This window comes from Oncorhynchus nerka, linkage group LG11 (assembly GCF_034236695.1).
Source record: "Oncorhynchus nerka isolate Pitt River linkage group LG11, Oner_Uvic_2.0, whole genome shotgun sequence".
In the NCBI taxonomy this organism is placed as follows: domain Eukaryota; kingdom Metazoa; phylum Chordata; class Actinopteri; order Salmoniformes; family Salmonidae; genus Oncorhynchus; species Oncorhynchus nerka.
In genome coordinates, this window is record NC_088406.1 from 69,452,075 (window position 1) to 69,596,253 (window position 144,179).

The 144,179-nt window shown below is 44.4% G+C and overlaps 4 protein-coding genes and 1 long non-coding RNA gene across 8 annotated transcripts; 3 read left to right on the plus strand and 2 right to left on the minus strand.

Moving 5' to 3' along the window:
• The first annotated feature begins 9,950 nt into the window (after window positions 1-9,950).
• Window positions 9,951-63,447, plus strand: LOC115137481 (vascular endothelial growth factor C-like). The gene is made up of 7 exons (XM_029673796.2): window positions 9,951-10,524; window positions 34,738-34,957; window positions 35,257-35,447; window positions 43,061-43,200; window positions 52,406-52,518; window positions 58,469-58,859; window positions 62,152-63,447. The coding sequence occupies exons 1-7, from the start codon at window positions 10,396-10,398 to the stop codon at window positions 62,261-62,263; spliced, it is 1,296 nt and encodes a 431-aa protein (XP_029529656.1). The 5' UTR covers window positions 9,951-10,395; the 3' UTR covers window positions 62,264-63,447.
• On the plus strand, window positions 52,525-57,468 carry LOC135574063 (uncharacterized). Its single transcript, XR_010465169.1, has 2 exons — window positions 52,525-55,650; window positions 55,815-57,468. It is a non-coding gene; the product is annotated as an uncharacterized LOC135574063 (long non-coding RNA).
• A 36,899-nt stretch (window positions 63,448-100,346) lies between the features above and the next one.
• On the minus strand, window positions 100,347-104,093 carry LOC115137482 (signal peptidase complex subunit 3). The gene is made up of 4 exons (XM_029673797.2): window positions 103,872-104,093; window positions 102,941-103,091; window positions 101,372-101,487; window positions 100,347-100,936 (listed from the first exon to the last, which is right to left on the minus strand). The coding sequence occupies exons 1-4, from the start codon at window positions 104,012-104,014 to the stop codon at window positions 100,804-100,806; spliced, it is 543 nt and encodes a 180-aa protein (XP_029529657.1). The 5' UTR covers window positions 104,015-104,093; the 3' UTR covers window positions 100,347-100,803.
• A 665-nt stretch (window positions 104,094-104,758) lies between these two features.
• On the plus strand, window positions 104,759-117,250 carry LOC115137483 (ankyrin repeat and SOCS box protein 5-like). 2 transcript variants are annotated; one of them, XM_029673799.2, is made up of 7 exons: window positions 104,759-105,059; window positions 113,636-113,715; window positions 114,204-114,311; window positions 114,481-114,631; window positions 114,808-114,942; window positions 115,230-115,421; window positions 115,741-117,250. In XM_029673799.2, exons 1-7 carry the CDS (start codon window positions 104,861-104,863, stop codon window positions 115,866-115,868), a joined length of 993 nt encoding a protein of 330 aa, XP_029529659.1. In that variant the 5' UTR covers window positions 104,759-104,860; the 3' UTR covers window positions 115,869-117,250. The 2 variants fall into 2 exon arrangements, with proteins under 2 accessions (XP_029529659.1, XP_029529660.1); XM_029673800.2 differs by lacking the exon at window positions 104,759-105,059 and adding an exon at window positions 105,918-106,727.
• Window positions 117,221-139,537, minus strand: LOC115137484 (WD repeat-containing protein 17). 3 transcript variants are annotated; one of them, XM_029673803.2, is made up of 28 exons: window positions 137,939-139,537; window positions 134,976-135,104; window positions 134,572-134,755; window positions 133,745-133,975; window positions 129,832-130,083; window positions 129,434-129,556; window positions 128,788-128,975; window positions 128,425-128,593; window positions 127,493-127,581; window positions 127,075-127,244; window positions 126,719-126,883; window positions 126,257-126,459; window positions 125,762-125,911; window positions 125,133-125,263; window positions 124,693-124,818; window positions 124,313-124,468; window positions 123,842-123,906; window positions 123,557-123,689; window positions 123,257-123,348; window positions 122,990-123,089; window positions 122,502-122,641; window positions 122,354-122,374; window positions 122,029-122,140; window positions 121,602-121,846; window positions 121,240-121,341; window positions 121,017-121,115; window positions 120,649-120,838; window positions 117,221-120,172 (listed from the first exon to the last, which is right to left on the minus strand). In XM_029673803.2, exons 1-28 carry the CDS (start codon window positions 137,987-137,989, stop codon window positions 120,053-120,055), a joined length of 3,936 nt encoding a protein of 1,311 aa, XP_029529663.1. In that variant the 5' UTR covers window positions 137,990-139,537; the 3' UTR covers window positions 117,221-120,052. The 3 variants fall into 3 exon arrangements, with proteins under 3 accessions (XP_029529663.1, XP_029529662.1, XP_029529664.1); XM_029673802.2 differs by having other exon boundaries at window positions 127,493-127,584; XM_029673804.2 differs by lacking the exon at window positions 122,354-122,374 and having other exon boundaries at window positions 127,493-127,584.
• Between the last annotated feature and the right edge of the window lie 4,642 nt (window positions 139,538-144,179).

A 144,179-nucleotide genomic window follows, 5' to 3' on the forward strand; every position in this document is an offset into this window, starting at 1 on the left:
ACCTCTCTCCAAATCAGTTTACGAGCCTGCATCCCACTAGGTTGATTTACGTAGTTTTCTAGACTATAAAATGCTTTTTCTTCTACCCATAAAAGCTTAATGGGATGTTGTAGTATGTCGCCAGGTTTCAGTCAGTCATGGGAATATTCAGAAAGCGTCACTCTGTCTGTCTTCCAACTGAAAAATTCCCCAAATTCACATTCCAAGTGACTGTTCCGGAGGGAACCTCTCATGAGGGAAGCCAGTGACACTGCAAGATTGGTCGTGTGCGAGAGGCTATCAGCTAAGTCAACTAAGTTATCGCTACAACGCTAAGTCTTTCGTAATCGGCATCTACCCTTCACATATGAACTGTGTCCCAAACACCACCCTATTCCCTATAGGGCCCTGGTCAAAAGTAGTGCATTAAATAAGGAATAGGGTGCCATTTGGGAAGAAGCCAAGGCCTTGTGCTGCTTGATTTCCTGTGTTATGGAGACACATACTTTCAACAGCTTTTGACCGAAAGAGCCATAAATTCCAGGTCCTGCCGGGCCGGTTTGTGCCTAATGAAAGGAATGCGTCACGGTTTAATTTGTTTTTCCACAACCTTGAGTGCTTCGTCCTCCATTGCGAGGTTACGATAGGACGTTTGGGGAGCCACACACAACTACATACTGTAGGTCAAAGGTCGGGAAATGCCAAAGAGCGATAGATTGAGCTTCATTTGAAGAGTGGAACAGGGCTAATAGCATTAATTAAGCTGTGTCACACTGACAGATCAAAATGACACGCGCGGTTGTACACTGTCACGCTATTACAGAGACAGAGCAAAATGGAGAACTGAGAGTGAATACGTCGGTGTCCCAATGGCATCCTATTCCTTATGTAGTGCCCATGTGTAAGCCCATAGGACTCAAAAGTAGTGCACTTCATAGGAAATAGGGCTCTCTTTGGGAAACATATCTAATTGTACTTTAGGTAATTTGCTCCTTCAATCAAATAGTCTGACAGTCATCTAATGAGTGGACAGTCTGCGCCCCAAATGGCTCTCTGTTCCCTATAGACTGCACTGCTTTTGACCTAGGTCCATAGTGCTCTAGTAGTCACAATATAGGGAATAGTGCATCATTTGGGATGCCCTGTTGAACTTTTCACCCACAGCTCATTGCAGAAAGCAGTACTCAACACAGCCAGGGAGGGAACTGCTACATGAGCAATAAGCCATTAGATCTGCCAAACCAGACTCGTTCCAGGACTTTGTAGTCTTTTTTGCACTATTTCAGAATCCATTGAAAAATTACCTTTTGTACACACCTTTATTATTTAGAGGAAAAATCACATGAATCACATCCAAATAGCTGAGTCACACATTACGGTTATTATCATCACAGTTAACGTTTGTAAGAGGGGGGTCAAGCGAGAGAGAGGGGGAGTGTTAGTGTATCCTGGTCAGTGTGTGCGTGCACGTCTCTCTCTCTAAGCCTGCCTGATCATGATGGGGTGACCCAAGCTACATAAACAACAGTAACAAATCCTCTGGCCTGTTCTACTGGGTAATGGCCTCTTTAAGGTCTGGTAATTACCCACAACCCTCTGGGGGAAGCAGGCTGCCTGGTCAAGGTCCTTAAGCCTGAGACATTCAGACGTTTTCAAGACTGACCTGAAAATCCTAAGACTTTAGTGCATAAACTCCCAGACAGGCTGTTTAATGGAATACTTGAATCGTTCTATGTATGGAGAGCTGTGCTATTTGTGGCATCTGTATGAGGGGATAATATCAACTATTCTGCCTTTACTTGGTCATTGAATGTTTCCCTCAGCATTTGGACATCAAACTCGTCGCTATAACAACCACTTGCGGAAAGCAGAACCCCACACGTGTTTAGACTTTCTCATAGGAGGAAACGGCTACATGTAATAATAACACACGGAATAATCCTACAAATCTGTGTGAAGTAAATGTATATTTGGAGCGTGGGGGTTTTATCGCTAACACACGCGCGGGCCATATTTAATCAGGGCCAGTCGGCCGGCGTGAGGGAGAAGTATGCTCATTAAATGCCGTGTTTAGTGAACTGGGAGCCAGGCTAATCCCCATTCAGAGGTCTTAAACATAAACTTCCCAGGATGACTGATTTCCATACGAATGCCAGCAGGGCCAGAGGTTGGGATAGAAGGGGATCTGTAGGGGCCTTGTGTTGTGGTGTTGCAGCCAGGCCCTCCGTGGGTCACGTCAAAGTTTCCCAGTCTGCCTTTGGAGGTGGGTTGCTCACTGGCCTGGGAGGAATTTGCTGGGCAAATATGTCAATGGCCGTGCAAGGTCAAATGGTGACCTGGTAAATTACTGTTTTGACGCTTTTGTTGTGGGGCACTAGAACGTCAAATGATAAAAGGCCTCCTCACAGATGCATGTATGCTTCCCAAAGTCCTTCAGGAAAGGGGGTAGGAGGGCAGGGGAAAGAGGAAGGGGAGAGGAGGGGAAAGAGAAAAGGGGAGAGGAGAGAAGGGAGAGGGGGGTAGGGGAAAGAAGAAGGGAAGAGGAGGGTAGGGAGAAGAGGAAGGGGAAAGGAGGGTAGGGGAGAGGAGAGGACGGGAGGGAAAGAGGAAGGGGAGAGGAAGGTAGGGGAGAGGAGGGTAGGGGGAAGAGGAAGGGGAGGGGAGAGGAAGGGGAGGGTAGGGGGAAGAGGAAGGGAGAGTAAGGTAGGTGGAAGAGGAAGGGGAGAGGAGGGTAGAGGAAAGGGGAGGGTAGGGGGAAGGGGAGAGGAGGGTTGGGGAAGAGGAAGGGGAGAGGAGGGCAGGGGGAAGAGGAAAGGGAGAGGAGAGCAGGGAGAAGAAGAAGGGAATAGGAGGGTAGGGAGAATAGGAAGGGGAGAGGAGGGTATGGGGAAGGGGAAGGGGGAAAGGAAGGTTAGGGGAGAGGAGGGGAAAGAGGAAGGAAGGGAGAAGAGGAAGAGGAGAAGAGGGCAGAGGAAGAGGAAGGAGAAGAGGGCAGGGGAAGAGGAAGGGAGAGGAAGATATGGGGAAGAGGAAGGGAGAGGAGGGTAGGGGGAAGAGAAAGGGGAGAGGAGGGTTGGGGGAAGAGAAAGGGGAGAGGAGGGTTGGGGGAAGAGAAAGGGGAGAGGAGGGTTGGGGGAAGAGAAAAGGAGCGAGGAGGGTTGGGGAAAGAGGAAGGTGAGAGGGACGGTAGGGGAAGAGGAAGGGGAGGAGGGTAGGGGAAGAGGAGGTTAGGGCAGAGGAGGGGAGGGGAAGGTAGGGGGAATTGGAAGGGGAGAGTGAGGGTAGGGGGGAGAGGAGGGTAGGGTAGGGGGAAGAGGAAGAGGAAGGGGAGAGGAGGGTAGGGGGAAGAGGAAGGGGGAGAGGAGGGTAGGGTAGGGGGAAGAGGAAGAGGAAGGGGAGAGGAGGGTAGGGGGAAGAGGAAGGGGAGAGGAAGGGTTGGGGGAAGAGGAAGGGGAGAGAAGGGTAGGGGAGAGGAAGGTTGGGTTGGGGGAAGAGGAAGGGGGGAGGAGGGGAGAGGAGGGGGGGAAAGAGGAATGGGAGCGGGAGCCCTGACTGTTAATGGATGGTGCTGAACTGTGAGATTTGGAGTATATCATCCCAAATGGCAGCCTATTCTCTATATAGTGTACTATGAGCCCAGGTCAAAAGTAGTGCACTATGTAAGGAATTCGGTGCTATTTGGGATGAACTTTGGGAGAGCAATGAGGATGTTTTTCTTGTTATTCAATCATTGCCTTGGTCGATACACACTACCGTTAAAAAGTATGGGGTCACTTAGAAAAGTTATTTGTTTCTGGCCATTTTGAGCCTGTAATTGTAACGGTTTTCCTCCTCTTCTGATGAGGAGTAGGAAGGATCGGACCAATATGCAGCGTGGTAAGTGTTCGTCATTTTATTAAACTGAACACTACAATACAAAGTAAACAAAAAGAACAACCGAAACAGTTCTGTCTGGTAACTAATACAAAGATAGAAAACAACTACCCACAAATCATTGTGGGAAAACAGGCTGCCTAAGTATGGTTCTCAATCACAGACAACGATTGACAGCTGCCTCTGATTGGGAACCATACCAGGCCAAAACCAGAAATACAAAACATAGAACAAAAACATAGAATGCCCACCCCAACTCACGCCCTGACCAAACTAAAATAGAGACATAAAAAGGAACTAAGGTCAGGACGGGACAGTACCCCCCCCCCACACAAAGGTGCGGACTCCGGCAGCTCCGGAGTGAAGGGCGTCTCCAGCAGGTCCTGACTGACGGGAGACTCCGGCAGCTCTGGACAGGAGGGTGGCTCTGTCAGCTCCGGACAGGAGGGTGGCTCTGGCAGCTCCGGACAGGAGGCCGGCTCTGGCAGCTCCGGACAGGAGGGCGGCTCTGTCAGCTCCGGACAGGAGGGTGGCTCTGGCAGCTCCGGACAGGAGGGCGGCTCTGGCAGCTCCGGACAGGAGGGAGACTCTGGAAGCGCCGGACAGGCGGGAGAACCTGGAGGGCGGAGATGGAGAGACAGCCAAAACATAGATCAAAAACATAGAATGCCCACCCCAACTCACGCCCTGACCAAACTAAAATAAAGACATAAAAAAGGAACTAAGGTCAGGACGTGACAGTAATCAAACCCACAAATGCTGATGCTCCAGATACTCAACTAGTCTAAAGAAGGCCAGTTTTATTGCTTCTTTAATCAGCATAACAATTTTCAGCTGTGCTAACATAATTGTAAAGGGGTTTTCTAGTGATCAATTAGCCTTCTAAAATGATAAACTTGGATTAGCTAACACAACGTGCTATTGGAACACAGGAGTGATGGTTGCTGATAATGGGCCTGTACGCCTATGTAGATACAGTGGAAATGCAAATGAATTACTTAAAAATCATACAATGTGATTTTCTGGATTTTTGTTTTAGATTCCATCTCTCACAGTTGAAGTGTACCTATGATAAAAATGACAGACCTCTACATGCTTTGTAAGTAGGAAAACCTGCAAAATCGACAGTGTATCAAATACTTGTTCTCCCCACTGTATTCCATAAAAAATCTGCCATTTCCAGCTACAATTGTCATTTACAACATTAACATTTTTCTACTTTTCTTTTGTGTTAGTGACTGTACGTTTGTTTATGTGTAACTCTGTGTTGTATGTGTCGAACTGCTAGGCTTTATCTTGGCCAGGTCACAGCTGTAAATGTGAACTTGTTCTCAAATGGCCTACCTTGTTAAATAAAGGTGAAATAAAAAATAAAATGAACAATGTCTACACTGCATTTCTGATCTATTTGATGTAATTTTAATGGACAAGAAATGTGCTTTTCTATCAAAAACAAGGACATTTTTAAGTGACCCCAAACTACTGAACGGTAGTGTATATTTTGACTTGGCTGAAATTCCATTGACAGAATGTTGTTTAACGTTGGATTCAGGGGAGAATTTAGGGGGATTTGCTCCATTATCTGTGTGTGTACATCACCAAGTCATGGAGATAGAGTGAGGTTACGTTCCAAATGGCACCATATTCCCTACATAGTGCACTGTTTTTGACCAAAGTCCTATGGGCACTGGTCAAAAGTAGTGCACTATTTAGGGAATACGGTGCCATTTGGGACAGATCATTGGAAGCACCAGAGACACCAGAGCTCTTTAACAAGTGTAATAGCTGAGTCTCACACAAGGCATGTTTATGAGATCATAACACAATCAGTCAGAGCTCTAGGTAGATTAAGCTGAAACCCCAAGATTACACAATTTAAACCCTGAATATTTTGCAAGGTTTCAGTCTAAAATGGATTAGGCACTGAAAGAAACTTGCTGTAATGAGTTAAAAAGTAGAGAAGAATCGCTCAACACATATCCAACTTCTTCTCATGAAATATTAACCACGTTCCTTGCAAAGGGAGGTCATTTCAGTCTTAGAAACTCATTGGAAAGAACATGAAACATTTCCCTCCAACACAGAAACCCAGCCAGCCCGAACACACCGGGTATTTCCACGTTTCCCTTCTTCTTTCAGGGTAATTAATTGTGTTCGGCGTCAACATTCCCAACAAAGAACTCTTATCTTGCTCCCTACATGTTTTCCCTCCATAGATTACCATGTGCTGTGGCCCCTACTGGCCCCTAGTAGTCTCAAGCTGATTAAGCTGGTAGTTCTGAGCTAGGCAACGAAGGCTAAAAGACAATGTAATCATTTGTAATCCCGGCTCAATTTCCTCCCTCAGATAGAGCATGCTGCCTTACCCACATGTATGGGGTAAGTCTTGAAACTTGAAACTGAATATGATTACTTCTAGAGAGTTTTAAACTCTCTTCGAGCATTTCATTTCTCCTTATTGAAATAATTAAGTCACAGATTTAAGAGGACGGAGAGAAAGCAGAGGATTGTGGGACTGAACAAGATTAGCTGTATTTTCTACCACCCCACCACCCCTCTTCTCCCATCCCGTCATCCAAACTGATCGCCGCCCAGACACGGCTGAACCTGGGGAGGTTTTCTTAGCCAAAGAGGGAGCGGATGGCAGGGCCGTGTGGACACACACACGCACACAGACACACACACACGCTGCAAATTCCACTTTTTAGGGCCACCAGTTCCCAAAGCAGAGGCTACAGTCATATGGTCCCCTTCCATTGTTCCCCAGTTCCGCCCAGCAGTCATTCCCACTGTGGGAACTAGCTGTACACACATGAGCAGACCAGCGGGCTGAACAGACGGGTGGTCAGGCTTCACTCAGCCATGGGATGCTGCTAGTAGAGAAGTAGCTTCCTCATATAAATTCCTACGTGGCCGCCATCCTATATGGGGGGGAGGTCTTATGGAGTGCTTATGTTTAACGACACGTGAAAGGTCAAAGTGCCATCCCTCACGGTGGTTTCGTGTGGCAAAAGGTGCGACTACGACGCTCCCTGTCAGTATAGACCAATCAGAGGAGAGGGCGAAGAAAAGGAAGACAAGTCTTCATGGATGAGAGATGTGTCCATTGTAATGTTTAGCTAAGAGGGGAACTTTTACCACGTGTGAGAAAATCAAGATGGACAATTAACAATGTCAACAAAGGGTTTTAAATGGGTAATGGCGGACAAATCTACACACTGAGAGTTCCACATCTACATGCATTGACTTGTCGAAGTGGTAAATATGACGCTCAACCAACACACACTAAAAGAGTGGTTCAGAGCAGGTTGTCTAAGTAACAAGTGGAAAGAGTAGCAGCCTACATTGTCAGAAGCAGGCAATTATTGTCAAACTAGACGACAAAGCCAGACGGAGCGAGAACATTGTTGGAGAGGACGGATTTGACTTCAAATCATTTAAACCCCTTTCAGATTTAAATTGAGTTTGCTGCTCAGTTTAATCCATGTTGACATCTTTTTGTGTTGCTGTTCAGATATTCTGACAGGAAGTTGATCCGGTGCCACCTCTTTAAATGACACTGAGCTTAGAGGTCCGCCGTTATAGGTCAGTGAGAATTTCCCAGCTCTCCGTTCCTTCAAGCCTTCGAGACATTTAACCTCTGAACTCTGCGACAGCGATGGGCGCTACGATGGCCACTGCCATGGTTGACGTGGTGGATGTGATTGGCTATTTCAAAGAAAATAAACACACAGGCCCAAAACAGAAAGGAGATGCCAAAACAATGTAATAAAGAGGCCTCCAGTTTATCAAAGTACGTCAAACAATAAGGAAATCACAAAAACACGATAAGTGCTAATGACTTCCTTTAGGTGACAGCTTAAAACAGACTTCTGGCACCTTTAGTATGCAGGAAGGTTACAGAGGGACAAATACTTTGACTTTGTGAGTCCTACAGACAACCGTGAATCGGTAGGAACATACGCATGTATCTGACACCAACGTCTTCTACCCGAGGCTGTCCTAATATGGACACCGTATTTATGGCCTTTACTGATCAGGTATAAGAACAGTAGAGCTGCATGGTTGCCTGGTAACGTGTATTAACGTACACAGCAACAGTGCTACCATTCAACCAAACAGTGATTGTGAAATAGTCTGGCATTGGATATGTCTGCGAATAGACTCCATATTGACAGCTATCCCAAAGGGGAAATCAACACGTGAAACACTATTTGCAAATACATGCGGGTTGACTTTACATTACGTCCTACCAATTCTTGGTACACATGAAAACCAAAGCAAGATCCTATATCAGATTAACAATTAGTGGCTGAGTCTTTTATCTACAATCTTTCAGCTTGTGGTAGTAACACAATTGATGTTACCCGTGACCTGAGTCACTCCCAGCAATACCAGCAACCTCTGTAGTCATGGGCCATTCATAACAGGACTTAGGGTTTAGGACTCAAGGCGCAATGGTTCAGCCTACAGGGTTTGGGGAGAAAATCTGTTTATCCACCTCAGCATGGTTCAGCTGTTGGTGGATATGGCACATAGATATACTCCTCATCCTAGTGTGGGGAATGTGGCATATCTACCATCATCCTGAGGTGTCAGTTGGCCATTGGCAACTGATTCAATGTCTGATGTCTATTATACAATAATGACTCAATTTCTACTTTAGATGAAACTTCACCCAACTCACCCAACGTCTAGCAACCCAAAGGTTGCGTGTTCGAATATCATCACAAACAACTTTAGCATTTTAGCTCATGTTTAATAATGAAATTACCTACCAAAAGGAAAGAAAAACAAACTGCAAATATTTAATAATTTGTAGCTACTTTGCAACTACTTAGCATGTTAGGTAACCCTTCCCTCGGCACTAACCTTAACCTTTTAACTTAACCCTAAACTTAAGCATTTTAGCAACTTTGCAAATACTTACAACTTTTTAGCTACTTTGCAACAACTTAACATGTTAGCTAGCTCTTCCCCTAACCCCAACTTTAATCCCTAACCCTAACCCCTAGCATAGCTAACGTTAGCGTTAGCCACCTAGCTAACATCAGCCACAACAAATCAAACGTTTAGCAAATCCTTATCCTTGGTGATCACACACCAAAACAGCAACATAAAACACAGCGAACATGAAAACACAGCAGCACCTAAAAAGACGCCACCATGTGATTAACTTATATTATTATGGTTGACATCCCATAAACCTTATAATGAATATATCATCCTCAATTGATGTAGATGGAACAAACTTTAACTAAGCGGGAAGCATAATACAATACAGTTTAACAGTGTGTGTTTAACGAATCCATGAAAACTATTTGAGATTCTCTAGCGAAGTGAAGAGGGGCCACTTACAAGACTGTAAAGGAGGTTGGAAATCCTTCAGTGTGGCTTGCATCTCAAAGTATTAGAAGAGCCCTCAATGAATTTGAGTAGAGAGACCCTGCAGAGCAGAGCACTCCAAACTGCGCTGATCTCTCTCTCTCTCTTTCTGTCTATTCAATTGCAATTCAAGTGGCTTTATTGGCATGGTAAACATATGTTTACATTGCCAAAGCAAGTGAAATTTCTAAACAAAAGTGGAGAAAAAAAAACAATAAAAAGTGAACAGTAAATATTACACACACACACAAGTTCTCTCTCTCACGCTGATGACGCTATACTCATGTTGGGCAACGTTTCTGTAAATGATTTCGTTCTAAATTCCCACACCGAACCCACACAAATCTGGTTAAATGAAGTATAAAGCTTCAGTGCCCCGTGGCGTGGATTACATAAATAACTCGTAAATATATTATATACTTAATATGTCAGGCTTGAGATGATAAAACCCCACTTGCATTATGAAATTGATTGTTATGGGTTAAATAAAATCTGTAAATCATTAGTAGCGGCCACAGAATGCACCTTGCACAAAAGTTTGTAATGATGGCAATACAGGGAAATGAATCGTATCCTTGGGGTTTGATAATTGGTAAAAGTGTTGACTCATGGCGATTTTTAGCATCGTTCTGCTATATAAATATGCAGTACAGTCAGTGTACAACCATTGAAATACAGAAAGGACATTTCACTCTGCATGTTGAGTCCACAAGGGATTCGTCTCCAAGAGAAGGTGCGCGTGTCCCAACTCATGTTTCTAGTAGTAAATTGCAGCTATTCGTTGGAGAAACAGACTGAGCTGCTGGAAAGAAAAAACGCATGCAGGGGGAGGAGGAAAATCTAGTGACACCGTGAAATTGCATTAAACATGCCATTCTCTGCTCCGAGGACGTTCATGCTCTCCAAACTCTCATCTGCTCGCTGGATGGATGCCGCCGCCGACACAGAAGTTTGACGCAGAAAGCTCACCAGCAGCTTTCGTTTCACGGAGAAAATAACGGCCTTATTTACCTGTCTCCATCATTTCTATGACAGTGGTCTCACGAACATTCGGATATCTGATGCGCTATTAATTTTCTTTTGAGGAAAAAGAACTCGAGAAAGAGCGCTTGACCAAAAGAGGTCAATAAATAAGGAGTACGTTTTTTTGCTTCTAAAATGCACTTATTTGGAATAGCTGTTCTCCTTGCCAATTCAGCGATTCTCTACGCAAATCTAGCCAGTGAATCGAGTCATGAATTCAGTCATGACTATTATGATTATGATCAGGATCAAGGGGATGCGCCGGTACGTATTTGGATACAAGTGTTCTATTTAACGCATGCTATTTACATTACTTTATGCATTACTATTATGCATTACTATTATGCATTGTAAATTATTCAATTGATATTCAAACACACTTTAACATTATATTGGGGAATGTGGGAAGGAGTGGAGGGTATGCAAGTCATAATATTTGACATAATAAGTCAAGCCATAATGCAAGTCATAATATTTGACATAATAAGTCAAGCCATAATGCAAGTCATAATATTTGACATAATAAGTCAAGCCATAATGCAAGTCATAATATTTGACATAATAAATCAAGCCATAATGCAAGTCATAATATTTGACATAATAAGTCAAGCCATAATGCAAGTCATAATATTTGACATAATAAGTCAAGCCATAATGCAAGTCATAATAAGTTGGTGATGATGTAAGTTACTGAACATTCACTACCGTACAGCATGAAGTGAACATAGACATCACTGAAACAAGGGGGCACATCAACAGGAGGTCTGAACTTTTAATGGGGAAATGGAGAAAAGGCTCGAAATACATGGCATTTGATTTACTAAGCATATACATTTTAAATTAATGAAATCATAGACAGGATAATATTTATCTCCAGTATGTTCCCTCTCACAGCTGGGGGGGGGGGGGGGGGGTCGGCTATCATGGATGAGAGGGAGCGAGAGAGCAGTGAGAATTCCTCACAGTGAAAGGATGAAAAGGAGATTAAAGAAAAGCACTTTCAAATTAGCAGAAGAAAGGGGGGTGGAGGCAGGTGTCACTGTGTGTGTGTGTGCCTCAGTGTTTATGTGTGTGTGTGTGTGTGTGCCTCAGTGTTTGTGTGTGTGTGCCTCAGTGTGTGTGTGTGTGTGCCTCAGTAAGTGTGTGTGTTCCTCAGTGTGTGCCTCAGTGTGTGTCTGTGACTCAGTGTGTGTGTGTGTGTGTGTGCCTTGGCGTGTGTTCCTCAGTGTGTGTGTGTGTATGTGTGTGCCTTGGTGTGTGTCCCTCAGTGTGTGTATGTGTGTGTGTTCCTCAGTGTGTGTATGTGTGTGTTCCTCAGTGTGTGTGTATGTGTGTGCCTTGGTGTGTGTCCCTCAGTGTGTGTATGTGTGTGTGTTCCTCAGTGTGTGTGTGTATGTGTGTCCCTTGGTGTGTGTGTGTGTGTTCCTCAGTAGCAGTAGGAGATAAGGAGACAGGGATAATCTTAAACACGTGGCTATTTGATCGTATAATATGACACTTAATTGGAGGGATTAACACTGCTACTAGTTGACTTTTAGTGTCTCAAATTAGCCTGTAGCTGTAGATGATGCACTGAAAACACAGGTTCTCATTCTTAAACTCTCTTCTCCTTTCTCTCTCTCTCTCTGTGTGTGTGTGTGCATCCCTCAGTGTGTGTATGTGTGTGTGTTCCTCAGTGTGTGTGTGTGTCTGGGACTCAGTGTGTGTGTGTATGTGTGTGTTCCTCAGTAGTAGTTCCTCAGTAGCAGTAGGAGATAAGGAGACAGGGATAATCTTTTTTTTAAATTATTATTATTATAATTTTTTTTTTTACCTTTATTTAACTAGGCAAGTCAGTTAAGAACTAATTCTTATTTTCAATGACGGCCTAGGAACAGTGGGTTAACTGCCTGTTCAGGGGCAGAACGACAGATTTGTACCTTGTCAGCTCAGGGGTTTGAACTTGCAACCTTCCGGTTACTAGTCCAATGCTCTAACCACTAGGCTACCCTGCCACTCTCTCTGTGTGTGTGTGTATTCAGTAATGATCTTGTTATGTACTCCCATTGGCTCATGAAGGTTATTTACAGTATGACCTGAAAAAACAAGATTTCCTGTCTGGATAGTTTCACTTCCAGTACCTACCTCTGATAAGAAGTAGTATCATAATGGCTTATGAAATTCACTGTGTAAATAAATGACCTCATATGCCATACATTTAGAAAATCTAATGAAAACATTAAACACCTCCCATAGGGACTGGTGTGATTGGTCTGAGTGTGTGTGTGTGTGTGTGTGTGTGTGTGTGTGTGTGTGTGTGTGTGTGTGTGTGTGTGTGTGTGTGTGTGTGTGTGTGTGTGTGTGTGTGTGTGTGTGTTTGGGTGTATGTAATCACAGTTATGTTAACCCCCTGGAGTCGTTATTAAATTAAAAGTAATTAAGATAAATTTGATCGGAATTCAAGGACAACATGTTCAACCTTACTTTTTTTTAAATGCAAGTGGGAGGTATTTATCCTGTGAGGACTATGGTTAGGATACAGCGGTGAATATTTGTCCAATAACTACACTGGAACCCAGACCATGTGTGATTTTATAGTAAGAAACACATCCTGTGCAGTTTCAGTGTGTCTACCTCTTCAGTACTGTAACTACACTTTAACTCACCTACAACTAGAGGTCATTTGGATGCATCAATCAGTGTTGGGTTCACACACACACACACACACACACACACACACACACACACACACACACACACACACACACACACGTCGAAGTGAGACATCCACTTCGAAAGAGTACTGAGGATGAATGGCTGTTCTAATGGGGCTGGAGAGTAGAACAGGGCTGGGTTGAGAGGGTTGAGAAGGGGTACGCCCATGGGGGGTGAATAGGAGTAGAGTAGGTGCTGTTAGGGATAAGAGGGGCGGCTGTAATTTGTGGTCACCTTGAGGTTTGGATCAGACCTCAACCCAACCGTAGCGTAGACCTTTGTGCATGCCGGTGGGTCTGTCTCAATAGTCTGGTCTGGATAATTGGTCTGGAGCTATTTCATGTTGAAACGTTGATTGCTTTGTGACTGTTTGCTTTATCACACATCACACACACACACACACACACACACACACACACACACACACACACACACACACACACACACACACACACACACACCTCTGTAAGGGGGGCTCTTGGTAGTGTAAGTACAGGAGGCCTGGGTGTTTGTGTTACAGTTGGTGAAGAATGCAGGGTGAAAACTTCCTGAGGCGATGAAGCGTACGGACCTGGAGTGTCAGAGAGTGGCTGTGGGATAGGGTCCATTACCTACTGCTCCCTAAGACAATGGACCCGACCTGGACTTAGCACTTAGCCTAGCTTCCCACTGTGTTGTTAAGGGGAATCCCTCTGGGCATTGTAAGATAGGGCCCCTGTATAGAGACATCCCCTAGCTCCTAGCCCAACATTTACCCCCTAGGCCAGTACCCCCTGTATAGAGACATCCCCTAGCTCCTAGCCCAACATTTACCCCCTAGGCCAATACCCCCTGTATAGAGACATCCCCTAGCTCCTAGCCCAACATTTACCCCCTAGGCCAGTACCCCCTGTATAGAGACATCCCCTAGCTCCTAGCCCAACATTTACCCCCTAGGCCAGTACCCCCTGTAGAGACAACCCCTAACCCAACCTTTACCCCATAGGCCAATACCCCTGTGTAGAGACAACCCCTAACCCAACCTTTACCCCCTAGGCCAGTACCCCTGTATAGAGACAACCCCTAACCCAACCTTTACCCCCTAGGCCAGTACCCCTGTATAGAGACAACCCTAACCCAACCTTTACCCCTAGGCCAGTACCCCCTGTATAGAGACAACCCCTAACCCAACCTTTACCCCTAGGCCAGTACCCCTGTATAGAGACAACCCCTAACCCAACCTTTACCCCTAGGCCAGTACCCCCTGTATAGAGACAACCCCTAACCCAACCTTTACCCCCTAGAGCACTTCATGTAGATGTGGCAGAAGGGGCTATACGTGCAATCAATATGGTTGTAGCTCCACCTCATCTTCTAGTAGGGTAGATGTGATTTTCACCATATTTCTTACACCTATAATATGGCATGTAGCAGACAATTTTATCCGAAGCAACTTGTTTGCATACATTTCATGTTTGGGTGGTCCGGGGTGTCGAACCCACTACCCTGGCGTTACAAACACCATGCTCTACCAACTGAACTACAAAAGACCACTAGCCAGTCCTCCCAGATACACTCAAGAGACTAGGTAGGGAGTGGGAGTTAAGGAGCGTTTCCTGTCTTCTCCATGACAGTCAGTGTAGTATGTGAAGAGACTAGGTAGGGAGTAGGGGTTAAAGGCTGTTTCCTGTCTTCTCCATGACAGTCAGTGTAGTATGTGAAGAGACTAGGTAGGGAGTAGGGGTTAAAGACTGTTTCCTGTCTTCTCCATGACAGTCAGTGTAGTATGTGAAGAGACTAGGTAGGGAGTAGGGGTTAAAGGCTGTTTCCTGTCTTCTCCATGACAGTCAGTATACTATGTGAAGAGACTAGGTAGGGAGTATGGGTTAAAGGCTGTTTCCTGTCTTCTCCATGACAGTCAGTGTACTATGTGAAGAGGCTAGGTAGGGAGTAGGGGTTAAAGGCTGTTTCCTGATTTCTCAATGACAGTCAGTGTAGTATGTGAAGAGACTAGGTAGGGAGTAGGGGTTAAAGGCTGTTTCCTGTTTTCTCCATGACAGTCAGTGTACTATGTGAAGAGACTAGGTAGGGAGTAGGGGTTAAAGGCTGTTTCCTGTCTTCTCCATGACAGTCAGTGTAGTATGTGAAGAGACTAGGTAGGGAGTAGGGGTTAAAGGCTGTTTCCTGTCTTCTCCATGACAGTCAGTGTAGTATGTGAAGAGACTAGGTAGGGAGTAGGGGTTAAAGGCTGTTTCCTGTCTTCTCCATGACAGTCAGTATACTATGTGAAGAGACTAGGTAGGGAGTAGGGGTTAAAGGCTGTTTCCTGTTTTCTCCATGACAGTCAGTGTAGTATGTGAAGAGACTAGGTAGGGAGTAGGGGTTAAAGGCTGTTTCCTGTCTTCTCCATGACAGTCAGTGTACTATGTGAAGAGACTAGGTAGGGAGTAGGGGTTAAAGGCTGTTTCCTGTTTTCTCCATGACAGTCAGTGTAGTATGTGAAGAGACTAGGTAGGGAGTAGGGGTTAAAGGCTGTTTCCTGTCTTCTCCATGACAGTCAGTGTAGTATGTGAAGAGACTAGGTAGGGAGTAGGGGTTAAAGGATGTTTCCTGTCTTCTCCATGACAGTCAGTGTAGTATGTGAAGAGACTAGGTAGGGAGTAGGGGTTAAAGGCTGTTTCCTGTTTTCTCCATGACAGTCAGTATACTATGTGAAGAGACTAGGTAGGGAGTAGGGGTTAAAGGCTGTTTCCTGTTTTCTCCATGACAGTCAGTGTAGTATGTGAAGAGACTAGGTAGGGAGTAGGGGTTAAAGGCTGTTTCCTGTCTTCTCCATGACAGTCAGTGTAGTATGTGAGGAGACTAGGTAGGGAGTAGGGGTTAAAGGCTGTTTCCTGTCTTCTCCATGACAGTCAGTGTAGTATGTGAAGAGACTAGGTAGGGAGTAGGGGTTAAAGGCTGTTTCCTGTCTTCTCCATGACAGTCAGTGTAGTATGTGAAGAGACTAGGTAGGGAGTAGGGGTTAAAGGCTGTTTCCTGTCTTCTCCATGACAGTCAGTATACTATGTGAAGAGACTAGGTAGGGAGTAGGGGTTAAAGGCTGTTTCCTGTTTTCTCCATGACAGTCAGTGTAGTATGTGAAGAGACTAGGTAGGGAGTAGGGGTTAAAGGCTGTTTCCTGTCTTCTCCATGACAGTCAGTGTACTATGTGAAGAGACTAGGTAGGGAGTAGGGGTTAAAGGCTGTTTCCTGTTTTCTCCATGACAGTCAGTGTAGTATGTGAAGAGACTAGGTAGGGAGTAGGGGTTAAAGGCTGTTTCCTGTTTTCTCCATGACAGTCAGTATACTATGTGAAGAGACTAGGTAGGGAGTAGGGGTTAAAGGCTGTTTCCTGTCTTCTCCATTACAGTCGGTGTAGTGTGTGAAGTAATCCGTTGTTCTCGTAAGCCCAACAGTTAGAACCCAGGTGGAAGAGATTACCTCACAGCTGCTTTCCTCAGCTCAACGTTATCTCTAGGTTATCTCTGTTATACAACCCACCTGTCCCAACTCCTGTTCTTACGACTGGATATCACTTTCAGCACTTTATCCGTTTTCACCAAGAAAGAACACCGGGTCAGAGTATCAAATAGGAGCTAGATGAATCGGTGACATACGGTTGTAGGGTTTGTATGTGGCTTAGGCAAAGGGAGAGAGGGTCAAAGTTCAGCCGTCCTTTGAGTTAGGACACTGTTGCAATTGAAGTCAGTATTACAAGAGAGCTGTCACTTTTATGGACAAACTAGCCATTTCAATGTGGTTATGAATTGTCTACAATGGCAAGTATTTGAGTGCCTGCCAAAATGAAGAGGGAAAAACCATGTCAAAGGTTCAGTGGAGTATATAGGAGTCCCAAGCACTGGAATACAATAGGAGGACAAACATATAAACACATACAGTATATACAAGGCATTTTCTTTAGAGGATGTTGATGTTGCTTTAACAATTGAGTTAATGCTTAGACGCCTTAATGTATACATGCCTGTACCCACCCAGGAGTACAATGCTCTCACTCTCTCCATGTCTCTCCCACACAAACACGTTATTCTCTATCTCTCTCTCTCTCTCTCTCTCTCTCTCTCTCTCTCTCTCTCTCTCTCTCTCTCTCTCTCTCTCAGTTGCTTCTCATGCCATCTTTCCGCCTCTCTCTTCTCTCTCTCTTTCTGCCTCATTCAGTCTGTGCTACTAAAGCGCCACTAACGACCCCCTCGTAAACCCAGGCCGTATGGTGAACCTTATGAACAACAAGCAGTCAATGATCCTCAGTTGAATCCTCAGTGTGTCCATATGTCTGTGACAGTAGCACAGTGGGAAGCCTTTGACTACCAGTACTGTATGCATGTCTGCTACTGAACCCTCCAGCTCCCTCACACAGCAGCCAGCAGGTGGTAGCTCATAACAAAACTAGAGCTGACATACCGTAAGCTAGGATCAACATCACTGTCAGATGTATAGCTGTGTGCTAACTCTGTCTGGTTAATGTAAAGCTGAGAACAGAGAGAAGAATGTATTCCCATGGTCCTTCAGGACAACTAATGGTGCCTCTCTGACACTCTCTTGCCCTCGCCTCACCAACTTCCTGGAAACAGTGCAGTCAAGAAGAGGTCAAATGAGTTCACGGTCCTCAGAAGAAGTTCTGGACGTTTTCAAAACACATTTATCTGCAGTGGAGACCCTTTAGTTCAGCTCACGTGAGCTGGAAATGAACGGTAGCCGCAGTGCCAGGTGCTTAGGGTGTAATGTGACCAAACAATGCTTAATTCATATTGTTAAGATGATGCAACAAGTGTTTCATGATTTAATGAAGGCTGAACGCCTTTTCTCTTGAAGTGCCCCCTACAAATATGGTGCCTAATTGGTGCAACAACAAAAAAACAGCAAATTGCTTTGTGTTTGCTGTTTGATGTTAGCACCAGCTAGCAGTGATGTTATGCAAGTCTCACTTCTTCCTAACATTGAACATCTGCCTTCGTGGGGTTACTGACAGGGGCTGTCACTGCGTACAGGTGTAATCCTATCAGGGCAAACAGTGATTAACTAATCTGCCTCTTCCCCCACGTTTCCTGTATCATGTTTGACAAAGACCAGAACATCCCATAATAATGGAGGTACTGAACCGCCAAGGAGCGTTCCATTCTTTTCACAACCTATTTGGATGAACGCTTTAACTAATAAACGCAAAATCTCTCACAACACAAAAACAACAAACCGGGGCTAGAGAGAGTCAGTATAAATATGGACATTTTAGCACGGTATCACCTACCACAATACTACACCGCCTGTCACTACAACAAACCGGGGCTAGAGAGAGTCAGTATAAATATGGACATTTTAGCACGGTATCACCTACCACAATACTACACCGCCTGTCACTACAACAAAGCTTCAGCGTTTATTTGTCACGTGCAAAACAGACAGCAGGTGGGAAACGGTACACTGAAATGGTTACTTGCGAGCTACTTCACAGCAAATCAATATCAAGGTGAGGGGAAATAATGTTAAGGAAATAATACAAGTCAGAATGAAACAGTAAGAAAACACACGAGAAATACAGAGAAAGTAACACAGCAATAGAAGCTATACTTGCCCAGTTAAATAAAGGTCAAATAAATATTACATATATACATACTGAATGTACAAAACATTAAGAACACCTTCCTAATATTGAGTTGCATGGACTCTACAAGGTGTCTAAAGCGTTCTGTAGGGATGCTGGCCCATGTTGACTCAAATGCTTCCCACAGTTGTGTCAAGTTGGCTGGATGTCCTTTGGGTGGTGGACCATTCTTGATACACAAGGGAAACAGTTGAGAGGGAAAAAAAACAGCAGCGTTGCAGTTCTTAACACAAACCGGTACGCCTGGCACCTACTACCATACCCTTTTCAAAGGCACTTCAATCTTTTGTCTCGCCCATTCACCCTCTGAATGGCACACATACACAATCCATGTCTCATTTAGAGATAATTAAAAAAATGTTCCTTAGCACAATTGAACCAGGCGCTGTAGACTGGAGCGTCCGTAGAGTCAGTGCAGCAGGCTGAACGCTTGACGTTCCTAGTATACCTAACATCTTCAGACTGAAGAGTAAAGAGTTGGATTAGACTCACAAAGGACATACAAAACTCCCAACTCCCATTTGGTGCAGTGGGGAGATTGAATGGGGTCAGTGAGGTTAGAATGCATCGTGAACAGGCTCAGTTCAGGCTACTTGTTGGTAGCAGACATTGTATAAAGCGGTGCTCCTGAGCTCTTCAGGGGTTAACATTTAACCTGTTTCTCATTGTTATACTGACCCTGGCTCTCTACAACAGGTCTTTTCTGACTAGGAAAATGAAAGCAGATTAAAGAGAACGTGAAAGGTGCCCAGTTTGTTTTTCTGTGGTGATTAGATAATCAGATCCAACTCTCTGTAGTCAGAAATGTGTGCTAGACATGGTCATGGTCCTTGATTTCAAGCAATTTTGCTATGATAACATCTTAGTGCTTGAGAATATCTTCTGGAATGAGATATTACATATTATGCAGCATTTCAAAGCTGGACAAATGGGACCAATTTCATATGGGAGACGAATTCTAACAGAATCACAACAGCTAAGATGAGAGACAACGCTAGTGTACAGAGACCATGCTAGTCTACAGAGACCACGCTAGTCTACAGAGACCGCGATAGTCTACAGAGACCGCGATAGTCTACAGAGACCGCGATAATCTACAGAGACCACGCTAGTCTACAGAGACCACAATAGTCTACAGAGACCCGGCTAGTCTACAGAGACTGCAGAAGTCTACAGAGACCGCGATAGTCTACAGAGACCGCGATAGTCTACAGAGACCGCGCTAGTCTACAGAGACTGCACTAGTCTACAGAGACCGCGATAGTCTACAGAGACAACGCTAGTCCACAGAGACTGCGCAACTCTACAGAGACCACACTAGTCCACAGAGACTGCGTAACTCTACAGAGACCATGCTAGTCCACAGAGACTGCGCAACTCTACAGAGACCACGTAGTCCACAGAGACTGCGCAACTCTACAGAGACCACGCTAGTCTACAGAGACCGCGATAGTAAGATGTAGCCGGAGCAGAAGGCAAACGTTTTACGTGCCCCCAACCGATTGTGTTTTTTGTTCATTTATCTGCGTTGTTTGTAACTTATTTTTGTACTATTTTTTGTACATAATGTACATAATGCTGCCGCTACCGTCTCTTATGACCGAAAATAGCTTCTAGACATAAGGACTGCGATTACTCACCACGGACTAGCAGAATCCTTTTTCTCTTTCACTACTCTGACGGAGGATATACGGCTCCCTCGGGAACAGGCCCCGACCCCAGTGATCTGCGTGAAGAAGAGGCGGAGAAAGAGAGGCCGGAGGTCGAGCTTGCCTTCTGATGAGTCGGAGGCAATCAAATAAACCCCCACTCCCGTCAGTTCTGCTTGCAAACATGCAATCTTTGGACAATAAAACGGATGAGTTATTGGGAAGATTAAACTACCAACGGGACATTACAAACTGTAACATTTTGTGCTTCACGGAGTCATGGCTGAACGACGACATATCAACATATATTTGGCTGGTTATATATGATGCACCAGCAAGATAGAACAGCGGCGTCTGGTAAGACAAGGGGTGGCGGGCTATGTATTTTTGTAAACAACAGCTGGTGCACAATATCTAAGGAAGTCTTGAGCTATTGCTAGCCTGAGGTAGAGTATTACCACATTACCTACCGAGGGAGTTTTCATCTATATTCCTTGTAGCTGTTTACTTAACACCACAGTCTTAGGCGGGCACTAAGATAGCATTGAATGAGTTGTATTTTGCCATATGCAAACAAGAAAACGCTCACCCAGAGGCGGCGCTCCTAGTAGCCGGGCACTTTAATGCAGGGAAACTTAAATCAGTTTTACCAAATTTCTATCAGCATGTTAAATGTGCAACCAGAGGGAAAAGAACTCTGGACCACCTATACTCCACACACAGAGACACATACAATGCTCTCCCTCGCCCTCCATTCAGAAATCTGACCATAATTCCATACTCCTGATTCCTGCTTACAAGCAAAAATGAAAGCAGGAAGCACCAGTGACTAGATCAATAAAAATGTGGTCAGATGAAGCAGTTGATAAGCTGCAGGACTGTTTTGTTAGCACAGACTGGAATATTTTCCGGGATTCCTCCAATGGCATTGAGGAGTACACCACATCTGTCATTGGCTTCATCAATAAGTGCATCAATGATGTAGTCCCCACAGTGACCGTACATACATACCCCAACCAGAAGCCATGGATTACAGGCAACACCCGCACTGAGCTAAAGGCTAAAGCTGCTGCTTTCTAGGAGCAGGACTCTAAGCCGGAAGCTAATAATAAATACCTCTATGCCCTCTGATGAACCATCAAACAGGCAAAGCGTCAATACAGGACTAAGATCGAGTCGTACTGCACCGGCTCTGACGCTCGTCGGATGTGGCAGGGCCTGCAAACCATTACAGACTACAAAGGGAAGCACAGCCGAGAGCTGCCCAGTGACACGAGCCTACTGGACGAGCTAAACTACTTTTATGCTCGCTTCAAGGCAAATAACACTGGAACATGCATGAGAGCACCAGCTGTTCTGGAAGACCGTGTGATCACGCTCTCTGCAGCCGATGTGAGTAAGACCTTTAGACAGGTCAACATTCACAAGGCCACAGTGCCAGATGGATTACCAGGATGTGTACTGCGAGCTTGCGCTGACCAACTAGCAAGTGTCTTCACTGACATTTTCAACTTCTCCCTGTCTGAGTCTGTAATACAAACATGTTGCAAGCAGACCACCATAGTGCCTGTGCCCAAGAACACTAAGGTAACCTGCCTAAATGAATACCGACCCGTAGCACTCACATCTGTAGCCATGAAGTGCTTTGAAAGGCTGGTCATGGCTCACATCAACACCATCATCCTAGAAACAATAGACCCACTCTAATGTGCATACCGACCCAACAGATCCACAGATGATGCAGTCTCTATTAAACTCCACACTGCCCTTTCCCACCTAGACAAAAGGAACACATATGTGAGAATGCTATTCATTGACTACAGCTCAGCGTTCAACACCATAGTCCCCTCAAAGCTCATCAATAAGCTAAGGACCCTGGGACTAAACACCTCCCTCTGGAACTGGATCCTGGACTTCCTGACGGGCCGCCCCCAGGTGGTAAGGGTAGGTAACAACACATCCGCCACACTGATCCTCAACACAGGGGCCCCTCAGGGGTGCGTGCTCAGCCTCCTCCTGTATTCCCTGTTCACTCATAACTACATGGTTTGGCACTTCTCCAACACCATCATTACATTTGCCGATGACACAGCAGTGGTAGGCCTGATCACCGACAACAACGAGACAGCCTATAGGGAGGAGTTCAGAGACCTGGCCGTGTGGTGCCAGGACAACAACCTCTCCCTCAACGTGATCAAGACAAAGATGATTGTGGACTCCAGGAAAAAGAGGACCGAGCCCGTCAACCATTCTAATCGACGGGGCTGCAGTGGAGCAGGTTGAGAGCTTCAAGTTCCTTGGTGTCCACATCACCAACAAACTAACATGGTCCAAGCACACCAAGACAGTGATGAAGCGGGCACAACAAAACCTATTCCCCCTCAAGAGACTAAAATGATTTGGCATGGGTCCTCAGATCCTCAAAAGGTTCTACAGCTGCACCATCGAAAACATCCTGAGTGGTTGCATTACTGCCTGGAATGGCAACTGCTCAGCCTCCGACCGCAAGGCACTACAGAGGGTAGTGCAAACGGCCCAGTACATCATTGGGGCCAAGCTTCCTGCCATCCAGGACCTCTATACCAGGCGGTGTCAGAGGAAAGCCCTAAATATTGTCAAAGACTCCAGCAACCCTAGTCATAGACTGTTCTCCCTGCTACCACATGGCAAGTGGTACCGGAGCGCCAAGTCTAGATCCAAGAGGCTTCGAAACAGCTTCTACCCCCAAGCCATAAGACTGCTGAACATCTAGTCAAATGGCAACCCAGACTATTCCCATTGCCAACCCCCCCCCGTCCCCGTCCCCCACAACACTGCCACTCTCTGTTGTCATCTATGTATTGTCATTTAATTAATTCTACCTACATGTACATACTACCTCAACTATCCGGTGCCCCCACACATTGACTCTGTATATATTGTTCTTTTTTACTGCGGCTCTTAAATTACTTGTTACTTTTATCTCTTATTCTTATCTGTATGTTTTGAAACTGCACTGTTGGTTAAGGGATCGTAAGTAAGCATTTCACTGTAAGGTCTTCACATGTATTCTGCGCATGTGAATAATACAAATTTGATTTGATTAGTCGACGGAGACCACAATAGTCTACAGAGACCACACTAGACTACAGAGACCACAATGGTCCCGGAAAACATCAATAGCAGGTGACGAGATCTGCCTTTCATAACTGCACCAGTTTTCAGCCCGTCTCGTTTTCTTCTCTTCCCTGTTCAGCCTGTTCTGTTCACATATGGAAGTACATCTAATCCCCTACATGTGTTTTACCACTTCTCAAACAGTAGCTGAAGTTTGATTAGAAAAGAGAGGGAAGGAGAATGAGATGTGGAGGAGATGTGGACTTTAACCTCCCAGCCTCTCCTCCTAAACTCTTGGCCTCTCTACGTTGACTTTGTGCACGCGCCTTTAAATGCAGCCCTACAGAACCGAGGTGATTGGCGGTTTTATTCATACCGCCAACATAAGGACTTGCCATTTGGAAGTGCACAAAGGTGGTAGAGGTGCAGAGAAAGGAGAAATCAACCCATTCATTCTTAGCCTGGTTTCCTTTAAGCTCTGCCGGCTTAAAGAAAGGGTTCATTTCAAATGTCCTGGACCTCAAACAGAGGAATGGCGCAGTCAGAGGGAAAAGATTTACTGGTCGACTGGAGAAGACCCAGGGTCATATTAGATAGTATCTCTTGATTGTGGCCGTATTACTTTCGAAATGGAATTCAACCAATAATTTCTCTGTCTACTGCCTTATAACCTAAGCCTGTCACGGTACATGTGACATACGAAGTCCTCCATAGTGATAAATTCAGTGGGTACACCAATTTGATTGACTTTCGTTACAAGTTTCACAATCAACTGTTCTGTTTGACTAATCTCTATTGTTCTGTTTGTCATACCCCTCAGAAAGCAAAGGGTCCTCACAAGCTTCCCTGTTTGTCATGGGTACATGTTTAGGGTCCCCAGTAACTCCGAATGCACTGACACCGTGACTAAACAAGAGGGCTAGATAGGTGGTCTCCTCATCAGGAGTAGCAGAGTGTGCATATAGACTATCTGTAAACTGGTTTGGAGACAACAGGTTAGCTTAGAAGTCTTTGATTAATTGAGAACTCACTGAGGCAAGACGTTTGTTAAGAAGAGGAGTGTGAGCTGCACGCCTGGTCTGAAGTTACGACAGTGACACACCCGTACTCACAAATGAGCGCACACACATAAACGCAAGCACACACACACACACACACACACACACATACACGGCTCTGCGCTCCTAAATCAGCTTACACCACGACTGCCAGCGTGCAACCGCAGCACTCCAAGCGCTAAAACAACAAGTCGTGACGTAATGCCCTCGCGGCCAATACCGCTAAAAGCGATGAGCTCTGGGGAGCGGGCTCCCTCTGTACTGTGTCAGCTTAGCGATTCCAACTGCTCTGTGGAAACAATTACAATTAGACATCTGTGAGTGTAGTTCAAATTTTCACACAATTCTCTCTTGACAATACACAAAATTCAAGTTATTCAAGTGTATCTCAAGGATTTGCACATACAGGACCTGCCCTTTCAAGAGAAACCAACAGGTTAACTCTCAGACTCCAACGAGGACAATTAGCATAGAACAGCATGTAAGATACACGTTTTCTCCTGTCCTATACTTTGAGGTTTTCCCTCGCCCTTCAACCTGCTGCAGTATTTGAAAGTTGAGATTAAGTTGGAAAGACTCAGCATGCATTGGTAGACCAGTGTTGGGATCATGGCTTGAATGGATCTAGCTTTTGTCAAATGTACATCAAAAGTAGTTTTTTGTGCATTTCAGCTAACCCAGTGCAGGCTAGCTAACCCAGTGGAGGCTAGCTAACCCAGTGCAGGCTAGCTAACCTGCAGTGCAGGCTAGCTAACCCAGTGCAGGCTAGCTAACCCAGTGGAGGCTGGAGGCTGATGTGTGGGGATTTAAAGTCGGCCAGGCAGAACACCCTGGAAGGGGAGCTCAGAAGGTGGGCTATGCTACATCAGGCTCTAGTTCCCGGTGGTCCTATAGAGCCAGATAAATAGGCTGAGCTGATTGCTTTATTGCTCCGCAGAAACCCTAAAGCAAGCAGCCATCCACAGATAAACATGTCTAATCCCACTAAAAACACATCCCTCATGTCTGTCAGATATCTGCGAAACGAATCTGCAAATCTGTCAAAGAGGAAGGGTGACAAAATGGAAGCCAGTTGAGGATTACACGATCAGTGTTCAAAATCCCTTTTCCTCCAAGTTCTTCTGCAAAGCTGATTGTATCTGGGCAACTACTCAATAATAGTTTATTGGGGTTTTCGAGGCTAATCCTATACTATGTACATTAACACTGACTATGATATTTGATTTGCTCAGACTTTGCACAGTGCCAGTTTTACATCTAATGCCTATAGCAGCTCTAGCGCTAGGAATGGCAAAGCCATTCCCCCAAGGAAGAAGGCAAGTGGGTGAGAGAGTGTGGAAGAAGGAGGGTGGAATGATGTTGGCATTGGGATGAGCTGTAGCGTGATGTACATGAGGAATTGTTGGAGTCTTCCTACCTACCGGGAGACATTTCAATCACGCCAGGTCTGCATCCCGAATGGCACCCTATCACCCAGTGATGACAGGGTTCCCATAAGGCTCTGGTCAAAAGTAGTGCACTAAAAAGGGAGTAGGTGCCGTTTGAGATGCAGCCCAGGAAATGATTAGTGATGAATAGCATTATTCAAATGAAACCTGCAGTCTGTCTGGGTTCAGGTCTGCTGAGCGGTCCCTACATGATGATTTGTATCTCAGTTCATTTCGGGTCCATATCAGTAGAATAGGACAGATATCCCTGATATTGGCTAACCCTGCACACCAGATGGATGGAGGCATGGCGGTGCATGGGGCCCTCTCTTCCCCTTCCAACTCCTTCCATCTATATTGTGGTGGGAGTCTGCTCAGCCATCCAGAGCTGGTGTTTGTGCTGTGTAGCTAGGTCAGTGGAGTCTGGTGTTTGTCCTGTCTTACTATAGCTAGGTCAGTGGAGTCTGGTGTGTGTCCTGTCTTACTGTAGCTAGGTCAGTGGAGTCTGGTGTTTGTCCAGACTTACTGTAGCTAGGTCAGTGTAGTCTGGTGTTTGTCCTGTCTTACTATAGCTAGGTCAGTGGAGTCTGGTGTTTGTCCTGTCTTACTGTAGCTAGGTCAGTGTAGTCTGGTGTTTGTCCTGTCTTACTATAGCTAGGTCAGTGGAGTCTGGTGTTTGTCCTGTCTTACTGTAGCTAGGTCAGTGGAGTCTGGTGTTTGTCCTGTCTTACTGTAGCTAGGTCAGTGGAGTCTGGTGTTTGTCCTGTCTTACTATAGCTAGGTCAGTGGAGTCTGGTGTTTGTCCTGTCTTACTGTAGCAAGGTCAGTGGAGTCTGGTGTTTGTCCTGTCTTACTGTAGCTAGGTCAGTGGAGTCTGGTGTTTGTCCTGTCTTACTGTAGCTAGGTCAGTGGAGTCTGGTGTTTGTCCTGTCTTACTATAGCACGGTCAGTGGAGTCTGGTGTTTGTCCTGTCTTACTATAGCTAGGTCAGTGGAGTCTGGTGTTTGTCCTGTCTTACTGTAGCAAGGTCAGTGGAGTCTGGTGTTTGTCCTGTCTTACTATAGCTAGGTCAGTGGAGTCTGGTGTTTGTTCTCTCTAAACCTGTCCTGTCTTACTGTAGCTAGGTCAGCTCCCCCAGTGCAGTGCTCTCTAAACCTGTCCTGTCTTACTGTAGGTTGGTCAGCTTCCCCAGTGCAGTGCTCTCTAATCCTGTCCTGTCTTACTGTAGCTACATCCGGAGTGATATACAGTTGAAGTCGGAAGTTTACATACACCTTAGCCAAATACATTTAAACTCCCGTTTTTTTCACAATTCCTGACATTTAATCCAAGTAAAAATTCCCTGTCTTAGGTCAGTTAGGATCACTACTTTATTTTAAGAATGTGAAATGTCAGAATAATAGTAGAAATAATTATTTATTTCAGCTTTTATTTCTTTCATCACATTCCCAGTGGGTTAGAAGTTTACGAACACTCAATTAGTATTTGGTAGCATTGCCTTTACATTTTTTAACTTGGATCAAACGTTTTGGGTAGCTTCTCACAATAAGTTGGGTGAATTTTGGCCCTTTCCTCCTGACAGAGCTGGTGTAACTGACTCAGGTTTGTAGGCCTCCTTGATCGCACACGCTTTTTTTCAGTTCTGCCCAGACATTTTCTATAGGATTGAGGTCAGGGCTTTGGGATGACCATTCCAATACCTTGACTTTGTTGTCCTTAAGCCATTTTGCCACAACTTTGGAAGTATGCTTGGGGCCATTGTCCATTTGGAAGACCCATTTGCGACCAAGCATTAACTTCCTGACTCTTGAGATGTTTCTTCAATATATCCACATAATTTTTCCCCCTCATGATGCCATCTATTTTGTGAAGTGCACGAGTCCATCCTGCAGCAAAGCACCCCCACAAAATGATGCTGCCACCCCCGTGCTTCATGGTTGGAATGGCGTTCTTCGACCTGCAAGCCTCCCCCTTTTTCCACCAAACACAACGATGGTCATTATGGCCAGTTCTATTTTTGTTTCATCAGACCAGAGGACATTTCTCCAAAAAGTATGATCTTTGTCCCCATGTGCAGTTGCAAACCGTAGTACGGCTTCTTCTATGGTGGTTTTGGTGCAGTGGCTTCTTCCTTGCTGAGCGGCCTTTCAATTTATGTCAATAAGGGACTCGTTTTACTGCAAATACAGATACTTTTGTGCCTGTTTCCTCCAGCATCTTCACAAGGTCCTTTGCTGTTGTTCTGGGATTGATTTGCACTTTTCACACCAAAGTACGTTCATCTCTAGGAGAAAAGTAAGACTTCTTCCTGAGTGGTATGATGGCTGCTTGGTCCCATGGTGTTTATACTTGCATACTATTGTTTGTACAGATGAACGTGGTACCTTCAGGCGTTTGGAAACTGCTCCCGAGGATGAACCAGACTTGTGGAGGTCTACAATTGTTTTTCTGAGGTTGATTTATTTTCATTTCCCCATGATGTCAAGCAATGAGGCACTGAGTTTGAAGGTAGGCCTTGAAATACATCCACAGGTACAACTCCAGTGGACTCAAATGATGTCAATTAGCCTATCAGAAGCTTCTCACGCCATGACATATTTTTTCTGGAATTTTCCAAGCTGTCTAAAGGCACAGTCAACTTAGTGTATGTAAACTTCTGACCCACTGGAATTGTGATACAGTTAATTATAAATGAAATAATCTGTCTGTAAACAATTGTTGGAAAAATTACTTGTGTTATGCACAAAGTAGATGTCCTAACCGACTTGCCAAGACTATAGTTTGTTAACAAGAAATTTGTGGAGTTGTTGAAAAACAAGTTTTAATGACTCCAACCTAAGTGTATGTAAACTTCCAACTTCAACTGTATATGTAGATATATGAATATGGTTCTGGCTAGGTCCGTTTCCTCAGTATAGTGTTCTCTAAGCCTGTCCTGTCCTACACTAGCTAGGCCTGTTCTAAGTCCATTACAACCTGTTCTTTGTCTCTAAGCCTGTCCTGTCCTACTGTAGCTAGGCCTGTTCTAGGTCCATTACAACCTGTTCTTGGTCTCTAAGCCTGTCCTGTCCTACACTAGCTAGGCCTGTTCTAGGTCCATTACAACCTGTTCTTGGTCTCTAAGCCTGTCCTGTCCTACTGTAGCTAGGCCTGTTCTAGGTCCATTACAACCTGTTCTTGGTCTCTAAGCCTGTCCTGTCCTACACTAGCTAGGCCTGTTCTAGGTCCATTACAACCTGTTCTTGGTCTCTAAGCCTGTCCTGTCCTACACTAGCTAGGCCTGTTCTAGGTCCATTACAACCTGTTCTTGGTCTCTAAGCCTGTCTTGTCCTACACTAGCTAGGCCTGTTCTAGGTCCATTACAACCTGTTCTTTGTCTCTATGCCTGGTCCTGAGGGTCTAATAAATATGGATCAAAGTAATGGCTGTAACAGATGCTACAAGTGTAATTCCTGTGTTTGTGCAGGTAGCTAGTAGTGGGATCAGGCTATGGAGAAAAAGACCATATCCTGCTTTAGCAGCCTGCTGTTCCACCTTGCCTTTGGCTACATGCCATTCCATAATCTCTTATCCCCATTTAGCAGTAATGGTTCCTCCTCATGTACAGACCGTGGATGATATGCAGACATCAGAGATATTATGGTTCGTCATGGATCTGTTTTGGTTTGAATATTTAGTGGTTTCACATCTGGGGCTATAACATAATGTCGTCAGATCAAACTACAGATGACTGAATGTTGGATCTGACTTGACCCAAAGAGGATATGCCTTGGTTTTAAAGGATCTGTTTCGTGAGTTTTGTCCTGATGTACAACAGCGAATACAATTCTTTGTTTGGTTTCAAATGAAAATACTTTTATTTGGGAAGTCGAAGACTATTCAGTTTTAAATTGTTGGATGGAGTTAACGGAGTAAGTTACTATCACAAGTTAAGGACAGGAATAGTTTGAGGTTTTCCTGTCACTCCGTTGACATCAAATACATCATTGTAAATAATAATTTGTTCTTAACTGACTTGCCTAGCTAAATTTAGGTTAAATTTAAAAAATTACAGAATAATTTGTTGAGTAACTATCAGACGATTACTTATTGGCCACTGCTATAGCATTTTTTCCAAACCAGGATGCTTGTTTGTTCTTAAGGGAACCATTTTCAATCGGTTATTTTACTTTCAATATGACTCAATATCATTAGATTATGCGGTTTGGACATATTAGGAAATCTTTAATTCACTATTTTTGCAATATCGATGAGTCACTGTCTGACTTTGGCAGTATTTTGACTGTGTTTTTATTGATTATGACATCACTTTTGGGAATGGAAAAATCTTGTCAGGCGGTTTGCTCACTAAATGTCACTCTAATGCAGAACATGACATCAGGCTCCGTCTTTAGGCAGTGTAAAACAGATACAAACGGACGATACAGTATCATATACTCCCCATGGCAATACATTCATGGTAATATATTTGAAGAGGTAGATTCTAGTTGATACCTGGCAACACGGATTAAATCCCTGGCCCTGCAGGTGAAGGGAAGAGAGGAATTCCAGGCTCAGATTCAGATGATCGTTTTGGGTTGCTGGATACTGGATCTTAGAGGGGAGGGGGGAAGGGGGCTTGCCTGGTACCCATAAACCTGCTCTGCTTAGTCAGAGGAAGCACACACACTGCTCCTTCACCGTCCAGCCCAGGCTCAGGCTGTGGTTTATACCTGTCATCATAGGAAATACCTAGAGCCGTACTGTACAGGATAGGATGTAGCAGCCTTCCAGTAACTCAGTACTGAGGCCATCACTTCGGCCACAGGTTTCTCCTGTTCGTTACAGAAAGTAACTCCCATATGATTCCATCTTGACATTGTTTAATTGTCCATTTTCCCTGACTAGGGGAATCTCACAGCCCTGGTTGTAATCTATGCAACCAGGGACTGGAGTTTTTCCTGGTCAGATCACATGGTCAGGGAAAACTCCTGGCCCTAGCCACTCCCTCCTAATGGTGTCAATTGAACAATTGAAAGTCAGTTAAATCTGCAATGCTGTTAAGAGGTCATTCAAGTGCAAAGACAACAGCTTTTATGTTTGCTTGGTAATTGGAACCACACATGCTGATGATTAAACCACACTGGCATGTTATTACTGTCATAGTGGTCAGGAGGATTTCCTGTGCCTGCTTGTAGTGTGGCAATACTGTTCCATGACCATCCCTCAGTCATACATTCACCTTCCTGTGCCCGTGGCAGTGCATTCCACTAACAGCAGAGATTCGTCCAAAATGGCACCCTATTCCCTATGTAGTGCACTACTTTACTGCACTATGAAAGGTATACTGTGCCATTTTGGATGAAGACCAGGACTGACAAAAAATGAACTTTGGCTGAGGTTTTATGTGTTACATTTTGAACATTCTTTTATCCGGACTGTATGTCTGTCCGCGCGGTCATTCATATCCTGTGACTTCCAACTTTCACCGCATGAACCCTAGTCAAAAGTAGTTAATGTAAGTGTCATCAGTGGGATTGCTTGGCAGAGTTCTAAACTGCATGGAACAAATCAGCTTTTTACTGCAGTGGGCTAAATCAAGGTCACACAGTGTTTCTTTGTAGTCTTAAACAAATCTACTTTGAAACAAAGTATACACCTCACACACATTGGTTATGGGCTTAAAAAAAGAAGACACCTGTACCATGTCAGATATAGAGTTGAAACGTATTACATTTTGAGTTTGCATCCCAATAATATACTTTATATACATCAAAATAGACTGAAATATAACACAACTGTTTGACATAGAAACAACGGAATTATTGGCGTGATTTAAAAACAAAAGTGTATTAATTATGAAAAATAATAATAACAGTCCACCCATGAGGCCACTAGGTCATTTGACTGCAGGAAAGGGTGACCTAACGAATGTTCTGCCTTTCTACTGTACTGTCAAGTGTCTACTGCCAGGTGGATGCATTCCACTGTGGATCCTTATTGTGTGTTTCCATATTGGTCTTCTGTACTCTGTGCTCCCAAGTCAGAAGTAAAACAACAATAGGTTATATTTCTAGTTAAGCGGAATGTTTAGTTGGAGATAGGTTTGTTCATTGTTTGCCTTTGTCTTACTTAAAATTGATTTAAGACGTCAGATGCCTCTTTCCCTTGTGAAAGAACGTGAGGGTGGACCAAAGTGTGAATAAGCTTACACACACACACGCACACACACACACACACACACACACACACACACACACACACACACACACACACACACACACACACACACACACACACACACACACACACACACACACACACACACACACACATACACATACACACACACAGTGTCTATTGTTTCTGGTAGGAAACAGACCATTGCGTGTTATCTCTAGAACCATTGACAACTAACACATGAAAGGAGTCTAATACAATAGTCTTGTTCAGGCTATCTCTGGTGTTTCCTGAATAAATCAAGGGGAAAATGGCCACTTCCTACAAGGAATTGAATTCTACCTCTTCAACTGATACTTTGATAAGGAAGCAGTGCTCGGGAGAGAGATGTTGCATGTCTAGAGGACCAGAGTTGAGCACCACCCGCTGTACAGGTGGTACACTATAGATTCCAATATATGAACGACTCTAAGGTTCCACTTTAACCTGATAGAAAGGTCAAGCTCTTTCTCTCTTTGTTTCTGGATAATGTCAATTACAGAGGAGCTGAGGTCGTATTGTCAGTTAACTGTTGGCGATACAGGAGTAAAAGATGGAACTGCTGTTCCATCCCGTTATCTGCTCTGCCTTGTTTATTAAGTGATGACATCTGATATCAAATCCAAGGCTTGAACCGGTGTCCTTGGAGGGTATCACAAGTCCAACAAGCATTCCCTGGACTGAATAATACAACCAGTATGTTTACAATCTGTCAATTGTCTGCGAACTGCAAAGCACGTCCCCTTTCAGTTCCTCTTCCTTATCGTTTGGGTGAAATGTTTGCAAACAGCGCATGGCTCATCTTCGAAGACAAGATGAATTAGACAATTCAACATATTATTAAGTAACCTTCTCTGGAAACAACTCAACTAGGGAAAACATAATGGTTCATGTCTTTGTTGAATTTGCCTATCCTGTCGACGTGTTTTAAAACACTCAACATCCCACAAGCTTTAAGGCAAACATATGTCATGTGTATTTATAATTTATCATGTTCCCCAAGCCAAGCATTTAAGAGACGTGTTCTCTGTAAATTAGAGTCAAGAACCTTACATATCCATGGTTGTCAGCACAGAATAAAATGTCATGTCTATTTAATAATCCCAGCTCGGTCTTGGATAATAAACTATGATGAATTACCCAGATAGAGTCTGTCCGAAATTTAAAAAAACATTTATCCTCCCCTTTTTTTCTTACTTTCGCTTTTTGACACCTTGAAGGGAGACGAATGTGAGGGAGGGAGGTTTTCTCTTTCTTTCTCTCTCTTTTTCGGTTATCATCGGGGGTGATCAGTCATGACTCATGAGGGTCACTGGGCATGTTTCCTGGAATGTTCCAGGCAGCAGTATCACTTTTCATCGGCGACTCCTGTACACTCTGTTAGACAGTGCTCATGTTTTCACACTTTGCAAACTCGTATCCCCCAAGGAGTGGTGGGGTGGAGGGAGGGTTACGTGAGAGGGGGAGGCACGGCTCCACGATGAAACATTCTCGCTGCGGACGCTGCTTCAGCTCAAGATCTCAACTCCCGGGCCGCGTTTAACACCCTGCTCGGCTTACTGAGTAAGCAGCCTGTCAATTGTTTGGCCGGTGAGAGACGGCCGGGTGCTGAAGGTGTCCTAGACGATTCGGATACAGATGTCTAACAGGGGTTGGTTGTACTGTTGAAGGAGAACAGGTCATTAACTATAGTAGCGCCTCCCTACTCGTTCAGACAGTATTGGTCTGCCTCTCCACTGTGTAGACACCCTGAAGGCGTAACCGATACGTGTTGGTGTATTTTAATCATGTCTTAGCCCGTACGTTAAAGGATTTTTTCATCGTTCACTCTGCACCTATTTGCGGATATCATTTTTATTTATTTTTCATTTCAATACTGGTCTGTGGTTTGATACAACTGATAAAGGCGGCGCAATACAAAGGGATTTTCAGCATTGAATGAGAATTATGTTTTGGAATGAATAGTAAAACTAACACAGTTAGTCGATTGAACTGATTCATGGCAGGTCATGGCAGATCAACAAGTACAGGAGCCTACTAAGGCCTGGTTTGCAGTCCGTGAATGAATGAGTGGCTAATTGTTCAAAGAGCAATTAGCCTAGCGGTTAAGAGCATTGGGCCAGTAACTGAAACGTTGCTGGTTCGAATCCCCGAGCCAATTGGGTGAAACATCTGTCGATGTGCCCTTGAGCAAGGTACTTAACCCTAGCTGCTCCAGTAAGTAACTCTGGATAAGACTGTATGTAAAATGCATATCACCTGATTCCACTGCATCTTTGTTGGCCGACAGGAAATGCTTTACCAATGCAATTGAAAAGGTTTAATCCAAAAGACCAGCACACAGCAGAACCCAAACTATATCAACCAATGAAAAGGCTCAATATGGATAAACAAGCATTTATTGCACTTTCTAGGGGGTTAGTGACATGTCTATGTCCGTGAGCCAAAACCATCACCATGAGATTCCTTTCTAAACACTCTTCCTCCTCCTAACAAATAACAATAAGATCTAAGTCAATTCATCAGATCATAATATTGTCTCCGTCTGAGTTGACTCTGGTAACACAGTTCATCGTGAACCCTGTCTGTATCATTCACCACACTATTGTGGGAGGTCTCCTCAAACCAAACAACCTTCATGTCTTCTCCCCAGTCCTTAATGTGTGATAACGGTACCAGTACATCAGTCCTTATAGGGTCTCTCTGTTCTTTCCATCCAGGAGCCGTCGGAGCCAGACCTTGAGCAGCAGCTGCGCTCCGTGGCCAGTGTTGAGGAACTGATGAGGATAGTGTACCCTAACTACTACAGAGTGCTCAGTTGCCGGTCGAAGCGGGGCGCACGCTTCCCCCTGAGAGGGGAACACACAGCCACGGAAACGCGGTCGCGCGGCGAACTGCCGGCGTACGCTGGTGCTCCCTTCAACCCTGACACACTGAAAAGTAAGTGTCTGTTTTCAGGAGATGCTTTTTTCTGTCACTGTTTGGCCTGTCTAGATTTGTTGGGTGTTGACCAACTGACCTTGTAGGATGGTAGCACTTGACTATAACAAACAATTAGATCAGTGCTTAGTTTTAGCAAACAAATGTATATCACCTAAAAAAGAAAAGACATTTGATTGGCCACTTGCCTTGACTGACGTCAATACAGGAAGTGCAATACAATACATGGTTTGTCGAATGATGATGTCATTTTAATGCTCTGGTCTTCCTGTCTGATTCTCTCAACGTGCATCCAACAGGTATTGAGTCAGAGTGGAAAAAGACCCAGTGCATGCCACGAGAAGTTTGTTTAGATGTGGGGAAAGAGTTTGGGGCGGCTACAAACACCTTCTATAAACCACCCTGCGTGTCTGTCTACAGATGTGGGGGCTGCTGCAACAGCGAGGCGCATCAGTGTTTGAACATCAGCACCTCCTACATCAGCAAGACGGTGAGTTACACACAGCCTGGGGGACCGCAAGAGGGAGGGGTGGACTGTGGTGTGTGTGTGGGTGTGTGTGTGTGGGTGTGTGTGTTGGCTAGTATGTTGGAGTGGGGTTCTTAAACAGCGGCGGTACTCAACTTCAGTCCTCACAGGCCACAGTATCGTCAGGTTTGCTTTGTCCCCAGGGGCTTAATCAATCAATCAAAGTCATTGATTGACCACAGATCATCATTTTACTAGTTGAACGGCAAGACCTGAAAACCATTAGACACACAGGCCCCTGAGGACTGGAGTTGGGTTAAAGCCTTGCTTCATATGATTTAGAAATGGTTTAGTTGATTTGCATGAAAATGCCAAAACAACGCATTGTTTTTACCGAGTGTGATCTGTGGAAATTCCGATGACGTATTGGATGTACTCTGATGTGCTTATAGCTTGCGCTTAGTTTTTCTCTACTAGACTGAGGGCAGTAAGGGGTTCATTCTCAGTGTCCCACCTTGATTCAGGGGGTAAACGGCAGGCAGGGGGTCTTCCGCGAGGTTGTGTGTGTGTTGGAGTTATTAGCGTCTAGGCCTCTTTTAATTGTCCACTTATTTTGGGTGGGCTGACCCCAGCCTGGCTGTTCTGAGTCTGTGTGATTTAAAGCATGACACGCTCACAGTCAGGGGTTTGAGTCCTCCTGGTCAAGGCCATAACATTTCAACTGTTGTTAGACTGCTAATGTTGCTATGGAGACTTACCACAGCCTCTGTAAGTGTAGCTCAATGACCTACGTGACTTAATCCTGGTCACCCCTGGAAAGGGCTTTTCCTATAATATTTTCTGCCCTAACACATTTTTTTTGTATAGTATTAACATGGACCATCAATATATTTGAATATTTGAATCTCTATTTTAGGGGATCAGAAAAAAAATACCGTAATAGTTGAGCAATTGTTTTCGTGAAAAAAAACAGTGTAGTGATTTTTATGGCCAGTGAACTAGACTCATAAGGCCCTGAGATGTGATCTGCTGTAGGGGGGGGGGGGTTCTGCTCTGTGTGGTACAGTAACTGATGTCTCTGTTTATGCTGTGTTTGCGTCAGAGAATAAGTATGTGTCAACATTCAAGGAGACACTGGGGGAGCATAGATGTTAGATTAGCACTCGTCTGTACAATTCAGTTGAGTGCTGGTGTGCCCTGATCTATGCAGATAAAACACATGTTCTCCATCCAAAGGGTTCTATATTTCTACATAGCTCTCATTAGCAAGACGCAGGGCACCAAGAATGAAATTGAAACCTGCAGTTCAATAACACAGCTAAGTAATGTAGCCGACATGTGTTTGGTAACGTAACTACTTGTTCAACATTGGCGGTTGGATACAAACTAAGTTTGATTGGATTCAGATTGAAAATTGAAGCATGTATTTTCCATGCTATTCTGTCCATACAGATTTGATTGATAACAAGCCCAACTACAGCTCCAATGACTCTTTGATAGGCTTACTTGGAGACTCATAGCTAAACCACTGACTCATGTTACTACTGGGTATCCTCAGAGAAAGGCTAGCTTGTTGTGTCTACTCCCCCTGACATCACCCACAACCTTTGGATTATCTGTCGGTCTGTAGCCAGGCAGGCTGGTCTGTAGCCAGGCAGGCTGGTCTGTAGCCAGGCAGGCTGGTCTGTAGCCAGGCGGGTTAGTCTGTAGCCAGACGGGTTAGTCTGTAGCCAGACGGGTTAGTCTGTAGCCAGACGGATTTGTCTGTGGACAGGTGGGTTGGTCTGTAGCCAGGCGGGTTTGTCTGTAGCCAGACGGATTTGTCTGTGGACAGGTGGGTTGGTCTGTAGCCAGGCGGGTTTGTCTGTAGCCAGACGGATTTGTCTGTGGACAGGTGGGTTGGTCTGTAGCCAGGCGGGTTTGTCTGTGGACAGGTGGGTTGGTCTGTAGGCCTACTGTTTCCACTACCAGAACTAATGGCCAATCAAAAGTCTCTCTAGATACCTCAAATTTTATGCCCACTTTATTTTATGCCCACCAACTCATGTGTTTGACAGGTCTGGCAGTCAGACAGATTAACTCGCTGAATAGTTAAGATGAACTTAATTAAATAACAGTTTACCTGACTTTTACTTTACGTGACCTGCAGTATCATGGCGCCGACAGAGATGGTCTCCTCGCTTCAGGTCCTTGGTTTTTAATGTATTATTTCTTACATTGTTAGCCCAGAAAATCTCAAGAGTGATGTTGTACCCACTGTGACTATTAAAAGCTTCTCTAACCAGAAACCGTGGATTGATGGCAGCATTCGCACAAAACTGAAAGCGCGAACCACCGCATTAAATCATGGCAAGGCGACTGGAAACGTGACCGAATACAAACAGTGTAGCTATTCCCTCTGCAAGGCAATCAAACAAGCAGAGCGTCAGTATAGAAACAAAGTAGAGTCGCAATTCAACGGCTCAGACACGAGACGTATGTGGCAGGTCTACAGTCAATCACGGATTACAAAAAGAGAATCAGCCTCGTCGCGGACATTGGCGTCTTGCTCTCAGACAAATTAAACAACTTCTTTGCTCGCTTTGAGGACAATACAGTGCCACTGACATGGCCCACTACCAAAGCCTGTGGGCTCTCCTTCACCGTGGCCAACGTGAGTAAAACATTTAAACGTGTTAACCCTCGCAAGGCTGCAAGCCCAGACGGCATCCCTAGCTGCGTCCTCAGACCAGCTAGCTGGTGTGTTTAAGGACATATACAATCAATCCCTATCCCAGTCTGCTGTGCCCACATGCTCCAAGATGGCCACCATTGTTCCTGTTCCCAAGAAAGCTAAGGTAACTGAATTAAATGACTATCGCCCTGAAGCACTCACTTCTGTCATCATGAAGTGCTTTGAGAGACTAGTCAAGGATCATATCACCTCCACCATACCTGATACCCTCGATCCACTCCAATTTACTTACCGCCCCAATAGTTCCACAGACGACGCAATCGCCATCAGACTGCACACTGCCTTATCCCATCTGGACATGAGAGGCATACCTATGTAAGAATGCTGTTCATTGACTACAGCTCAGCATTTAACACCATAGTGCCCTCCAAACTCATCATTAAGCTCGAGACCCTGGGTCTCGACCTCGCCATGTGCAACTGGCTCCTGGACTTTCTGACGGGCCACCCCCAGATGGTGAGGGTAGGAAACAACATCTCCAAACTGCTAATCCTCAACACTGGGGCCCCACTACAGTGCATGCTCAGCCCTCTCCTGTACTCCCTGTTCACCCATGACTGCGTAGCCATGCACGCTTCCAACTCAATCATCAGACGACCCTACAGTGGTAGGCTTGATTACCAACAACGACGAGACGGCCTACAGGAAGAAGTGAGGGCCCTTGTAGTGTGATGTCAGGAAAATAACCTCTCACTCAACGTTAACAAAACAAAGGAGATGATTGTGGACTTCAGGAAACAGCAGAGGGAGCACCCCCCCATCCACATTGACAGGACAGTAGTAGAGAAGGTGGAATGTTTCAAGTTCCTCAGTGTACACATCACAGACAAACTGAAATGGTCCACCCATACAGACAGTGTGGTGAAGAAGGTGCAACAGCACCCTTCAACCTCAGGAGGCTGAAGAAATTTGGCTTGTCACCGAAAACACTTTTACAGATGTACAATCGATAGCTTCCTGTCCTGTCGGGCTGTATCACCTCCTGTTATGGCAACTGCTCCGCCCACAACCGCAAGGCTCTCGAGAGGGTAGTGCGGTCTGCACAACGCATCACCGAGGGCCAACTACCTGCCCTCCAGGACACCTACAGCACCCTATGTCACAGGCAGGCCAAAAAGATCATCAAGGACAACAACCACCCGAGCAATTGCCTGTTCACCCCGCTGTCATCTATAAGGCGAGGTCAGTACAGGTGCGTCAAAGCTGGGACAGAGAGACTGAAAAACAGCTTTGATCCCAAGGCCATCAGACTGTTAAACAGCCATAGAGTGGCTGCTGCCAACATACAGACTCAAATCTCTTGCCACTTTTATAAATGTAATTAATTGATTTAATAAATGTATCACTAGTCACTTTAAACAACGGCACTTTAATAATGTCTACATATCCTTCATTATCCATCTAATATGTATATACTGCATTCTATAACATCTACCGTATCTTGCCTATGCCGCACGGTCATCGCTCCTACATATATTTATATGTACAGTTGGAAGTTTACAGAAGTTTACATACACTTATGTTGCAGTCATTAAAACTTGTTTTTCAACCACTCCACAAATTTCTATAGTTTTGGCAAGTCGGTGTAAGGGTTTTCCTGTGGTGAAGGAGAAGCGGACCGTGGTGGTTATTCATGTTCTTTAATAAAGGAACTAGACATGAAATAACTAACAAAACAATAAATGTGGAAAACCAAAAACAGTCCTATCTGGTGCAAACACAGAGACAGGAACAATCACCCACAAACACACAGTGAAACCCAAGCTACCTAAGTATGATTCTCAATCAGAGACAACTAATGACACCTGCCTCTGATTGAGAACCATACTAGGCCGAAACATAGAAATACCCAAATCATAGAAAAACAAACAGACTGCCCACCCAACTCACGCCCTGACCATACTAAATAATGACAAAACAAAGGAAATAAAGGTCAGAACGTGACAGTCGGTTAGGAAATCTACTTTGTGCATGACACAAGTACTTTTTCCAACAATTGATTACAGACAGATTATTTCACTTATAATTCACTGCATCACAATTCCAGTGTGTCAGAAGTTTACATTCACTAAGCTGACTGTGCCTTTAAACAGCTTGGGAAATTCCCGAAAATGATGTCATGGCTTTAGAAGCTTCTGATAGGCTAATTGACATTATATGAGTCAATTGGAGGTGCACCTGTGGATGTATTTCAAGGCCTAGCTTCAAACTCAGTGCCTCTTTGCTTGACATCATGGGAAAATCAAAAGAAATCATTCAAGACCTCAGAAAATAAATTGTAGACGTCCACAAGTCTGGTTCATCCTTGGGAGCAATTTCCAAACGCCTGAAGGTACCATGTTCACCTGTACAAACAATAGTATGCAAGTATAAACACCATGGGACCACGCAGCCATCATACCGCTCAGGAAGGAGACGCGTTCTGTCTCCTAGAGATTAATGTACTTTGGTGTGAAAAGTGCAAATCAATCCCAGAACAACAGCAAAGGACCTTGTGAAGATGCTGGAGGAAACAGGTACAAAAGTATCTACATCCACATTGAAAAAACAAATCCTATATCGACATAACCTGAAAGGCAACTCAGCAAGGAAGAAGCCACTGCTCCAGTGGAGGAAAAAGGGGGAGGCTTGCCAGCTGAAGAACACCATCCCAACTGTGAAGCACGGGGGTGGCAGCATCATGTTGTGGGGGTGCTTTGCTGCAGGAGGGACTGGTGCACTTCACAAATAGATAGCATCATGAGGGAAAAAAATTATGTGGATATATTGAAGCAACATCTCAAGCTTGGTCACAAATGGGTCTTCCAAATGGACAATGACCCGAAGCATACTTCCAAAGTTGTGACAAAATGGCTTAAGGACAACAAAGTCAAAGTATTGGAGTGGCCATCACAAAGCCCTGACACCCTTCCTATAGAAAATTTGTGGGCAAAACTTTAAAAGCGTGTGCGAGCAAGGAGGCCTACAAACCTGAGTCAGTTACACCAGCTCTGTCAGGAGGATTGGGCCAAAATTCACCCAATTTATTGTGGGAAGCTTGTGGAAGGCTACCCGAAACGCTTGACCCAAGTTTAACAATTTAAAGGCAATGCTACCAAATACTAATTGAGTGTATGTAACTTTCTGACAAATTGGGAATGTGATGAAAGAAATTAAACCTGAAATAAATAATTCTCTCTACTCTTATTCTGACATTTCACACTCTTAAAATAAAGTGGTGATCCTAACTGACCTAAGACAGGGACATTTTTACTAGGATTAAATGTCAGGAATTGTGAAAAACTGAGTTTAAATGTATTTGGCTAAGGTGTATGTAAACTTCCGACTTCAAGTGTACATATTCTCATTCATCCCTTTACATTTGTGTGTATAAGGTAGTCTTTGTGAAATGTGTTAGATTACTTGTTAGATATTACTGCACGGTCGGTACTGGAAGCACAAGCATTTCGCTACACTCGCATTAACATCCATGTGTATGTGACCAATAACATTTAATTTTATTTCATTTGAGCATCGCTAGTTGATTTTACGGATAGTTGATTTTAAGCATTTCTTTCCTCTGCCCTCAATGAACTATTCTGTGGGTACAGTGGGAGTGTTCTTTAAGACAGCTCTTTGGTAGTGCTCACTTTCTTTCCCCAGATGTGAGTAGAGTCCATTGTTAGGTACAGTACATCAAGACGCCTTAAGGAATTTCTGTCATGTACGTTGCCAGCCTAACGAGGGGTTATTGTGTTGTCTTTAGAGCGGTAGGGGGATGTGTGATGCAGTGTAAGTGCGTAAGCACGGCTGTAAGGAGCCGGATGTGGATGGGAAGGAGGGGCGGGTAGGGGAAGGTAGGGAAGCACCCCTCCCTGTCACCAGGGAGGACTTTCTGGGGTGACGTTAGGTCATGGGGGTCAGATCATCCCGTTATTACAGTATTTTTGGTATTCCCGGGTATTCCCCTCACGTATAAACCATTCCCAATCTCATCAATGTATTGGGATAAGGGTTGCAGTATTTATTGCGGGGGCATTTGTCAGGTTTTACCGCTTTCTTAAAAGGAAGCTGGAATGGCCTCCGCCAAAGCCCATGCCAAGGTGCTGAGACTAATCAGACTGGGCTGCCTTGGTAACATGTCTGCCAGGTGGTGGATCGGGGCGATTGCTTAGGTCAGTTTTAATAATCCAAAAGGACTATAGCCCTCATTGAGTGGCCTGTTATTTTTTTTTTGTGAATGTGGACTGACTTGAAACGTTGAAGGGAAGAAAAGTCTGTATTCAAGTCACAGAGACGTTTGCTATTCATGCTTTGGGGGCCAATGGCCATTCAGAGACTCACTCTCAATCACTGATTGAGTCTACTCTATTCCTCCCTATGCGGCCCTAGGACTGAGTAACCTCATTGAATAGTGTTTAATTGATCAAGGCGTGATACAGAAAGCTCCTGCCGACACTCATAAAAACAAGCTCTCTTACCTCATTCCCTCTTTCATGGCTGCTATCCCATGCACTTCAATGTTGTCTGTAGTTGTGGTTAGACAGTTTATACACAGTGTGGTTGTGTGTCAGGGGTCTGCGGATTTAGAGTTGCACAACATGCCCCATTCTTAGCCCCACTCATCTGGTTGTTTTTAGATTTCATCTTCAACCCTCAAATGGTTCTGACTAGAATGTTGCAAAGAAACTGTGGCAAAAGGTTGATCATCAAGTTTGGTTGCGCCGTGGCATCAACTAGACAAATACAGGTCCTACAAAGTACTATTATCTCTGTCAGTTGCTTGATAATGTTATTTTTTTCTCTCATAAATGTCTGAAAACCACTATTCATTGTAGGTTTCACCATTATGTTGACTAAAGAAAACTGTCTAAAAGTCCTACTATCTGTTACTTGACTCATTTTCTCTCTCTGTTTCTCCTAGCTGTTTGAAATCACAGTTTCCAGCAGTACAAATAACAACCTAGTGACGATCAGCTTTGCCAACCACACCGTGTGCAATTGTCTGTCCAAACTGGACGCCTACAGACAAGTGCACTCCATCATACGACGATCTCTACCAGAGTAAGTGTTCCTTTTCTTAATCCAGTCCTCTAATTTAGCTATGTTGATCTGCTCCTACCCCTGTAGGAGTTAGGGGTAATAGTGATAGTTAAGTTAGCTATGTTGATCTGCTCCTACCCCTGTAGGAGTTAGGGGTAATAGTGATAGTTAAGTTAGCTATGTTGATCTGCTCCTACCCCTGTAGGAGTTAGGGGTAATAGTGATAGTTAAGTTAGCTATGTTGATCTGCTCCTAGCCCTGTAGGAGTTAGGGGTAGTAGTAATAGTTAAGTTAGCTATGTTGATCTGCTCCTACCCCTGTAGGAGTTAGGGGTAATAGTAATAGTTAAGTTAGCTATGTTGATCTGCTCCTACCCCTGTAGGAGTTAGGGGTAGTAGTGATAGTTAAGTTAGCTATGTTGATCTGCTCCTACCCCTGTAGGAGTTAGGGGTAGTAGTAATAGTTAAGTTAGCTATGTTGATCTGCTCCTACCCCTGTAGGAGTTAGGGGTAATAGTGATAGTTAAGTTAGCTATGTTGATCTGCTCCTACCCCTGTAGGAATTAGGGGTAATAGTGATAGTAGGAGAGGTTCTGTAAAGTATCTTCTTATATAGGCCTCTTCTAGTGCCTTTTTCTGGATTCCTAATCCAGTCTATGCCTTGTGTTTTCACATTCAGTACATTGGGTGTGTTGAATTAACTGCTAAAAGCATTCTAGCAGATAAGTGTCACAGGGACTTTTCCAAATTCCCAGAAAGTGAGAAGGAGGCATTGTCCACCACAGGACAGGAAATACACTTCAAGAACAGTTTGCAAGATGTTGCGGATGTATTTAAGCCTGCAAAGAGCTCGTTCCCGCACCAAGAAACTTAGGATAGCGTCTCCGCTGTCAGCATGCTAACCAAAAGTCCCCAGTTCCAACAAACTCGCTCAGTTTTTCCAGTCAGTTCCTGGATTCTGGTTCTCTTTATTGGGAGTATATGTGGTGAAAGGGTTGTGTGTGTTTTGGACACAGTGGGAGGTTGCCTTATGTTGTACAGCATCAGTGTTTTCCCTTGAATGGATATAGAGGTTCATATTGGCCAATTTAGTGTGGACACCTATTGTTCCTGTGCTGTGAAGGCTTCCTGTCAGTGTGTTGATATAAGAGGTGCTACTACAGGAAATCCCAGCAGTGAACCGTGATGAACTTTCCATTTAGGCAGGGCAGTGCACTGTGGAGCATTATGGACTGAGTCCATAGTCACTACGTGGAATGCAGTGGCAGTAGCAGTAGTAGTAGCTGTAGTACTAGTAGTAGCTGTAGTACTAGTAGTAGCAGTAGCACTAACAGTAGCGGTAGCACTAACAGTAGCACTAACAGTAGCGGTTGCACTTACAGTAGCACTAACAGTAGCGGTAGCACTAACAGTAGCAGTAACAGTGGTGATATGAGGAGCAGCAGGGTGGGGACGGCCTGTCAACACCCCAGGGTGAGGAGAGCAAGACCAGGGCTGCACAAGGCAAGCAAACAGGCTTAAGAGCAACACTCCATAAACACTTAGAATATACCATAGACAATGAGCTCATAGCTAAAAACTCAGGCCCAATGTATAACTCTGGAGCCTAGGTATACTCAACAAGGGCCCAGAGTTTGACCTGTTTCAGTTTACGTGTTCAGGAAAAACTCCTCGCCCCAAAATTGAATGGCTCATTTCAAACCGAAATAAGAAACTCAACACCAACCGACGTGTTCACTGGCCTTGTCATGTCATGTACTGTCAATTCATAGTCTCTGATGTGACACAATGTTTAGATCAATTGTAAATCTCTGTAAGTCTCATACGTGCGCTTTGTATACTAACAAGGGATCTTGCTCTCTATTTCTGCTCGGCATTGCGCTGTTACAGTGCGAATAGTGTAAATGTTTATTGCCCTTGTGTCAACCCCACAGACTGAAGGATTAGCCTTTCGTCCATTCTTGACATGCGCCGGCATGCCGAGAAATGACTCATTCCCCAAGGTGAAAAACTCTCTTCTAAGCAATGCAATGGCAATTGGAACACCATTGATCTGTAAGCCCTAATATTCTCCATGTCCTAAAGCTGTGGTGTTGTTGTGACCGACCAGGGAGGACAGTATTGCCAAGAGAGAGCTGCAGATCGATCCCAGATGAGAGACCTGCTACAGCCAGATCCAGGGCTGCTTTACAAATGGTACCCTATTCCTTTTATAGTGCTCTACTTTTGACCAGGGCCCATAGGGAATAGGGTGCAATTTGGGTTGGAGACAAGAGGTCCAGGTGACTACCTGGCTGAAAGATCTATGGCAGGATATGAGCCATGCTACAAGGCTGTTTTGCACGAGCCGTGTCATAGGGGCCAATCAATAGGATAGGTTGAAGCACAATGAATTACAATGTAGGTGTTTTTGGTATGGAAATGTTTATTCGTGTGTGATTAATGGATAGCATTACCTGACGTAGCAGGATAGCATTACCTGACGTAGCAGGATAGCATTACCTGACGTAGCAGGATAGCATTACCTGACTTGCAGGATAGCATTACCTGACGTAGCAGGATAGCATTACCTGACGTAGCAGGATAGCATTACCTGACGTAGCAGGATAGAATTACCTGACGTAGCAGGATAGAATTACCTGACGTAGCAGGATAGCATTACCTGACGTAGCAGGATAGCATTACCTGACGTAGCAGGATAGCATTACCTGACGTAGCAGGATAGAATTACCTGACGTAGCAGGATAGCATTACCTGACGTAGCAGGATAGCATTACCTGACGTAGCAGGATAGCATTACCTGACGTAGCAGGATAGCATTACCTGACGTAGCAGGATAGAATTACCTGACGTAGCAGGATAGAATTACCTGACGTAGCAGGATAGCATTACCTGACGTAGCAGGATAGCATTACCTGACGTAGCAGGATAGCATTACCTGACGTAGCAGGATAGAATTACCTGATGTAGCAGGATAGCATTACCTGACGTAGCAGGATAGCATTACCTGACGTAGCAGGATAGCATTACCTGACGTAGCAGGATAGCATTACCTGACGTAGCAGGATAGAATTACCTGACGAATCTTACCTGACGTGACTAATTGAAATGCCTGGTCCTCTTTATGCCATTGCTGTAAATAAGAATGTGTTCTCAGTCAATTTACCTGGTAAAATAAGGATTAAGTCAAATAAGGCTGAGAGTCCATATTCAGGATGCCTATGATGTTATGACTTATCTGGCTCTGACATCACCACATATCAAATGATGGAATAAAGGTCTTATTTCAGAGGGAATGAAGTTGACAAATGATCAGTGTTCGTCCCCTAAGACCCTGAGTTGGTCCTGGAGTTGGTCCTGGAGTCAGAACTATCCTTCCAGAGAGAGTCAGCAGACCAGTTTATTATTATGTGATATTTTACAGCAGGGGAAGGGGAAAATGCATCATCCCTCGGCGAGTAAGCTGCTCTCTCTCTCTCTCATACATAGCCAGGCTTCGCTCAGCGCTTCGCGTAAGAAAAAGCAGATATGTTCCTAAGGCGAGCAGAACTTTCTTCTGCTAGAATGCATCCTAAATTGCACCCTTTTTCCTTTATAGTGCACTACTTTTGACCAGGGCCCATTTGGCTCTAATCAAAAGTAGTGCCCTATATAGGGAATAGGGTGCCATTTGGGACACATCCCTTGTGTTTTTCTTCTTTGCCTTGACACTAAGGGGTGTCTCTTTCCACCATTCCTTTCTGCATGTAGCTCTAGTGGGGGTATGGTTACATAGCAGCAACAGTTTATGTTATGATTGCGGATATAGAGACATTAAAGCTGTATACAACATCTAAAAGTGACCTAATGGAGTCTAGTCTAGACCAATCCATCCCCAGAATTATTCTGGATCACAGAAATAGGACCAAATTAAGCTGTGAGGGCATATAATAATTGATTAGTTTGGTCTACGGATTCAGCTAGCTGCTAAAGACTGATACAGACACGTGGGTCCAGTAGTAGAGCTCTGATCTTTCTCTGGTCTGTTTCTCTGCGGTTCTTTTCCATGGACCTTTACTCTTAACTGTTGTGAATGCTCAGGACACACAGACCATTACAAGCACAGGTCTCTCAACATGTGTAAGGATCTCACCTATTGATATCAGTAGAAAAATCACAAGGAGATGCTACGGAATGGTAATACATGTTGGCCAGTTCTGGCGTCATATAAATATACATGTATCAAAACCTACGGAGAATGCTGTTGTCTGAATGGCAACATCTCGTGATCATATAGTAGTCTGTAGGCTGCCAGCGTTAACACAATGTGGTCTAATGTTACTTATCAAGACCCAGGGCTAAGTGCCAAAGAAGGAGCTCTCTGCCCTCACACATACTGGACATAATAAACCATTAGAGAGATGAGCTACTCTTCAGAATGAAGAGAAATGCTTTCAACTTGAGAGTGTAAGGTCCTCCCAATTCCTCACATGTCAAATAATAGAGTGTGTGTGAGGTGAAAAGACTGGTAATAATTACGAAAAGTTGGCTAAGAGTTTCACGCTCACTTGCTTGTTCTTTGGGATGGAGAATTTGGGAGTTACTCACAGGCGTAATGAAAATAAAATCTCTCTCTGGGATACCGCAGGATAAACAGTTAGCCGTTACCCGAGCGAGAGGAGCTCAAAGGGCATCCCATCCGTTATCTAAGATGACGTTGATCCTGGCGTGCGGCTGTCCGTCAGTCGGTGGGGGAAGAAACTCAGTGCCAATAAAACGCTTGATGTCAAGAGACGTAACACAGATGTGCTGCTGAAGCTTTGTTCCTCCCATTTGAAAAGATAAATATCTTTGCTTGAGCTTGTACAGTATGTGTGGGTAAAATGTTGAGTGAAGCTAGTCTTTCTACTCTGAAAGATTAAGGCTTTTTGCAACAGATGCGTAGCTAGTTCTACAGATGGACATTTAATGGGGGACCTATTCAAGAAGAGGACGTTTGGCATATGGAATGCTGACGTGCGTACTCTGTAGACCTGTGCCATAAATTGGAGCAGGAAAGGACAATGCAGCAGGTACCGCCAAGACTGCAGAGCTATAAAATGTCACATTATGTACAGTGATGCTCTATATCACCAGATCAATTTAACATAAGAAAAGCTAGTAAATCAGGTTGATAGCCCGCTAACACGTAGTCTACCTTCTATTGTATGCACACAGTTATTATTCATTTCAAATTCATCACATTCCAGAGGAGGCCCTGAACATACCAATCCATTTCTCATAGGAAATATAGACAGTACCAGAGGTCTCCACATACAAGTCCCATCTTGATATGAATTATAGACAGTAGTTGTACTATATTAATCAAATCACATGCAGTAGTTCTTCTTTCTGGCTGAAGAAGAACTAACATGTTCCTGGGATTACCCCAGCCTATGTATTATCAAGGGGGGTGACACCTTGGCTGTCTAAACGGACACGTCTGTTGTGTGTTACGAAAGGTGCACAGTGCACGTGTTGTTAATCGGATTACGTGTCTTCCTACGAAGCCACAAACATGTCAGGAGGGTGATTTTCGTTCTTTTTTCAGCCCTTTGGAATGTGGTGTCTGCTTAAGCCACTGCGTGTATGGTAATCGAAAGCACATTGACAGTCCCTCAAACGTGTAGAGCTGCCACTGAGCCGTTTCATGGCAGCTTTTATTTCAAATAAATAGTCAAAAGGATATGTTGTTGTTTTCCGTAGATAATCAACACAAAACTTGAATTTAGCCAACATCTGTTTCCATTGTTGCATTTGAAACGAATGCTTTTGTGAATTCAAAACAGTTTATTTTTTCTGAAGTGCTCTAACCACTAACTGTAATTTGTTATCAGGTCGACTAAGCTCACTCTTCACTTTCAAGCAGGGGCACAACTTTCACTGGGGACGGGGGGGGGGGACATGTTCTGAAATTGCATTTTTGTCCCCCACAGTTTTATCATTGGAATGTGATACAAAACAAGGCAACTGTGTGCTTTAGGGCCATGCGGATGCCGCCGAACGGTCGGGTAACCTGTTTGGAGTGTTTGTCGGACTGGATAAAAAAATGTAATGAATTATGTCCCCCCCACTTCTAAAACGAAAGTAGCGCCCCTGCTTTCAAGCATATGGATGCTTACTGTGATTAGCACACCAATTGTGGATGTCTCAGATATGTTTTTGGAGTTTCAGAGGTTCTGACCTCAAAGAGGCCTGACAAATGTTGTTATTGCGGGGATTTCCATAATAAAAGTGCCTGCCCATCCCCCTTACTCACTCCAACGCCCTCCGTTGACAGAATGTTGTACCAGGGTCATATATCAGACAGGACCTCCATTTAAAGACAGGATGATCTTAGACCTGGGGAGATGAAGGCAGAGAGAAGGAAAGAGGTGAGAGGGTGAAGGAGGCTTCATGCCTCCCAACCTGACTCCCAGGCCTACCTGAACGTTTGTGTATGATAAACCCCTGACCGTGCCACTTGTCTCACTCCCTCACCCCTCTCACCCCATCACCCCCCGACAAAGGGGGCTCAATCAATCGCAGAGAGGGGGTAACCTTAGCTGTTACACCTGTCCACTTTCTCAGTGGGGCTCGGTGCAAAGGTGAGGGGGTGCTTCTCGGGGCAGGGATTGGCGGCTTGGAGCGGGGCATGGGTCTGGATCCTCCTGTCCCTTATAGTGGACTCAGTCAGCTTGAGGCTGAACCCCTGCAACCCTGCCTGCTGGGGCTGATATTGGGGTGATATATTAGAGATCAGGTCTGATATTGGGGTGTAACAGTATATTTGAGATCAGATCTGATATTGGGGTGATATATTAGAGATCAGGTTTGATTTTGGGGTGATATTTTACAGATCAGGTCTGATATTTGGGTGATATTGGGGTGATGCTGGTCGTTCGTTGAGCTGCCATGACTGGACCATTTAAATCAAACTGCCAGAGCAGAGGGGGAGACGGAGGGGGAAACGGATGTAGAGACTGAGGGGGAGACGGAGGTTGAGATGGAGGGGGAGAGTCATAAATCACTACCAGAGAAGGGTAAGACCTGCTTTTTCACTTCCATGAGGAAACAAATGGTCTACATTTTCATGGAAAAAAAGTTGAAGTTCCACTGTCAAGCCATTAGTTTGCCTCTCGCACAGCTTGTGTATGGTTGGCATTTCCTCAGGACAGAGTTATAGAAAAAGGATATTTTACTGAACCAGAGGCCCATTTTTTAACAGTGGGTTTGCCCTTTTCAATTGCACTGACCAGCTGAATGCACTGTGACACTTTACACAGTTGTACTGCATGTCAAATGAAGCCTTAGACCTGCATGCACTCACAGCACGGTGGCTAGTTACACAAGTGTGCGTCGAACACAGCCTTATCAAACTGTTTAGGAATGTTCCGTGCTGAGGGTAGTAGAGTTTGTTAGCATTTTTGCACCTAAACACATGAAGCTTCAAGTGTGAGTTCCAGGAGCTACAGAGGAAACCTCAGCTCTAGCACAGCACCTACCCTTGTGTGTAGCACACCGGAAAGTCAACGCAATCATTCATTTCATACACTTGTTTTCTTTACCGTTCCCACCTGCTCCATTCATATTCTCCACCCTCTTGAAAGGATGACAACAACGATCCCCCATAGAGGCGCTAAGTGCTATTTGTTGGCTCTCTCTTCAGAGGCTGAATGGAGCTAATGTGGTTCTCTTTTCAGTGCAGTTCCTATAAGTAAATTAATCAATTGAAATAGTCCGTAATCTATGGATTTCACATGACGGGGCAGGGGCGCAGCCATGGGTGCAGCCAATCAGTGCAGCCATGGGTGCAGCCAATCAGAATTCGTTTTTCCCCACAAAAGGGCTGTAAAACAGACAGAAATACTCCTCAGTATGTTCAGTGTAAATACCAATTCACTTCAATACATTTTAACTGGATATACTGCCATTTTATTTTTGTGTCCAAGCTCTTGCAATTCTACTGCTGTTGCATTCATGTGGGTTAGATGTCGCATAACAACAGTCCTTCTCCATATGAAGCTTGTATAGAGTTGACGTGTTTTAAATGCATCTTCAATAGTGCAAACATTTCACTCCACAACTCCACCCTGCTGAGAGCTATCCCTTTTCTTTCACAGCAGTTGAAGCAGCCAGAATCAAGTTCAGCTCGGAATGCGGCTGTGCTTCCACTGGCCAGCGGTTGCACTGTAGCGCGAGCCGCGCGTTTGTCTCAGAGCAACAAGGCAGATGGATGCAGCATGACACTGGCTCTGATAAAGTCCGTGTGGGTCGGTTGCCAGTATGTGATTTCAACTGGATTCTCATCAGTGGTCTAGCCTCATGTGTAACGGCTCCGAAGTGGATGATATCAGAAATGTCAAAAACTAAATAGACCCATATTGGTCTGGCAAGTGTCAGATGTGCGTGTGAAACACGCTGGCCACGATGGTCAGTCATTTGTCTTGTCAATGGAGAGTGTGTGAGTAGGGAGGGAGAGAGAGAGAGAGAGAGAGAGAGAGAGAGAGAGGAGAGTCAGAATCATGTGGCGTGTGTGCCAGCCTCACCGTGTGCTTCGAGTTAGAGCGACAGACAGTGTCTCCGGTTTTGATCCTTTTCACTTTCCTCCCCCTAAATGATCATCCTCGTTGACAGATCCAAGGGCGATTGAAGTGCTACGTTCTAAAGTATTACTATGTGGAGTGGAAGGAAGCTCAAGAAGAGATGAATACAGCTCTAATCTAAAGTGAAGGGTCTTACCAATGCTAACCAATGTTTACTAGGCTACCAAATATATTCTTCTGACTTTTTTTCCATTGCTGTCCATTGATGTCTTCCCGAGAGTCCTCTCTCTTTGATGGTTGTTTGTCTAAACTCAGCCAATCAGCATCCCTCTTATCTTTAAGGGGGCAGAAACGTTTCATGTCATCAGACCCAATTGGCTTATTCACTCTCACTCTAAGATAGATGTGCTGAAAACCCTTAAAATTGCCCTATCAGTCCAGCCCTGTCACATTTCATCCAACAACCAAAACAACATCAAATGCTACATAGCTTAGTGTCGTTTGGGCCAGGTTAATGAATGTCGATGAAGTGAGGAATTCCCTCTCCAGCTACTGGCACCCAAATGGCACCCTATTCCCTATATAGTGCACTACTTTTGACCAGGGCCCATATGGCTCTGGTCAACAGCCTCTGTCTGTCGGTTTCCTCCTCTTCTAATGCTAATAACTGTTTTCCCCTTACAGATGTCTGGTAGCCAATAAAACCTGCCCAAAGTACCACAGCTGGAGCAACCGCTTGTGCAGATGTATGGCGGTGCAACGTGACACCCCTCCCCCGCCCCAGATACAACACTCGGGTGAGTAGGCCCTCGTACTGATGCTGATACTGCACTTGTTGCACAACTGAATTACCGCTTATTAGACTGAAATACCACTTATTAGACTGAATTACAGCTAATTAGAGTGAATTACCACTTATTAGACTGAATTACCGCTTATTAGACTGAATTATCGCTTTTTCGACTGAATTAGCTACCGCTTATTAGGCTGAATTACCATTTATTAGATTAAATTAACACATATTAGACTGAATTAGCTACCGTTTATTAGACTGAATTGCTGTTTATTAGATTGAATTAGCTACTGCTTATTAGACTGAATTACCTGTTATTAGACTGAATTACAGTTTATTAGTCTGAAATACAGCTTATTAGACTGAATGAGCTACCGCTTATTAGACTGAATTAGCCACTGCTTATTAGACTGAAATACCGCTTATCAGACTGAATTAGCCACTGCTTATTAGACTGAAATACCGCTTATCAGACTGAATTAGCTACTGCGTAGTAGACTGAAATATCGCATATCAGACTGAATTAGCTACTGCGTAGTAGACTGAAATATCGCTTATCAGACTAAATTAGCTACTGCTTATTAGACTGAATTACCGTTTATCAGACTGAATTAGCTACTGCGTATTAGACTGAATGACCTCTTATTAGACTGAATTAGCTACTGCTTATTAGGCTGAATTACCGTTTATCAGACTGAATTAGCTACTGCGTATTAGACTGAATTACCGCTTATTAGACTGAATTAGCTACTGCTTATTAGACTGAATTACCGTTTATCAGACTGAATTAGCTACTGCGTATTAGACTGAATTACCTCTTATTAGACTGAATTAGCTACTGCTTATTAGGCTGGATTACCGTTTATCAGACTGAATTAGCTACTGCTTATGAGACTGAATTACCATTTATCAGAATGAATTAGCTATTGCGTATTAGACTGAATTACCTCTTATTAGACTGAATTAGCTACTGCTTATTAGACTGAAATACCGCTTATTAGACTGAATTAGCTACTGCTTATTAGACTTAAATACCGCTTATCAGACTGAATTAGCTACTGCGTATAAGACTGAATTACCGCTTATCAGACTGAATTAGCTACTGCTTATTAGACTGAAATACCGCTTATTAGACTGAATTAGCTACTGCTTATTAGACTGAAATACCGCTTATCAGACTGAATTAGCTACTGCGTATAAGACTGAATTACCGCTTATTAGACTGAATTAGCTACTGCTTATTAGACTGAAATACCGCTTATCAGACTGAATTAGCTACTGCGTATAAGACTGAATTACCGCTTATCCGACTGAATTTGCTACTGCTTATTAGACTGAATTACTGCTTATCAGACTGAATTAGCTACTGCGTATAAGACTGAATTACTGCTTATTAGACTGAATTACCTCTTAATGTGGTGAATTATGTTTCTCATTGAGTTCAATATTACTAAGATAGGCTTATGCTGTTCTGAGGGTGTCCTAGTTGTGGTGTGGATTGAAATGTGGAGTCAAGAGAATGTGTTGTGCACGATTTAATTGTCTTTTAATGGCCTCTTACAAGACTGTGACAGAGTGAAGCGACATGCTAGAGTATCATAAAGAAACAGAAACGGACAAAGAGAAGGACAATGTGCTCTTGGTTTTCTACAACAGCCCTCAAAATCCTCACAGAGACACAGACCAGCACTTGAGTCTCTTCAACAACTCACCAACAAGAGAACAACTCATTCCACTCCACTCAATGTGACGCGAGAACGTACCCGTGATCCCCATACACTATTTACAACCCGAGTCCACTTTTTCTCTAAGGCAGATGTTGAAAGCACCCAGTGAGCTGTCACTATGAAAACACAACATGGCAGTTGTTTTTCAGTAGACGTGGCTACGCAGTAGAGAGAACAAATGAGAGACAGAAGAATTCAAAAAGAATCCCAGAGCTCTGGATTCCATGGCTTCGTCCCAAATGCAACCCTATTCCCTTTATAGTGCACTACTTTTGACCAGGACCCATAGTGGACTATGTAGGGAATAGGGTGCCCTTTGGGACGAAACCCATGGCTCGCGCCACTCTACCCCAGCCACAAAATGTTTATGAAGCACTGAAAGCAGGAAGCCAATCAAACAACTCTGTTTTTGCATGAAAGTTAATCTCTCTTAACAGACCTTGGCTTCAAAGTTTACTTACTCATATTAAAAAGTGTCTGGGTAAATTGGGAACATCGAGCCATCAACATTTGGTTTAATGGGGATCACCCCTTTTCATCAGCTGATATTGACTTCATGATCGAAGCATAGCTTTCTCATGCAGTTACCAGATTGAAGAAGATGTTGGTCATCTGTAGGTTTATTGTCCAGTCATACGATGACATTTACTGGCTGACAGTTCATTGAATTTCTCATTGATTATCATTCAACCCCATTGCCATGTTCTACAATTTGATGGAACCCAAAGAAACATTTAGCTAGGCCTATATCTTCCACATTACAGACGAATAATTCAACGGGAGGACTTGATAGCAATAGTCATATTTGTGTTTCCTCTTCACACTAACCAACTTCGACAGGCCCAATCAGAGGTAGATCTAGAAGCTTAGAGGTGCGTGCTCTGCTCTACTCCGCTCACAGGGACAGTTTATCCCAAATGGCCACATTTGAGACGCAACCATGGAATAGAATGCCTCCGCTATGCAATCAGAGGCTCCCCAGGTCAGTATGAAACACCAACTGAAGTCTTCAGAGGAACAGACACCAAAACCCTAGAGCTGGACAGTTATAGTGCCTGTTTAATATACAGTTGGGGTCATTACTTCTATAGGGGATTTTTTGATTTAAGGGAGACAGATACGTCATTGTGCCGTGGTTAATGTCCGTCCGGATTTAACCATCATCTAGAGTGCGGTATCATTCACAGAGGGAGGTGAGGTAGCTAGAACTGGGTTTTGTTTTTCATTGGTTCGACTGCATCAGGGTTGTCACTAATGACTAATAGAGGGCTCTCTCTCCTATTTCTCTGCGGTCACATCCTCTTGCATGAAGAGAGTGAGTGATTGAGTGAGAGTGAGAGAAAATGAGAGTGAGAGTAAGGTAGAGCGAGAGAAAGAAAGAGAAGAGAAGAGAGAGCGTGTGCGAAGAGGTAATGAACGTCTTATTTTTTTTCTACCACGTCTCAAGGTTTGTGGTGATCTCATAAGTCACATAAGTAATGGTAGTTATGGGTGACTCCCTCTGCAAATCAACCAGAGTTTGGATGTCAGCTAGATCCTTACTCCCGCCTGTCTCTCTGTCTTATCTCTTCAGATAAGCAGAACATTGGCTTATAATGATCTCTACCCAAGACAGAGGAGCTGGAGATCCGTGAGAGACCTTTCTAGCTCCATTAACCACAGTACACTACCTCCCTGACGATCACAGAGACACCGTCAACACATCGTTAATTGCGGTCGACGTCAGCGGGCACAGTGTCAATCTTCTGTGAAAAACTGTTTCAAGAAAAAAGTTGACTTGGATGCCACTGAAAATGTGGTGATTATTTTCAGATTGCGAAGTTGTGTGACCGTTTCAAATCAAGCCAAACTTGATGAATGATTTACTCTAAATGCAACTCAATAATTGAGAACTGACATTGATGCATGATTCATGATAAACCACAGTGCAACATTATGCATATTCAAGCATACCCCATAAGGGATACTTGACCAATTATCGGATGTGTTATTGAATAGCATCAATCACTAAAGGCTCATGAATTATGAATTGATAGTTTGTTCAAAGTGGAAATGTATTTTTCTCTTTGTCTGAAGCACCACAACAGCCCCATATGCAAGTAAACAGTCCATTAATGTGTTGGGGTTAGAAAACCTCGCTGTGGTAAACATCTCCACGCGTTGCCATCGCAATCTGGGTCTGTTCATCAGCAAACACATAAACACAGAAACGACAGGAATTTAGTTCCTGACTGCAGCCAAATCTCTCTCTCTCTCTCTCTCTGGACGATATCCCATTCGTTTATTCGCCCGTGTTGTAAAGAAAACATCTGTTTGCTCCACTGGGGGGAAAATATATTGTGAGGAATTTAGGGCAGGAATGCTCATTCTATTCAATCTATCTCCAATAGTTTGCTGCTGTGATGTCAAACAACATCTCTAGCTTTCAAATCTGCAGAATACTGGTATGTTCTTCTTATGTACAGATACAGGATCTAAATTTGACCAGTTTCTCACAGCAGGAAAATAATCCTGCAGCAACAGCAAATATAGAGGTTGATACATTTTTAGTTAGGGCAAATCAAGTCGGACATTTTTAAGTGGGAATTACAAACTTTAGAAGCTTTTAAAACCTTGAATACATTACGAGTTTGCATTTCCTGCTGTACAGGAAATTTCCTGCAACAAGAGGGTGATCAAATTAAGATCCTACATCTGTAAGCTCTTGAGAAAAGTGTTCCATACCATCCGATCCAGGGGGTTACAACATCAACGTCTCCACACAGACGACTAGCCGAAAATAGTAACATTTCACAATCTGTTAACAAGTGCTGACAACTCACAAATGATAGCAACCAGGGATATAAAACACATCTGTCTTTAGAACACCTACATGTGTTCAGATCAGATCACATCATGCCTCTTCCTGGGTTGGGGTCAATTCCATTCCGATTCAGGAAGCGCCTCCTGAATTGACTGAATGGAAATATAACTGACCTCAATCCTGGTCTCTCAATAAGAATATGGTGAACTGACATGGAAATGCTAAATGTGTGTAATGTGTATGTTTTTATGCTTTTAATGTATGTTTTTATGTCTGTTTTTATCCTTTCAATGCCAAGAGTGCCAAAGCCAATGTTCAATTTTGTGCAATAAAGTTTTGTAATGTACACTGAACAAAAATATAAGTGCAACATGTCCCATGTTTCATGAGCTGAAATAAAAGATCCCAAAAAGGTTCCATAATATTATGCATAAAAAGCTTATTTCTCTCACATTTCTTTGCACAAATTTGTTTATTTCCATGTTAGTGAGTATTTCTCATTGCCAAGATAATCCATCCACTTGACAGGTGTGGCATGTCAACAAGCTGTAGAAGGTCACTCTAAAATGTGCAGTTTTGTCACACAACACAATGCCACAGATGTCTCAGGTTCTGACTGCAGGAATGTAAACTAGAGCTGTTGCCAGATAATTGAATGTTCATTTCTCTACAATAAGCCACCTCCAATGTCGTTTTAGAGAATTTGGCAGTCCATCCATCCGACCTCACAACCGCAGACCACGTGTATGATGTCGTTGCTCATGTCAACGTTGTGAACAGAGTGCCCTATGGCATTGGGGCACTCTGTTGGGTTATGGTATGGGCAGGCATAAGCTACGGACAACGAACGCAATTACATTTTATCAATGGCAATTTGAATGCACAGAGATACCGCGATGATATCCTGAGGCCCATTGTCATTCCATTCATCCACCACCATCACCTCATGTTTCAGCCTGATCTGTACACAATTCCTGGAAGCTGAAAATGTGTCTACTCACCGGACATGTCACCCATTGAGCATGTTTGAGATGCTGTGGATCGACGTGTACGACAGCGTGTTCCAGTTCCCGCCAAATTACCAGCAACTTCTCACAGCCATTGGAGAGGAATGGGACAACATTCCACAGGCCACAATCAACAGCCTGATCAACTCTATGCGAAGGAGATGGTTTGCGCTGCATGAGGCAAACGGTGGTCACACCAGATACTGACTGGTTTTCTGATCCACACCCCTACCTTTTTTTAAAGGTCTGTGACCAACAGTCACGTGAAATCCATAGATTAGGGCCTAATGAATTTATTTCAGTTGACTAATTTCCTATGAACTGTAACTCAGTAAAATCTTTGAAATGATTGCATGTTGCGTTTATATTTTTGTTCAGTATAATTCCAATCTAATCTCCTCCTCTGTATCTCTCTAGACTCGTTTGAAGCGGATGTCTGCGGGTCAGATAAGGAGTTGGACGAGGAGACGTGCCAGTGTGTTTGCAGGCGACAGCTTCGGGCCTCGGGCGCATGCGGACTCCACCGCTACCTGGATAAGAACACGTGCCAGTGTGTGTGTAAGACGCTCCCATCGTCCTGTGGGCCACACCAGCTTTTCAATAAAGACACGTGCCAGTGTGTGTGTAAGAAGCTCCCATCGTCCTGTAGGCCGCACCAGCTTTTCAATAAAGACACGTGCCAGTGCTCCTGCGCCAGGACATGCCCCAAGCACCAGCCACTCAACCGCACCAAATGTGCCTGCGAGTGCAACGAGTCACCCAACAGGTGCTTCCTGAAAGGCAAAAGGTTCCACCAGGCCACCTGCAGGTAAATACAGCTTGATGATGATGATGATGATGATGATGGTGATGATGGATGAAGGATTGTTGAAAAGGAGGAGGAGGACGACATGGGGAAAGGTAAAGAATGGAGGATAGGGATGATGATGACATTCCAAATTGCTACCGGGACAGCCTTTTCTGGTCTTTTCAGAGCATATTTCCATAGCAGACCATATACATTAGCATAGTCATTGGTAATTCAGGTAGCCAGTCAAGACAAAGGACTGAAGGGGGGACACCTGAAACCCCACCTCTTTAAGGAATACCTAGGATAGGATAAAGTAATCCTTCTCACCCCCCCCCCCCTTAAAAGACCTAGATGCACTATTGTAAAGTGGCTGTTCCACTGGATGTCATAAGGTGAAAGCACCAATTTGTAAGTCGCTCTGGATAAGAGCGTCTGCTAAATGACTTAAATGTAAATGTAATGTAAATGAAAGAAGAGACTAAGTGACTTAGAGTCGAGTGTGGTTTGGAGCGTTCCTGACTTATTAATGGTATTCCAGTTCCAGTTGAACCCAGTACTTTGCTGGAGACGAGACTAGGGCATAGGGCTCTTGGCCAAAAGTAGTGCACTAAATAGGGAACAGGGTGCCATTTGGGACGCAGCCTAGGTAGAAGTCCTGTTAGATCCATGCCGCGAAGCCACAAGGCTGTACCACAGCTGTGTTTGCCAAACCCTAAAATGACATGGCCTGTGTAAGACTAACCCTCTCCAGCTGGTGTGTAGCAGAGCCATGCTTCCAGACTCTGGGTAACGGAGAGAATGTATGCGGCCGCACATCCAGAGCTGTGGCGTGTTCTATCACTGACGCCAACAAAACTAGAATGACGGGCTCAAATAGAACGTGAAGAGTTATTATGTCAGCAAACCACTGGAATATATGAATTATGTTAACTGATGACTACAATTGAGGACTCAAAAACATGTCTATTTGCACACAGGGAAACTCATATGAACTGCTATACTATATAGACTAAAAGTATGGCCAAAAGTATGTGGATGCCCCTTCAAATTTGTGGATTCAGCTATTTCCACACTCGTTGCTAGCATGTGTATAAAATTGAACACACAGCCATGTAATCTCCATAGACAAACATTGTCAGTAGAATGGCCCGTACTTAAGAGCTCAGTGACTTTCAACGTGGCACCGTCATAGGATGCCACCTTTCCAACAAGTCAGTTCGTCAAATTTCTGCCCCGGTCAACTGTAACTGCTGTTATTGTGCAATGGAAACATCTAGAAGCAAAGTGGTAGGCCACATAAGCTCACAGAACAGGACCGCCAAGTGGTGAAGCGCGTACCGAGTAAAAATCGTCTGTCCCTGGTTGCAACCCTCACTACTGAGTTCAAAACTGCCTCTGGAAGCAATGTCAGCACAAGAACTGTTCGTCGGGAGCTTCATGAAATGTGTTTCAATGGCCGAGCAGCCGCACACAAGCCTAAGATCACCATGCACAATGCCAGGCGTCGGATGGAGTGGTGTAAGACTCGCCGCCTATGGAGGAGTGGAAACGTGTTCTCTGGCGTGATGAATCACACTTTACCATCTGACAGTCCTACGGATGAATCTGGGTTTGGTGGATTCCAGGAAAATGCTACCTGTCCGAATGGATAGTGCCAACTGTAAAGTTTGGTGGAGGAGGAATAATGGTCTGGGGCTGTTTTTCATGGTTTGGGCTAGGCATACAATGACTTTCTTGACAATTCTGTGCCTCCAACTTTGTGGTTTTGGGAAGGCCCTTTCCTGTTTCAGCATGACAATGCCCCAGTGCGGCCCAGAGCCATGACCTCAACCCCATCGAAGACCTTTTGGATGCATTGGAACGACGACTGCGAATCAGGCTTAACCAGGCCCAACATCAGTGCCCGACCTCACTAATGCTCTTGTGGCTGAATGGAAGCAAGTCCACGCAATGTTCCAACATCTAGTGGAAAGCCTTCCCAGAAGAGTGGAGGCTGTTATAGCAGCAAAGGGGGGGGACCAACTCCATATTAATGCCCATGACTTTGGAATGAGATGTTTGACGAGCAAGTGTCCACATACCTTTGGCCATTTAGTGTATATATGTTGGTGACATGACATCGCATGACTGGTAGTCATACATGTTCATTTTCCAGATGCCCTCATACACAAATTGGACATAAATCATTTTCATTTCAAAGCTGACAACAGCTTTATTTTTAGAAGTCTGCAAGGAGAGAAGTCCTGTGAATACAAATCCACCCAGAGTTGTAAATGAACTTGCAGTCCTGCACATTACACTGCGATAAAAACACTGGAATAAGGGCAGCCCATTTACCAGTGATCTCACTCAGGTTACGCTGCCAGTTCTGCTCCTGTGGTCTTAAACCAGTGCCAGGGTGATAAACTATACCCAGTTAGTCAATATGAGCCCTCGTTAAGGGCTTATTGTTCATTGGTTACAGTACAACATATTTCACTGGCAAATAAAAGGTTTCACTGCCTCACTGCTGTAAGTTAACTGCTAGTTCCCTCTGCCTGAAGGAACAACCCACAACCCACTACGGTGACCCCTTGTAAAACCACGTTAATATGATCTATGACTACCCATCTGCAGTAGGGATCCAATGTCGGGAACACGGCCGATAGAAGAGAATCCGTTTTCGTTTATTCCTGTTTTCATTTGATACCAAACTTACCAGAAAAGGTGAATTTCCCGAAGAAAATTCCGACCCCAACTGAGGGTGTTTTTGTCAGACACCTGAGGGACTTCCTTATATCGATACCATACCATTGACATATACTGAGTCAGAGGTTATACCTAATAGGACAAATATTAAAAAGACAGAGTATGCCAGAATTGAGTAATAAAAATGTGTCTTTATACATATTGTTAAAACTCCTGCATATTACACGATTTAAAGGGAAATTGACAAAAAAATGCAAATTCATATTCATCCTCTCCAGCACCACCCCAACATTATGTCTGAAAATGGCGCATTTCTGTGTTTTGTAGTAAAAAATATAGAGGGACATAAGTGTTTTCAATGACATCTTCGGTGTGCATCATGTGATTTTAACCAACTATGAGCATTGCCTACTATTTGCCTACTAATTGTCCACTAATAGTCATCTAATTGGACGATGATGTCATTGGAAACACATCTTCCTTTTTTTACTACAAAACATAGAAACAGGACATTTTCCCATAGGTTGGGGAATTGATGTTGATGTTGGGGTGGTGCTGGAGATGATGAATTGTTTTATAATGTCCCTTTAACATGAATGGTCTTTGTCTTCCCCGACTGTAGTTGCTACGGACCACCTTGTGACGTGCGGAGGAATCGGCGCTGTGCATCAGGTTTTTACTTCAGTGAGGAGGTCTGCCGGTGCGTACCGACATACTGGAGAAGACAGGATTAACTTTGAGTTCACATTATGCAGCTGACCTGCTAACCGATTATAACGATTAGAATCTATTATGCTAGCCGCAATCCTGTGGAGAAGTGCCTAGCCTGGATCTAGGTCGCGAAATGGTTGAAAGGACACCGAGTTTGTGGGCTACTTTGGAATTATAAAGTGGCACTTGGGACATATTATGGACATATTGATGTGAACCCCAAATATCATGAGAGGATCTAATGAAAAGACTGAAGGATGGGGAGCAATTTTGTATTTGTTTGTTATTCGTATGTCAGATATTGATGATATAATTTATTGCCACTAAATGTTTGCCACCTCTTTGTTTATTGCCATTTCAATCTTTCCAAGAAAATACACTGTGATCAATATGTGTGTATCATGCGATGCCTCTTTAAAATTAAAGTTGTATATTGTTAACTTATTTCTAATCTAGTTTACCATATTGAATTGGAGTTACTGATTGTAAATAACTAATGTACACACTTATCTTACAATTATGATCTTATGGCAGGTTATATTTACACAACAGAAAACGTCATTTAAATTTCCATTATGAATTAACGCAAAATAGCATGTCATTTCTGGACTGCCATCCACAGCATACACATTTATGTTACATACTTGAAAATATACTATATATCACTTTTATCTTTGGTCAAACCACCTCACCAGCAGTACTAACTAGGATCATGATGATGGGGCCACAAGTTTTCCCAGGGTTGGCCCATTTTATGACATGATGAGGATATCCTATGAATGTAAGTCACCAGTAGGAGACCTCCAAGGAAGGGATACCGTGAACTAATACATGTATCCTGCCTTGTCAATGAATGAATACTACTACTATAGAAAACCCTAATCAGCCAAATGGACAAGGATATCCAATCTACAGTACAGCAGTATGAAGACCAGTATGAGAATGCTCCTAATCGTCTGACCAAAACTCATTGGACAAGTGAATGAATGTTTCAAAGTCTACCATGAAAGAGACAACGGTCTAAGGACAATTGGTTACTAAGATGTTTCTAAGGTGCTCACTCCGTATGGGTTTAAACAAGAGCAGGTCGAGTTCTTGTTATAGTGTTGAAGTATGTCATGGTCATTTTCTACGTCAACTGTGTTTGTATTGTTCCTATGTTTTTCTACTGGAAAATAAATCACCAATTTCGCAAGACGCACAGCTATTCTGAGTTCAGTGTTTGGACTGATGTAACTGACTGTTGAAAGATTATGTGGAAGCAAATAGTTCCTTTTTACTTGTCCTGTCTTTTGTCTTGTGTGCAGAGAAACTAGAATTGGACGCAGAAAAGCGTTTGGGCGGAAGGGCAATGAAAGAAGGCAAGATAGATGGACTGTGGGTTTTGGCTTATTTCAACTGGAGAGTTGGAACGCTTTAATCTTGACATGGATATGCAAGCTAGCCACCGGGTTGGTACGTGAAAGACCACAGATGGCACTTAATAAATGTGTATTTATGAGCTTTGGAACTGGCCTGGGTCCACCTGATATTCACGCACACTTTTCGTCTGAGCACTGTAAATATAGTAAATCATTTGCTGCTCTTGTCCCACGCCAATGTCTCAGTGTTAGTGTGACGTGTATGTTTTTTTGTTGCTGTGTGTGTGTGTGTGTGTGTGTGTGTGTGCGTGTGCGTGTGCATGCCATATTCCTGGACATTCCCATTTTGGGCCTGCCTCAACTACTAGAGGTACCGCTAATTACGTTATAAAGTATTTCAAAGTACATAGCCCCCCAATAATGCCATACATTCATAGTTCCATTGGGAGGGGAGGGGGGAGAGGTAGAAAGGGGCTTACTGCTGGTCTCCCCAGTTAAACAGAGCTCCACCTCTTTCTTATTTACACACCAGGTGTGCCCTTGTCCTCTTGAACCCCCAACCCTCACCCCTTAATCATTGTTCACTTCACCAGTGTAAAACATCTGGAGCACTTTACCTCCATTACCTCCAACTATTCACTCCCTGTTACACTTTATCCAGACTCTTTATCTTCCATCCAGACTCTTTATGTTCCATCCAGACTCTTTATCTTCCACCGAGACTCTTTATCTTCCATCCATACTCTCTACTTTCCACCCAGACTCTTTATCTTCCAGCCAGACTCTATGTTCCATCCAGACTCTTTATCTTCCACCGAGACTCTTTATCTTCCATCCATACTCTCTACTTTCCACCCAGACTCTTTATGTTCCAGCCAGACTCTATGTTCCAGCCAGACTCTTTATGTTCCATCCAGACTCTTTATCTTCCACCGAGACTCTTTATCTTCCATCCATACTCTCTACTTTCCACCCAGACTTTATCTTTATCCAGACTCTTTATCTTCCACCCAGACTTTATCTTCCAGCCAGACTCTTTATCTTCCACCCAGACTCTTTATCTTCCATCCAGAATCTTTATCTTCCATCCAGACTTTATCTTTATCCAGACTCTTTATTTTCCACCCAGACTCTTTATTTTCCAGCCAGACATTATCTTTATCCAGACTCTTTATCTTCCACCCAGACTCTTTGTCTTCCAACCAGACTCTTTATCTTCCAGCCAGACTCTTTATCTTCCAACCAGACTCTTTGTCTTCCACCCAGACTCTTTATCTTCCACCCAGACTTTATCTTCCAACCAGACTCTTTATCTTCCAGCCAGACTCTTTGTCTTCCACCCAGACTCTTTATCTTCCATCCAGACTTTATCTTCCAACCAGACTCTTTATCTTCCAGCCAGACTCTTTATCTTCCAACCAGACTCGTTATCTTCCATCCAGACTCATTATCTTTATCCAGACTTTTTATATTTATCCAGACTCTTTAACTTCTATCCAAACTCTTTATCTTCCACCCAGACTCTTTATTTTCCACCCAGACTTTATATTTATCCAGACTCTTTATCATCCACCCAGACTCGTTATCTTCCATCCAGACTCATTATCTTTATCCAGACTTTTTATATTTATCCAGACTCTTTAACTTCTATCCAAACTCTTTATCTTCCACCCAGACTTTTTATCTTTATCCAGACTCTTTATATTAATCAAGACTCGATCTTTATCTGGACTTGTTATCTTAATCCAGATGCTGGTTGAGAGAATGCCAAGAGTGTGCAAAGCTGTGATCAAGGCAAAGGGTGGCTACTTTGAAGAATATGAAATCAGAATGTTATGTGTTTAACACTTTTTTGTTTACTATATGATTTCATGTGTTATTTCACAGTTTTGATGTCTTCACTAGTATTCTACAATGTAGAAAATAGTCCAAATAAAGAAAAACCCTCGAATGAGGAGGTGTGTCCAAACGTTTGACTGGTACTGTATGTATGTCTGTTCAAAGTATGTCTGTATGTTCAAAGTAAGTTCCTTCCTTTCCAGAAACAGGGCTTTCCAATGACATGGTAGAACACGCTCTGTCTCTGAATTCCGTCCAAATGGTTTTCCCATTGGTTCACCTCAGAAGGAGTCGGACAGAACATGTGTGACTGTGGACCGTGAAACAGACAGAAAACCAGAAACAGCCATCGCATCAACAGAGGAAAGAAAGAAAGCTGAAAGAGAGAAAACATTGTCTCACTGATTTAACCCTTCTTTGACTTTTGAGGTCAACGATTAAAGTTTACATTCCACTGTATTAAAGTGGGTCGCCACGGGAACGGGATCAGGCCTTTGTTTGGTATTGGTGTGTTCCGCTGAGCGGGAAACACAAACACTTTGCAGGATGGAACAGACAGCCGTCTAAACAAACCAGGGTCTTGTTTAGTCAATTTGTTCTACAGTTCCAGACATTGAACACAGTGTGTTTAGGTAGAAAATTTACTAAGACTGTGGTAAAAAAATATATATATATTTTTTTTCTATAATCGTATAGGAAACATACATTGATATGAATTAGATTACATTGAGAATAAAACATCTCGGGGTAGTCTAAAAAACAAATAACATTTATACAAGCATGCGATATGTGACACCGTCTACATCAAGGTCTCTCTCTGTGTGTGGTCTGTGTGGAGTGTGGTCTGAGTGCAGTGCTCATGGCCTAAAATCATTATGAAACAATTCCAGTCTCATTGTCAGGCTGCATAGTAGTTATAACACACCTGAGTAACCTGGCTACATCTGGGCTGAGTTATGTGTTCTGTGTCTGTCTGCTGTTAGTCCCAGGGCCAGGTCTCCTGTGGTGAGCAAGGCCTGTGTTAGTCATGTTATTTATTGTTGCTCTATTTAGCCACTCTCACTAATCCAGTGTAATGTATGGTACATGGCTGTCAGGTGTCAGGTGTGTCAGGTGTGGTGCACTGTGGTGCACTACTATATATAAACGGTGTGGTTCCAGCCCTGAATGCTGATTGGCTGACAGCCGTAGTATATCAGACCGTACACCACAGTATGACAAAACATACATTTTTACTGCTCGATTTATGTTGGTAAACAGTTTATAATAGCAATAAGGCACATCAGGGTTTGTGATATATGGCCAATATACCACGGCTAAGGGCTGTTTTATGTGCGACGTAGAGTGCCTGGGCACAGCCCTTAGCCGTTGTCACGAGTCCGACCGAGGGTGTTTCCCCTTCCCGGGCGGGTGGCGCTCGGCGGTCGTCGTCACCGGCCTATTAGCTGCCGCTGATTGTTTTTCCTCCCCCTCCTTGTATGTTTAGTGGTAGCACCTGTTCATGTTTAATTAGTTTGTCTTTATTAGACAGCCGGCCCGCCTGGTTGTTGTGCGGGATTATTTCTATGTAACCTTCGGCTCTGTTGTAGAGGTACGTGTTAGTGCCTGGTTGTGATTTTTTCCATTGTACTTTTTGATTCCCTGTGGTTGGGAACGTAACTTTTGTGAGCACCCTGTGGTGCGTTGGTGCTATTAAAAGACGCACAGCATTGAACTCTGTCTCCTGCATTTGACTCCACACCCACGACACCCGGAGCATTACAGCCGTGGTATATTGGCCATATACCACAAACCCTTGAGGTGCCTTATTGCTATTATAAACTGGTTACCAATGTAATTAGAGCAGTAAAAATACATGTTTTGTCATACCCGTAGTATACGGTCTGATATACCACGGCTGTCAGCCAATCAACACTCAGGGCTCGAACCACACAGTTTTTAATACTATATACAGTTGAAGTCAGAAGTTTACATACACCTTTGCCAAATACATTTAAACTCAGTTTTTCACAATTCCTGACATTTAATCAGAGTAAAAATTCCGTCTTAGGTCAGTTAGTAGGTTCACCACTTTATTTTAAGAATGTGAAATATCAGAATAATAGTAGAGAGAATGATTTATTTCAGCTTTTATTTCTTTCATCACATTCCCAGTGGGTCAGAAGTTTACATACACTCAATTAGTATTTGGTAGCATTGCCTTTAAATTGTTTAACTTGGGTCAAACGTTTCAGGCAGCCTTCCACAAGCTTCCCACAATAAGTTAGGTGATTTTTGGCCCATTCCTCCTGACAGAGCTGGTGTAACTGAATCAGGTTTGTAGGCCTCCTTGCTCGCACACACTTTTTCAGTTCTGCCCACACATTTTCAATGGGATTGAGGTCAGGGACTTTTTTGTTCTATTTTTGTTTCATCAGACCAGAGGACATTTCTCCCAAAAGTATGATCTTTTTCCCCATGTGCAGTTGCAAAACGTAGTTGGGCTTTTTTATGGCAGTTTTGGAGCAGTGGTTTCTTCCTTGCTGAGCGGCCTTTCAGGTTATGTCGATATAGGACTTGTTTTACTGTGGATATATATACTTCTGTACCTGTTTCCTCCAGCTTCACAAAGTCCTTTGCTGTTGTTCTGGGATTAATTGGCAGTTTTCGCACCAAAGTACGTTCATCTCTAGGAGACAGAACGCGTCTCCTTCCTGAGCGGGATGACGGCTGTGTGGTCCCATGGTGTTTATACTTGTATACTATTGTTTGTACAGATGAACGTGGTACTGTCAGGCATTTGGAAATTGCTCCCAAGGACGAACCAGACTTGTGGAGGTCTACAATTTTTTGGTGAGGTCTCGGCTGATTTCTTTTGATTTTATCATGATGTTAAGCAAAGAGGCACTGAGTTTGAAGGTAGGCCTTGAAATACATCTACAAGTACACCTCCTTTTGACTCAAATTATGTCAATTAGCCTATCAGAAGCTTCTAAAGCCATTACATAATTTTCTGAAATTTTCCAAGCTGTTTAAAGGCACAGTCAACTTAGTGTATGTAAACTTCTGACCCACTGGAATTGTGATACTGTGAATTATAAATTAAATAACCTGTCTGTAAACAATTGTTGGAAAGTGTGATTGTGTTATGCACAAAGTAGATGTCCTAACCGACTTGCCAAAACTATAGTTTGTTCACAAGAATTGTGTGGAGTGGTTGGAAAAACGAGTTTTAATGACTCCAACCTAAGTGTATGTAAACCTCCGACTTCAACTGTACGTCATTTGGTCAGGTGTGGTGTAATACTACCAAATTGTCGTATGTTATACAGCAACAGAACCTTGTAGAAGGTTTTAACTAGAGGGGCTACTGGAATAGTGGTTCCCTCTTTCACAGGGAGGTACGGACAGAGGAACTGCTGAGCTTTAGGTAAGGTTAAGTCTACCTTATGGGTCTTCCACCTTGTACTTCTTCACAGGAAGGTACGGACAGAGGAACTGCTGAGCTTTAGGTAAGGTTAAGTCTACCTTATGGGTCTTACACCTTGTATTTCTTCACAGGAAGGTACGGACAGAGGAACTGCTGAGCTTTAGGTAAGGTTAAGTCTACCTTATGGGTCTTACACCTTGTACTTCTTCACAGGAAGGTACGGACAGAGGAACTGCTGAGCTTTAGGTAAGGTTAAGTCTACCTTATGGGTCTTCCACCTTGTACTTCTTCTGTTCCCCTACACTTCTATCAGTCACCGGCAGATCTTCCACCTGTCTAAGGTTTCAGGATGTAATGTTAGTCTGCCAATAGTTACAGGCTACATCGATAGCCAGCAAATAATTCAACCAAAAAGCCTTTTGGTCATAAGGGGATGTGTTCCTCAAAATTCATTTTAATTCGACAATCAACTAGAAATGATCCTAAAAACGATTATTCATCTTTGTAACGCACTGATAACTAACCTCTGGTGCATTACTGAGGCCAAATGGAACACTGTCAAAACTGTACGGCCCATAGCCAGTAACATACTGTACGAGAGTTGATGTCCACACATATATCCATTATGATTTACTTCTTAAGTAACTCATTCTCAGATTACCGTTAAACACAAACTGGATTATGGTTATTATGGCATCTGAGGGGTCTGTTGTCTGTACTGTTTGCCTTTAAAACAGCTGTTGAGGTGAAGCTTATTTTCACATCTGATTAGGGAACACACCTCCCCCTCAGCCCACCAGAGAGGTCTGGCTTTCACCTCAGTCCAAACTCTGTGGTCTCTCCTTATACTCTGTGGTCTCTCCACACACACACACACACACACACACACACACACACACACACACACACACACACACACACACACACACACACACACACACACACACACACACACACACACACACACACACACACACACACACACATTAGCCACATTGACTGCATTCCAGTTACAACAACAATCCTGCCATTTGGTATTGTCCACTACAATGCGCTGGTGTGAACGTGTATCCCAGTGACATGTACTTGGAATCAGATATAGACTGAGTGACAGGTATGGGAAACAGACTCTGTGTCTTTCTGTCTTCTCAGAACTCATAAATCATGTTAGTGTTTGGCTGTTATGTGACGTGTTGGAAAAGACCATTGTTCTCTATGGGTGCGTACCAAATAGCACCCTATTTCCTATATAGTGCACTACTTTTGACCAGGGCGCATAGTGCACTACCTAGGAAATAGAATGCCCTTTGGGACGTATCCTCTGTCTCTCCGTAGGTTTACGGATCTGGCCGGGATGTGTAGCTCTGCTATTGTTTTATGGTTCACGTTCTTCCTTTAGAAAATGAGTGACATAAACGACTCATAAGGTTGCTCTAATATTGATCTCTCTCAAGCTGATAGTGTTCGGAATTTGGATCAAAATGGGACTTTTGTGTTATTATTGTATGAAACGGTACATTTCATGTGGAACTGGGCCTACCACAATTTGTCAGCAATATCCACAGGGATCTTATAGAAAGTTTGGAATTGAAATGAATTGTACGTCATGAGGAACAATGCCCGGCCCTCACTTCTCCTCTTTCTCTCCTCTGTTGAATAGTCCAGGGCCTCTATTCTAATAGCGTAGGAGTGCTGATTTAGGATCAGGTCCTCGCTTTCCATATAATCTTATTTATTATGATCTAGATCTGATCCTAGATCAGGCCAAAATTTCCTCCACCCCCCAGTGGTCTGACTACATATGTCTCTGGACCTCACCCTCTTCCTGCCTTAGTACTCTGACCACAGTCCTTTTCTTCTACACCCGCTCAACAATCAACAGAAGAAATGTACCAGTCTATACTAGCTACAATCGCCTACCAAGAGGTTCCCAGGCGAAAGAAAGCTATGACCGCATGGACATACTGCTGTAGAACTTCAACCCCCATCCTTTTTTCTCACACACCTCATAACAAAAACAACATATTCTCCCATCCCCTGCCTTTTTACAATTCCATATACCTGACAGTCATAAAATAACTTGGATTGAAATCAATTGTTGGAACGCCAACAGGTACAAGTCAAATCAAATGAAGAGAGAACCTTGTGGGAGAGTTCCAATGCCCTGAGAGTCAGAGTACCTTGAGCCCGATCAGAGGGTGTGTGTGTGTGTGTGTGTGTTGAGGCCAGCTAGGGTGAACATAAGGTTTTTCTAATGGTTAGTGTTTATTTAGGCTGTGAGAAAGGGAAACCATTAAGTAGTAATGAAAAATGGATCTAAAGGCAAGAAAGGGAGGATGTGGAAATGACCAAGTGGGAGACTGGGTGTGTTTTTCTCTCTGCAATGAAAACGTACATACGTCTACCTGCAAAGAGAATAAGTCAATAATTGCAACACACTCCCTCCCACCTGCACACATTCTCGGATTACCGGACCTCAGAAAGCCTACCGCTCGGGGCCCATTCCTACAGGATGTGCCTGGTGAATCTGGATGTTGTATGTTGTATGTTGTATGTTGTATGTTGTATGCTGTATGTGTCATATGCAGAATTCTCAAGGTGCTTGACGTTTTCCTTATCTTCAGGTCAACTTGGTTGTTAAAATCTCAGAGGCACAGTTTCCTTTGGTAACTCGGTCATGTGATTATGACATTTAAAACCTGCAGTAAATTATGACTCACAGTTTCACTGTGAAAAGACTTACCAGAAACTGAAACTGCACAATTCGCCCTGACAATTTAGACCCTTGACCGACAGTTGGTGCTCTGTTTTTTGCTCCATCTATCTCTAAAATCCGCTGTCTGAAATTGATAATTATTGTTAATTTAGTAGTATTATAGACTAATAACAGTGATTGATGCCAGACGTGGGTCCCTCAGAAACAGAGTCTAGACAGAGAAACCAAATCAGAGATGGCTAGTAAAACCAACAGAGGGGTATTCAAACTTCAGACTGGTTGACTGAGTAACGGACTAGGCATGCTAGTCTCTCTAAAACCCACAGGGATGTGTTGTTATGCTGAGAAGGAAAAGTCCAGCATGTGAGGAATGGACAGAGACAGAGAGTTGGTGGTCCACGCCAAGCATGAGCCAATAGTCGGGTTACAAAGCAAACAAAAACACTAGTCACATCAAGACGAAGAGAGGCAGCACCAAATTCAACCCACAAGGCACACAGAACACTGTTGAAACAAGTTTTTAAAAAAGTAAACGGAATATTAATCTAATTTTGTGTAACAGTAGTTCTTCTGTCCTGTCTTGACATATTTTTCCCAACTGTTGGATTGTTTGATTTGGCTGTAATTGGTTATTTTAATCTTATACATTTTTCCTTTGTAGACTTGGAGCTTTTCATGATAACAATATAATATATTTTGGACATTTTTCAAATGAGACTTTCTTCATCTTCTTGGAATACCCGTCTCTTAAATACATTCGATCTCGCTATTGCTGTGTAAACTGAAAAACAGACATTTTTCATTGGAAAGCATAAGTGGAATCAAAAAGATGTCTTAGCAATTAGTAGCGGGGTAAAGGATGAGTATTCAAATGCATCGTTACTGGTCCAATATTCACTGTGTGTACTGCTACGTTTCCACCATAGAAACAATACACTACATCTGTTTAGTATTTCACACCATGGATAGCTTTTTAAACAAGACTTCCGGGGGGAGGAGGCAGAACCTCGGTTGCACTACAGGCAAACCGTTTTCTCAGAGTTGCTGTCCATTTAAATGATGCGGTGATGTTGCTCCTCAACGTAAATGGCTCCAAGAGACAGCTGAGGGAAACCACTGATTGTTTAGACCAACTAGAAGAAGAATAGAGACAGAGACGTTATTCTGTTCTAACCTTAATACTCAGACACAGGCACTACTGTTTCTCACAGGCACTACTGTTTCTCACAGGCGCTACCGTTTCTCACAGGCGCTACCGTTTCTCACAGGCGCTACCGTTTCTCACAGGCGCTACCGTTTCTCACAGGCGCTACCGTTTCTCACAGGCGCTACCGTTTCTCACAGGCGCTACCGTTTCTCACAGGCGCTACCGTTTCTCACAGGCGCTACCGTTTCTCAAAGGCTCTACCGTTTCTCACAGGCACTACCGTTTTTCACAGGCACTACCGTTTTTCACAGGCACTACCGTTTCTCACAGGCACTACCGTTTTTTCACAGGCACTACCGTTTCTCACAGGCACTACCGTTTCTCACAGGCACTACCGATTCTCACAGGCACTACCGTTTCTCACAGGCACTACCGTTTCTCACAGGCACTACCGTTTCTCACAGGCACTACCGTTTCTCACAGGCACTACCGTTTCTCACAGGCACTACCGTTTCTCACAGGCACTACCGTTTCTCACAGGCACTACTGTTTCTCACAGGCACTAAAGTCACTGGAGCCCGATTTCGGCATAATGTAAGTAACACAAGTTAAGCAGACAAAGTTGGAACTCAACATTTTATTTTCACTTGCAATTCTCGTTTGTGTCAGTGTAAAACAATTGTGGTTATGAATTTAATCAACCATTGCTTTCATAGGGGAGAAAAACAGCACAGGGCACTTAAAAAAGATGACTAGAAAGTGTATTTGTGGCACGGCTAGACAATCACAGCAAACGTTCAGTTTTCTTCCAAAACATACATCTTTCATCAAATCCAAAAATCTTCTGTCCACTCAGCTATGATTCAGTCTTACTTCCTCTCAGGGTGTAAAGCCATCTGACCATATTCTCATGTGGTCCATAGATCATGCAGACGGAGTTATACCCAACAGACTCCCCTGTGTTTATGGGTGGTTTGTAGCTTTACGTTCTCATAGGCCACACACTGGTGATGACCTTCTCAGCAATGGATCCCTGACCCCTGACCTCTAGGTCAACTCCAGCAGTGTGCCTGCCTGACTACAGTGAGGAACTAGTGAGGATCCAGCTTTTTCCAATAATACTACTAAGACTGAGAAAAAAACCTCTGATATAGCAACAATTCATCCAAAGAATGGGCACCAATTAGAATATATGAATCCTAATCCTATCCATAAAGAAAGCCTATATAGTAGTAGGTTCTATTGTATATGTAATGGGGTGTGTGCTGGTGGCAGAGAATTCAGGTGCAGGAGAACGAAATTGGTATAAACTGAGTTATTTAATAAATGCTTACAAACTCCGAAAACCAACACAAAATAAAGAAAGTGGGTAAAAACCTGTCGCACACCATAACATACTTGGCACCAATACATACAACGAACAATTCCCAACATGGACATGGGGGAAAACAGAGGGAAAATATACAACATGTAATTAGGGGATTGAAACCAGGTGAGTGTGAAAACAAGACAAAACAAATGGAACATGAAAAATTTATCTGTAATGGCTAGAAGGCCGGTGATGTCGACCGCCGAACACCGCCTGAACAAGGAGAGGAACCGACTTCGGCAGATGTCGTGACAGTATAGTTCTCCCATTATATCAGTAACGTCACTCACTAAAGCAAGAGGGTATGAACATGAGTTTAGAGATTGGGGCTTAGCTCCGTGTATCAGTTGCGCTTGATTTGAACCGTAATTGCCACCCACAGTCCCAGATAAACATGTCCTCCAATCATTTTATTTCAACTACATGCATACAAAATTCACTGGCACCCATATTAGGACGGAAAAAAAGTTCTCAAAGTTCTCAAAAAAAGTGAATATTTTCTCTTTGTTTTCTCCTCGTTCCATAACTCAAGCGCTTGTAGACGTTGGGGTGCATCGTAGTCCTCTCTAGCTGAGTTATGACCCAGCGTTTCCACATCAATCTAATAGCTGCCATCTGTCCACAACACTGACGCTCCTTTTTTGGCCCTCTCTGTACCCCATCAAGGATGATCTTTTCTACACTTGGAATGAAATTCAAACAGAATCAATGGCAATCGCCCCATTAACTAGTAAGTACAATTTAAGCCATAAACACGGAACGCTACCTAGAAAGGAAAGGCTTTTGTGTCTCTGCCTAACGATGGCTTTTCTCACGTTTCAGAACTGCTTAATAGTCACAGACACTTGTTGGTATGCTGTTTTTGAAAAGGAGAAAATGCTTTAACTTGCTTTTTTTAAACAAACATGAGTTGTACTATGTCTCTCCTTCTAAGGTTCATGGTAAGCTTAAGCAATATTGAATTTATAAGAGGTTCATGAGCACCCTATTAAGTGTCTAAATGTATTTTCGTTGGCAATTGTGGAGATGTCCACTATGTTGAAGACTGATTCGCTACAGCGTTTAAAATCTAATTCTCACACTCCTTCTGCAAACAATGAAAGACTGAGTAGGCCTTGGCGTGCCAATATCGCCACGGGGAGACACAGACGCGTTTATGGTCATCACAGTCACAAACTGCAACACCCCAAAAAAATACTGCTGGGCTGTGTTAGAAGACTAGAAGCTTGGCACAAGCTTGGTACAGCTAACTGGCTCCAACTATCTAACTGAGTTACCTTTGACGACTTTGTGTATGCCACAGGCTAGGTCGGATTTCCATTCCTAGTCTAAATCCTAACACACACCTTGGTCTAAGCTTCCATACAGATGGAGGACCTTAATTTGAGCCAATTTGCTATAGCAGGAAAGTTATCCTGCAGCAACAGGAAATGTGAATTATTTATGTGGATTATTATTCATTCATATTCATTTTTTGGTAGGGGTTGATTTGACCTTTGTAAGGTAAAATCAAGTCTGACATTTCAAAGTGAGAATTATAAACTTCAGAAGACAATTTAAACCTCAAATACCCTACAAGTTTTACATTTCCTTCATTGTAGGAAAGTTCTCTAATTAAGATGCTACATCTGTGCTTCCTCTTCATATTTTCCTCACTTTGCTCCTTTCCACACTGCAGAAGAGGGCCATCCATTCTAATCAAGGGGAACACGCCGCCCAAGCTTTGTCCGCGTTTTGGAGGAAATTGTGACAGGTTTGTTATACAAATCATCCATGTTCCTTTATGTTTCACAGGTCTCTCTCTCTCCAGCCAAGAGACAGACGTCCTACTTTCTCTATGGAACACAAATACAAATCCCATGAGACATTGAGTTGAGACAAGTCTCCAAGTCCTCTTAGTTACCAGTAAAGCCTGCAGTTTGTTTTTCAGTGCTTTTCAAACTTTTGTCGCAGCATTGAATTTCAAACTAGAAAGGACAGTACAGCATCAAACCTTATAGTCCATAATTGTAAAACCAGCATTCTTAGTTTCGCTGTTTGACAGTAAGACCTTTGCCACAGAAGAGTTGCAAAATTAGGCTGCATCAACAAAAATAATATATTTGATGATTTGTATAATTTGCTGAAACTGAAGTTTGGCCAATCCAGATGTTTTGCTTTTCATTTAAATTCTCAACTTCAATATTTTGCAAGCACCTTGTAGGTTACACAGAGGTCCTGAAGAAAAATACACCAGTCTCAAATTAAAATGATATTATATAAAACAAAGCAAATCTTTTCAAATGTGAAATAACCACCATTGCAACTAACCAACCCACATCCTGAAACCAATGAATACATCTAACTTCACAGGATGTCTTTGGAATATAGGTTGTTGTCTGGGTTGTCCCCTTGGATACGATTTGACAACAACAAACGCCTTAACCACTGAAAAAGGTTCTTAAAAGGATGATCAATATCCTCCGCCAAGGGAAGGAAACCGTGTCAATTGCCTTGGTCTTACTGATGGTCAGATAAGCGTTTGTGGCACAGTCGAAGTGTTTACACCGTATATTACATCATTGTGCCCATTATTTACTATGATGCGCTCTTCCTGCTATTGAAATTGTGGATGACTTATGACCTCTGTGAAGGGGTGAGGGTGTAGGGGTGTGGGGGGGTGTAGATTCCCATTATAGGTGTGTGTCTCTGTGCTAGGAACGGGGTGTGTCTTTGACTCAGTGGACAACAATGGAGAGGGTGGGTGTAAGGGTGGAGGGTGGAGGGGTATAAATTCACAGCCCTCACAAAGCCTTTGCGTTCAGAAGCCAGTCGTTGCCCTGCATGCGTCTGTTTAGTGTGTTAAACAAGCAAATGTTGACTTGTTTTTATGTTATTTCAGTTACTTGTAGCTCCATAAAGTACTGAGTGACTGAGGAATACAAACTCAAACCTGTCAATTCAAAACTAGAACTATTGGCCGCCTATCCAAAACAAACTATGGTTTGTTACCCGTGTCCACAGCAGAAACGCCAAGAAAATCATCAAAAGCTGAATGAGATATAATACAAAGTAAATACAATTGTGTTTGAGAAATATTGTTTTATCTGAAACACACTTAAAGATAGAGGTTTCAATTATGTTCACATCATAATTCGATCATTTGTGTAAATATCAGTCATAATGGTACAAATTCATTTGATACTGGATATTTAAAGTGCTTTTAGAAGCCCTTAACAGGAAGATATTAAAATTGGACAAGAGAACCCTGCCAAATGGAACCCCTTTCCCTACATAGTTCACTACTTTTGACCAGAAGCCCTTTGAGACCTGGTCAAACGTAGTGCATTATATAGGGAATAGGGTGCAATTTGGAATGTAGCCCAGGTTTGTGAATGTAGCTGGCACGAAAGTTATTTTGGCACCGTCTGTCCAATGGACTGGTGGTGGGGAAAACACAATCCATGAAAAAACGATGTAGTATAAGCTTGAAATGGAAAACCATGTATTTTAATTTCTCTAAATGAAATACTGATTTAATAATGATTTAAAAACATTCCTCTGTGCCATTGTTAATAAACATCACACAGGTTCCAGACAGAGGCCTCGCGCAGGTAGTCTACTAACTAAGAAAAGGGGTCGTCAATATAAGCCTTGCTAATACAAAGATGGCATGTGGGTCTACTGCTCTCTACTTAACCTGATATCTCCATCAGGACTTTACAATGTGAGCACCAGCCCATCATACCACTTTGTACATCCGGCCTAATTTCCTGTAAACCTTTGTGGTGGTTTAATAACACGCAAGGGGTATACTTCACATTACTGAGTAAAGTTGGCTGTAAAACTCAAGCCAAGGAGACCCTCCTCACACCACTACCCCACTATGGTGGGTGTCTTCAGCTGGGTGGAGGGGGAAACAATCTCAGTGCTGCCTGCCTTTAATGCTGGCTGGCTGGCTGAATGTGACTGAATTTGAAGCTGGCAAGCTAGTTGATTGACTGACAGACTGATGGGCTGACTGGCTGGTTGACTGACTGGCTGGCTGGTTGACTGGCTGAAGAACTGACTGAATGGCCGACTGACTGACTAACTTGCTGGAAATGAACTCGGCCCATTGTTGTGTTAGGTTATTAACATATCCATGTAACAGAACAGAAACAAGGGGCGGCTGCCAAGACGGAAATGAGTCCCAACGCCTACAACTGGATGTCTGGGCTCCTGGTCTACTTCACTTTACTGAGTAAAGTTGGCTGTAAAACTCAAGCAAAGGAGACCCTCCTCACACCACTACCCCACTATGGTGGGTGTCTTCAGGTGGGTGGAGGGGGAAACAATCTCAGTGCTGCCTGCCTTTAATGCTGGCTGGCTGATTGACTGACTGACTGACTGACTGGCTGGCTGGTTGACTGACTGACTGGCTGACTGATTGACTGGCTGAATGGCTGGCTGGCTAGTTGAATTACTGACTGACTGACTGACTGACTGGCTGGCTGGCTGGCTGGCTGACTGGCTGAATGGCTGAATGGTTGACTGACTGACTGACTGACTGACTGACTGGTAGGCTGGCCGGCTGACTTGCTGGAAATGAACCTGGTCCATTGTTGTGCTAGATAATTAACATCTCCATGTAACAGAACAGAAATACAGGGCGGTTGCCAGGACGCAAATGAATCCCACCGCCTACAACTGGATGTCTGGGTTCCTGGTACCACACAACAGAGGTCAACTGATAAGGGAAAACACTGGTAACAAAACAAGGAGTGGAGGAGAGAGAAAGAGACATACATGACAGACAGTATGTGGACTGGGGACAACGTGTGCACTTACATGTGTTTGATTTGAGGGGAACAAATGGAAAGCTCATTCAATCACTCATATTGAAGAGATAACATAAGTCACAATGTGTGGATAGGCCTACATGTATGGCTTTAATGTGAACGTGTGGTTCAGTATGAAATGTGTTGCTGCGCAAGGAATGCAGAAAACAAATTCTAAATGCCATGTGACAAATGGTTTTACTCTGGTATTCCTACTCTAAGTGCTTTGATGTCCACAAACAGTGGAGGCTGCTGAGGGGAGGACGGCTCATAATAATGGGTGGAACAGAGCAAATGGACTGGCATCAAACTCATGGAAACCATGTGTTTGATGTATTTGATGCCGTTCCACCAATTCCGCTCCAGCCATTACCACGAGCCCGTCCTCCCCAGTTAAGGAGCCACCAACCTCCTGTGGTCTACGTCAGCCACCTATGCCTCCATTCAGTCCACGGAACAGACCTGGGGACTGACTGACTGACTGACTGACTGACTGACTGACTGACTGCATTGACTCTATTGAAGTAATAACTGCTGGAAAACAAAGCCACCGGAGTTGTTGCTGTTGACAGTCCACATACTGTCTGTCATGCATGTCAGTTAGTCAACCAGCCGGCCAGCCAGTCAGTCAGTCAGTCAGTCATTCAACCAACCTAGCTACAGTATCTTAAGATGAATGCAGTAACTGTAAGTAGCTCTGGATAAGAGTGTCGGCTAAATGACTCAAATGTAAATACAAATATTATTTTATGGTTGAGGGTTGAGGAGAAATTGACTAATCTTATAGTATTTTTTAACAAGAAACATTTGTGTTGAAAATGCCTAACCACTTGTATAATCTATTTGCGTACACTTCAAACAGACATACATACCCCACCAGACACACCACTATGGGTTTCTTCACGGTACCCAAACCAAAGACAGACAATGCGTTGCTAAGTTACGTATACAGCCATGTAGGTGTGTGTTACATTTTGGCGACAGGGAAGACAGAATGAGGAAATACCTGAGAGAGTGAAAAAAAGAGATGAATTCTAGAAATGACTCTGGAATGACGTCATCCACAAAGAGTCACACATGACACAATGACACAATGAGTGGCATTGGGGTTATTTCCAGGAGAATGCACAGGGACTGCTGGTAAGAGCAAAACAACAGCAACGACTCCTGTGGCTTTGTTTTCCAGCAGTTCTTACTTCAATACTAGGGGATTTACAGTAGGTACAATAGCAGTGGCCTCACCGCCTATTTGGAATTACACATTTTATCACCAGGGTTATTCTTTGTGTTTGGACTTTGGGGATCGGATAATACAATGCTGTAGCATTCTGGAGGTACTAGTCACTACCAACCATTGGCAAAATATGTCTTGGCTTTGTGCTTGGAATGCCAACTGTGCCACTCTGGGCTCTGGGTGGCATTGGATCAGGACAAGAACAATGGAGCATTATGACTAACACACACAGACCTAACATCAACAACATGATAGTCTGTGATATGTGGTTGTCCCACCCAGCTACAGTATCTTAAGATGAATGCAGTAACTGTAAGTAGCTCTGGATAAGAGCGTCGGCTAAATGACTCAAATGTAAATACAAATATTATTTTATGGTTGAGGGTTGAGGAGAAATTGACTAATCTTATAGTATTTTTTAACAAGAAACATTTGTGTTGAAAATGCCTAACCACTTGTATAATATATTTGCGTACACTTCAAACAGACATACATACCCCACCAGACACACCACTATGGGTTTCTTCACGGTACCCAAACGAAAGACAGACAATGCGTTGCTAAGTTACGTATACAGCCATGTCCTCGTGGAATAATCTGCCACCAGAGGTTACTCAGACAAAAAGCAAGTAAAGCATTTTCTGGGATAAAAAACATTGTGTATCACAGCGCCTCTCCTCTTTCCAAATATCTAATTTTACTGTGTTTTATATAGGAATACGAATATGTATATATGAATAGTGTATAAATAGTATTTTTGTTGCCTCTTGGAGTAAAAATGTGTTTATTTGGAATTGAATGTAATACCTTATGTTGTTCTAGTCTATTATTGTTCTGTACATTATCGTGCATTTGTACGTTTTATGAGGACCCCAGGAAGAGTAGCTGCTGCATGTACAATAGCTAACGGCGATCCTAATAAACTAAACTAAACTATAATCTCTTGCTTTCTATATTAATACACACATTAGCAGACACTGTTCCTCTCTCACTGTCTCTCATTCTCTTAGATACGCGTGCCGAGGTGACAGCATTCTTACCAGGATCCAGGGCGAGCTCTGTCTTGACTCGGTCGTCAGCCAACCCAAGCAGATCATTAATGTTGAGGCTAATCACACAAACTAATAATGGAAAGACGTGAAAAATGCATACTATCGCAAAAATGTAGCAAACAACCGCGGGAAGGCTACTTAAATCCACCTGTCCACAATGATTACCTGTGAGCAATCACCTGCTTATCACTCACCTGGCCCAGTTGCTGCTGCCTTCCAGGGTTGTGATGTGTGTAGAGGAAGTGTAGAGGAAAAGTCGACCTATGCCCTAAACAACTTCCATTCATAACAATACTATGTTTCTACGGGGTTGGGGCAGATAAGTCAGCGTTGGGGGTCAATTCCATTTCAGTTCCAGTCAATTCAGAAAGTAAACCAAATTCCAATTCTAATTCTAAATGTTCGTCTTTGAATTGCGTAAAAGAGAATTGGAATTGCAACTTCAGTATGCTCCCTGAATTGACTGGAATTTAAATGGAATTGACCCCCGACCCTGACAGGAGAAATACTTCACCAAGGAGGGTGAGTCTATGAGGGCTGTGCCTCCCAGACACTGGGAGAAGAGCCAGAATGGCATCATAACTAGGACCAAAGATACAGAGGCTGCCAGAGAGGAACAGCGCTTGCCACGGGTGAATGAGGGGGGTAGCTGGGAGAATCTGTCTGCCTCAGAATTACCCCCCGCATTCTTCAAACCTGACTGAAAAGTAGCTAAACAAGGCATCAAATGATATCAGGTATGACAAAGGGGAATTACAGTAAGGGTTTTTTCCCAGTATGATCAGCATATTCCCCGTGAAGTCGTTTTTTTCTTAAAGGGGATTGTATTTCCACAGGGATTGAATTTCCAATGAACAACATTTGAATGCTCTCACAAGCATATTTTATTTAACAGAAGAGCAAATTCAATTCGATTTTGGTCATGTGGTGGTTGCAATGTGTATGAATTCACTTTGCTTGTTGGCTCATTAGCTCACTGCACACTCAGGGAATTATAGTAACCTGTTAGTCACTGGCACACCAAACCATCGTCCCACCTGAATCATTCTTATCCCCCCCACATGGCTCCGAAGGACTATTTCCTTTCCAAATCGTGAATATTCCAATGTAGCAGCTCTTTCAACCTTCCCCTACCCAGACTCTGCATAATCGCATTGGGCTATCGTGCAGCGACTGGGAGTTGCGCCTCACACAAAGCATTAGCAACACTACACTTGAAAGGTACAATAATAGCAGCAGGCAGGCTGAACTTTGACCTCCCATGTCTCGTGTGCATTGTGATATGGATGCCATGAAGGTGCCATGTAATTGTGACCATCTGCCTGATGACCTAGTGTGATTCTCTCTCTCTTTCTCTCCCTTTCTCTCCCTTTCTCTCTCTCTCTCCCTTTCTCTCTCTCTGCTCTCTCTCTCTCTCAGAGACTAGAGGGGCTTGAGGCTTGGGAATAAGATGAATGATGTTTTTCTTCCTGGAAGTTTGTAAGGGGGAGGGTGAATTTAAATTATCGTGAGGCTCTGCTGTTAAAACTTTCCAGAAACTTTGACGAAAACACAAACCTGCCCGTAATCAATCTCTTTGTCTTTTGAAATGTCTTTAAAAAGTCCATTCATCAATGTCTATCTAACCCTTATTTGACCTGTCACATTAAGATTCGACAATGTTGTTAACGTGTGGATCCAGGGCAAGAGTCTGGAAGATCATAATGCGTTCACTATTCTTCTTTCATACAACTATGCATGACTGAGCTCTCCTATTTGGCTATGCCCTGTCAGCAACATCACAGTTCTATGATCCAAGCTCTCGTAATTTTGGAAAAGGACAACCCTGAACTGTCTGCCTATTTTCTTTGTTTACTGGTGTGTAACCAGAAGGGTGTCCCACTATTGCTGAAACATGCAGATTTTGGATGCCCTTAGCTTACACACACACTCCCGACACACACACTCCTGACACAATAATATAATATAACAATGACATAATAATAATAATAATAATATATGCCGTTTAGCAGACGCTTTTATCCTAAGCGACTTACAGTGATGCGTGCATACACACACACATGCTCCTGATACACACACACTCCTGATACACACATCTTTCTCCCTCTAAAACAGGTTCCCTCCCTGTTCACCAGACAGGTGGATAACGTCGCTCTCCCGCGCTCTGTGTCTCTGACAGGAGTTCCCAGGGTTACTTAATACATGCTGATCGTGCCTTCGGTTTGCCCTTGAGTGATTACAGAAGCCCCTGTGCGGTGCTTCTGAAGAAAGAGGTTGTGTGAAGTGGATCCACTCTGGTACTTCTGCTCTGTGTCACAACATGACAGAGAGACCTTTTATGTACCCTTCTCACACTACTGAGCTGTACTGGTAAAGCATTCACTATAGCTGGTAGATAGGATCTTGTTTAAAAAAATATGAGTCAGCACAGTCCAGTTCGGCAAAATAGTGTGAAAAGGTTATCAGTGACTTCCCGTATAAATGAAAAGCTGCTGAACGGTTTTCTCATCACACACAGTGAAGACGCATTCTGCTAATGTGAGAGTTTTCGCCTAAATTATTTTACCTATTCGCGTTTCTACTTCTGTCCTAAAAAAACACATGGGGTTCTATTCAATCAGATCCGCTTTAGCTGACATCTGCGTAGAGGTTGTTTTGGCGGTGTTAGAGGTGGGACTACATTAGAGAGAGTTCGAAATGGATTGGTCAAACTCAAGGTGTCATTATAAAAATGTACCCGCCCCCTCGACAACGTATAAAATATTTTCACAAGATTCACCCCTTGTATTGTAAAAAAAAAAAACACACCCTCCCTCCTCATTATCTCTAAATAATGTTTACGACCACAAATAACAATAACTGTAGCTACTGGATATTGACTTTGCCACTTCAGCATGCAGGGCTATGGGCCAGATGGTTGAGGTTTCACCAGCGACCACGGTCGTTCTCACTCTCCCTGCCTGTTTCAGAATCGAACTCACTCTCCCAGGGCTATGGGCCAGATGGTTGGTCACTCTCCTGCCTGTTGATGGTTGGTTTCACTCTCCCCAGCAGCATGACCACGGTCGAACTCACTCTCCCTGCCTGTTACAGCATGCAGGACTATGGGCCAGATGGTTGACCACGGTCGAACTCACTCTCCCTGCCTGTTACAGCATGCAGGACTATGGGCCAGATGGTTGAGGTTTCACCAGCGACCACGGTCGAACTCACTCTCCCTGCCTGTTACAGCATGCAGGACTATGGGCCAGATGGTTGAGGGTTCGCCAGCGACCACGGTCGAACTCACTCTCCCTGCCACATGCAGGGCTATGGGCCAGATGGTTGAGGGTTCGCCAGCGACCACGGTCGAACTCACTCTCCCTGCCTGTTACAGAATGCAGGGCTATGGGCCAGATGGTTGAGGGTTCGCCAGCGACCACGGTCGAACTCACTCTCCCTTCCTGTTACAGCATGCAGGACTATGGGCCAGATGGTTGAGGTTCGCCAGCGACCACGGTCGAACTCACTCTCCCTGCCTGTTACAGCATGCAGGGCTATGGGCCAGATGGTTGAGGGTTCGCCAGCGACCACGGTCGAACTCACTCTCCCTGCCTGTTACAGCATGCAGGACTATGGGCCAGATGGTTGAGGGTTCGCCAGCGACCACGGTCGAACTCACTCTCCCTGCCTGTTACAGCATGCAGGGCTATGGGCCAGATGGTTGAGGGTTCGCCAGCGACCACGGTCGAACTCACTCTCCCTGCCTGTTACAGCATGCCTATGGGCCAGATGGTTGAGGGTTGTCGAACTCACTCTCCCTGCCTGTTACAGCATGCAGGACTATGGGCCAGATGGTTGAGGGTTCACCAGCGACCACGGTCGAACTCACTCTCCCTGCCTGTTACAGCATGCAGGGCTATGGGCCAGATGGTTGAGGGTTCGCCAGCGACCACGGTCGAACTCACTCTCCCTGCCTGTTACAGCATGCAGGACTATGGGCCAGATGGTTGAGGTTTCACCAGCGACCACGGTCGAACTCACTCTCCCTGCCTGTTACAGCATGCAGGACTATGGGCCAGATGGTTGACGGGTTCCTGCCTGTTACAGAATGCAGGGCTATGGGCCAGATGGTTGAGGTTTCACCAGCGACCACGGTCGAACTCACTCTCCCTGCCTGCAGCACCACGGTTCACCGAACTCACTCACTCTCCCTGCCTGTTACAGCATGCAGGACTATGGGCCAGATGGTTGAGGTTTCACCAGCGACCACGGTCGAACTCACTCTCCCTGCCTGTTACAGCATGCAGGACTATGGGCCAGATGGTTGACCACGGTCGAACTCACTCTCCCTGCCTGTTACAGCATGCAGGACTATGGGCCAGATGGTTGAGGTTCGACTCCCCTCTCCCTGCCAGCGACCACGGTCGAACTCACTCTCCCTGCCTGTTACAGCATGCAGGACTATGGGCCAGATGGTTGAGGGTTCTGCCCATGCGACCACGGTCGAGCTCACTCTCCCTGCCTGTTACAGCATGCAGGACTATGGGCCAGATGGTTGAGGGTTCGCCAGCGACCACGGTCGAACTCACTCTCCCTGCCTGTTACAAAATGCAGGACTATGGGCCAGATGGTTGAGGGTTCGCCAGCGACCACGGTCGAACTCACTCTCCCTGCCTGTTACAGAATGCAGGGCTATGGGCCAGATGGTTGAGGTTCGGGAACTCACTCTCCCTGCCTGTTACAGAATGCAGGGACTATGGGCCAGATGGTTGAGGGTTCACGGTCGAACTCACTCTCCCTGCCTGTTACAGAATGCAGGGCTATGGGCCAGATGGATGAGGGTTCGCCAGCGACCACGGTCGAACTCACTCTCCCTGCCTGTTACAGCATGCAGGACTATGGGCCAGATGGTTGAGGGTTCGCCAGCGACCACGGTCGAACTCACTCTCCCTGCCTGTTACAGCATGCAGGACTATGGGCCAGATGGTTGGTCGAACTCACTCTCCCTGCCTGTTACACTCACTCTCCCTGCCTGCATGCAGGGCTATGGGCCAGATGGTTGAGGGTTCGCCACTCACTCTCCCCTGCCTGCGACCACGGTCGAACTCACTCTCCCTGCCTGTTACAGCATGCAGAACTATGGGCCAGATGGTTGAGGGTTCGCCAGCGACCACGGTCGAGCTCACTCTCCCTGCCTGTTACAGCATGCAGGGCTATGGGCCAGATGGTTCAGGGTTCGCCAGCGACCACGGTCGAGCTCACTCTCCCTGCCTGTTACAGCATGCAGGGCTATGGGCCAGATGGTTGAGGGTTCGCCAGCGACCACGGTCGAACTCACTCTCCCTGCCTGTTACAGCATGCAGGACTATGGGCCAGATGAATGAGGGTTCGCCAGCGACCACGGTCGAGCTCACTCTCCCTTCCTGTTACAGCATGCAGGGCTATGGGCCAGATGGTTGAGGGTTCGCCAGCGACCACGGTCGTTCTCACTCTCCCTGCCTGTTACAGCCAGATGGTTGAGGGTTGCCTGTCACTCTCCCTGCCTGTTACAGCATGCAGGACTATGGGCCAGATGGTTGAGGGTTCGCCAGGACCACGGGAACTCACTCTCCCTGCCTGTTACAGAATGCAGGGCTATGGGGTTGACTCTCCCTGGGTTCAGAATGCAGGGCTATGGGCCAGATGGTTGAGGGTTCGCCAGCGACCACGGTCGAACAATCTACCTGCCTGTTACAGCATGCAGGACTATGGGCCAGATGAATGAGGGTTCACCAGCGACCACGGTCGACTCACTCTCCCTGTCTGTTACAGCATGCATCTACGGTCGAGCTCACCTGTTACAGCATGCAGGGACTATGGGCCAGATGGTTGAGGGTTTCACCACGGCGACTCACTCTCCTGCCTGTCAGCATGCAGCTCAGACTCTCCCTGTCTGTTACAGCATGCAGGACTATGGGCCAGATGGTTGAGGTTTCACCAGCGACCACGGTTGAGCTCACTCTCCCTGCCTGTTACAGCATGCAGGACTATGGGCCAGATGGTTGAGGGTTCACCAGCGACCACGGTCGAGCTCACTCTCCCTGCCTGTTACAGCATGCAGAACTATGGGCCAGATGGTTGAGGGTTCACCAGCGACCACGGTCGAAGCTCACTCTCCCTGCCTGTTACAGCATGCAGGACTATGGGCCAGATGGTTGAGGGTTCGCCAGCGACCACGGTCGAGCTCACTCTCCCTGCCTGTTACAGCATGCAGGGCTATGGGCCAGATGGTTGAGGTTTCACCAGCGACCACGGTCGAACTCACTCTCCCTGCCTGTTACAGCATGCAGGACTATGGGCCAGACCACGGTCAGATGAATGAGGGTTCGCCAGGGACCACGGTCGAACTCACTCTCCCTGCCTGTTTCAGAATGCAGGGCTATGGGCCAGATGGTTGAGGGTTCACCAGCGATGCTCACTCTCCTGCCTGTTACAGAATGTAGGGCTATGGGCCAGATGGTTGAGGGTTCGCCAGACGAGCTCACTCTCCCTGCCACAGAATGTAGGGCTATGGGCCTCGACGTTCTCACTCTCCCTGCCTGTTTCAGAATGCAGGGCTATGGGCCAGATGGTTGAGGGTTCGCCAGCGACCACGGTCGAACTCAATCTACCTGCCTGTTACAGCATGCAGGACTATGGGCCAGATGAATGAGGGTTCACCAGCGACCACGGTCGAGCTCACTCTCCCTGTCTGTTACAGCATGCAGGACTATGGGCCAGATGGTTGAGGTTTCACCAGCGACCACGGTCGAGCTCACTCTCCCTGTCTGTTACAGCATGCAGGAACTATGGGCCAGATGGTTGAGGGTTCACCAGCGACCACATGGAACTATGGGCCAGATGGCTCACTCTCCCTGCCTGTTACAGCATGCAGAACTATGGGCCAGATGGTTGAGGGTTCGCCAGCGACCACGGTCGAACTCACTCTCCCTGCCTGTTACAGCATGCAGGACTATGGGCCAGATGAATGAGGGTTCGCCAGCGACCACGGTCGAGCTCACTCTCCCTGCCTGTTACAGCATGCAGGGCTATGGGCCAGATGGTTGAGGTTTCGCCAGGGACCACGGTCGAACTCACTCTCCCTGCCTGTTTCAGAATGCAGGGCTATGGGCCAGATGGTTGAGGGTTCACCAGCGACCACGGACGAGCTCACTCTCCCTGCCTGTTACAGAATGTAGGGCTATGGGCCAGATGGTTGAGGGTTCACCAGCGACCACGGACGAGCTCACTCTCCCTGCCTGTTACAGAATGTAGGGCTATGGGCCAGATGGTTGAGGGTTCGCCAGCGACCACGGTCGTTCTCACTCTCCCTGCCTGTTTCAGAATGCAGGGCTATGGGCCAGATGGTTGAGGGTTCGCCAGCGACCACGGTCGAACTCAATCTACCTGCCTGTTACAGCATGCAGGACTATGGGCCAGATGAATGAGGGTTCACCAGCGACCACGGTCGAGCTCACTCTCCCTGTCTGTTACAGCATGCAGGGCTATGGGCCAGATGAATGAGGGTTCGCCAGGGACCACGGTCGAACTCACTCTCCCTGCCTGTTTCAGAATGCAGGGCTATGGGCCAGATGGTTGAGGGTTCACCAGCGACCACGGACGAGCTCACTCTCCCTGCCTGTTACAGAATGTAGGGCTATGGGCCAGATGGTTGAGGGTTCACCAGCGACCACGGACGAGCTCACTCTCCCTGCCTGTTACAGAATGTAGGGCTATGGGCCAGATGGTTGAGGGTTCGCCAGCGACCACGGTCGAACTCAATCTACCTGCCTGTTACAGCATGCAGGACTATGGGCCAGATGAATGAGGGTTCACCAGCGACCACGGTCGAGCTCACTCTCCCTGTCTGTTACAGCATGCAGGACTATGGGCCAGATGGTTGAGGTTTCACCAGCGACCACGGTCGAGCTCACTCTCCCTGTCTGTTACAGCATGCGGAACTATGGGCCAGATGGTTGAGGGTTCACCAGCGACCACGGACGAGCTCACTCTCCCTGCCTGTTACAGCATGCAGAACTATGGGCCAGATGGTTGAGGGTTCACCAGCGACCACGGTCGAACTCACTCTCCCTGCCTGTTACAGCATGCAGGACTATGGGCCAGATGAATGAGGGTTCGCCAGCGACCACGGTCGAGCTCACTCTCCCTGCCTGTTACAGCATGCAGGGCTATGGGCCAGATGGTTGAGGTTTCACCAGCGACCACGGTCGAACTCACTCTCCCTGCCTGTTACAGCATGCAGGACTATGGGCCAGATGAATGAGGGTTCGCCAGGGACCACGGTCGAACTCACTCTCCCTGCCTGTTTCAGAATGCAGGGCTATGGGCCAGATGGTTGAGGGTTCACCAGCGACCACGGACGAGCTCACTCCCCTGCCTGTTACAGAATGTAGGGCTATGGGCCAGATGGTTGAGGGTTCACCAGCGACCACGGACGAGCTCACTCTCCCTGCCTGTTGCAGAATGTAGGGCTATGGGCCAGATGGTTGAGGGTTCACCAGCGACCACAGTCAAGCTCACTCTCCCTGCCTGTTACAGCATGCAGGACTATGGGCCAGATGGTTGAGGGTTCACCAGCGACCACAGTCAAGCTCACTCTCCCTGCCTGTTACAGCATGCAGGACTATGGGCCAGATGGTTGAGGAGCCACCTGCAGATAATGGTCAGCTACAGGGAAATCAGATTTTCAACATTTTGATGCCATATTAATAATTATATAAAAAATGTGCAACGAATTTGCCAATGCACCACACAACAACAAACAAAGCATAATGACTTCGTGCACTTCAATATCATGGTTTGCATTTTCAACACCACAATTAACAGACTATGTCAATCTGGACAAACAGAAAACACATCCCTCCCTATCTTGTAGGCCTACTCAGTATCGAAGGTTGAGCATCACAATCTCTAAACTTTTTTGTGTTTTGTAACAGATGTCTCTTTCCATTCATCACATGGCACAGTTTGGATTGATTGATTGATTTTTTTTGTCAGTTACAATACAATACATACAGTATATTCGGAAAAGTATTCAGACCCCTTGACTTTTTCCACATTTTGTTACGTCACAGCCTTATTTTTTCTCATCTATCTACACACAAAACCCCATAATGACAAAGCAAAAACAGGTTTTTAGAAAAGTACAGCACTTTGAGATATCAGCTGATGTACGAAGGGCTATATAAATAAATTTGATTTGATTTGATTTGCAAATGTATAAAAAATACCCTTTGCTATGAGACTCAAAATTGAGCTCAGATGCATCCTGTTTTCATTGATCACCTTTGAGATGTTTCTATGACCTGATTGGAGTCCACCTGTGTTCAATTCAATTGATTGGACATGATTTGGAAAGGCACACACCTGTCAATATTCGGTCCCACAAGCACGACTCCAACACCATCATTAAGTTTGCTGACGACAAAACAGTGGTAGGCCTGATCACCGACAACGATGAGACATAGGTCAGAGACCTGGCAGTGTGGTGCCAGGACAACAACCTCTCCCTCAAGGTGAGCTAGACAAAGGGCTGATCGTGGACTATAGGAAAAGGAGGGCTGAGCAGGCCCCCATTAACATCGACGGGGCTGAAGTGGAGCGGGTTGAGAGTTTCAAGTTCCTTTGTGTCCACATCACCAACATCCTATCAAGGTCCAAGCACACCAAGGCAGTTGTGAAGAGGGCACGACAACACCTTTCCCCCCTCAGGAGACTGAAAAGATTTGGCATAGGTCCCTAGATCCTCAAAAGGTTTTACAGCTGCAACATCAAGAGCATCCTGACCGGTTGCATTACCGCCTGGTAAGGCACCTACTCGGCATCTGACCAGAAGGTGCTACAGAGGGTAGTGTGTACGGTCCAGTACAAGCTTCCTGACATCCAGGACCTATATACTAGGCGGTGTCAGAGGAAGGCCCCAAAAATTGTCAAAGGCTCCAGTCACCCAAGTCATAGACTGTTCTCTCTGCTATCGCACAGCAAGAGGTACCGAAGCATCAAGTCTAGGACCAAAAGACACCTTAACAGCTTCTACCCCCAACCCATAAGACTGCTGAATAACTAAACTAATCAAACGGCCAACGGGACTCTTTACATTGAAAACCCACACCCACCACCTTTTTTGTTTTCACAGAGCTACTACTCGCTGTTAATTATCTATGCATAGTCACTTTACAAATGACCTCGATTAACCTGTACCCCTACACATTGACTCAGTAACCCCTGTATATAGCCTCGTTACTGTTATGTACATTTATTGTGTTATTTTTGCATTTATTACATTTTTTTAACTTCAGTTTATTCAGTAAATATTTTATTAACTTTATTTATTGAACTGCATTGTTGAATAAGGGCTTGTTAAGTAAGCATTTCACAGTAAGGTCTACACCTGTGTATTCGGTGCATGTGACAAATACAATTTGATTTGATTTGACCGTGCATGTCAGAGCAAAAACCAAGCCAAGAGGTGGAAGGAACTGTCCGTAGAGCTCCGAGACAGGATTGTGTCGAGGCACAGATCTGGGGTTGGATACCAAAAAATGTCTACAGCATTGAAGGTTCCCAAGAACACAGTGGCCTCCATCATTCTTAAATGGGAGAAGTTTGGAACCCCCAAGACTACCTAGAGCTGGCCACCTGGCCAAACTGAGCGATCGGTGGAAAAGGGTTTGGTCAGGGAAGTGACCAAGAACACGATGGCCACTCTGACAGAGCTCCAGAGAGTTCCTCTGTAGAGAAGGACAACCATCTCTGCAGCACTCCAGACCTTTATGGTAGAGTGGCCAGACTAAAGCCACTCCTCGGTAAAAGGCACATGACAGCCCACTTGGAGTTTGCCAAAAAGCAGTTAAATGACTCTCAGACAATGAGAAACAAGATTATTTGGTCTGATGAAACCAAGATTGAACTCTTTGGCCTAAATGCCAAACGTCATGTCTGGAGGAAACCTGGCACTGTACCTACGGTGAAGCATGATGGTGGCAGCATCATGGTGTGGGGATGTTTTTCAGTGACAGGGAGTGGGAGACTAGTCAGGATCGAGGGAAAGATGAACAGAGCAAAGTACAGAGAGATCCTTGATGAAAACCTGCTCCAGAGCGCCCAGGACCTAAGACTGGTGCAAAGGCTCACCTTACAACAGGACAACAACCCTAAGCACACAGCGAAGACAACACAGAAGTGGCTTTGGGACAAGTCTCTGAATGTCCTTGAGTGGCCAGCCAGACTTGAACCCAGTCGAACATCTCTGGAGAGACCTGAAAATAGCTTTACAGTGACGCTCCCCAAAACAGAGCTTGAGAGGATCTGCAGAGAAGAATGGGAGAAACTCCGCAAATACAGAAGTGCCAAGCTTGTAGTGTCATACCAAAGAAGACTCAAGGCTGTAATCGCTGCCAAAGGTGCTTCAACAAAGTACTGAGGAAAGGGTCTGAATACTTATGTACAGTACCAGTGAAAAGTTTGGACAAACCTACTCATTCAAGGGTTTTTCTTTATTTTTACTATTGTCTACATTGTCGAAGAATAGTGAAGACATCAAAACTATGAAATTACACGTGGAATCATGTAGTAGCCAAAAAAGTGTTAAACAAATCTGAATATATTTTATATTTGAGATTCCTCAAAGTAGCCACCCTTTGCCTTGATGACAGCTTTGCCCACTCTTGGCATTCTCTCAACCAGCTTCATGATGAATGCTTTTCCAACAGTCTTGAAGAAGTACTTACATATGCTGAGCACTTGTTAGCTACCTTTCCTTCACTCCGTGGTCCAACTTATCCCAAACTATCTCAATTGGGTTGAGGTCGGGTGATTGTGGATGCCAGGTCATCTGATGAGGCACTCCTTCACTCTCATTGGTCAAATATCCCTTACACAGCCTGGAGGTGTGTTTTGGGTAATTGTCCTGTTGAAAAATGATAGTCCCAATAAACACAAACCAGATGGGATGGTATATCGCTGTAGAATGCTATGGTAGCCATGCTGGTTGAGTGTGCCTTAAATTTTTAAAAATCAGAGTCACCAGCAAAGCACCATCACACCTCCTCCTCCATGCTTCACGGTGGGAATCACACATGCGGAGATCATCCGTTCACATACTCTGTGTCTCTCATAGACACGCCGGTTGGAACCAAAAACCTCAAATTTGGACTAATCAGACCAAAGGACAGATTTCCACCGGTCTAATGTCCATTGCTTGTGTTTCTTGGCTCAAGCAAGCCTCTTCTACTTAGTGGTGTCCTTTAGTAGTGGTTTCTTTGCAGCAATTGGACCATGAAGGCCTGATTCACGCAGTCTCCTCTGAACAGTTGATGTTGAGATGTGTCTGTTACTTGAACTCCATGAAGCATTTATTTGGGCTGCAATCTGAGGTGCAGTTAACTCTAATGAACATATCCTCTGCAGCAGAGGTAACTCTCCAATACCTTGACTTTGGTGTCCTTAAGCCATTTTGCAACAACTTTGGAAGTATGCTTGGAGTCATTGTCCATTTGGAAGACCCATTTGCGACCAAGCTTTACCTTCCTGACTGATGTCTTGAGATGTTGCTTCAAAAATCCACATAATTTTCCTCCTTCATGATGCCTTCTATTTTGTGAAGTGCACCAGTCCCTCCTGCAGAAAAGCACCCCTACAGCATGATGCCACCCCCATGCTTCACGGTTGGGATGGTGTTCTTTGTCTTGCAAGCCTCCCCCTTTTCCTCCAAACATAACGATGGTCATTATGGCCAAACAGTTCTATTTTTGTTTAATAAGACCAGAAAATACGATCTTTGTCCCAATGTGCAGTTGCAAACCATAGTCTGGCTTTTTTTATGGCAGTTTTGGAGCAGTGGCTTCTTCCTTGCTGAGCCGCCTTTCAGGTTATGTCGATATAGGACTCGTTTTGACTGTGGATAGAGATAATTTTGTACCTGTTTCCTCCAGCATCTTCACAAGGTCCTTTGCTGTTTTGGGATTGATTTGCAGTTTTCGCACCAAAGCACACTAATCTCTAGGAGACAGAATGCGTCTCCTTCCTGAGCTGTATGACGGCTGTGTGGTCCCATGGTGTTTATAGTTGCGTACTATTGTTTGTACAGATGGACGTGGTGCCTTCAGGCATTTGGAAATTGCTCCCAAAGATGAACCAGACTTGTGGAGGTCTACAATTTTTTTCTGAGGTCTTGAATGATTAATTTTTCTATTTTCCCATGATGTCAAGCAAAGAGGCACTGAGTTTGAAGGTAGGCCTTGAAATACATCCACAGATACACCTCCAATTGACTCAAATTATGTAAATTAGCCTATCAGAAGCTTCTAAAGACATGACATCATTTTCTGGAATTTTACAAGCTGTTTAAAGGCACAGTCAACTTAGTGTATGTAAACTTCTGACCCATTGGAATTGTGATACAGTGAATTATAAGTGAAATAATCTGTCTGTAAACAGAAAAATGTCTTGTGTCAGGCACAAAGCAGATGTCTTAACCAACTTGCCAAAACTATAGTTTGTTAACAAGACATTTGTCGAGTCGTTGAAAAACAAGTTTTAATGACTCCAATCTAAGTGTATATAAACTTCCGACTTCAACTGTACAGGGGGTAACGGTACAGAGTCAATGTGCGGGGGCATCGGTTAGTTGAGGTAATATGTACATGAAGGTAGAGTTATTAAAGTGACTATGCATAGATGATAACAACAGAGAGTAGCAGCAGTGTAAAAGAGGGGGAGAGGGGCAATGCAAATAGTCTGAGTAGCCATATGATTAGCTGTTCAGCAGTCTTATGGCTTGGGGGTAGAAGCTGTTTAGAAGCCTCTAGGTCCTAGACTTGGCGCTCTGGTACCGCTTGCTGTGTGGTAGCAGAGAGAACAGTCTATGACTAGGGTGGCTGGAGTCTGTGACAACTTTTAGGGCCTTCCTCTGACACCACCTGGAAAAGAGGTCCTGGATGGCAGGAAACTTGGCCCCAGTGATGCACTGGGCCGTTCGCATTACCCTCTGTAGTGCCTTGCGTTTAGAGGCCGAGCAGTTGCCATACCAGGCAGTGATGCAACCATGCTCTGGATGGTGCAGCTGTAGAACCTTTTGAGGATCTGAGGACCCATGCCAAATCTCCTGAGGGGGAATAGGTTTTCTTCTGCCCTCTTAGTAAAAGTTAGCTTGTGGAAAAGCATAGTGCATAAGGGAAGTACCAAAACCTCTTGATATAGTGGAGGTGCATGCAAGCAGATGAGGAAATGTGGCTAGGATGGATGAAATTAGATAGTAAAACCTGCAAAAGAGCCAATGTAAACCATGAAAAAAATGCACAACCCTCCCATGTTCTTGTACTTCCGGCGCCGACAGAGATGGCCGCCTCGCTTCGCGTTCCTAGGAAGCTATGCACTATTTTGTTTTTTTATGTGTTATTTCTTACATTGTTACCTCAGGTAATCTTAGGTTTTATTACATACAGTCGGGAGGAACAAGTGGATATAAGAGCAACGTCAACACACCAACATTACAACCAGGAATACGACTTTCCCGAAGCGGATCCTCTGTTTGGCCTACCACCCAGGACAATGGATCGGATCCCAGCCGGCGACCCAAAACAACGACACCGTAGAAGAAGGGGCAGACGGAGCGGTCTTCTGGTCAGGCTCCGTAGACGGGCACATCGCGCATCGCTCCCGAGCATACTACTCACCAATGTTCAGTCTCTTGACAACAAGGTTGATGAAATCCGAGCAAGGGTAGCATTCCAGAGAGACATCCGAGACTGTAACGTTCTTTGTTTCACTGAAACATGGCTCACTCGAGACAAGTTATCTGAGTCAGTACAGCCACCTGGTATCTTCACGCATCGCGCCGACAGAAACAAGCATCTCTCTGGTAAGAAGAAGGGCGGAGGTGTATGCCTTATGATTAACGAGTTGTGGTGTGATCATAACAACATACAGGAAATCAAGTCCTTTTGTTGAACTGACTTCCTCACAATCAAATGCCGACCTCATTATCTACCAAGAGAATTCTCTTCGATCATAATCACAGTCGTGTATATCCCCCCCCAAGCAGACACATTGACGGCCCTGAAAGAACTTCATTGGACTCTATGTAAACTGGAAACCACACCGCATTTATTGTAGCCGGGGATTTTAACAAGGCTAATCTCAAAACAAGGCTCCCCAAATTCTATCAGCATATCGATTGCGCTACCAAGGCTGGAAAAACCCTAGACCACTGTTATTCTAACTTCCGCGACGCATATAAGGCCCTCCCCCGCCCTCCCTTCGGAAAAGCTGACCACGACTCCCTTTTGTTGCTCCCAGCCAGACAGAAACTAAAACAGGAAACTCCCGGACCAACGCTGGTCCGGACCAATCGGATTCCACGCTTCAAGATTGCTTCGATCACGTGGACTGGGATATGTTCCGCATTGCGGCAAACAACAACATTGATGAATACGCTGATTCGGTGTGCAAGTTTATTAACAAGTGCATCGGTGATGTTGTACCCACAGCGTCTATTAAAACATTCCCCAACCAGCAACCGTGGATTGATGGATTGGTGCAAAATTGGTGCAAAAGTTTTGCATTCGTGCAAAACTGAACGTGCGAACCACTGCTTTTAATCAGGACAAGGTGACCGGAAACATGACCGAATACAAACAGTGTAGCTATCCCTCCGCAAGGCAATCAGACAAGCTAGGCTTCAGTACAGAGACAAAGTGAAGTTGCAATTCAGGGTCTACAGTCAATCACGGACTATAAAAGAAAAACAAGCCCCGTCGTGGATCACAATGCCTTGCTCCCAGGCAGACTTTTTGCTCGCTTTCAGGACAATACAGTGCCACTGACACGGCCCGCTACCAAAACCTGTGGGCTCTACTTCACTGTAGCCAACGTGAGTAAAACATTTAAACGTGTTAACCCTCACAAGGCTGCAGGCCCAGAGGGCATCCCCGGCCGCGTCCTCAGAGCATGCGCAGACCAGCTGGCTGGTGTCTTTACAGACATATTCAATCAATCCTTATCCCAGTCTGTTGTCCCCACATGCTTCAAAAGGGCCACCATTGTTCCTGTTCCCAAGAAAGCTAAGGTAACTGAGCTAAATGACTACCGCCCTGTAGCACTCACTTCCATCATCATGAAGTGCTTTGAGAGACTAGTTAAGCACCATATCACCTCCACCCTACCTGACACCCTAGACCCACTCCAATTTGCTTACTGCCCCAATAAGTCCACAGACAACGCAATCGCCATCACACTGCACACTGCCTTAACCCATCTGGACAAGAGGAATACCTATGTAAGAATGCTGTTCATCGATTACAGCTCAGCATTTAACACCATAGTAACCTCCAAACTCGTCATTAAGCTCGAGAACCTGGGTCTTGACCCCGCCCTGTGCAGCTGGGTCCTGGACTTCCTGCCGGGCCGCCCCAGGTGGTGAGGGTAGGTAACAACATCTCCAGCCCGTTGATCATCAAAACTGAGTCCCCACAAGGGTGCGTTCTCAGCCCTCTCCTGTACTCCCTGTTCACCCATAACTGCGTGGCCATGCATGCCTCCAACTCAATCATCAAGTTTGCAGACGACACTACAGTGGTAGGCTTGATTACCAACAACGACGAGACGGCCTACAGGGAGGAGGTGAGGGCCCTCGGAGTGTGGTGTCAGGAAAATAACCTCACACTCAATGTCAACAAGACAAAGGAGATGATTGTGGACTTCGGGAAACAGCAGAGGGAGCAGCCCCCTATCTACATTAACGGGACAGTAGTGGAGAGGGTGGACAGTTTTCAGTTCCTCGGCGTACACATCACGGACAAACTGAAATGGTCCACTCATACAGACAGCATGGTGAAGAAGGCGCAGCAGCACCTCTTCAACCTCAGGAGGCTGAAGAAATTCGGCTTATCACTAAAAACACTCTTTTACAGATGCACAATCGAGAGCATCCTGTTGGGCTGTATCACCGCCTGGTACGGCAGCTGCTCCGCCCATAACCGGAAGGCTCTCCAGAGGGTAGTGAGTTCTGCACAATGCATCACCGGGTGCAAACTACCTGCCCTCCAGGACACCTACACCACCCGATGTCACAGGAAGGCCAAAAAGATCATCAAGGACAACAACCACCCAAGCCACTGCCTTTTCACCCCGCTAACATCCAGAAGACGAGGTGCATCAAAGCGGGGACCGAGAGACTGAAAAACAGCTTCTATCTCAAGGCCATCAGACTGTTAAACAGCCATCACTAACATTGAGTGGCTGCTGCCAACATACTGACTCAACTCCAGCCACTTTAATAATGGAAACATTTATGTAATCAATTTATCACTAGTCACTTGATATTATATAATGTTTTCTTACCCTACATTACTCATCTCATATGTATATACTGTATGCTATACCATCTACTGCATCTTGCCATCTTGATGTAATTAAATGTATCACTAGCCCCTTTAAACAATGCCACTTTATATAATGTTCTCATACCTTACATTACTCATCTCATATGTATATAGTGTACTCTATACCATCTACTGCATCTTGCCATCTTGATGTAATGTATCACTAGCCACTTTAAACAATGCGCTTTATGTTTTCATACCCTTCATTACTCATCTCATATGTATATACTGTACTCTATACCATCTACTTCATCTTGCCTATGCCGTTCTGCCATCACTCATTTATATATTTTTATGTACATATTCGTATTCATTCCTTTACACTTGTGTGTATAAGGTAGTTGTTGTGAAATTGTTAGGTTATATTACTTGTTAGATATTAGTGCATGGTCGGAACTAGAAGCACAAGCATTTCGCTACACTCGCATTAACACCTGCTAACCATGTGTATGTGACAAATACATTTGATTTGATTTGAACACGTGGCCAATTAATTTTTTTGAAACACAACCCTCCCGTTTTGGAGGTTTGAACTGTTCCTTAAGGCTGTCAAATCCACCAGCAGCTCGTGGCATTACACCTAAAGCAGACATATCCATTGGCTGCACAGTTGCATTAACATAAATCCCATGCAGCCTTGTCATTTTGAGCGTAATTATTTCTATATAGCCTCGTTCTGAACTTCTAACGCCAGTGGGGCGGGTGTGGCTTCGTGACAGTGCACAAGAGGCTGCTCACCAATTTGACAGCTCCAACCCAGTTCCACTTCCAACACTGCCTAAACATCAGCTATAATGTGGGTGTCAGCTATCGCTTGTTAACGCATGATCTGATTGAACCTAGGCCTTAGTTTAGGAGATACCCTGCTACCCTGGTGAGCTTTCCCCTTGTCTTAAAGTGGAAGTCACTTTGGGTTTAATAACCTGTACAACTCTCCACTAAACACCCTTCGTCTAAATAGCAGGGCGCTCTGCTATACGCAGCTGAATTTCCCCAACATATCACATATGGTCTAAGAACAACTCATATGAATTTGTTATTTTCCAAGTTATTCTCCAAGATTCAAATCAGTCTCTTGAATACAAATATCTTGCTAGCTATAATTACATTTCCCCTTCAACTGTGGCTGCTGTGTCAACAACCTTGGGCTTTTCTGTTCCTATTGTGTCATACAATGGATGTTTTTCCACTCGCTACCTACCCAAACCCACTCAAATATGAGGCCTTCAATTAAATGTTGCTATCGCCAATCTGTCTAGTCTATTAACTATGGACATTATTTAGAGAGACATTGAACTATGTTCAGTTATTTGGAGCACAAAGGCACATTTCAAACGATGCCGTTGTAGCCATTATATTCATATACCATCATTTCAAAACATTATGAACAGAACATATATTGTTTTGTGGAACTCAATTATAAGACATCCAAAATTATTTTATGGGCCTATGTCCATCATTCTCAATGTGGCAACTACTCTGAACGCTTCGGGTAAGTGGTAGGTTGTGTTTGTGGTCATATGGCGCCACCTGTCAGTAAAATGTAAACATTACGCATGTTTTTGTATTTTACCTTTATTTAACTAGGCAAGCCAGTTAAGAACAAATTCTTATCCCTATGGGACTCCCATTCACAGCTTGGATGTGATACAGCCTGGATTCAAACCAGGGACTGTAGTGACACCTCCTGCGCTAAGATGCAGTGACAGCTGCGCCACCCAGAAACCCTTTTAAACCAATCCTCTTCCGCTTCTCTACTAATAACCAATTGTACAGAATTATCTTTCAGATATTTTTTTATAAAAAAAGAAAGCATTGAACAAACAAAAACGTAATTATTCAGCGATTTCACATTGCCATTCATTACACAGGTACTGAGTACTACTGTACAGTTACATGAAGCATGTGGAGTCCTGACTTTCTAGTTACTAAGTCCATCTCAGCAAAGACCATTTAAACCAAGGATTACTAGCAGGCATATCCTTGTTTACTCCTCGTTATTTCCTCACCTCTCTCATAGTGCATTAAGTAGAGGATCCAAGGTCTCTCCTCTAATGAGCTTTGAGAGGAATTTCGGGGAAAAAAAGACAAGGATTTCATAGCTAGCAACATTTAAACAGTATTTTTTCCTGTGGCAGCATCAATGCAAAAGGCATACAATTGAACCGTTCCCAAATGTCCACTTTTATTAAAAGTCATAAAAGATGACACAACAAACACAAACAATAGAACAGTTTAGTAGCTCTTGGTGGTCTCGTATGATTCGGGGAAGGGGACAGACATGTGGCCAGAGCCCATGACCAGGGGCAGGATCCCAGCGTTGGGCACCACGTTCCAGGACAGAGTCAGGGTGATGTTTTTGTTCGACCTGGTGGAGAGATCATCACACAAAGGCCTTAAACATCGTAGAGCATTCCTACAGAATTTCCCTTCAAAAGACTGCGAGACAAGCGGGAGAGTTGCCAAAAGCGGTCCTATACTGCCCTCTGCTGCATACAAAGGGTGTTCCATAACTATTCAACATGTAGGCCTAAATGCAAAACAAAATTTTGGTTTCTTTATGTAAAACCAGATGAAATTGTATTTGTCAGAGTTTATAGCAGGTTTAAAAGGTGTCGCAAAATGATTATGTCGATGTGCCTTTTATACCCGCGGTAAACTGTGTGTGACAAACTATTTGATTTGATTCAATAAAATGACGCCAAGTCAGATTCCACACCAATGCTATATCAAAAACATGATTTGTTATCGCTAGGTTACCGGCAGCAGAATAAAAGTGAGAGGGTGAACAGAGGACGCTTACCGAAGACCGTTTCCGTCATCGAAGAAGAAGTACTTGGACTTCATGTCTCTGAGGTTGAGCTTGGTGCTCTCTCCTCTCAGCACGATCTTATCCCACAGAACCACCTGGTTCAGGGCCTGGAAGAAAGCGCAACACGTCACAGTTAAATATCACTAGTTGGCAGCTATTTTACCATGCACTCCACCTTCCTAGGTGGCCTGATCCCAGATCTGTATCTAATCTAATTGTATTTGTCACATGAGCAGAATACAACAGACTTCACTGTGAAATGCTTTACTTTACGAGCCCTTTCCCAACAATGCAGCGTTAAAAAGCAAGACACATTTACTAAAAATAAACACGGAAATAGTAACAACGAGACTATATACACAAGGAGTCCCGGTACTGAGTCAATGTGCAGGGATACGAGGTAGTTGAGGTAATATGTACATGTAGGTAGGGGTAAAAGTGACAGGGCAATCAGGTTAGATAATAAACAGAGTAGCAGCAGCGTGTCTATGTGTGTGTGGCGTCAATATGCATGTGTGTGTGTGTGGGTAGAGTCCAGTAAGTGTGCATAGAGGCGGTGCAAGAGTCAGTGCAAAAAATATATTTAAAAAAAAGGGTGTCAATGCAAATAGTCCAGGTAGTCATTTGATGAACTGTCTTATGGCCTGCTGGCGGTGCGGTAGCAGAGAGAACAGTCTATGACCAGGGTGGCGGGAGTCTTCCTTCCTCTGACACCACCTGGTATAAAAGTCCTCGATGGCAGGGAGCTCGGCTCCAGTGATGTACTGGGCCGTACGCACTACCCATGTAGCGCCTTATGGTGGGTTGTCAAGCAATTGCATACCAAACGGTGATGTAGCCAGTCAAGATGCTCTCAATGGTGTAGCTGTAGAACTTTTTGAGGATGTGAGGAACCATGCCAAAACTTTTCAGCCCCCTGAGGGGGAAGAGGCGTTGACGTGCTGTCTTCACGACTGTGTGTCCAATTCCTATAGTCATAGTTTACATAGGACTATACAGCACAGACAGACCTGAGACCAACCCAGGCTACTTCTTAGGATACACTATTTATAAAATGTCACCCATCAAACCATATTGCCTTCTTGGTTCCCACCAATTAAATGTGTGTGATCTGTGGAAGAACCAATGGGTCAACAGCGTGTGGCAACCAGCCTACACAAGCCAAGAGGAGGAACGTGTGATAATGATCATTGATACATCATAAAGGAAAGAGGTCAGTTCTTACATTGCTCCTGGTGGTGTAGAAGTATGACTATTTTTCTGCATTTCTATATATCGGGTAATCTACCTATAGAAGGTCATCCCTTCAAAGCAAGCCAAGAGGAACGTATGATAATTGATAGCTCAACAGGAAAGAGAACAGGTCTGGGTTGTGTTCATCACGGCGATTCTGCGAAACATTTCGCAACAGAAAACGTTTAGTCGAAAAGGAAAACAATTTGCAACGAAAACAAGAGTTCTATTAGATAAATTCAGGTAGGTACCTCCCCGTTTATTTCTTAAATGGTCAACCGTTCCCGTTGCAAGACGTAATGTATACACCCGTTGTAAGACACTTACGTTGCTCTTGGTGGCGTACTCGGCAGACAAGTAGAGGAAGAGCTGCTTGACGTTCCAGTCAAATATGGGCTTTATGTCAGCAGAGAGGTCAAAGGTGATGAACCCCAGGTCACTTCTTTCCCTGGGTCCTGTGAAGTCATCCACGTTTTTCCTGTCAAATGGTAAAGGCCGACTTAGTTGTGTGCAGTGCATTGCATCCTAGAATTAGGCCAAGACATTCCTTTCACCACGTGGAACAGAAAGCTGTCAAAATATCTGTTTTTTTTTGTCTTGGCTACACCATAGATAGTAGGCTACATTTACTTTATGGTTTCTGGCTGTACATTTAGGCAATAGAGCTACACTTTGCACTGTATGGCTTGGTACAGCTACAGGAATGGCATACCACAGCTCCAAGGTCTGAGCAATGGCTACTATAGATGCGTAGCTACAAAATGTAACGTGATATGTTCATCTGCATGGATGGAAGCATTCACATACACTATTATAAAGCTAATGCAAAGGTGTGATGATAGCTAAATGTCAAAAGTAAGGTCGGAAACATTCCATCTGCTGACAGCTCGTTTACAGTTTGACAAAATATACCGCGCTGACGTGCTGTTCAACTATTGGATACAATGTTGCAAGCAGCAGCTGGCATCCGGTCTGGCTGGCAGGCTACATTGTAGCCAAAGACAAAAACAACGGTTGTTCATTGCTCAGGCAGTTTAATACACTGGTGTCTGTTAGATTGACTGGCGTCAATATTGCCATATGGATTCAATGATCACCTCGAGATGGAATTAGTTAGCACCATTGCAAAGACTCATACACCGATCTAGCTATGTAGCCAACCTATAACTATGTATACGAATAAAAATGTGATCTATCTAAACCAAAGTAATGCATGTTCACTGTAGTCCAATAATAATAATAACTAGTCATCACTCACAGCATTACTCTCGAGACGTGGATATCCACCGGCACCCTCCTGTCTTTGAACGCTGTCGTGATAAAACAGCCAAACGTCAAAGCTGCCATCACGCTGAGCGAGAAGGCAAAGAGGGAATTTGCCCTCGATAACACTGTATTCATTTTGAAATATAATTATATTACAGTTTCATACACAGCGATGCGAAACACTTCTACCCGCAACAGCAGGAAGTGTAGTTTGAAGAAATACGGAACTGGATGTTTTTTCCGTAATCGATGGAACATTAAAGTGAAACATTGCCCCCATGTATTATGGAGGTGAACTACAGTTCGCACAACCAGTAAGAGCTTGGAATTTCATGATGGTAGACAATTGATTGGATAATATAATTTTGAAGTAAAAGTATATGAGTCAAGATAATGTTAAACCTCAAGAGAAGAAATACTCAACACATATTTTTGAACCTTTCTGAAGCATCACAACAAAATGGAACAAACCACAGGTCAACTAAGTTTTTGTCGTAATCATAGGTCACAGTCAGAAAGCCCCTGGCTATAGCTGCACTGTATTCCCTGCCCTAGGGCTGCTGGCAGAGTCTAAATGGCCCTAGGCCTGTATCCACAAAGCGTCTTAGAGTAGGAGTGCTGATAGTGCTGATCTAGGTTCAGTGTTGCATTTTAGATCATAATGAATAAGAATACATGGATAGGAGGGGTCTAAGCCTAGATCTCCACTCCTACTCTGAGACACTGTATGACTATGGGTCCCAGTTGTCCCACAGGCAGGCAGGCAGCGCTATAATACAGCTGCTCTCTCCAACTTATCCTATCTGGTCTCGACCCAGCTGCTGAGGGGAATTTCTGTGTCACTCTGGGCTGGCATATGACCCAGTACCAGAGTCAACACAACACAGATAGCCAGGCCCCCCATTTAAATTTCCAAAACATTAGCAGCCAGCCACCGACAGCCAGGCAAGACATAAGCAAAGCTAGACAAGCAAGGTAGCAATGACTCCAAATGTGGATAGCCAGTCTTTTGGAACAGTACACTACTCCAATGTCTACCTCTCCATATTCACTCTGTTTTGCGTCAAGCTCTTTGTCAAGATCAGCCTGAATATTCTCACCCACTTCTATGTGGTGAAGGGGAATCGGAAGGAGGCTGCCCGCATTGCAGAAGAGTTTTATGATTTTGGACAAGGACACAGTAAGTAGCTGTTTCTGTGAAAGGCAATGGACTATTATTCTATAGTAGAGGGTCATACACACACTTTCTACAGTAACGTGTGTGTATTAGGGTATTCCAGCTTTCTAAAAGCTCTGTGTCTGTAACATGCCAGGGCAACTGTATCCAGTCTGCCCAGGAACTACCCAGCCTATCGTTGTGGCCCGGGGACATTAGGAACACTTAGATACATTGTGTATTAAATATACTTTCTTCTTGATGTCTTTCAATGCTCTTTTCATGCTTGAGGTACTGGGGGAACAACCACACCTGCATTGTAACAACCACACCTGGGATGAGGGGAAAGACCCAGAACCTTTGGCATCATGACGGCATGTTGGGTTGGCATGACAGAAGTCTCTGATTCAACATTGCTTCCGCCCTTGGCGTATTCCACGCACTGCAATCATCAAGTGATCTGATTAGATGACACATGAAATGCACATTTTTGAGAGTATGTCAAATGAATATATTCAAGCCAGAGGTTTGCAGCTGGACGTGTTTGTACAATTGCGCGTGCCCCTTGGATGGGTGTCATACCGTGGAGCTGTGCCCTTATTAAAATGCCTCACAATTCATAGACAGTTTCTATCACAGCTGAGACTTGGCAGTTACAGGCTGTTGTCATACTCCACCTAGGTTACGCACAGCGACTGTCAGCCAGGAATGTTTTGAGCTGAACAGAAGCATGTTAGAGAGAGGTTAGAGAGGCTCTAGATTTCCATCCCCAAGTACAACTAGTTTAACTAGTCTATTATGATTTGAAAACCTATAGTAGGTCTATTCAAATTTGGCTCTGGAAAGACAAAATACTTATTAACTAGTTATTAAAATTCCCTTCTAATCAAGGACTATTTCAGACCAGGGACATCAGGTATGTGAACTCTCTGGTCGATCAAGAACTGATCAATGAATTTAGTACCAAAGAAAACCTGCATTATGTTGGTCCCTGAAATATAACCTGACAATTATGACCTTATAACATGACCAATGTTATAAACAGTACATGGCTTTTGCATTTGAATATTACAAGCAAATTATTGTTACATAAGCAACTAGGCATACTCAAAAGAGCAAATACTGTACTCAACTCAAAGGTCAAACTTTAATATTTCAAACCATGCAGAATTAATCCTTTACAAACAGAACAGTTCCCAACCCTGAGACCAGCGGGGTAAAGGCTTTTCTGGTCTAAGCCATTTCTTAACCTCTGATAAAAATAGCAAGAGCCACCACATTCTCTTCATCCCCTCAGTCATCTCTCTCTCTCTTCACCCTATCACAATATCTCACCCCCACACCTTCTTATCTCTCTCTCTCTCTCTCTCTCTCTCTCTCTCTCTCTCTCTCTCTCTCTCTCTCTCTCTCTCCCTACCTCATTCTCTGCCTGTTCATGTTATTGTCGTGCTTGTCCTTGGCTGTGAAACGACAACAAGCCGAGCAGCCAACCAGAGAGCAGGATTTAGACTGGATCATGGTGCACAGTGCTGCGGGGACAGATAGCTGATGTAAACATGCCTGAAGTTCCACCTGCAGAGAGCTCGAGCGAACAGCAGCCAGAAAATACGCAGAGGAAAAGAACGTTAGAGAACACAGACGATTGCACCGCAAAAAAGAAACAACGCTGCTGGGGTATTTTAACTAGCCAAGGTCAGTAGCGTTTTACGCACACACAATTGCGTATTTGCGCACTGGGTGAGTGCGCCTCGGACTGTCACTGTGCAATGTTATTATAGGACACCTGTGCTGTTCGTGTCAAGTTTATTAGAGATAGACAGAGGGGTTTACATGGAAATGTTTCGTGATCACCTGTTCTGGAACATTCTCATAGGCATCCAGCCTATTAGGGACTGTGCTATAGCATGTGAAACGAAGCTCTATGATATAAGAATATCATGACATAATCAAACAAACGCCTTGGCCACATCTGGTCAAATGGGTCCCTAGAGCAGTCCAGTGCTTATCCTATTGATGTGGATACAGATCCATATATCTTACATCATAACACAAATGCATGTTTTATTTATTTAACACATTATTATAGTGTATTATTATTTGTAGTAGTATTACTAGGCCTATGTGTAGTAGGCCTTGGGGTATGTGTCTATTAATGACTGGCCTACAACAGCTGAAGTTACCATGTGCTCTCATGACTCTTTCACACAAGATAATAAGAGTATGACCTTTGAACTGCATTAAGCAGCAGCTTCAGTCAATTAAACCTGATTATATCTCTTTAACGGTTGTATCCAATCTAAACAGTAGTTGGGTCACATTAGGGTTGTAACTGGGTGATTACTAATTGACTTTGGCCTTTGACATTCAAATGTTCTAAATGGAATAGTTTGTTATTTAAGCAGAAGAAATCAACAGAAATACAAATTGCAGATATGATAGCCCTTTCTGCTTCCTGTGTTCTTGCTCAGTGTGGCAAAAGCAAAGTCACATGTTCAGTGCACTGTTGCAATATTCATGAGAGCCACCATTTTACCCTGCTAGAATAGAGACACCCTGTGCTGTCCGAATGAGAATAATGGGCTTCAGCCGCATCAGGCAACCAGCCTCAGAGGATCACCACCGTGGGAAAGGTTGGCTGGTTTCCTGGAGAATGGATAGAAAATAGAGAGAGGTGGGATTCCAGGTCACTGTTGCTCTTGTGACTGGAATTAACTACTTACTGTGGTTCTGACATGTGCTTCATAAGAACAGCTTCCAAACTCTACATTGCCACCTGTTGTTATGTTATGTATACCTTGATAGAGGAATCTCTGTTATTGTCCTTTCCCCAGAATATATATATATCAAAATGAATGTCATTTTGGTCTATATATTAAAAAGGAATTCAGAATTTGCAACAACAAAAAATAAATATACAGTATTTTAGTTGTCCTATTCATCATGAAAGATAGTAGCAACAAAAGGCCATTTCAATGTACTATATGAGCTTGTCAGGTGATGCAGATGCCCTTCCAAAGATGGCCGGCACAGTCACAGCTCTGCCTGTGTGAATCCATGGAGTGACAACAAGACCCCTTCAGTACAATAACAGTACAGTATGTGACAGGTGCCCTCTTCTCCAACAGGCAGGAATGTCATATACCTATCAATGGCTAGATGTTCAATGGGGAGACGGAGACATGGGTATGTAGTATTGAATATTGCTGTGTGATGTTTATGTGGAGCTCTTGCTGACATTTATTTATACTCAAGGCTCCCTCATAAAAGAGACTCATATCTCAATAGGATTTCACCTGAATAAAGGAGTAATAAAATGTAAAAAACACCTAAATGTTGTTCTCTGACGTGGATGGCAGTGTTGTTGGGTGTGTCGGGAGAGACTGAGCTCTGCTCTGCCAGTTGTACAAGGCTATGCCTGCCAGTTGTACAAGGCTATGCCTGCCGGTTGTACAAGGCTATGCCTGCCAGTTGAACAAGGCTATACCTGCCGGTTGAACAAGGCTATGCCTGCCAGTTGTACAAGGCTATGCCTGCCAGTTGTACAAGGCTATGCCTGCCAGTTGTACAAGGCTATGCCTGCCAGTTGTACAAGGCTATGCCTGCCAGTTGAACAAGGCTATGCCTGCCAGTTGAACAAGGCTATGCCTGCCAGTTGTACAAGGCTATGCCTGCCAGTTGAACAAGGCTATGCCTGCCGGTTGTACAAGGCTATGCCTGCCGGTTGAACAAGGCTATGCCTGCCAGTTGTACAAGGCTATGCCTGCCGGTTGTACAAGGCTATGCCTGCCGGTTGAACAAGGCTATGCCTGCCAGTTGAACAAGGCTATGCCTGCCAGTTGTACAAGGCTATGCCTGCCAGTCGAACAAGGCTATGCCTGCCGGTTGTACAAGGCTATGCCTGCCAGATGGCCTGCCTGGTTGAGCTACAGCTATATATAGCTCCATCCACACAGTGAGAGAGTGAAAACCTATCCAGCGCTCTGTTATATGCTCCGTGATATTAGTGACAGCTGGGTTTCAGTTATCTGAACATGGATAGTGGACTGGTCCTACTGGCTTTTGTGAAGTAATTCTAGATTAGGATTACGGTAAGGATGGAATAATAAGGATACTGACAGAGAGTGAAGGCTATGATGAATGCTGTCAATGTATCAATGTATCAGACTTGAATGGTAATGTGCTGGTTATATATATATATATACAGTGGGGAGAACAAGTATTTGAAACACTGCCGATTTTGCAGGTTTTCCTACTTACAAAGCATGTAGAGGTCTATAATTTTTAGCATATCAAATCAAATCAAATCAAATTTATTTGTCACATACACATGGTTAGCAGATGTTAATGCGAGTGTAGCGAAATGCTTGTGCTTCTAGTTCCGACAATGCAGTAATAACCAACAAGTAATCTAGCTAACAATTCCAAAATTACTACCTTATAGACTAAGGGGATAAAGAATATGTACATAAAGATATATGAATGAGTGATGGTACAGAGCGGCATAGGCAAGATACAGTAGATGGTATCGAGTACAGTATATACATATGAGATGAGTATGTAAACAAAGTGGCATAGTTAATGTGGCTAGTGATACATGTATTACATAAAGATGCAGTAGATGATATAGAGTACAGTATATACGTATACATATGAGATGAATGATGTAGGGTATGTAAACATTATATTAGGTAGCATTGTTTAAAGTGGCTAGTGATATATTTGACATCATTTCCCATCAATTTCCATTATTAAAGTGGCTGGAGTTGAGTCAGTGTGTTGGCAGCAGCCACTCAATGTTAGTGGTGGCTGTTTAACAGTCTGATGGCCTTGAGATAGAAGCTGTTTTTCAGTCTCTCTGTCCCAGCTTTGATGCACCTGTACTGACCTCGCCTTCTGGATGATAGCGGGGTGAACAGGCAGTGGCTCGGGTGGTCCTTGATGATCTTTATGGCCTTCCTGTGACATCGGGTGGTGTAGGTGTCCTGGAGGGCAGGTAGTTTGCCCCCGGTGATGCGTTGTGCAGACCTCACTACCCTCTGGAGAGCCTTACGGTTATGGGCGGAGCAGTTGCCGTACCAGGCGGTGATACAGCCCGACAGGATGCTCTCGATTGTGCATCTGTAGAAGCTTGTGAGTGCTTTTGGTGACAAGACTAATTTCTTCAGCCTCCTGAGGTTGAAGAGGCGCTACTGCGCCTTCTTCACGATGCTGTCTGTGTGGGTGGACCAATTCAGTTTGTCTGTGATGTGTACGCCGAGGAACTTAAAATTTACTACCCTCTCCACTACTGTTCCATCGATGTGGATAGGGGGGTGTTCCCTCTGCTGTTTCCTGAAGTCCACAATCATCTCCTTAGTTTTGTTGACGTTGAGTGTGAGGTTATTTTCCTGACACCACACTCCGAGGGCCCTCACCTCCTCCTTTTAGGCCGTCTCGTCGTTGTTGGTAATCAAGCCTACCACTGTTGTGTCGTCCGCAAACTTGATGATTGAGTTGGAGGCGTTCGTGGCCACGCAGTCGTGTGTGAACAGGGAGTACAGGAGAGGGCTCAGAACGCACCCTTGTGGGGCCCCAGTGTTGAGGATCAGCGGGGTGGAGATGTTGTTGCCTACCCTCACCACCTGGGGGCGGCCCGTCAGGAAGTCCAGTACCCAGCTGCACAGGGCGGGGTCGAGACCCAGGGTCTCGAGCTTGTTGACGAGCTTGGAGGGTACTATGGTGTTAAATGCCGAGCTGTAGTCGATGAACAGCATTCTCACATAGGTATTCCTCTTATCCAGATGGGTTAGGGCAGTGTGCAGTGTGGTTGAGATTGCATCGTCTGTGGACCTATTTGGGCGGTAAGCAAATTGGAGTGGGTCTAGGGTGTCAGGTAGGGTGGAGGTGATATGGTCCTTGACTAGTCTCTCAAAGCACTTCAGGATGACGGAAGTGAGTGCTACGGGGCGGTAGTCGTTTAGCTCAGTTACCTTAGCTTTCATGGGAACAGGAACAATGGTGGCCCTCTTGAAGCATGTGGGAACAGGAGACTAGGATAGGGATTGATTAAATATGTCCGTAAACACACCAGCCAGCTGGTCTGCGCATGCTCTGAGGGATGCCGTCTGGGCCTGCAGCCTTGCGAGGTTTAACACGTTTAAATGTTTTCCTCACGTCGGATGCAGTGAAGGTCCGCATGTTGTGGTTGCGGGCCGTGTCAGTGGCACTGTATTGTCCTCAAAGCGGGCAAAAAAGGTATTTAGTCTGCCTGGGAGCAAGACATCCTGGTCCGTGACTGGGCTGGTTTTCTTTTTGTAATCCGTGATTGACTGTAGACCCTGCCACATACCTCTTGTGTCTGAGCCGTTGAATTGAGATTCTACTTTGTCTCTATACTGACGCTTAGCTTGTTTGATTGCCTTGCGGAGGGAATAGCTACACTGTTTGTATTCGGTCATGTTTCCGGTCACCTTGCCCTGATTAAAAGCAGTGGTGCGTGCTTTCAGTTTCACGCGAATGCTGCCATCAATCCACGGTTTCTCGGTAGGTACACTTCAACTGTGAGAGACGGAATCTAAAACACAATTCCAGAAAATCACATTTGTATGATTTTTAAGTAATTAATTAGCATTTTATTGCATGACATAATTATTTGATACATCAGAAAAGCAGAACTTAATATTTGGTACAGAAACCTTTATTTGCAATTACAGAGATCATACGTTTCCTGTAGTTCTTGACCAGTTTTGCACACACTGCAACAGGGATTTTGGCCCACTCCTCCATACAGACCTTCTCCAGATCCTTCGGGGCTGTCGCTGGGCAATACGGACTTTCAGCTCTCTCCAAAGATTTTCTATTGGGTTCAGGTCTGGAGACTGGCTAGGCCACTCCAGGACCTTGAGATGCTTCTTACGGAGCCACTCCTTAGTTGCCCTGGCTGTGTGTTTCAGGTCGTTGTCATGCTGGAAGACCCAGCCACGACCCATCTTCAATGCTCTTACTGAGGGAAGGAGGTTGCTGGCCAAGATCTCGCGATACATGGCCCCATCCATCCTCCCCTCAATACGGTGCAGTCGTCCTGTCACCTTTGCAGAAAAGCATCCCCAAAGAATGATGTTTCCACCTCCATGCTTCACGGTTGGGATGGTGTTCTTGGGGTTGTACTCATCCTTCTTCTTCCTCCAAACACGGCGAGTGAAGTTTAGACCAAAAAGCTCTATTTTTGTCTCATCAGACCACATGACCGTCTCCCATTCCTCCTCTGGATCATCCAGATGGTCATTGGCAAACTTCAGACAGGCCTGGACATGCGCTGGCCTGAGCAGGGGGACCTTGCTTGCGCTGCAGGATTTGAATCCATGACGGCGTAGTGTGTTACTAATGATTTTCTTTGAGACTGTGGTCCCAGCTCTCTTCAGGTCATTGACCAGGTCCTGCCGTGTAGTTCTGGGCTGATCCCTCACCTTCCTCATGATCATTGATGCCCCACGAGGTGAGATCGTGCATGGAGCCCCAGACCGAGGGTGATTAACCGCCATCTTGAACTTCTTCCATTTCTTATAATTGCGCCAACAGTTGTCGCCTTCTCACCAAGCTGCTTGCCTATTGTCCTGTAGCCCATCCCAGCCTTGTGCAGGTCTACAATTTTATCCCTGATGTCCTTACACAGCTCTCTGGTCTTGGCCATTGTGGAGAGGTTGAAGTCTGTTTGATTGAGTGTAAGTAGGAAAACCTGCCAAATCAGCAGTGTATCAAATACTTGTTCTCCCCACTGTATATATAACCAGCACATTACTATTCAAGTCTGATATATATATTTGTGGATGTGACCAATAAGAGCTTGTATGATCGTGAAGCGCTGTCACTGTAAACGTATGACTGTAATGTGTGTTGTTTTGGAGATGCTCAGTGTTTTGTCTGTCCCTCTCCCAGGGTCATGGGCGGACCGGTCCCCTCTCCACGAGGCAGCGTGTCAGGGCTGTAATGTATGTTGTTTTGGAGAGGCTCAGTGTTTTGTCTGTCCTTCTCCCAGGGTCATGGGCGGACCGGTCCCCTCTCCACGAGGCAGCGTGTCAGGGCCGTAATGTGTGTTGTTTTGGAGAGGCTCAGTGTTTTGTCTGTCCTTCTCCCAGGGTCATGGGCGGACCGGTCCCCTCTCCACGAGGCAGCGTGTCAGGGCCGTAATGTGTGTTGTTTTGGAGAGGCTCAGTGTTTTGTCTGTCCTTCTCCCAGGGTCATGGGCGGACCGGTCCCCTCTCCACGAGGCAGCGTGTCAGGGCTGTAATGTGTGTTGTTTTGGAGATGCTCAGTGTTTTGTCTGTCCTTCTCCCAGGGTCATGGGCGGACCGGTCCCCTCTCCACGAGGCAGCGTGTCAGGGCTGTAATGTGTGTTGTTTTGGAGATGCTCAGTGTTTGTCTGTCCCTCTCCCAGGGTCATGGGCCGGTCCCCTCTCCACGAGGCAGCGTGTCATGTGTGTTGTTTTGGAGATGCTCAGTGTTTTGTCTGTCCCTCTCCCAGGGTCATGGGCGGACCGGTCCCCTCTCCACGAGGCAGCGTGTCAGGGCCGTAATGTGTGTTGTTTTGGAGAGGCTCAGTGTTTTGTCTGTCCCTCTCCCAGGGTCATGGGCGGACCGGTCCCCTCTCCACGAGGCAGCGTGTCAGGGCCGTCTCCTGGCCCTCAGGACCCTACTCTCACAGGTGAGTCACACACAGAGGGGCGGGGCACTACAACATAAAGCGAACCCTAACCTTAACTCTTATCCTAAACCTAAACTCAACCCTAGACCTAACCTTAACCCTCACTCTACACTATCTAGAAACTAAAAAAGGGTTCTTTGCCTGTTCACATAGGAGAACTCTTTGAATAAAAACTTTTTGGTTCCAGGTAAAACCCTTTTGGTTCCAGGTAGAACCTTTTACACAAAGGATTCTACATGGAACCCTAAAGAGTTCTACCTGTAACCAAAATGATTTATCCTATGCAGACAGCCGAAGAACCCTTTTGGAACCCTTTTTTCTAAAGAGTGTAACCCGTATTGGAAACCTAACCGTAACCTTAGCAAGCAGCTGCTTTATCAACATATAGTGTGTTGATAGTATGATCATCTGTAGAGCATTTGCACAAAATAAAGTGTAGGGAAAGTGAGACCTATAACGAATGCAAACATTTCTTGTTGTCATCCCAGGGTTACAACGCAAACATCCCTACCATAGACCATGTGACGCCGTTGCATGAGGCTTGTCTGTCAGACCACGCGTCATGCGCCAAGGCGCTTATTGCAGCTGGTGCCAATGTAAGTCATGACCAAACGGACGCACACACAAACACATCACGCTCCACGTCAGAACGAGACGTCGTTATGCGGTGGCAGCAACTCCTCTTTTTACATTCCGATTGACTCGCCTTTGTTGTAACTTATAGATACTCGTGGTTTTCTGACAATGCTCCATCGATCTGATCAGGTAAATGCCACCACCATTGATGGGGTGACGCCGCTGTTCAATGCATGCTCAGCGGGCAGTGCCACCTGTACAGAGGTACTGCTGGAAAACGGTGCCAAGCCCCAGTCAGAGATGTGCCAGCCCTCGCCCATACACGAAGCCTCCAGCAAAGGTACTGTAGGAGGACTGCCCTTGCAGGATATGTGTGTCATACTGTCACTTTACTGTGAGGTTTTGAAATACTCTGGCTGTAATTTTAGTATGTTTCCCCCCTCTATTCTAAGATGAGAGTACTGAATGCGTTTCTGAATGAGAGTATCCTGGTAACACAGGGCGTATTGTGTGTAGGCAGAAGTGCTTGTCTGGAGGCACTGATCACATGGGGAGCAGACGTGGACTATGATATTCCTCACCTAGGAACCCCCCTGTACATCGCCTGCATCTCCTCAGGACTCCAGTGCACACAGAAACTCCTCGATGGAGGTCAGTAACTAACCAGACACGTTGGTCCTAACTTCGTTTGTCTTTTTTTTCTTCTGTATTCTGCATTTACTAAGGAAAGGTATGTCACAGGACACTGTTTTACCTGATGCAGTACTCACAAACATGGAGCATGTTCAGGAGGGAGAATATTTTTGAAACTGAGTGAAATGGGAAGGAACAACACAAATGTGTCCAATCAGAGCATAAATGAATGTTTTCTGTTGCAAACCATTTTGCTACAGTGTGACCTACTGAACTTAACCAGTGGTGTCTGGTTTTCTCCAAAGGGGCCAATGTGCAGAAGGGCAGGTTCCTGGAGAGCCCGCTCCATGCAGCAGCTCAGAAGGACTGTCCTGAGATTATCAATGTGTTGTTAGAGTTTGGAGCGAACATTAACGCTAAAAACCTAGAGCTGAAGAGACCGGTGGAGTCAGCCCCACCTAACAGCTCAGCAGAGGAGACGTTACTGCTGTATGAAGGTAAGATTATGCTCAATTCACATGGGAATATTACCCTGATTCCAGATCAGTTTGCACTGTATAGCTAACTCATATGTTTGTTTTCATGCCAAACTTGTGGTCTGATCAGAAACCGATACGATAAGTTTTCTGATACTATTTCTGATCTGGGACCAGGTTAGGAAATATCTCCATTCAGCTGGTGGGAAGAAGTCAGAATCCCTTGTAAAACATTGTTATTTGCTTTATACAAGTGGATGATATTGAGGCTATCTTGGATTAATTAGATAATATCTCGATCTCTTGCACTCTCCCTCTGTTTCTCTCTCTCTCTCTGCAGCAACACCTCAGCCACTATATCAGCTGTGTCGTCTCAGTGTCAGAGATTATATGGGCCGATCTCGACTACACCTCATCCCTCAGCTACACCTCCCCAACCTTCTCAAACGCTTCCTCCAGTACAGATAGAACACATCAACGCCCCTCTCTCTCGCTCTCTCTCTCTCTCTCTCTCTGTCTGTTGCTCTCTCCCTTCTCTTTCTCTCTTTCTAAATGAGAGCATCGTCATAATAGAGGATATTCTTTATCCCATCCTCTCTTTTGTTTTCTCTCTGTTTCTCGCTCCATCCATTTCATCATCAAGTGAATTCATTATTACTCAATGAACCTCATTTTTAAAAAAATATTTAAAAAAACAGAATCTCAAATGCACAGAAACCCTCCCATTCACTGACATCTGTTTTCACTGTTTCTCTGAGGCACCTACGTACAAGGTCATGTAAATATGTATATTCTGTTACATTGACCAAAACATGAGTTTGAATGTTCAAAAGAACTAAATATTAACAGTGTATAATACTGTGTTATCAGTTCAAATGACACCCCCACTGCAGTGATCGTTGTGATCCCAACTTGTCAGAAAGTTGCCTGTAAAGAAATGTACTGGTGTAAATCATGTTTTTCTGCACAAATACTATCGAAGTCAAATTGATCACCTTGCATGTCACTTTGGTTTTGTGTCCAATATTCCTGTCCACGCCATACGTTTAACTGCCTAATATTCATTGACCCAAATAATGAAAGGGGCCATTGCATGTTTAATGTAATGTATAACATAATGTACTTTAATGTACACAATTCATGTTCTGTCATCTTGTTTGAATGAGCTGCCTTTATGCTATCAATGATGCAAACAAGATACCATCATGTACCTTAATGTACGATGTTATCTTGTTTGCATCATTGGTAGCATATATTTTTTATTTATTTATTTTATTTTACCTGGTAAGTTGAGTGAGAACACATTCTCATTTATAGCAATGACCTGGGGAATAGTTATAGGGGAGAGGAGGGGGGATGAATGAGCCAATTGAAAGCTGGGGATGATTAGGTGACTGTGATGGTATGAGGGACAGATTGGGAATCTAGCCAGGACACCGGGGTTAACACCCCTACCCTTATGATAAGTGCCATGGGATCTTTAGTGACCACAGACCACACACATTTAACGTCTTATCCAAACGACAGATATATGCAGCTCATTCATTACACATTGAGATGTGTACATTAAAGATTCATTGACTCTGGAAAAAGTAAAAAATATTCAAAATTGTACCCATGATACTCTGATTGTGTCTGTCCTATATGAGGCTCTTATGATGTGAATAATATTGTATTTCAATTATTGTCTTATAACATTAGCCAACTAATATATATATATTATATATATATATATTAACGTGACCTGTATATGTATAACTCACTGAAAAATGTATAGTATTTTGCCAAAATTCATTTCACATACCTCTCACCCGTTTCACTCTAATAAATAAGAATTTTATTTCATGATGTGGTTGTCTTGGAGATTATACTTCTGGCATTTTTCGGCTGTGGTTTAGTTCAGTTGTTTTTTTTGTTGGTAGACTTTTTAATTTTTTTTCTACAATACTAGATGGTGCTCTGGAGCAATTTTCTCAATCCATTTAGAAGATCCTTCACCTTCACATTTTTCCATCAACACTATATCCTGCTATATCCTGCTATATCCTGCTATATCCTGCTATATCCTGCTATATCCTGCTATATCCTGCTATATCCTGCTATATCCTGCTATATCCTGCTATATCCTGCTTACAAATTTTACATGTTTACATTGGTATCGTCTTTATGTTACAAAACTAACATTTTGATATTTTCATGAACACATTTTATAAACTGCAAGGGCAGTACAAACAAACTGTACATATGTCTAAGTAAAACATAATCAATATATAAATAGATAAATAAATAAAAACAAATGCATTTGAAGATAATTGAAGTATAGGTGGAAAACTAATATCAATACATTAGTAAAAAAAAAATTACAGCACTTGTATAAATTATGTGAATAAATGTTTGATTCATTAAGCAGAAGGAAGAACCTCTTCTCTTTACATTAACTGTGATCCCTACTTACCAATATACTGTATGTTGCGGTGATAAATAGTTTTCTACTTTCTTAAGGCACAACCTTCAGGTATTACATTTTTTAAATAATTAATTAGCCTATTTATTCAAGTCTGTGTTTCAAAAGCAAAATGATTCTCAAATATTGCCTTTTTAATCACAGCTTTCTGTTTAACATATAAGCTAGCTAGTTTTAGCAGGTTGTCACCCTGTCCGCCAAATTGTGATGGTAATAATGACTTGCATACAGAAGCTTGTCATCATTATGAAATCACTACAAATTCTGCAGTCAGGTGATGGCTACGAATGATTATGACGAGGTAACGCTGATGAGACATTCTAAAGCGTCGACCCCACCATAGAATAGGAGTTTTAATTCTATGGATCCAGTATCGTAACAGCTATTACACTTGTAAGTCCCTAGCCGTGTACAGTATCAACTACCTACCCTTCTAGCTAGCAACTGTGATCCTTGAAATAGTACTGCGCAACTCAATAGGAATTACAGTCTTATGTACAATACAAGAACCTATTCACAAGTTAAAATAAGTTAGGGCTAGGGTCCTTTTTCCCAATTTCCACCTTACTGACGTGCCCAAAGTAAACTGCCTGTTGTTCAATAATGAAATCTAGCTCCCAGTATGCAATTCCTATGGCTTCCACAGGGTGTCAGAACTCTATGTTCAAGGTTTCAGGCTTGTTTTTTCCAAAACGAGTAAGAATACTGAGTTTTAGTACAAGGACACACTATTGGAAATTTGTGTATGCGCGCGCAATGAAGACAAGACGGACCTGCTAATATAATTTTCCTATTGAACATACTTCTTTCCGTATTAAATATTATGGTTTGATTACATTTTAGGGTATCTGAGGAGTCAATAGAAACATATTTTGACTTGTTTTAACAAAGTTTAGTGGTAGATTTTTAGATTCCTTTCTCTGCATGTTGAACGAGTGGATTACTCAAATCGATGGCACCAACTAAACAGACTTTTTGGGATATAAAGAAGGATTTTATCTAACAAAACGACACTACATGTTGTAGCTGAGACCCTTTGGATGACAAATCAGAGGAAGATTTTCAAAAGTAAGTGAATATTTAATCGCTATTTGCGAGTTAATGAAACCTGTGCCGGTGGAAAAATATTTTGAAGTTGGGCGCCGTCCTCAAACAATCGCATGGCATGTTTCCACTGTAATGGCTACTGGAAATCAGACAGCAGTGAGATCAACAAGAATTTAAGCTTTCAACCGATAAGACACTTGTATGTACCTAAATGTTTAATATCCATAAGTATTATGATTATTTATTTGAGTTGCGCACCCTCCAGTTTCACCGGAAGTTGTCACTAGTGGGACGCGTAGCCCAAAGAGGTTTTAAATTGACAACTTTACAGGTCCACATTATTTTTTTGGGTCCAGCAGAAGTCTTATACATTCACAGTCAAACACAGTACTGCACAGACACGATGCTGCTAAGCTGTTTTAATGCGAAAGCAATCAAGTCCTACATCAATTATTTGATTGATTGATGCTAAGCTAAATAAAAGGCTAACAGGTACGTTTCTCTGTATTTGTTTGCTTTCGATCAACTACCACTGTAAGCCTACATCATCATACGCTTTGCTCTTGTACATGTATGTGTGCGGGCTAATTTCTGTAACAAACAGAAATGATGATGCAACATTGCGCAACGTTAAACCAACAGCAATACAACACAAATATGGTATTCATCAGTCAAATGATGCTGGTGCTATGACCATGAGCATAATAAGAATCACATAGCTCGCCGACTTGTCTGTCTGTGTACTGATGTGCACGTGACGGTGTGTCTAAAACAAGACAGCCGAACTACAATGGTCTCGCTCCTACATAGAAACACTATAACCCGTTTCAACCATGCGAACCCTCTTTGTCAGTGTCTAAGTACGGCAACACGTTTTCTATGAGAAGCTGTAACACTGTTGACTGGATGACTTGTGGTGCACACATTGTAAAAAAGCACATAGTGGAGAAAACTCATTTTAAGCATCCTTCCAGCTCTCTTCTTTCGTTCTGGAACGTCCATCCCTTTTCCTTCTTTCTCTCAGGAAGAGCAGGTGTCGGTCCTGACGTCGACGTTTTACCGTCATGTGACCTTGGCCTCGGAGGCTGACCAGTCAAATGCTATTAGTCCTGTAGCCCATCCTCATTGGCTAGGCTGGCTCTTAGAAGGGGTTGAGACGGACACCCGTCCCCAGAGGTGAGAAAGGGTTCACTTTGGCCCACATAAGGGCGTCGTTCAATGATATGGCCGATTTACCGTCCTCAAGGAAAAACACAGGGCCCTGTGTGAAGAAAGGAAAAACACAGCACTACTTTTATTCTTCTATCATTGACCTTAACATCACCACGGCCTGCAAAACAGTTTAAAGGTTGAAAGTAACGTCATCTTTCTCCCCTTGAATCACCAGAGGAAGTGACTGAGACACATTTGAAGCAGAAAGGCACTTCAAATCGTCGCTGTGGATACAGTTTGAGCAGCAATTTACTGATTACCACCCACATAGTGATTACCCACCACTAGGGGACTACAAATAGTAACCACTTATGGGTTATTTATAGCACGGTCCTCTTTATAAGGGGTTAGAAAGCATGGCGGTTTCTGGGTTGCTGCTGAGCCCTTTGTTTCCCTGACCCAGATTAAGCCTAGTCTCTAACCAAATTCTGTGTCCTCCAAACTGTCCCTTTGTGACCAACGTATTTTTCTGAATACACTTTGATTGATTTATTATTATTAATTGGTTGATTGTTTGAGGCTGACCTGGATCCTGAGTCCGGTAAAGCAGGAGACCTGTACATCAGAGTGGCTGGGCAGGTTGGAGCCTGTGACATAGTCGGGCCCCTCCAGGCCCCTGAGTGGCTCCTCCTGGAGTCTGTCTAGCAGATGGGCGTGTTCTGCCTTCTGGGCCTCTGACGGAGGGGTGTAAGGAGCCTCATCAGGACCCCTGGAGCTGGGTGGCATGGAGACAGAATCAAACGATTCAGACAGGTAAACACCGGTGTGTTTTAATGTCAGACTTTGAACCTCAAACTGTCTTGCTAGTCCAATACTTGGATGTGATGACTAACGTACGGGCCAGAGTAGAGTATATCAGTGTCATGGATTGATAAGACAATTCTTCCACTCACTTGATGAGAGACTGTGTGCAGGCCATCCATGCCTCCAGCTCTACAGAGAGTTGCTCTATCTGTAAGGGAACAGACACCTCTCTCCTCTTCATCAACTGACTGGGGAGGAAGGTGAGAGGTCAGAGATAGGGCTTTTTAAATTCAACGTTAAAGCATTAGGTGATGTCGGTTCAACACAGACATTTAGAAAGTGCTCCATACTGTGTGTTTTTTTGCATCTTACCTGGTGTACTCGTAAAGTGCAGGAACAATGCTGGAGTATTGTCTTCTGATGGCCAACAGTGCACCGATGTAGCCAGATAGGATGAGCAGCTCACTTCGAGCTCTATAACACAGAAAGAACATCCAAGGTGAGAGGGCTGAGGACCAATCTATAGCAGCAGATGTTCTTATCCAGAGTGTCTTACAGGAGCAATGAGGGTTAAGTGCAGTGCTCAAGGGCCCATTGACAGATTTTTCACCTAGTCAGCTCAGGAATTCGAACCATAAACCTTTCGGGTTACTGGCCCAACACTCTTAACCACTAGGGTACCTGCCGAGACCCAGGTTACATTGTCTCACACATTCTGATTCCCGTTCACTTACTCAGTGAACTTGGCAAGTATGAGCCGGTCCGTTCTAATGTAACCCAGAAGGTCCAGGATAGGATGGACAGAGTCTACGGTCCAGTCAGAATCACTCAGCTGTTCTTTGACGTGGGCGATGCCAACAAGCAGGGCTGCCTCGGGTTCTGGACTCATTAGATAGTACTTGACAGCGTTGAAGATGTCTCCCTCGCTGACAGCAGACTCAGCTAACGCCTGACACTTCTCCAGACTGGGAAGACCACACTGAAACAACAACACCAATTGTTAACATCCATTTTATGCTTCAATGTTGTTGTTGACATTTTCATGTCATATTGTCAATAGGTCTACTTCTATGTTTTTCTGTTCAAACAATTAGGACAGGTTTCCCGGACCCAATTTGGACTAAAACGGATGCTCAATAGAGAATGAAATTCAGCACCAACTTTTTCATGGATTTGGTCTATCTCCGAGGAGCTCCCAGGGTAGAAGGCACACAGCTTGGCCAGCAGGACATCGTTGTCTGGGATCATCTGGAGAAGGTCAGCCGCCAGGTCCCTGGGAAGGAGAAGAGTGGTGACATCAGTCCAGTTGTTGGATTGCAGAGGACACATCCACACATCCCTTTGAAAACCTAAGCAGTCTTTAGGAATGAGGTAAGGTACTGTACAAGACCAGGTACAACCGGATGGAACAAAATCAATCCAGAATAAAGTAAAATCCTTTATCGCAGTAAACATAGGGTTATGATACATGAAACATGTGTAATACCTGCTTCCAACTGATGGAAAGCTACAAGAAATGAGAAAATGGATAAACAAATGCACTCTGTATATTCACAATCATATGGAGAATATATATATAATCTAGCCTGTCATGTTCATTAGCCCTCTCATGGAGAGTTGTAATTGGCTCTTACGAGGTGGGTGTGGTCATGTACTTCCTGGCTAGTAGCTCCAGGACATAGTGAGTGGCCTGATTGGCTGATTCTCCCAACACCAGCCCTACACACACAGCCAGCTCCAGCTCATTACCCCGGATCAGACTGGCCATGGCTAGCTGTGGGGGACACACAACAACATGATAAGTTATGCATCTACTAAATATGCACATTTATGTTCACATTCATAGGCATTAGTGCTCTGTAGGTTTTTGCTCCAGCCCTACATATAAACACCTGATTCAGCAAATCAAGGGCCTTGAGGAGCTGCTGATTAGTAGAACTGGGTGTATTGGGAGTAGGGTTGGAACAAAACCCTGCAGGAGGGTAGCTCATGACCAGCTTTAGGTTTCAGGTGCACAACTAGCATACGCAACAGTGAATGTTGTGTGTGTATTACAAGAGAACATACAGAGAGGATCATATACGTAACCTTTGATGCCATCATGTCCTGTCTGTGTGTTTACCTCAGTGTTGTCCACAGCCAGGTGACAGCAGGCCGCCAGCACAGCACGGCCATCTTGGAAATACCACTCCGCTAGCTCCTTACATACACAGTGCAGTAGCCTGGAACAACAGAGATTACACTTCACCCTCACAAGCCTGGGGTCATCAGGGGATATTCAGTTGCCCAGTATGGATGCAATGCACCATGGACAGGATGGTGATTACGTATGCTGTGGAACACACCAACATTAGGCAAAATGGTGTATTTTCATGTGAAAAGGACACACCCGTTATATGCCTGTATGTCGTCGCTGTTTGTAGTGGTTGTATGGTTGATTACGGCGGTCTGAGGCACGTGGATGTTGCCTTCACAAGCGCCCTGTACAAGAACAACAACAAAGGTATGACGTACGACAGCAATTTGGCTGAATGAACCTTCATCAATCCAGATAAGCCAATTAACATGGTGGTATGTTGTTCTCTCCTTTAGAGAACAGGGGTTCCGATTGGAACCAATACATGTTTTACATTATGTTACTTTGTTTTCTAACTATACAATTAATCATAGGATGCCAATGTTGTCATACCTGAGCCACTAGCAGCGCCTCGTTCAGTTGACCCCTGGCAGTAAAGAAGTTGACCAGCTTCCTCACGTCTCCCGTGGCGATGCAGTACGGGATGACATCGTGGTTTTCTTCCTGCATCAGCTGGTCGGCTCTTCTACGAGGACACATGCATTGAGGAAGGAAGTCAACAACCACTGTTGTGGTTCTAATTGTAAGTCGCTCTGGATAAGAGCGTCTGCTAAATGGCTCAAATGTACACGTAACCATTACATGCCTCTTGAATTGACAAACTAACTCAAAACATACCGTTGCATGAGTTTCTTCCAATACTTTATAGATACACCAGGGGCAACTGACAATGCCTTGTCCCACTGACAAATACAGAACACATGACAGACATCATCATTATGTACAGCAATTAATGCTGTGATTGTTAATTTGACACCCTTTAATGAGGGACATACTGTAATGCCGTATGAGTCCATGTATTGTTCCTGATACACCCATAGTTGTTCTACACTCTTAGAAAAAAGGTTCTATCTACTACCAAAAATGGTTTTAAGGCTGTCCCTATATGAGAACCCTTTGAATAACCCCTTTCGGTTCCAGGTAAAACCCTTCTACACGGAACCCAAAAGAGTTCTACCAGGAACCAAAAAGGGTTCTACCTGGAAGCAAAAAGGGTTCTACCTATGGGGACAGCCGCAGAACCCTTTTGGAACCTTTTTTCTTCTTCTAAGAGTGTAGCCTAGGGCCTATAATGAATCCGTCCATTACCTCTCCCAGCTCCACCATGAGTTCACAGTATCTCTGGATCTGCCCCAGTCTCAGATGGATCTCTGCTGCGTCTCTCAGTCTCTCCTCTTTACTGGGAGCCCCGATCCCCCCGCCGAACTTAGACATCTTCACTATGGTCAATTCCTGGGCCTCAGACTACAGAACAGACACATTGAAATGTGTACTGGAAGTGAATAGTCGTGAAACGTTTGATGTTCTTTAGAAAAACGAACCCCTTAGAAATACGACTCATACGCTTGGTCCAAAATCACTCCATCCCCCTTTCCTTCGGCCCTAAACCCTTGGATGTTTGCAGATCTGAAGGGACTGGACCATGTGTGAGATGAGACAGTCAGTCAGTCAGTCAGTGGTCGACTTACGGTTTTGAAGCGGACCAAGTGTTTCATGTGCATGATGCCCTTGCCGTAGCTCTGGGGAAGCAGACTGTCATCCTGCCCGTTGATCACTGACACCAGGTCCCACAGGTTATGACTCCCCCCTGGTGGCTGGAGGAAATAACATAGAAAAAGTATTCCTAAGCACTTCATAAGAGTAGGTAGTATGTCAAGTACAGTACATAATACATGGTGATTCCAGTAATATGTGCTAATATTACTACCAAATAGGAGTACTAACTTAGAGATTTATCCATAGGTTATTTGATACCTGATGATGTAAGACTATACCAAGGAACAAACGACTATACTTCCATCAAACCATCAGATTAAAACCATGTGTCTGGACTACGGGAATGGAATAACTAAATGACCGTAAATAGAGTGCTATTCATTTAAGGAAAATTGCAAGTAAATATACTCACAGAGAAACATTCGGAGAACCACCTGAGTTTCTTCACCCGCACTTCACTGGAGAGTTTATCCAGCTCCTGCTTGATGTCTCTGGACACCTTCCCACAGAGCAGAGGGGTAGCACCAGGTACCATGGCCCTATCTGGAGGAGAGGAGGGGATATAGTACTCTACCATGATGTCATTCAGAATAATGGTTCTTGTGAGGCTATGTCGTGTTTGAACGGATAACTATTTGCGGTATCACTCTCTCACGGTGGAGACAGAGTTATGAGCAATCAACATATTGATGTCATGAGTAATCAACACTTCTGTAACAATATAGTCATAGTGACTGATGGGAGAGTGATTTACTGATGAATCCCTAATCCTGGAGTGTATACAGATAGAAATGTAGCACATAGAACTAACACGATTCCTTATTCTACATGGCCAGTGATGTAGAGGTAAAAAAAAAATTGACAGGCACACGCTAACCGCAGTTCCCTGGTGAGTAAAGTTACGCTCCCTATATTTTCAATGCATTTTTTCAGCGAAAGGTGGGTAAACGCTGGCACAAAATAAGGGTGTTTACGTGTCTTACCCTCCACTGTACATGTTCTACACAACACATTTCTTCAGTATCGTAACATCTGACTGACCCGTGTTGCCGATGATGTCATCCCAGCTGTGGTCAGCCAGGACGTTGACCAGGAGCGAAGCGATGAGCGGAGTGAGGGACCACAACCTGACCGTAGAGTCCCGGGAACATGAGGCCATGGTGAACGGACGGCTGGGGTGGCAAGTCAGGCCTGGAGGAATCAGATCAGGTTACACAGTGTCAGTGTAGAAACAGTACCTTACATTTCATTTCACATTCATTGGCCTCTGTAAAGCATAGCAGGTTTCCCCAACTGGTGGTCCGCAGATTATTTTATTTGGCCCCCAAAGTTTTGTTAACAATCCCCCCTCCCACACAGTTCAGGTCTATGTGATTGTATGCAAACACAAGCATGGTTTGAGATGATAATGTTTTAGTCAAATATGATATGTTTGGGCTTCTGGTCAGTTTGCAGTCTAGAAATGATCCTGGGCCCGTGGCTGAGTCTATTTGATGATGGCTGCAGTGTGGTGTTCCTGATTCATTACTGAGGTACCATAAACATCAGCGCCGTGGTCGTAGCAGGTGTCCAGGCAGGTTCCGTCCCTGGTGTCCCAGACTTTAATGGTGTAGTCCCAGCTGCCACTGGTCAGCAGGTAGGGCACCTCCGTGTTCCACATCAGGCCTCGGACCGGCGCCGTGTGACCACTCAGCACGTTGATACAGGCATCCTGGGTATAATCCCAGATACGCACAGTCCTGGAGAAGGAGGGAGGGAGGGGTTATATACAGACTCCCATATACATAATAGAGTGACTACTCAAACCAATGGCATCTGTATTGATAATGATAGCATATCAAATAACTACCTGTGTATCAGTATCTGGACAAAGTGTTTGCCATGCATTATTCAGGTACTGTTACACATTGGTGGATGTGATAAATGACCCTAATGCAATGTGCTGTGAGACTCAGTGAAAGAACATATATGAATAATGTATTAATGTGCTGCGTGTACCCGTCATCTGAGCCACTGCAGAGAATACCCTCTCGGAGAGGAGACCAGCGCACGTGGAACACCTTGGCCAGGTGACCCGTGAACACCTTGAGTGGCTGGTCAGAACTGGTGGCCAGGTAGTACACACGCACGTTTTTATCCTCACAGCCCGTGGCTATCATGTCTCTGGGAATGGAGAGAGAGAGAGAAAGAAAAAAAGAGTGAAAGAGAGAAAGAGACAGACAGACAGAAGGAAGGAAGGAAGGAAAAAGAGAGCGAGAGAAAGGATAGATCTAGTAGAATATAGGTAACTTACTGTATCTTCCAGTATACCTGTTATACAGTAATGAAGGTGAACTACACAAGTGGACTCTTACTTGTTATTCTGGCTCCAGTCACAACCAAACACAGCAGCAGGGTGCTTGTACTTGTGTAAGACCCTGCCGTCGATGGTCCTAATGATGCAAAAGCCGTCGCCACTACATGTGGCTATTCTTTTAGAGTCCTTATGGCTCCATGCGATACAGAAGATACCATTATTCCCATGCTGTTGAGTACACAAGGGAACAAAAAGTCTAAGACGTCAAAATAAATATTGATAAACTAAAGAGATTATTGATAGATCACTCTAATAACCTTTTCACACTATCATGCCGAGCCGAACAAAACTGTGCTGGCTAGTGGATGCGTAACCAGGCTAGCTCAGTACAGCTTGGTTTGGTTTAGCTCGGTTCGGCTCAGTAGTGTGAAAAGCCCTTATGACTGTCGTGTTTTTCGTCAGTGTTGTTGACGTACCTCATTGAATCGTGTGATCATCTTGCCTTTCTTCACATCCCAGATGAATGCACCGTTCCGGGACGTGGCTCCGGCTATGCAGTTCAGGTCTCCTTTCGAAGAACACACACGAAGATAACAAGAGACATATTTACGACATCCAAATGAACGAACGCAAGAAAGCGAAACATGTTTCATAACTGGTTTGAATCATAAAAAAGTGCATAAAGTTTACTTCTTAATTTATATTCAGTAAATCATTATTAATGCATAGACGCAAGCTTCAATGGAAAGTGTGCACAGAAATATGAAGCAACCATGTAAAAAAAAAACACGCTAAATTCTTGAAATCAACGGGCATTATTTGAGCTGAAGCGAGAAAAAATAAACTGACTACAATGTTTTTTTCTTGATATATTAAGAAATGCATACTGTGTTATTTTTTGGCATGTTTACCTGCCTACAATATCCACTGTACTGTGCAGAGATAGCAAGACTAGTGATTCAATAGGGGGACTTGTTAGTTACTACTGTTAGCTAGCTAGATAGCCACGGAGAATTGGTAGCGAGCTACCGATGAAGAATTGACATCAACCTTGCATAACATTAGATTTAGGTCCTTTTTGCCTGTTAAACTGTCTGGTTAGCTAGATTATTACGAGTTACATATAGCTAGCTGATAGTTATGAAGTAAAACATTTGCTTTGTGTATATCTTGTTTCGTCTCTATTGTTGCCATTGTCCTGGCTGGAAGAAGGTTCACTGAATGGGGAGGTGCAGCGTGAGGTAGTACAGTAGGGGGGTGCTTCTCAAATGTCATGTTTTATGCATTCTCCACACTCTCGACCTCGGAGAATGCACTCGGAGCACGAGAGTGTGGAACAATGGTACAATGCATATTGAGAAACACCCAAAGTTTTATGGTCTGTGTATGTTCTCTCCCCATGTCTTACCAGGAGCCCAGGACAGAGAGTAGACCACACCCTCGTTGCCAGGAGACGTATAAACCGCTGTGAGGGTGTTGATGTCCCACACCTTAATGGTCCCGTCGAACGAGGCTGTCGCCAACAGGTTGGGGTCGTCTGGCTTGAACTTACAGTCAAATATGGTCTCAACATGACCCTGAAAACAACATATTGTTTCATGGTCAGGTCTGCTTCAACATGAACTGGATTGGGAGTTATGTACAACAGAAATGCAGACACAAACAAGAAATGAAAGAACGCCCTTAGCATCATCCCAATTTCCCTACCTCCCTTGCTACCCCTTGTCCTCCCTTCTTTTCACCCCCCCAATCTCTTCCCTCCCTCCCTCACCAGGTCTCGTAGGAAGTCCCACTTCTTGGCTCCCATGTCGTAGAGCCCCACCCCTCCATCCATGAAGCAGCAAACAGCGTGGCCCGGGGGGAGGGAGAAGGCCTGGTTCTGGGATAGAGTAGGAGGAGGAACAGCCTCACTGGTGGATGATGTGTAGTGGCTCTTTGTCGGGGAGATGGAGCTCAAGGCTGAAAAGAGGGTAAGAGGCAAATAATGGCGGGGCCAGGAGGGGTCAGGTGATAGCAAGAATGGGGAAAGAACATACTATGCTATAGAAAAGTTACAGTTTTTCCAAGAGATATTGCAATCTTATTTCACAAGATCAGTCATTCATATCCAAAACCCTGAAGTTACCCTTTTGGGATCCAAAAGGGTTCTTCCGCTGTCCCTATAGTGTAACCCTAGGTAGAACCCTATTGGGTTCCATATACAACTCTCTGTGGAAAGGGTTGTACATGGAACCCAAAAGGATTATGCCTTGAAACAAAATGGTTTTACCTCGAACCAAAAAGGGTGTCTTCAAAGGGTCCTCCTATTGGGACAGCTGTAGATAGCACCTTTATTTCTAAGAGTGTGCTGCAGACTGTGGATTCTACCCTAATCTGTGGATTATCAGAGCTAATGTGTGTGTGTGTCAGATGCTTACATTTCTTGGCTGGGGGAGAGTTTAACACATGTAAAGCATGGAAGCCAGTCTTCTTCAGTTTAAAGTTGTCCAGCGGTGTAGATCTGGACACGTTCCATATCCTCAACACACCGACTTGAGAATCTGGGAACAGAAGGAACACGTTGGAACAGTGGTATTGACAGTTCTAAAGGCCTGAGCCTTACACACCTGACCTCTAGCTACCTACACTGATAAACATACCCTACCTCGTGTAAAGAACAAACCCAGGGCTGTGACCTTACCGTAACCCCCAGCACCCTATGTCTTTACCTCTAGTGATGAACAGGCCGGGGGCACTGGGGACCCAGCTTTCCCCTCCCACCTGCACCCTAACCCATTGTACCCTACCCGTAAACCCTACCCCAATATGTCCTTACCTCCAGTGATGAACATGCCGGGTGCACTGGGAACCCAGGCCAGACACTGTACAGAGGCAGCTGAACTGGGGAAGCTGAAAGTAGTGACACAGGTGAGCCCCTCTGAGTCGACCATTCTGATGCCATTATGCTGGTTGGCCACTAGGAGGTAGTCTGTAGACAAGGGATCCCACTCCAACGCTGTGACCGGGTCCTCCTCGTCCGTCCCCTCTAAAGACTCCGGGCGCAACACGTGCTTCTGGTTTTTAGATCCTAGGACAGGAGAGGAGACCTGCTGCATCAACTGACTAAATGAAGTCACCCCAGCCCCTAATGAAATACCTGGAGGTACCAAATAAAGGTTCTCTGTGGAAGAAACAGTCAACAAATACATATTTAAAGGTTGTGTTTTTTCTTCCTGGAACTGATTCTACTGATAGCAGCTATTTCGAAGTAACTCTTTTGTTACTGAGAATTTTCCTGCACAGCAGGAAATGCAAACTTGTATTGTGTTCAAGGTTTTAAAAGGCTTCTATAGTATGTCATTTTCACTTCAAAATGTCAGTCTTGATTTGCCCTAACAAAAAATGTATCAACCTCTACAAAATATATCCATGAATTATAATCCACATAATAATTCACATTTCCTGTTGCTGCAGGATTATTTTCCTGCTGTAGCAAACTGGCTCAAATTAAGATCCTACATCTGTACTTGCAATAATTGTAATAGGGAAGCGCATGCCCGGTTCTTGCCCAGCCCAATTGAGATGCAGCCACAGTCTAGAATGTCTATAGTCTATTGAGATAGCCTCAATCTAGACTGAGTAAGGATGTGTACTCAGTAAGGATGTGTATTGTGAGTACGAATGTGTACTGAGTATGGATGGTACGGATGTGTACCAAACTCACTAAAAGTGGCAGTAATAAAGCCTCTCTTGAAAAAGCCAAACCTTGAAAATATAAAAAACTATCGGCCTATATCGAATCTCGAATTTTAGAAAAAGCTGTTCAGGAAGCTCACTGCCTTCCTGAAGTCAAACAATGTATATGAAACGCTTCAGTCTGGTTTTAGACCCCATCATAGCAATGAGACTGCACTTGTGAAGGTGGTAAATTAACTTTTAATGGCGTCAGACCGAGGCTCTGCATCTTTTTATTTTACCTTTATTTAACTTGGCAAGTCAGTTAAGAACAAATTCTTATTTTCAATGACGGCCTAGGAAAAGTGGGTTAACTGCCTGTTCAGGGGCAGAACGACAGATGTTTTTCTTAGTCAGCTTGGGGATTCGATCTTGCAACCTTTCCATCACTAATCCAACACTCTAACCACTGGGCTACCTGCCGCCCTGCCCCGCCCACTAGGCTACCTATCTGTCCTCGTGCTCCTAGACCTTAGTGCTGCTTTTGATACCATCGATCACCACATTCTTTTGGAGAGATTGGAAACCCAAATTGGTCTACACGGACAAGTTCTGGCCTGGTGTAGATCTTATCTGTCAGAAAAATATCAGTTTGTCTCTGTGGATGGTTTGTCCTCTGACAAATCAACTGTAAATTCCGGTGTTCCTCAAGGCTCCGTTTTGGGATCACTATTGTTTTCACTATATAATTTACCTCTTGGTGATGTCATTCGGGAAACATAATGTTAACTTTCACTACTATGCAGATGACACACAGCTGTACATTTCGATGAAACATGGTGAAGCCCCAAAATTGTCTTCCCTGGAAACCTGTGTTTCAGATATAAGGAAGTGGATGGCTGCAAATGTTCTACTTTTAAACTCGGACAAAACATATATGCTTGTTCTAGGTCCCAAGAAACAAAGAGATCTTCTGTTGAATCTGACAATTAATCTTGATGCTTGTACAGTCGGCGCAAATAAAACTGTGAAGAACCTCGGCATTACTCTGGACCCTGATCTCTCTTTTGAAGAACATATCAAGACTTTTCCAGCTTTTTTCCATCTACGTAACATTGCAAAAATCAGAAACTTTCTGTCGAACAATTATGCAGAAAAATGCTTTTGTCACTTCTAGGTTAGACTACTACAATGCTATATTTTGCGGCTACCCGGATAAAGCACTAAATACACTTCAGTTAACACGGCTGCTAGAATCTTGACTAGAACCAAAAATATGTGATCAAATTACTCCAGTGCTAGCCTCTCTATACTGGCTTCCTGTTAAGGCAAGGGCTGATTTCAAGGTTTTAATGCTAACCTACAAAGCATTACATGGGCTTGCTCCTACCTATCTTTCCGATTTTGTCCTGCCGTACATACATACACGTACGCTACGGTCACAGACGCAGGCCTCCTTACTGTCCCTAAAATGTCTAAGCAAACAGCTGGAGGCAGGGCTTTCTCCTATAGAGCTCAATTTTTATGGAATGGTCTGCCTACCCATGTGAGAGACGCAGACTCGGTCTCAACCTTTAAGTCTTTATTGAAGACTCATCTCTTCAGTAGGTCATATGATTGAATGTAGTCTGGCCCAGGAGTGAGAAGGTGAACGGAAAGGCACTGGAGCAACGAATCACCCTTGCTGTCTCTGCCTGGATGGTTCCCCTCTCTCCACTGGGATTCTCTGCCTCTAACCCTATTACAGGGGCTGAGTCACTGGCTTACTGGTGCTCTTCCATGCCGTCCCTAGGAGGGGTGCGTCACTTAGAGTGGGTTGAGTCACTAATGTTATCTTCCTGTCCGGGTTGGCTACCATTTCGGTTGTGCCATGATGGAGATGTTTGTGGGCTATACTCGGCCTTGTCTCAGGATGGTAAGTTGGTGGTTGAAGATATCCCTCTAGTGGTGTGGGGGCTATGCTTTGGCAAAGTGGGTGGGGTTATATCCTGCCTGTTTGGCCCTGTCCGGGGGTATCGTCAGACCGGGCCATAGTGTCTCCCGACCCCTCCTGTCTCAGCCTGGAGTATTTCTCCTGTCTTATCTGGTGTCCTGTGTCAATTTACGTATGCTCTCTCTAATTATCTCTGTCTCCTTTCTTTCTTTCTTTCTTTCTTTCTTTCTCTCAAAGGACCTGAGCCCTAGGACCATGCCTCAGGACTACCTGGCCTGATGACTCCTTGCTGTCCCCAGTCCACCTGACCGTGCTGCTACTCCAGTTTCAACTGTTCTGCCTGCAGCTATGGAACCCTGACCTGTTCACCGGATGTGCTACCTGTCCCAGACCTGCTGTTTTCAACTCTCTAGAGACAGCAGGAGCGGTAGAGATACTATGAATGATCGGCTATGAAAAGCCAACTGACATTCACTCCTGAGGTGCTAACCTGTTGCACCCTCAACAACCACTGTGATTATTATTATTTGACCCTGCTGATCATCTATGAACATTTGAACATCTTGGCCATGTTCTGTTATAATCTCCACCCGGCACAGCCAGAAGAGGACTGGCCACCCCTCATAGCCTGGTTCCTCTCTAGGTTTCTTCCTAGGTTCTGGCCTTTCTAGGGAGTTTTTCCTAGCCACCGTGCTTCTACACCTGCATTGCTTGCTGTTTGGGGTTTTAGGCTGGGTTTCTGTACAGCACTTTGTGACATCAGCTGATGTAAGAAGGGCTTTATAAATAAATTTGACTGATTGATTGACTATCCTTAGACTATTGAGATGCAGCCTTTGTCTAGACTATCTATAGGCTATTGAGATGCAACCTCAGTCTAGACCATCTATAGACTATTGAGGTGGTGCCTCAGTCTAGACTATCTTTAAACTATTGAGATGGCGCCCCAGTCTAGACTATCTTTAAACTATTGAGATGGCGCCTCAGTCTAGACTAGCTAGAGACTATTGAGATGCAGCCTCAGTCTAGACTATCTTTAAACTATTGAGATGGCGCCTCATTCTAGACTAGCTAGAGACTATTGAGATGCAGCCTCAGTCTAGACTATCTTTAAACTATTGAGATGCAGCCTCAGTCTTACCTGGCTGGAAGATAGAGAGGCTCCCGTCCGTGTGTCCAAACACCACCTTGCCCTTTTTGACGGGGTGCCAGCGGAACAGACAGATATCAGACAGGAAGCTGTGTGCCTCCTTGTGGATGGTGACGCCGGCGTCCAGCCCGCCGATGGCCCACAGATAGAGAGGGCCCCGGTGGGACACAAACGCCACGCCGTCACCTGCGTTCCAGCACCAGCTCAGAGACGCTGGGATGCCTGGGTGATGGTTCACAAGGGTTGGAGACACATTAGATACACTCACTCACTCACACGCACACACACACACGCACACGCACACACACACACACACATTCACCCGCCCACACACACTCTCTCTCTCCTAGAAAAACAAATAACACCAAACATCCCAGCCGTCAGCCATCTCCCTCCTGATAGGAGTCAGTGTGGCAGCAACAATAGCCAGTCCTAATGACATTACTAAGCACACAAACACTTCACTACACTGAGTCACCCTCCCAAGGCAACCCAACCTACTCTCTCTAGCCTCTGTGACACGTCTCCCATCAGTAGTGTCTAAAGAGGAGCCTACTCCCAGGTAAACTCCCTAACCACTGGTCCACAGTCATTCCTCATTTCCATCCTGATGATTGATCAGAACCAGTATCTTTTGTGTTATACAGACCATGTGTCTCTATGTTCAGTACATTTGGTGTTATCTAGTCCGGCCACAGCTTTCCGCTCCACCTTGTTTCACTCTGTTTCAAAACGTTTTCTCCCTACTGAACACGCACCTCTGGCCCACCCACTCCCCTGTACATCTGCCTCCACTGGGCATAGTTCATTATCAGTACCTTTGGTGTTATCCAGCCTGGCCACAATCTTCTGCTCTGCCACGTTCCAGATGATGAGCAGGTTGTCAGCGCTGGCGCTGGCAAACACCTCGGGGTTGTGTGGGCACCACGATATGGCCGTGATGGTCTTCTTGTGCTCTGACATGATGGCTCGAAGCTTGAACTCATTGTATCTGTGGTCCAACTGCATTGGGTGCAGATACATTGGTATTGGTGTTGCATATGTAAACAGATGGAGTGGCAGAGATAATGATAGATAAGGAACACGTCAATGACAGAAATCACTTGCAGATTAGACATCTCTTTTGAATGTCCTTTCGACAGAGAAGTGAGAGAGCACACGCAAAGAGAGACGCACGCACGAGCACACACACACACACACCGATGTTTGCCAAGCTAATTACCTGGTAGACATATATAGCAAGTGTTGCACAGTAAGCGAACCGGTCTTCACTGGCAGCACACACATCTTTGTTCCAGGGCTGGCACCCGGCAGCCAGCAGGCCCACCTGTTTCACCTGGGACATCTTTATCTGCGACACACAGAGAAGAGGAGGAGATGGACTACACCAACACACAGGCAATGATCTGTGATTCTTATTCATGGCTTGAGGGATACATTCAGGTCTAAAGTATGTTCTGTTCTCATGTACTGTACATCAGTCTTGCATTTCAGAACCGATAATACATTAAAATGGCTTACTATTTAGCTGTAATAGACCATTCTCACAATAACAGCACAGTTGCCTTAAATGATAAATGACAGTTGCCTTACTGATAAGAAACGTAGTTTGACATTTCACATGGAGTGCCAGTCACTTTGTAAGCAAACAGATTCGAGAGATGTTGTACATGAATCAGGGAAAACGCCAGCATGTAAACTCAGCAAACTCTCACTGTCAACTGTGTTTATTTTCAGCAAACTTAACATGTGTAAATATTTGTATGATTCAACAACTGGGACATAAACTGAACAGGTTCCACAGACATGTGACTAACAGAAATTGAATAATGTGTCTCTGTTCAAAGGGGGGTCAGAATCAAAAGTAACAGTCGGTATCTGGTGTGGCCACCAGCTGCATTAAGTACTGCAGTGCATCTCCTTCTCATGGACTGCACCAGATTTGCCAGTTCTTGCTGTGAGATGTTACCCCACTCTTCCACCAAGGCACCTGCGAGTTCCCGGACATTTCTGGGGGGAATGGCCCTAGCCCTCACCCTCCGAGCAATGGAATTGAGATCATCACCATGGCAGAACACTGACATTCCTGTCTTGCAGGAAATCACGTACAGAACAAGCAGTATGGCTGGTGGCATTGTCATGCTGGAGGGTTATGTCAGGATGAACCTGCAGGAAGGGTACCACATGAGGGAAGAGGATGTCTTCCCTGTAACGCACAGCGTTGAGATTGCCTGCAATGACAACAAGCTCAGTCCGATGATGCTGTGACACACCACCCCATATCATGACGGACCCTCCACCTCCAAATTGATCCCGCTCCAGAGTACAGGCCTCGGTGTAACACTCATTCCTTTGACAATAAACTCAAATCCCACCATCACCCATGGTGAGGCAGAACCGCGACTCGTCAGTGAAGAGCACTTTTTGCTAGTCCTGTCTGGTCCAGTGACAGTGGGTTTGTGCCCATAGGCGACGTTGTTGCCTGTGATGTCTGGTGAGGACCTGCCTTACAACAGGCATACAAGCCCTCAGTCCAGCCCCTCTCAGCCTATTTGCGGACAGTCTGAGCTGTGAAGATATTTGGATTTTTACGAATTATCTTTCAAAGACAGGGTCCTGAAAAGGGGACGTTTCTTTTTTTTGCTGAGTTTATGTTGGTATCACACAGAGGAGGCACACAGCAACAGCAACAGCCTTGAGACAGTCAGATTCCCCCTATTTACATTTCTCTCTCTCGCTGTCTTTCTCTCGCTGTCTCTCTCTCTCTGTCTATTTCTTTCTCTTCTATTTTCTTTGTTTTGAACTGTTGTTTATTCAGGGGAACCCATAGAGACCAGAGACTCATTTGTCATGGTGCCCTGAGGACAACAATGCAACAAATTCAAAATGATCAATACAAATAAAATAAACTACAAATGACAGAATCAACACTGCAGCTTCAAACGCCACAAATACAATTAATAACATGAAATCCAAACAGTTTCAATTATCATTAGATTCATTCAACATTGAAGTCCTGAATTGCCCTACAGGCGCCAGAGAGTCAAGGTGTACATGTAGTGAGTTTTGTAGGCTATTCCAAAAAATGGGGTGGACTAAAACTGAAGGAGGATTTACTTAGATCGATAAGTACTAGTGGAACCTTGAGAGTTAACCATCCCTGTGAACGGGTTCGGTGTCGCGCATTTGACATTTTGAACAGTACGTTTGGTAGGTCGGAACCTCTACGGGACCGGTGTCCCTATACCAGGACGGTTGTCGCTCAATATGCTGGCTTTGTAAGCAAAAAAGGGAGTAATGAAGGGATCTAGGCGACTCTAATGAGGACAAGCCAACTTTTCGATACAGGATGAAGTGACGCGTAGTAAAACTGTAACTTGTGATAAAGTGAAGGGCACTGTGGTCGACGGCATCCAAAGGTTTAAGAGTAGCGGCTGCTGCATCGCGATAAATGGTGTCACCGTACGTTTCTTAAACGTCAAATTACTGTCAATCCAAAAGCACAGATAATTATAGGCGGGAACCTGCTCGATGAAAGAACCACCCAATGCACAAATGTGTGAGCCATCTCAAATATTTCTACGAGAATTAGAAAACAGCATACATTTAGTTTTTCCGGCATTAAGTACCAATTTTAAATCGACAAGGTCCTTCTGCAAGGAGACTAAATCAGATTGCTGCTCCAACAAAACCTGGTCAGCCGTAGCGGCAGTAGTCTGTACATAACAGTGACATCTGCATACAGATGAATGTTACCGGTTTTTGCAGATAGATCAATATTATTTATATAAATAGTCAAGCGGACAGGTCCCAAAATCGACCCCTGTGGGACGCCTTTAGTAACATCAAGGTAAGTTGACTTGACACTATCAGAAAGCACACATTGTGTCCTGTCTGACAGAAGGTTGTACACTCAACTTTCATGCCAGTTCCACTACTCTTAAACCTTTGGATGCCGTCTACCCTTGCGCATTTCGCTTTATAACAGGTGACAGTTCCTGCATCCTGTATCAAAAGGTTGGCTGGTCCTCATTAAAGTACATTGACAAAACGCATCGACAAAAACGTATCGACAAAACACATTGACAAAACGCATAGGCAAAACGCATAGAACAAAACACAGCTTGACTCCTCCCCTTCTCTCTCCTTCCCTCGTTGTATCTCCTCCTCCCCTCTTTTCCCTACCTTTACGTCGGCATTGTTCTTAGTGTACCACTCCAGATGGTCTGTGTCCATTTTCCAGAAGGATCCCTTCACCCTCCAGTCTCTCCAAAGCAAGATTAACAAAGCTCTCTGTTAGAGGGAAGGTAGCTAGCTAACAGATTAACAAGGCTCTCTGTTAGAGGGAAGGTAGCTAGCTTACAGATTGACAAGGCTCTCTGTTAGAGGGAAGGTAGCTAGCTAACAGATTGACAAGGCTCTCTGTTACAGCGAAGGTATCTAGCTAACAGATTGACAAGGCTCTCTGTTAGAGCTAAGGTAGCTAGCTAAGAGATTGACAAGGCTCTCTGAGAGCGAAGGTAGCTAGCTAACAGATTGACAAGGTTCTCTGCTAGAGGGAATGTAGCTAGCTAAGCTTACAGAGCTGAGGTGTGGTGATGTTGTCACAGCGAAGACAGAGCCGGCGAGTGAAGAGAGAGGAGCCTTGTGTGTTCGACTCAGAGATAGAGACGGAGGAGTGTGTGTATGTGTGCGTGTGTGTATGACTGTGTGTGTATGTGTGTGTGCACTCATTGACTGGAGCAGCATAGTGTGTGTGTGTGTGTGTATGTGTGGGAGACAAGTGCAGCCCCCGCCGGTAGCCAGGCAACTGCAGCTCCCTGTATTAAACTGACGTGTCTTATAACTCCCCCTCGTACATACACACACACACACACACACACACAGCCCGATTCACACATACATCTGTGAACCTACTCATGTACCATGTACCCCTACCTATACACACCTACGCACAATGCACACACACACAAACATACGTACCTACACACACTCAGGAGCGTAACATAAACAATACACACTTCCTCGCCCTAAACCCCTGACTGCACACCTCAATGACTGCTCACCTCACCCACAACCACCTAACTAACCCGGCACAACCTCTAGCGGAGACCCACCGTTCCCCCTTGCCATCCCCAGTTCCAGTCTCCTGTGTTGCTGGCTCTCTCCTCCGTCAGAAAAATGGTAACAATGCAATCAGCGTAATGGCCCCTGCTGATAAGGACACAGTGGAGAGATCCCTCACTGGGTCTAGAGAGGCTAACAATCTCTATTATAAAGCCTCAATCTGCATGACAATGATGGTGGAAAAAGACAGGATGCTGGAGATAGAGATATTCCTGACTTTGAGTATCGGATTGGTCTCTAAACTCATCTGAGGATCTGAGATTGGTTGGGGGGGCTTGGAGGGTCTTCATATGGTATTTTACAGAGAGAGAGAGGAGAGAGGAGAGAGAGAGAGAGAGTTTGTGTGTGAGCGTGAGTGTGCGTTCGGAGCAAATGGAATGGCATCAAACACATAGAACCCATGTGTTTGATACCATTCCAGCCATTACTACAAGCCCGTCCTCCCCAATTAAGGTGCCACCAACCTCCTGTGGCATCCATGTATGTGCGTGTGTGGACAGGACAGTAGATACGGTAATGACTAGACACACTTGTCTCTAATTAGCAGGAGAATGACAAATGTACCTTCAACTAATGAATGAATGGATTAGATGGAGAGTCAAGTGGTAGCTCAGTTGGTAGAGCAAAGTGTTTGCAACGCCATGATAGGGGGTTTGATTCCACGGACCACCGATAAGTTAAAAAAACATGTATGTACGCATGACTGTAAGTCACTTAATGGTATATGTGTTTTTCTAAGTGTGTCATGTGGTGGACATGGGTGGAGGAGAGGTGGATGGATGTGTAGGTGGGTTTGTTCGGTGATGCCGTGACTATGTTCGTGATCAGACTCACATCCCAGCACCCTCGGCTGCGGGGGTGAGCGACAGAGAGGAAACTTGGTGCAGCGTTACCTAGGCGATGGAGGCAGACTCAGGAAGGCTGTTCAACTGAAGTAGCCCTGAGCACTGCTTGAGGGAGAGAAAAAGAGAGACGGGGGGAGAGATAGAGAAGTGGGGAGAGGGAGAACAGACAGAGTGTGAGTGAGAAAGAGAGTTGTAAGTTGCTCATCCTTACTGAAAGAGTTAAACCATCCATTCAGAGTATGAATGATAAAATCATAACTATAAAACGGGTGATTTGAGCCCTGAATGCTTTTTGGCTGAAAGCTGTGGTATATCAGACAGTATACCATGGGTATGACAAAAAACATTATTTACTGGTCTAATTACATTGGTAAGCAGTTATAATATCAATAAGGTATTGTGGTATATGGCCAATATACCACGGGTAAGAGCTGTATCCAGGCACTCTACATTCCGTAGTGCATAAGAACAGCCTTTAGCCATGGTATATTGGCCATATACCACACCCCCCCGGGCCTTATTGCTTAAGCATAGACTAATGACACCAAGTCCTGCTTTTTTGCCGAGTTGCCTGACAATGCACTCTCTGTTAAGCTACATTATTAATACTACAGCTACAGCCAGTCGTTAGACTGCTAAACCAATCTCTTGATGAGACGTGTCCTGCAGGACTACTTGGCTGGAAGCTCTACACACTGCTGTGGTGATGGTGTGTTACTGGTCACAGAGACCAAGGACAATCCAAGAAGAGGAGCACAGCAGGACGAACCAGTCCACAACCGAATAAAGAGTTTTACAACATTCTATCCTTTTCTTGAACCCCTCCCATTCTCTAGTATGACGCCTGGCATGTATGATCAACAAGTCTAATGAATTCAATTCCTCACGACAACCAAGTGAATTCAAATGTTTTTGAAGACGACTGGAATGCAAAATGCAAGACCGCGGTTATGCTCACTGGGTAATATTATTCAGACTCCTAGGCCTATATCAGCTCTGCACATGAAAGCTGGGGATGTTTTCAAAGGCTCTATATCGCTGCAGCCACGTTGCCTTTACTGCCAAGGGAAGAACAGCCGTACGGTTTAATTAGCCACCAAAGGACCAGAGGTTTTTGCAACCTTGCAGCAGCACGATCTACAAATGCCAGTCATATGCTGCCTCTCTCTCCACTTTGCCGTCGAGTCCCCCCCTTTCCTTCTAACTCTGGGTATTTCATTTAATTGATTTCAGGAAGATTAGGTCTAATTGGCATGAAATGTAATGGAATTTACATGACCAAAACAAATTATGACAAGAATAAAAACTATCTTCCTTAGGGTTGATTTTGATTTCTATAAAATGATTAACAGTGTGGAGATGTTTCAGGAGGTATGGGGGGGTCAGGGGGGTTGTCTGTACAACAGGAGAGGAGGGGTTGGATGTATGTTTGTAATGTGGTGCTGGATTGGGAATTGTATTGTACTGTGTTGTTGTGTACTGTGTAATGTGATTGTGTGGAGGTTCGGGTGGCACGCAGTGTGTTTTTATGTACTGTGTAATGTGATTGTGTGCAGGTTCGGGTGGCACGCAGTGTGTTTTTATGGGAGTTAATGTGGTGTTTTTAGTGGAATGAGTCTCTCTCTCTCAATTCAATTCGAAAGGCTTTATTGGCACGGGGAAAAAAGATAATAAACAAAAGTGAAATTAACAAAAGAAAAATGAAGGAATAGAGACTTTTAAAATGTCATATTATAGCTACGTACAATGTTATAACAATGTGCAAATAGTTAAAGTACAAAAGGGAAAATAAAAAAACATAAATATGGGTTGTATTTACAATGGTCTCTCTCTCTGTCCTGTCTACTCTGACAAGCTAGCCGTCGGTTGATCATGAAGAAGAGAAGACTATATTATTCACCTCTATTTATTCCTTCTGTTCATGGTGGAAAGAATGAAGGATGTCCACACTGACAATACACACCAGAAGTGTTTTCCAATACACACCAGAAGTGTTTTCCAATACACACCAGAGGTGTTTTCCAATACACACCAGAAGTGTTTTCCAATACACACCAGAGGAGTTTTCCAATACACACCAGAGGAGTTTTCCAATACACACCAGAGGAGTTTTCCAATACACACCAGAAGGGTTTTCCAATACACACCAGAGGAGTTTTCCAATACACACCAGAGGAGTTTTCCAATACACACTAGAAGTGTTTTCCAATACACACCAGAAGTGTTTTCCAATACACACCAGAGGAGTTTTCCAATACACACCAGAGGAGTTTTCCAATACACACCAGAAGTGTTTTCCAATACTCACCAGAGGAGTTTTCCAATACACACCAGAGGAGTTTTCCAATACACGCCAGAAGTGTTTTCCAATACACACCAGAGGAGTTTTCCAATACACACCAGAAGTGTTTTCCAATACACACCAGAAGTGTTTTCCAATACACACCAGAGGAGTTTTCCAATACACACCAGAAGTGTTTTCCAATATAGTGTTTATGGACATCTCTTTTTATGGAAACACAAGAGGCAATCAAAGTTGTGCAATGAAACATATGAAATAATCTGTGAAAAGTGTTGCTCTCGGGCAATTCCACGGCAACGGAATTGCGCTGAGAATTCGATTTTTCACTTTAAAATGGATGCCAAACACAAAACATTGATTCAAAAGTCGAACAAACCATACAACTCTATGCACAAGGACTACTTTTGACACGTTACACTGCACATTTGACTAAAACACAGTTACTGGAAGAACTGTGGAGATTTTGGTAACATAATGTTAAATATCTGCTCTGAATTAAGATTCAAAGATGTCTGCAGAAATAATGGAGTGTCAGCTATGACATGACACCTTGACTTTGAAAAATTATATTTTGGTATTGAACTACAGTAAGTGAAGTGGATTTACAATCGGTAACGGAATTGCAGGAACGGAATTTCATCATGGGTCCATGGTCTGTACTATACAGAAGTGCATAATTATGGATATGAATGTCATTCTCTTCATGGTGATGTATCCTAACCAGGTACACAAAGGTAGAAATGTGCAATATCCTCCTTCACATATTTGGGTTTTATTCTACACACTATTACTTTAATGTGCTTCTGGCCCCAATCAAGAACATATTTGGTTGGTCTGGACCGGACCAATCATAGCCGTCTATGTTTCACAAGTTTGAACATCAAAGTGCAGCACAGAAGAGCTCAGTAGTGTAGAGTTCAGTACAGTACAGTACAGTACAGTAGAGCAGAGCAGAGCAGAGCAGTTCAGTAGAGTAGAGTAGAGTAGAGTAGAGTAGAGTAGAGAGTAGAGTAGAGTAGACTAGACTAGACTAGAGTAGATTAGAGTAGAGTAGAGTAGAGTAGAGCAGAGCAGAGCAGAGTTCAGTACAGTACAGTAGAGTAGAGTAGAGTTCAGTACAGTAGAGTAGAGTAGAGTTCAGTAGAGTAGAGTAGAGCAGAGCAGAGCTCAGTACAGTAAAGTAGAGCAGAGTTCAGTAGAGTAGAGCAGAGTTCAGTACAGCAGAGTAGAGCAGAGCAGAGTTCAGTAGAGTAGAGTAGAGCAGATCTCAGTACAATACAGTAGAGTAGAGTTCAGTAGAGTAGAGTAGAGTTCAGTACAGTACAGCACAGTAAAGTAGAGTATAGTTCAGTACACTACAGTACTTTACATTATAGTGTACTCAACTCTAGTGTGCTCAACTCTAGTGTGTGTACTGTACTCTACTTGTCTTTAATGTACTGTACTCTACTGTACTGTGCTGTACAAATTTGTGAAACTAGTTGTGGTTTGTGACAACTATGATTTCCGATTGTAGCCAATTCAATTCCAAAAATTCCGTTAGTGATTTGTTGGAAATTCCGTTACTGATTTGGTAACAGATTTGAGAGTTTTATTCACTTGATAATGCATAAAAAACTATAACTAATTGGTAGGTCCACCTTTACTTGTTACTTGTGTGAACTTTCCTTATCCTCCCTCCTCATCAGGGAGAGAAATTAGAAAGTGTCTTACAGATACGTCAGTTTTTGGGACTGGAATTTCAAGGCACAAGGCAGTGTTTCTTCAACTGACAGAAGGCAGAAACATTTCTCCAAAACGTAATACTAGTGTTGATATTATTTAACATTTAAGACTTTTTCCTGGTACATGTTTTTTAAGACCCCTTTTCCATCTGTTAAACCAGAAATCAAAGTCTGCTTATTCCCAATTTTTGGATGTAAAACGATTGAAAGATTTATATATGCCTTAATTTAAAAATTATACATATATAGTCTTATCTTTTATTGGACATCCAGTTTGATATGCTCCTATGAACTTCACATGCTGGTACTCATGGATCCTTTTACATGGAAATTACCTTTAACATCAAGTACTAAGCTACATGTAAGGCTACGTATAGATTCAAAGCATTTCAAAGAAATGCAAAACATTTATAAGGAAGGACTGCTGG

Bases quoted from the DNA above. Each gene is read 5' to 3' on its own strand.
- LOC115137481 (XM_029673796.2), top strand. From the start codon at position 10,396: ATGCACTTATTTGGAATAGCTGTTCTCCTTGCCAATTCAGCGATTCTC. The intron at 34,958-35,256 runs GTAAGTGTCTGT...TGCATCCAACAG, and splicing joins CAACCCTGACACACTGAAAA to GTATTGAGTCAGAGTGGAAA. The intron at 58,860-62,151 runs GTAAATACAGCT...CCCCGACTGTAG, and splicing joins TTCCACCAGGCCACCTGCAG to TTGCTACGGACCACCTTGTG.
- LOC115137482 (XM_029673797.2), bottom strand. From the start codon at position 104,014: ATGAATACAGTGTTATCGAGGGCAAATTCCCTCTTTGCCTTCTCGCTC. The intron at 101,488-102,940 runs GTAAGTGTCTTA...GCTTTCTTCCAG, and splicing joins AGTACGCCACCAAGAGCAAC to GCCCTGAACCAGGTGGTTCT. The intron at 100,937-101,371 runs GTAAGCGTCCTC...TCTCTCCACCAG, and splicing joins GATGACGGAAACGGTCTTCG to GTCGAACAAAAACATCACCC.
- LOC115137483 (XM_029673799.2), top strand. From the start codon at position 104,861: ATGACTCCAAATGTGGATAGCCAGTCTTTTGGAACAGTACACTACTCC. The intron at 105,060-113,635 runs GTAAGTAGCTGT...TCCCTCTCCCAG, and splicing joins TGATTTTGGACAAGGACACA to GGTCATGGGCGGACCGGTCC. The intron at 114,632-114,807 runs GTACTGTAGGAG...TATTGTGTGTAG, and splicing joins ACACGAAGCCTCCAGCAAAG to GCAGAAGTGCTTGTCTGGAG.
- LOC115137484 (XM_029673802.2), bottom strand. From the start codon at position 137,989: ATGGACACAGACCATCTGGAGTGGTACACTAAGAACAATGCCGACGTA. The intron at 134,756-134,975 runs GTAATTAGCTTG...CACCCAATGCAG, and splicing joins TTGCTATATATGTCTACCAG to TTGGACCACAGATACAATGA. The intron at 126,460-126,718 runs GTACACGCAGCA...CTCCTTCTCCAG, and splicing joins TGCAGTGGCTCAGATGACGG to GACTGTGCGTATCTGGGATT.